General features: G+C 34.3%; 2 protein-coding genes across 2 annotated transcripts; both read left to right on the top strand.

Annotated features, from left to right (window-relative positions):
* Nucleotides 1–7,794: 7,794 nt before the first annotated feature.
* Nucleotides 7,795–17,186, top strand: LOC138334296 (centromere protein S-like). The gene is made up of 4 exons (XM_069282938.1): nucleotides 7,795–8,147; nucleotides 12,354–12,517; nucleotides 13,213–13,279; nucleotides 15,495–17,186. Exons 1-4 carry the CDS (start codon nucleotides 8,109–8,111, stop codon nucleotides 15,615–15,617), a joined length of 393 nt encoding a protein of 130 aa, XP_069139039.1. The 5' UTR covers nucleotides 7,795–8,108; the 3' UTR covers nucleotides 15,618–17,186.
* Nucleotides 17,187–19,859: 2,673 nt separating this feature from the next.
* Nucleotides 19,860–91,463, top strand: LOC138334297 (serine/threonine-protein kinase 10-like). The gene is given in 23 exon segments (XM_069282939.1): nucleotides 19,860–20,223; nucleotides 31,689–31,853; nucleotides 35,467–35,665; nucleotides 37,529–37,601; nucleotides 38,325–38,401; nucleotides 38,701–38,818; nucleotides 39,284–39,365; nucleotides 39,632–39,754; nucleotides 40,163–40,270; nucleotides 40,916–41,311; nucleotides 42,207–43,001; nucleotides 43,359–43,384; nucleotides 44,407–44,503; nucleotides 44,506–44,525; nucleotides 81,057–81,180; nucleotides 81,459–81,587; nucleotides 82,064–82,207; nucleotides 82,583–82,712; nucleotides 83,024–83,148; nucleotides 86,587–86,775; nucleotides 87,009–87,134; nucleotides 87,350–87,463; nucleotides 91,052–91,463. Coding segments are annotated over 23 exon segments (3,693 nt in total). The 5' UTR covers nucleotides 19,860–20,064; the 3' UTR covers nucleotides 91,226–91,463.
* Nucleotides 91,464–108,126: the final 16,663 nt, after the last annotated feature.

Raw genomic sequence — 108,126 nt, forward strand, 5'->3', positions numbered from 1 at the left:
GTGGAATAAATTCAATATTCAACAACCTCTCATTGTGTAACCTCTATATAACTAACACCATCCTCGATACTCCAGGGGTTCCGATCACTTACTATCTCTACACCCCTGGACTATCTCATAGTAAAATTGGAGTCAGTTCAGTGGAAAACATTTGACCAATCACATGCCAACAAGATTTCCTTTGAAGACTACAGAGAGAGCGACGCCTAACATCAAAGCTACACACAGTCAACCACAGTGTACCGTTATGCGGCTCATTAGATGAACATCAAAGGACTGAATTACCTGTTCTGTTGCCTCCAGTTTTACCATGAGATAGTCCAGGGGTGTAGAGATTGTAAGTGATCAGAACCCCTGGAATATCGAGGATGAACTAACATGGGCTTGGTTAACAGATATATGATTTATTGTACTTGTGTATGTATGTTAATGAAAGTTATTGTTGTGTATAAAACTATTTGCTCAATGAATTGTTTGTCGTGTCATAGATGTATTTTGGGGCCTTGGCAGCCAGGTAAATATCATTCCTATTCATATATAATTATGTTGCTTTGAATAAAAATGCTTCAAATTTGCTTTGTTAAGATAAATTTTCTTTATTTTTGATTTTCATCTTCAAATATGCTCAATTATTTTTTAGACTAAATGTTTAATCCACAAATTCAATTTGAAATTTTTGTTTTACTGTTTTCTCACTTTTGATATCAATTGTTTATGATTATATCAGTTGCTAAGTTTCTCTGTTTCTCAACTCTTTACCACCTGTTTAGTATATCACAGTTATTTGTTCTTGCTGGGAGGTATTGATTGTTACGTCATGTGTTTGTGAGAGCAATGCCATATTTTTAGCCCACCATCTTCCAGTGGTGGACTATTCAAATCGCTTTTCGTCCATGGTCCGTCCATTCGTCCTTCCGTCCATTAACATTTCTTGTTGCGCATATTGCATTTTGGGACCGAATGGGCAACAAGATGGCCGCCAGGCAGCCATCTTGGGTTTTGCAGCCATCTTGGATTTTGAAAGTTGTACGTTCACTTAGGGCCCTAGTTGTGCATATTTAATTTGGAACCGATCAGTCAACAAGATCGAAGTATATAGCTGCCAGGCAAACAATCTTGGATTTGGATAGTAAAAGTTTGTTACCGCTTTTTCTCAGAAAGTTCTAAGGATTGTTCTCAAATCATATGTATGTTCCCCTAGGACCCTAAATGCGCATATTGCATTTTAGGACTGATTGGCGGATAGGTCGCCATCTTGGATTTTGAAAAGCAGAGAAAATTTCCCTCTTTCAATTGTCAGACATAGATTAATCTTTAGTGGACCCTAAGATCCCTCTGGGATCTCTTGTTTCATATAAAATACACAATTTCATACCGTAACAATAGATACCAAAGATCAAGAGTACATAACTTTTTGATATACAAAAACGGAATAAATACCTTAGCGCGCACAATCCATCATGTTTAATTAAGACTTTAAAATTTGTCAATGGATAATGTTTCCCAACTGTGTTCAGTCGAGTGATATTATAGAGGATATGTCCTGTTCAACTATTTATGTGTATCGTACACAATGGAAATCAGATTTTCACCAGGAAAGATTAAAGAAAAAAAAGCGTAAATGTAAATGTAAACGTTGGTACTGGTGTTGGGCGAGGGGTGGTAAGGAGTCTAGCTTGGACAGGTAGTCTGATATTGACACTTTTGTTATAGGACTTGTGATAAAGTCGTTAAACAAAGGTAAAATTACCTTCATGTGTTGTTTGAAGCATCAGGTGATGATACTAGTGATACATTGTTAATTATTAAAGAATATATTGTTATAATATATTTTCATCTCTTGTTTTATATATATTTCAAAGAAGTATTATTATAAATATATATTATATTGTGTAAAATGTTAATTGATATTCATATTGTATCATATATATATAGCAGTTGTAATTGTTTAAATGGTTTTGCTCTTCTGTTTATTTTTTACCATTCTGTCCAACTTTTCTTTAGGGAGGTTTTCAATAGTTGCCTCCTTGTTCATATCACTTTCTTTATTGATTTAAAAGATTTATTTAAGCTGAAGTGCTATTGGATTGTTGTGTGTTTTTTATGTAGACCCGTGGTAGTCCGTGGCCAATATTTCTGAAACCTCACAATAAAGACGGATAGTTGTAACATTCGCATTGTGGCCAGTTAAGGTTCAGGACACAAGTGGTCAGATTATCATATTGGTACGCTATATATTATACCAGTATGTGTAGTTATTATATAAATTTACTGTTGTAATTTCTGTTTTTGAGATTTTCTCCTCATGCTCCAAACAAAATTTCAGTTCATTCTCCCACCATATAATTTTGGTGTTTAAGCCAATTCAAAAGATATAATTCTCATTGTCCATATAGGGTGGGATGATTATTATATATACATGTACTGTAATTACCTGCACATTGTATGACGGCCATACAACATTTTACATCAGAACATGCCTTAAAGTGTACACGGAACGGAAAATAATATTTAGATATGATATTCTGTTTGATCTCCTGACAAGAATGTTGAAAACCGCATCAAAATCGGCCCCTTCAGTACCGAGATACAGCCCTCTAAAGTGCTCAATTTTTACCTGTATATCGACTGCTAATCAGGAAATCGGTCGCTCACGCTGATTTGGGGAATAACCGGATGTAACGTCACGAGGACAACGGCAGTGAGGTGTTTGGTAGTTGGGTTATAGCACAAAGGGGAACATATATGTATTCCTGAAATGGGGTTAAGAGAATTTTACAAATATATATACAGTATACAGTTATGTTGACGATTTAATTATATATATAATAGGAAATATTACAACTGAAATTAGGCTAAATATATATGTAGATTAGCGGAAACATGTATATGTTATTTATGTTTCTGGTACATTTAACTAGAGATCTTATCTCTGTTTTAACAACTTTCTAAAAATATCAAACCTCGGGAATATTCCATTTTCATAATGTGATCTAAAAAGAGACGAATTAGAAAAATGATGGTTATATAATTATTCATTTGAATATGTTTCTGTATAAATAAAAATTCTCTCTAGGCCTAAACTCGTACTTTCTCCATTCTAAATTTTATCCAAAGACGCATTTATCAAGCGCGTTATATACCAAACCATTCCATGTACACTTTAAGCTATATAAATCCATGGAAAATACTGTCACATTCTAAAAATATCTAAATTCAACATGTAAAAACACAGTGTACAGTGAAATAAATTAAAGTTTGTAGTAAAAGATTAGAAAGACGGTACATCTTATAGATACAATGTATGAATTAAAGTTTGTAGTAAAAGATTAGAAAGACGGTACATCTTATAGATACAATGTATGAATGTTGATTTACATAACAGAGATATCGTTAAATCAGGAGTACTAGTAGAGATAACTCTGTTAGAAAGACGATACATCTTATAGATACAATGTATGAATATTGATTTACATAACAGAGATATCGTTAAATCAGAAGTACTAGTAGAGATAACTCTTTTTAATCTTTAAACTGTTTTATGATTGCATAATGTTACTATGGAAAGTTGTGAATTGTTTTATTGTGTGTACTGCCATTACAGTACATGAAATTAGGCCTATTTGATCAATCGCAATATTCCCCTGTGTTGTCCTTAGCTGAGGATTAAGTTTGGTGCCATCCTCAATATTCCTGTAGGGATTATCAGAGACCTCTAGATGTTGAGGATGGCTGCCATGTATAAGCTGCATCTTTGTGTGTGTGTGAGATCTGAATTAAATGATTGGTGTAAGTGTGTGAAAGGACTTCTTGGCATTATTTTAATTTATTATTTTCATTATCTTCTTTTATGATGTGGTTTTTTTTTACCGGTGTTACTCATTCTTTCTACACAAGTGTATATATCTATCTTGCAGTAAGTTATTTAATCAGTTTGATTTATGTTAAAATAAACGAAGCATGAGTGTATTACATGTAATAGAGAGAACCAAAATCTTTAAAAGCCTATATATATATCTGAATATTTTCATAGATGAGATTTAATGTATGTTCTTATAAGCTAATAGGAAGTGCATATAAATTATTTTACCGTTGTAACGAAACTACACCTCAGGGGAAGTAACTCTTAATTAACGATAAGAAGAATTAAACAGAACCATCACAATCATAGAATATGTCAGATTGTGTAATCGCTTTACACTTGTGTTAGAAATTATTGCTATATTTTTTCAAAATCGTATTCTTTATTTAGAATATCTTATCCATTATCATGTCCATGTGATCATGAATGTCAGTTGATTAAAGGTTGTAGTTGTGTCATCATAAATGTCCTTAATTAAAAATTATCAATACACTTTACTGATTGGTTTACTTTTGTTCATTTCTGAAAGATAACTTCTACAAAATTAATCTATTATTAGATAAAGTCTCACATGACCTACTCTAATTGCGTTTTGCCTGTTGCCGTTTGTCAGGTCCATAAAAAATGTGCGCAATCTTCATGCAAAATATTTTGCTTATCACTGAGTGGCTGTAAAACTGTCCAAAGTAATACCCCTCCTATTGCACAACAAATGTACTTGTTATGATCATTATGTATTGACAAATATAGTGAATCAGAAGAATATTAAAAATGTAACTGATCAAGTGTCTTGCCATTAAAAAAACTCACAACAGTAATAATTTTGTAGGGTAGTGTGAATTTATGTCAGCATTCTGATGATGGTCTATTTATTTAAACTAACAATGCAAGTTTAAAACTTCATTGTGGAGATTAAAAAACAACTTTTCTTGTGGGTCATTGTTTCCAAGAATTTGGATTCTTTATACTCTGCCAGAGTGTGGTATCCAGGCAGAGAGAGAAATAAATTGTCTGCCACTTCCTTGGACACATGTCATGACAATGAAATGTCAGAGAATCAGAGAAACAATTTTTGAAATCTAACACTTAATCGTTCTATTACATGTATTACTTTCAATCTCAGTTGTATGCCTTTTGACTTGCATTGTCAGCTTTAAGTTAACAATGGTACTAATAAGTATAAGATGGGGTTGCTTCTTCAATATCTGGATGTGTTCCTCTCTGAATGCTCATCTACTGTAAACATTTTACAAAAAAAAATCTAAAATTTGCATATGTATTTCTGGAATTTCGTTATTTTTAATTATTGTGTAACTTATAAACAAAGATCTTAAATTTCATGCTTTGATTCAAACACATGAGTTGAGGCAACAAATATAGTCCATGTGAAATACTTAGATAGATTTGATTTTACATTTTAAGTATAGATTATGATGTAGTGGGAAAAAAAACAACAAATAGTACATATGGTGGGAAGAGCCATTGTCGATTGGCTGGTAAACTGCATTCCGTTGATTTTGTTACCTCAGTAATTTGTAAATACTCCAGATATTGAGAGTTTTTGGTCTTTAAATAGCACTGTTATTTTCTTCATTGTCTGTTTATCACTGGCTGTCACACACGTTAAGTAAATATGTTAAGTATGACTGTATCATGATTAAATAATGTTTAACTAGATGCTTGTTTGAGTTTTAATTTTTAGGTAACCTGACCATAGGTCATGGTGACCTATTGGGATAGTCTTTTGTCCGTCGTCATGCATCATCCAAAAGTGCATTGTATGACTTAAATTTCCTTAACATTTCCTTTTGAAAACAATAACTTGAGTACATATTCATCGAGCTTAATGAAACATGTAGACTAACATTGTATAGATCTTGGACGAGTTCAAAAATCAACCTGATTCCATTGTAACTTATTGAGTTATTGCCCTTTTGCAATAATTATTATTGAACATTTTGAATATGATAACTTTAGTAAATATAATCCGAGCTTAATGAAATTTGTATGTAGACTAACATTAGAAATATCTCGGACGAGTTCGAAAATCTGCACAACTCACTGATAATTTTTAAGTTCTTGCCCTTTGCACTAATAATTACTATTGGACCTTGTGAACGCGATAATATTAGTAAATATGAACCAAGCTTAATGAAACTTTGTATTTAGACTAAAATTGGAAAGATCTTGGACGAGTTTGTAACTTGGTAGCCCTTCATCCCAGTATGCTACATGCTCAATATCAGTACCTTGGGCTTTCTGGGTCTTAAGATGAAGTCTTTTAAGGATTTTAGCCTATTTGACGCCTGTGACCTTGAGTGGAGATCAAGATCATTCATTTGAATAAACTTGATAGTCATTCTTCCAAGCATGCCACAGGCCCAATATCAGGTCTCAAGACCTCTTAGGTATTCATAAGAAGTTGTTTAAAGATTTTAGTCTTTTTGACCCCTGTGACCTTGAATGAAGGTCAATATAATTCATTTGAACAAACTTGGTAGCCCTTCATCTTAGCATGCTACAGGCCAAAATATCAGTACCCTGGGCCTTTCGGTTATTGAAAAGAAGTAGTTTGAATGAAAAGTTTATGCACGGCGGACGGTGCAGGGCGACGGACGATGTGGTGTCAGAATTTCAAGCATAATGGGATAAAAGGTTTGGTTGCATCCGCTGGATTTTTGCAGTACTCTTTTAGCGCTGAAGTTCTTTGAAATATAGAGTTGTTGTAGTTATGTGATAAAAAGCATCTTAAAGGTGCTCCACCACCGACAGAGCATAATTAAATGATATATATCATTTGAACAATAATTGGTGTTTAATCGTATATATATATGCCTAATTAACACAAAAAATAACATAAACTAATTAATACGCCTTAGGTGCATGCGCAAACATTACTTCATTCTATATAATATATAGTGCCACCAAACTTTTTCGGGATACAATTAATTTTTTTTTCATATTTTTAACTTGAAGTAAAATTAGAAGCTCAAACTTTTTAATGGTGGTAATGGTGTAAAGTAAGTAACTTTTGTAACTGAAGAAAAATACTAAATCGTCTGATCCTGTTTTTGATAGTGAAAAAATACTATTTGTCAGCGGTGAAGCATCTTTAAATTATATTCAGTTTATATTTGATTTTATATGATTAATTTTTGCACACAATAGCTCAATTTAAAAAAAAAAAATCCCATATTCATTTCATAAAAATCTTGTATGAACACTCGATCATTTCAGATCATATATATTTCATTGTGAAAAATGTATTAAGGACCTTTTTCATAGTATATAGGTCTTCATTGCCTAAATAAAACTTACATTTTTAAAAGAAGCGATTGGGCTGCACCTTGCTGCTTTGGAGAAGTAGTATATATATATATGTATATCCTGATTTCTTTAGAGGAGTGGTGTTCAGGTTATGCCTATTGGGTAGTTCCTTTGTAGGAATGGAACATGCACCCTCTGAGTGTACATACTTCCCTCAATGGTCAATATTAACAGCAATATATCATTCGGCTAGAGAGATCTTCTCTTTAGCTTGATCAGTTGAGAGTCAGACTAGTAATCCTGAGGTCCCGAGTTTGTCCCTGGCAGAGGCAGGTATGAAATTTATTGTAAATCTATCCTGTTACAGAAAATGATAATGAAAAAAACCCAAGAAAACAGAGTAACTCTGGACAGAAAATTTAGGTGGTTCAGACTTACTGGTTCATCAATTAAGACAAAGTTACCAACCGATATGTGCAGTGTACATTGTAGATCAAGTGATTTTCTTTTGAAATGATTTTTATTAGTAAGCTAAACCTGTCTATATTATTAGGCTTTTTCTTTCTTTTTTGTCAAATATATTTCATATATATTAGGCAAAAAAATAAAAAGCCTTATAATATTTTGCTTTATTTATATTAAATATATTAGGCTAAGATATTTAAAAGCCTAATAATACATGTGTATAGGCAGGTTTAGCAGACTACATACCAAAGTTCACTTAGAATAAATTGTCCCTTTAATCAAAGTAAAAGGAATTTTTACATTTAAGAAATGATTTGATTGCTTTGAGTTCAATAAAAAATAATAATAAATAAAAAAAAAAAATAATAAAAAAACGTTGTCATTTTGGGTACTCGAACCCCAAACCAGCCTTGGTGCTGTTTGTACCTCCTCACTTGAAGAGTTCCACAAAGAAAGCCGCGGAATCCGAATGTGGATCTTTTTTTGGACTTGCCTAAAAATCTAGACTTACGTAATGGCAACTGATGATTTCGAGGATCTACAATATAAGCAGGTAACTGAACGAAAGTCAAACGGTGATTGTTGCTGCATACTTATGTCTGAAGCGTACAGAGAATAAGAGATGACAGGTCTGTCAAGTTTTCAGGCTAGAAATTACCCCCCACTACGACTACAAGATAACAAGATACAAGAAACTTTATTTAGTGTCGAATATATAAAAACATGGTAACATAAGCTCGGTCGAGCTTGTATTTCGACAAAACAAAGTATATTGTATATAACAGAAAATTAAAACTAAAGCATCACAGTCGTCAGTAATTATAAGTTCAGGCACTATATAAGCTATCACAGAATTGTTCACAGATTTATATTAAAAGGGGGTGGCAACACAAGCAACAAAGCAAACCAAAATAAAAATAAAATAAAAACATAAAGACATGTGTTACACCACAGGATACAGGGAGACATTAAGAACAAAGTTTACATTAAGAACAAAGTTTACACTTACAGTCCGGTCCTTCCCACCTAAGGAGCAGCCTCCGAAACTCTGCATAGTTTTCAACCTTACGCAGGTCATTAGGGAGGCTGTTCCATATGCGGGAAGCCTCGTACCTGAAAGATTTCTTACCATACCTGGTGGTGTTAACTCTGGGTAGGTTTGCTTTGTTTTCAGATCTGAAATTATAAATGTTTTCTTGTTTTTTAATAAGGTTACATATGTAGTCAGGAGCAATATTGTTAAAAATTTTAAAAACCTCACAGGCCATCATTTTCATCCTGTGGACATGTAAAAAGGACAAATTTGATCCGGCTAGCAGTTCTTTAAGGTTAGAGGTGTAGTCATTATGAATGAAACGCAAGCCCCTCTCTTGCACTCGTTCGATTTTTCTAGTTGCAGAAATACTGCAGAAATGCCAAATAAGGGGACAATAGTCAAAGTTTGATAAAACAAAACATTTGTAAACTAAAATTTTGGTTGCTTTTGGTAAAAAATGTCCGATCCTTTTCAGAACTGCTAGCTGCTTATAGATGCTTTCCTGCATATATCTGAAACATGTTAATCAAATTTTAAAAGATGGTCGATTTCGATACCTAAAAGTTTAACACTATCTTCACAAACAATTTCAGTGTTAGAGATATTAAAATGTTTTACAATGTTCTTACCCAGAGAGATAGCCTGGAATTTCTCTGGATTTGCCTTCATTCCATTTATGTTAAACCACTTAATTAAAACACTGGCTTCATCTTCTAAAACTCTCTTAAAGATGCTCCACCGCTGACAAATGGTATTTTTTCACTATCAAAAACAGGAACAGTTGATTTAGTATTTTTCTTCAGTTACAAAAGTTACTTACTTTACACCATTACCACCATTGAAAAGTTTGAGCTTCTTATTTTACTTTAAGTTGAAAATATAAAAAATAATTAATTGCATCCCGAAAAAAATCCGTGCCACTTTATCCTATATCATATAAGTACCGATTGGCGCATGCGCCAAATGCAAAACAAATTATTTTATATTATTTTTTGTGTTAATTAGACATACATATACACGATTAAACACCAATTGTTGTTAAAATGACGAATATTATTTATGGTCTGTTGGCGGTGGAGCATCTTTAAGATTGCTTATATTTTGACTAAAATAACCTAGGGTATTGTCGTCAGCATAGTTATATAATGTAGCTTCTTTGATGAAATAAAATATATCATTGATAAAAATGTTAAAAATCAAAGGCCCCAGTATCGAGCCCTGGGGGACGCCTTTAATGAGGGACACCCACTCGCTGGTGATGCCCCCCAAACCAACCCTCTGCTCTGACTATCGTGTTCCACTTTCAGCCAGTTGTTCAGGATCGAACTCTTCAACAGATTGTCACAACATGTGTACAACCGCACACAGCTTCATAATATGTAATATACAGTTACTCAAATATGCGGGGTTGTACCCCATGGCCATTCTTAAAATTTAAGTCAAGGCCCAAATAGGTTTTGGGATAGCCCTGCATTTGACTCCGGAGTAAAACAATCCTGCAAATTGAGGGAGTATTTATTTAGTTACAGAAATGCAGGATTCTGTGAAATGGAAATGTTTAAAGTTGTTTTAAAGATTTTTATCAAAAAAGGGTATCATAACTTCCACATGACAACATCACTATTAGAATTATTCTTCAACTTTCCACATTATTACTCAAATGGAAACAAGTTTCATTATCTTGTAGCGGGATTGGACTGGGTCGTTCATCGGTGACCAGGTAGCTCAGCCGGTAGAGCACTCGGCTAGTGTTCTGAGGGTCCCGGGTTCGAATCCCGGTCTGGCCACTACATTTTCTCCTCTCCTGTTACAGAATTTGCGCCCAACTAAATAACCAACAGTTGTGGTGTTTGGAAGGGTCTTGTATGTCTTCGGGGGCAAAAACTTTGAGAAAGGAGGGAGGACTGTAGCGGGATTCGACTGCTCATTGAGAAAGGAGGGAGGACTGTAGCGGGATTCGACTGCAGCTGGGTTGATCATCGGTGACCTGCAGGTACATAGCTCAGTCGGTAGAGCACTCGGCTAGCTAGTGTTCTGAGGGTCCCGGGTTCGAATCCCGGTCTGGCCGCTACATTTTCTCCTCTCCTGTTGCAATCTAAATGTTTGAAAAAGTTACAAACAAAATCACCTCTATTGCTTACCATGGCGCTAAAAATAGAACACAGGTAAAACTCAATCAACCATGACATTTCCACGAAATTTCCCTGATAAGTATACACTGTAGTCTATATATGGAGAGCACCTAAATTGTCACTTTATGACAAAACGAGGTAATAGAATTCAATAATTCATACACAAAAACACAGAGTATTCAATCAGTTAAATGGCTATTTGAAAGTTATGACATACCTTTTCATGCAAATTAATTATTAAAACAACTTTATCCATTTTCACTTCACAGAATCCGGCCTGCATCTGCGTAACAAAATTATCCCTAAAATACAGGATTGTAACTCAAATGCAGGACTATCCTGCATTTACGGGAGTGTCGACCCCCAACCTGCTAAAGCCAGGCGTTTGCAATACTTGAATTATACTGAGTAATGCTGTCAATGTTACTATTTCTATATAATGTTTAAACTGTTACAATATGCTTTCATGTACCTAGCTAGCTGTTACATGCTGCTGTTTATCAATATTGACTAAATGTAATTGCACAGGACCTTGGCATGCATACATGTTTATCACAGATTCTGGTACTGGTTGGTGACCAATTATAATGATGAGGTTATACATAAATGCATGTAGTCAGGAGGGAACACTGACTGCTTAACAACAACAGCAACGTCAGTTAATGTGTGTGCTGATATATGTCGACTTTGAATTCTAGACGAAGCTAGATGGCAATAGGGGTTAGTGTGATGATTCATGTGATATAAGCATTTCAGCCGAAGACCGGTAGTCCAACAGCTAGATTTTGTGGCTGTGCGGATGTGTGTTGGTATCTTTCAACATCGAACGCGACCAGCTCTTGGATGGGTGACTGCATGCTCCGTTGGTTCCAACCCTTGTCTCGACAATTAATTTATAATGCATAACATTTACATATATCAACATAATCATATTGCATGTACATTAATAATGTTGTAGTATTCCCCATTTGAAGCCAAAAAATGATCGTTTTTGTAACACAATTTCCCCTGTGAATTATTTTTTATTATATTTTTTTTTTTACTTTTGTTTGCAAATTTCTTCATATTTATCATACAGCTACTGCATATTTTATGATAAACTCAAATTTTTCATTATTGAGCTTAAAATCTTGCTTTACTAAATCTTAATATAAAATAAGTTGTTTTACAGTACTTTTTCATCAAAATGAATATAATTTTGGACCAAAATAAGAAGATTGAAATTCCCCTATATTTCACCAAACTTTTCCCCTATTTTGAAAAAGGGTAATTTCCACCAAAACCTAGATTGATCCCTGGGCACTATTGCATCAAAGATAGATGCTACCTGGTAAAAGCTTTATCTAATTAAGTTAGGTTATCAATAATTGCTGATAATCAGAACATGCAGCTCTAGTTATATATAGTCAAGTCTCCATTTCGTGTTTTGAATTAATGATTGCAATTAAATCATAAACTATTATTGAACATTTACTTCTCGATTAAAATTCTTTATTTTGGTAGTAACGCTATTCTATTCCTGCAGCCAGGCACTAGACCATTAGGTTACTCACTAGATCTTTAACTTGAAATGTATGTTTTTATTTTCCAGCGTCTTAAGGCGTCAATCCACCACACTGTGGTAAGAATTTGCTCTGATCTGGAGGAGGATGAATATTCTGGCATCCCCATAAATAACGCGGTAAAGGCAGCCATTGCAGAAACGACATGGAAATATATCCAAGATGTATCTTCTGATTTAGAAATGTTTGCTAAGTACGTCTGAAATGCTTAAGATCAGCATGCAGTTACTTTGTTTTCAATTTTTTCTATATATCATATTAATTGACCTCAGCCAGCAGCCTAACTAAAATAATTCCTAATATGTATGAGGTAGTTGGTCATAATTTGGATCATTAGTGTTGTGTAAGAATATAGCTGCGTAATGGTAGTTTAAATGGAAGGAAAGAGAACTCAAGGCTTCATTGAAGATAGAACCTAGGTTGGTGTGTGTTTGGGGATAAATACTTTCGAAAGAGGGGAGTAGTATTGCAGGTGTAAATTCTACCCCAGGAAGCCTGGGGTCAAGGTCAATCTCAACTGACTATAAACACTTCCTTCTGTTATAATCATAACAGTGATTCTGTATATAATCATTTCAGGGGCCTGTGCCTTTTAATTTGGGAAAAAACATTTTTTCTTCCTTTAAATGCATATATTAGCAGAGGTTTTTCTTTATTTGGGAAAATATTTACATGAAATTGGGAAAATACAGCTCAGCTTCTGTAGGGAAAGGGGCCGAATTTCGGCCCCAAATGCACTGCATAATTTTATTAAATATTTGTAACCAGAAATAAAACTTTTTTCATTAGACTGATGTAATTTAAACTAGAACATGTAGTTTGATTAAAGTATGTTATAAATCATCTCACCCTGACATCTATTGATTATTGTGGTTATTAAAATTTCAGACATGCCAAAAGAAGCACAGTGAATGCAGATGATGTCAAACTGCTTTTAAGAAAGTGCCCAAAACTGGTTGGTCTTTAAATGTTGTTAATTTTGGATATGCCATATTTGTGTTTTCATTCAAATGACTTCTCCTCAATAACCAAAAGGCCCAGGGCACTGATATTTGACCTGTAGAATGCTGGAATGAAGGACTACCATGTTTGTTAATTGACCTTTACCTTCATTCAAGGTCACAGGGGTCAAATAGGTTAAAATCTTTAAACAACTTCTTGCAAATAACTAAGAGTCCTAGAGACCTGATATTGGGCCCATGGCATGCTGGTATGAAGGGCTACCAAATTTGTTCAAATGAATGACCTTGATCTTCATTCAAGGTCACAGGGGTCAATTAGGCTAAAATTCATTAAACAACTTCTTGTGAATAACTAACAGTCCTAGAGACCTGATATTGGGCCTTTGGCATGCTGGGATGAAGGACTATCAAGTTTGTTAAAATGAATGACTTTGAACTTCATTCAAGGTCACAAGGGTCAAACAGTTCAAAAACTTTAAACAACCATTTGAGAATAACTAGGAGGCTAGACCTGAAATTGGGCCTTTGACATGCTGGGATGAATGGCTACCAAGTTTGTCCAAATGAATAACCTTGACCTTCATTCAAGGTCACAGGGGTCAAAAAGGCTAACAAAATTTAAACAACTTCTTCTCAAGAACCAGAAGGCCAGGGTCACTGATATTTGGCCTGTAGTATGCTGGGATGAAGGGCTACCAAGTTTGTTCAAATGAATGACCTTGACCTTCATTCAAGGTCACAGAGGTCAAATAGGCTAAAATCCTTTGAACAACTTCTTGTGAATAACTAAGAGGCTTAGAGACCCGATATTGGGCCCATGGCATGCTGGGATGAAGGGCTATCAAGCTTGTTCAAATGAATGACCTTGACCTTCATTCAAGATCACAGGGGTCAAAACAGCTAAAAAAAATTTAATGACTTCTTCTCAAGAACCAGAAGGCCAAGGTTACTGATATTGGGCCTGTAGCATGCTGGGATAATCAAATGAATGACCTTGATCTTCATTCAAGGTCACAGGGGGTCAAATAGGCTAAAATCTTTAAACAACTTGAGAATAACCAAGAGTCCTAGAGACCTGATATTGGACCCATGGCATGCTGGTATGAAGGGCTACCAAATTTGTTCAAATAAACGACCTTGAACTTCATTAAAGGTCACAGGGGTCAATTAGGCTAAAATTCATTAAACAACTTCTTGTGAATAACTAACAGTCCTAGAGACCTGATATTGGGCCTTTGGCATGCTGGGATGAAGGACTATCAAGTTTGTTCAAATGAATGACTTTGAACTTCATTCAAGGTCACAAGGGTCAAATAGTTTAAAATCTTTAAACAACTACTTGAGAATAACTAGGAGTCTAGAGACCTGAAATTGGGCCTTTGACATGCTGGGATGAATGGCTACCAAGGTTGTTCAAATGAATGACCTTGAACTTCATTCAAGGTCACAAGGGTCAAATAGTTTAAAATCTTTTAACAACTTCTTGAGAATAACTAGGAGGTCTAGATACCTGATATTGGGCCTGTGGCATGCTGGGATGAAGGACTACCAAATTTGTCCAAATGAATGACCTTGACCTTTATTCAAGGTCACAGGGGTCAAATAGGCTTAAATCTTTAAACAACTTCTCAAGAACCGAAATGCCCAGGGCACTGATATAGGGCCTGTAGCATTCTTGGATGAGTGGCTACAAAGTTTGTTCAAGTGAATGACCTTGACTTTTATTCAAGGTTACAGGGGTCCAATAGGCTAAAATCTGTGAAAGACATCTTCTCAAGAACCAGAGGGCCCAGGATACTCATATTGGGCCTGTAGCATGCTGAGATGAAAGACTACCAAGTTTGTTCAAATGAATGACCTTGACCTTCATTCAAGGTCACAGGGGTAAAATAGGTTGAAATCTTAAAATGACTTCTTGAGAATAATAAGGAGGCCCTAGAGACCTCATTTGGGCCTGTTACATGCTGAGATGAAAAGCTACCAAGTTTGTTCAAATGAATGACCTTGACCTTTATTCAAGATCACAGGGTCAAAAAGGCTAAAATCTTTAAATGACTATGTCATATTATGCTAATAGTCAGATGACCGTTAAGGCCCATGGGCCTCTTGTGTTATTCCCAATTGAGTCATATTTCTGGGTTTTTGGAGAATAACTCAGCAATTTCCAAGCATTAACAATGACACTCGGATGTTTCTGTCCTGTTTCAGTTGGAGCATATTTCTGACATTCATCAGAACCTCTCCGGTAGTCGAGCGAAACAGAAGAAAAAGACAACAACCAAGAAGAAAAGTAGTGCTGCTCCAGCTGCTGATTCCGACGAAGAAAACTGAACCTTACTGTACTGGGGAACATTAAGACAATGATAACAGATCCTGAATCTTACTCTGTCCTCTGTGGAACATTTACACAATGATACAGATCCTGAATCTTACTCTGTCTTCTGTGGAACATTTACACAATGATAACAGATCCTGAATCTTACTCTGTCTTCTGTGGAACATTTACACAATGATAACAGATCCTGAACCTTACTGTGTCTTCTGTGGAACATTTACACAATGATAACAGATCCTGAACCTTACTGTGTCTTCTGTGGAACATTTACACAATGAGAATCATGAATCAGACTGAGACTTTATGGAAAATCCCACATTTACAAACATATGATGTCTAGCCACCAGCTGCTGTGAAAAAGAAAATCCAAATAAAGGGTGTTATATCTCCCTGGCAACAATCCCCAACATTATAAAGACTGATATTGAACATTGTTTCAAATACATCTTAATGTTTGTACATGTATTCATGACGCACTATCACATACAGTCAATTATGCAAAATGTTTATGTCACGTAGTATGATCATAAATGTATATGTATTGATATAAATGTATGTGATATGGGATCAGAATCTACTTTTGAGTCACCTTCAATAAGCAGGTGATACGGGTAGGATCACTATATTGGAGAAAGCATACTCAGCACTGAAGTTTTCTTGAGATAACTTCTCCCTTTAGCTAGTCAAACTCAAACCTCATGTAAAACATCCTTTGCTAAGGAAAGCTATCAGGTCTTAACATCCAATTAGTGAAAATCAAGGTTACTGTTTACAAACTAACAAAAAATAATTCTTTTTAATATTTCAAGTCTTCTTGGGCCAATAAAATTCAAGCTAAACTCACTGTCTCTCACCTAAAGTGTGATGTGGATTCTTTTCATGTAAAAGTGTGGCTTTAAGTCAGTTTTGGATGTTTCTTTTTGTCTATATAGATATTTATAGAGATTTTGTTCGATAGATTCAAGTAAAATGTATGTAAGATGTGTGTATTTGTATTCACGAGTTACTAACTTTAGAATGAACTGTAAATTAATGTGGTGCAATACATTCAACTTTTAACTTTTCACATAACTTAATTGATCTGAAGTTGATATTTGCTAATTAAGCAATGTACACTTTGAGTACTGAATCAGTGCCCAAATTACATGTAATACCAGTCAACAGGAGTATATGACTCTATGAGTCTCAGAGACCAACAGAACATAATAGATATACATGTATCATCACTGTATCTCGAAGAGATTTGACAACCTTTTAACTAAATTTTGACATGACCTCTATTGTTATACTGTACTATTTGTACACCATGTAAGCTGTGCCCTGATGATGGCCTGCCTTTAAGGCCGAAACATGTCGGCAACCAGCAGCACCAGATGAACCTAGAATATGCCATTTAGTACCTGGCTCAGGAGTTGCATCTCTTATTTTTTCGATAAATTTTATTAAGTTTGTTGAAATATCTGTTTTGTAGCTTATTTCACATTTTCTGTAATGTGTATGTAGCATAGTTGTAAAATATGAACTAATAGATAATATCAATGTAAATAAATACTTGTGATATACTTTCTACTAGTTATTTTGTCTATAAACTCATGTACGATGAAGTTCCTTCTTATAGTACTAACCACTCTATTGTGTTGCTATTCAGGTTTTGCATTTTACGACATTATTTACCCTTGCACAAAGTATGGATTTCTAGCTCACCTGGCCTGATGGGCCGGTGAGCTTGTGTCATGGCGCGGCGTCCGTCGACAGCCTTCCGTCGGTCCATTTGTTATAGTCATAGAGTTCTGCATGAAATTCTGCATGAAATGTAACCAAACTTGGCCAGAATCATCCTTGAGGGAAGGGAACAGAGTTTGTATGAATTTTGGCTCTGACTCCCTTTGGAGCAGGAGGGGCAGGGCCCAATAGGGGAAATAGAGGTAAAGCCTTTAAAGGAATACTAGTCATGGAGTTTTGCATGGAATGTAACCAAATTTGGTCAGACACATCCAGGGGGGAGGGGGAACAGAGTTTGTATAAATTTTGGCTCTGACTCCCTGTTGTTTATGAAACAACTCATAGAAGACGCCAAGTCTTTGAGGCCCCAGACATTTCACTTGTAATCCCCTGTCTTCGAAGCCCCAGACAATTTACTTGTAACCCGCTGTCCTTGAAATCCCAGACATTTTACTTGTAACCCTCTGTCCTTGAAGCCACAGACATTTTACTTGTAACCTTATATTTTTGAAGCCCGACAATTTACTTGTAACCTGCTGTCCTTGAAATCCCAGATAATTTACTTTAACCCTCTGTCCTTGAAATCCCAGATAATTTACTTGTAACCCTCTTTCCTTGAAGTCCCAGACATTTTACTTCATTTTCTAGGTTCCATTATGTTTGGGTACCATATCCATTATGGAGAAAGTTTGATTTTTTTTTATTTTTTTTACACAATTACCTTCTCTTCAACTCTGGAAAAAAGTGACTTCAAGACCATTCTTAACTTTTGCAATTCTAAACTTTTACTAATTGTTAAAATAGTTCTGGTTTGAAGTAAATACATGTACATGTACATTGTGTCTGACCCTTAGAGTCTAATAGTGATTTCCCTTCTTCCAGATATTCTTTTAGTGTAAAGAATGTTGGTTTTTCTTTTTTTTTTTTTTATTACATATGCAATTATAATGTATTTGATCCAATAAGAGGCCAGGGTGCTTGAAATATAAAACATAAGCTAGTTGGAACCAATTTGGACAAGCCTTCCATACAATTATATTGCACAAAGTAATTAAGTCAATTAGGATCAGATTGCCAAATAAATCAATAATGAAACCCACATATTCGTCATATTATTCAGTCTGCATTATATTCTCTAGGAATAAATGATGCTGAGACCTTACCATTACAAGCCTTCCATACAATTATATTGCACAAAGTAATTAAGTCAATTAGGATCAGATTGCCAAATAAATCAATAATGAAACCCACATATTCGTCATATTATTCAGTCTGCATTATATTCTCTAGGAATAAATGAAGCTGAGACCTCAAAAAAGGGAGGCAAGCTTAAAGGGATGTGTCACTTATTGGGTCACATACAATGTATGTCATTCTTATTTATCAGAGTTATAGCCCTTTGTTTCACTATGATGCTATATAAGCATGCCAAAACCAATCAAAAAGGACAATGAACAACTATAACAATTGTCATAACACCAAAAGTCTAGGTCAAGGTTAAGGCCAATATTTTGAAAAGTCAGGTTTTGTTTTTAAAACTCGGGTAAGTCCTCAAGTAAATGAATTAGCTGACATAGAAGGCTACTGAAGAACATCTGAAACTGTGAGTATAAATGTGCATGGTTTGAAAAAAAAATTATTTTCACATATATTTATAATGATTATGCCTTTTTAATTAGAAGATTTTCTATTACCATTTCAACCCTAAAAAGCGTCATTAATTAGTATACTGACTTAAAAGCTGAAAATAAGGGGGCAATTTGGACTATAATCATACATTATTACACATTAGGTAAGCCATGAAAAATTTGCAAAAGATGTAGGTTCTCTAAAAATGTCAGCCAAATTTTGTTATTCTATTTCTTTTGAGACAGATTGGGGAAGCACTAATTACGACGAATACATGGCGTAGGCCTAAGTGAACTTGAGGCCTCCAAAAAGGATGGCTCTTATAGGGATAAGCGATGCTTAGCGAGTGTCAACTTCTTAGTATAGGTCTTACAGAATTTTCTTTTATGTTTTCCTTTTATTTTGATAACCAACAAATAATACTTCTCTGATTACTGCTGTGTAGTTTATTCAGTAAAAACAAAAATCTTATGTCATGAAATAAACAGGTATATGTTGAAGTGAGCCTTTAAAATTGGCTTTGTCAGCCAAATATATTTTAAACATAATTGTGATTGCACTGTTTTATCATGGAAAGATTGTAACAGAACTTTTTGATTTTCCTGTTTCATATCCAATACATGTAGTGTAAAGATATATCTCTGCATGTATGGATCTAGCCTAGTCTAGGTCATGGAAATGTATTTTTATATAAATCATTTAGATTTAAAATGTTAGATCTATATATTTTATTTATTTTTGTATAATTAATTGAATTTCTACTTTTGGAAATATTGAGGTGTCCTTCTGGAACTTTTTTGCTTCCATCTGGGTGATAGAAGGGAGATAATCCCTGAAAAAATCTTATGCCGGAAGCTTATGATGTCATTTTCGCGCAATACGCATGCTCAAAGGGAGTAAATATGGCGACTTTCCGCTTTGAGGATTTGCAGTCTGTCACATCCGTATCGGAGTAAAACTGTTTTGTCGTAAACAATGCATTGGATTGACTAACCTTGCCGTCATATTCATATCCTTAACATAAACTTTAACTCAGAAGTAATCCAAATGTGAAGCTACTTGGGAAACTAGAAGCCACGTAGCCTGTTCGGGATGTCATTTCTTAGCAGTTTCCGTAAACTTTTTCGTTTAGGTGGAGAGGACACGAAGAAAAAAGAAGCCAACAAAAATATCAAACGTGATGTCGATCCGTCACAGTTTTGGGAAAAGATTGGAGAACTTGGAGATGGAGCCTTTGGGAAAGTTTACAAGGTATTTCCTTTCGTTTCAGCTTGACGCATGGCTGACTCTGGTACCGTAATGACCCATATTTACGTTGGCCGAGTTCACTTTCAAGTTGACAGCATGTTTAAGTTGTATTTTGCCTGAAGCAATGCATCCTTTAATACTACATCATGTTATCCATATCCACATAGTTGTTATTGCGTGGTTCTTAATGGATGTTTTTGGAAATAATGATCAGCTGACACCGCATTGTTATTGTTGAAATCCTTGACATTCACCGATATATGAATGGCAAAAACGAAGTATTTAAATCCTGGTTAACGCCCATAGTATAACGTAACTTGTCCAAATACACATGGGCGTTGTGGTGTTATTTTAATGTATGATTCATATGTATTACTGATGTGCGATTTTGTGTATTAATTATGTACTGATATCCTGTTATACACATATACCTGACACCAAGATCATTCACATTGTGATGTTTATTTACCTATACTGTGCCCTCATTCATAGCCAATTGCAACTAGGAAGTGTATTGATAGTATAATGTACTGTCTCTATAGTATAGTAAAATAATTGTGGTATTTGATAAATAAACTAATTATATAATATAGATCTCTAGTAATCACAATTTTTTTAAAAGTGAATTTAATTTTGGCAATTTTGCTATATATTTTATTTATTTAGGTATGATCAGTTTCATCAATGATGGGACTCTATGTTTAAATAGATGTCTATATGGGACAAAGAAGTAATTCCAACCGCGTGGACAGAAAAAAAAAAGTTGTCAAATTTTCGAAGCGATCTGCCCCTTTATCAAGACACACAAAACAAACATGATAACATAATAGGATACGAATAGTAATACAGGACAATGAAAGTAGACAAATATTTCAATAGATGTTTTGATATTAAAGTTTTAAAAGAAGAAAAAAGACAATACCTATCCTTCAAATATCAACTATAAATACAGATAAACCCCTGTCCTGTACATGGCCAGGACTGTATAATGTTGCAATAATTCAAAGTGTATAATGTAGATATTGGAAATATTTATGTACTTTTATAGTAAAAACACGTTGCCAGTGATATTTATTCAATGACTTTGTTATCAGCAGTATGATGAAGAGAAGCGTGTATCGCTGTGTGTAAATATTTACAAATGCTTGGTACGTTTTATAGGTATGTGTACTTACTACAGTATGGAATTTCACAAAGTATTAGTAGTATATTGTATCTATGTGTATGTATGCACATGGTTTTATATGCTGTTATATTTATTCACAAAAAAAGAAACAAGTGTTGATTTCAAACAATACCAAATCTTTGAACTTTACATATCCTAGGGGTTGCTGTGAGTTGCGCCTTGTATTTATTATTATCTATTATTATTATCCATGCATGTATCCCCTGGTACTGTATGTCCCCTGTACCATATAATTACCCCTTGTACCTGTAACTATGTATCCCCTGGTGCTGTGTATCCCCCTGTACCATACAATTCCCCCGGCCCTTGTACAGGGGTTTCAATATCAGGCGGTACCCGGTACTTTTTGCCGGTTGAACCTGGTTGCGGTACTGCCTGATTTGGGCTAAATTACATTAGATAGCATACAGATGGCATAGAAAAGTACCCCCTGAAATTGCAAATGTACCGCCTTTTCTGAAAGATAATGAAACCCCTGCCTTGTACCATGTATCTCCTGGTACTGTGTGTTATCCGGCCCTGAATCATGTATGTATCCCCTGGTACTGTGTATCCCCCTGTAGTGTATACCATATGATTACCCCTTGTACCATGTATCCCCTGGTACTGTGTGTCCGGCCCTGAATCTTGTGTATACCATATGATTACCCCTTGTACCATGTATCCCCTGGTACTGTGTGTTATCCGGCCCTGAATCATGTATGTATCCCCCGGTACTGTGTATCCCCCTGTGTATAACCATCTATCCCCTGGTACTGTGTATCCCCCTGTAGTGTATACCATATGATTACCCCTTGTACCATGTATCCCCTGGTACTGTGTGTCCCCCGGCCCTGAATCATGTATGTATCCCCTGGTACTGTGTATCCCCCTTGTATCATATAAGTCCCCTTGTACCATCTATCCCCTGGTACTGTGTATCCCCTGGTACTGTGTGTTATCCGGCCCTGAATCATGTATGTATCCCCTGGTACTGTGTATCCCCCTGTAGTGTATACCATATGATTACCCCTTGTACCATGTATCCCCTGGTACTGTGTGTTATCCGGCCCTGAATCATGTATGTATCCCCTGGTACTGTGTATCCCCCTGTAGTGTATACCATATGATTACCCCTTGTTACCATGTATCCCCTGGTACTGTGTGTACTGAATCATGTGTATCCCCCGGTACTGTGTATCCCCTGTAGTGTATACCACCCCTTGTACCATGTATCTCCTGGTATCCCCCGGCCCCTGAATCATGTATGTATCCCTGGTACTGTGTATCCCCTGTAGTGTATACCATATGATTACCCCCTTGTACCATGTATCCCCTGGTACTGTGTGTCCCCCGCCCTGAATCATGTATGTATCCCCCTGGTACTGTGTATCCCCTGTAGTGTATACCATATGATTACCCCTTGTACCATGTATCTCCTGGTACTGTGTGTGTCCCCCGGCCCTGAATCATGTATGTATCCCCGGTACTGTGTATCCCCCTGTAGTGTATACCATATGATTACCCCTTGTACCATGTATCTCCTGGTACTGTGTGTCCCCGGCCCTGAATCATGTATGTATCCCCCTGGTACTGTGTATCCCCCTGTAGTGTATACCATATGATTACCCCTTGTACCATGTATCCCTGGTACTGTGTGTATCCCCTGGTACTGTATGTATCCCCGGTACTGTGTATACCTAGTTGTGATACCATATGATTACCCCTTGTACCATGTATCCCTTGGTACTGTGTGTATCCCGGCCCTGAATCATGTATGTATCCCCTGGTACTGTGTATCCCCTGTAATGTATACCATATGTATACCCCTTGTACATGTATCTACCTGGTACTTGTTATCGGCCCTGAATCTGTATCCCCGGTACTGTGTTTCCCCCTGTATCATATAAGTCCCCTTGTACCATCTATCCCCTGGTACTGTGTATCCCCGGTAGTGTATACCATATAAGTCCCCTTGTACCATGTATCCCCTGGTACTGTGTATCCCCCTGTAGTGTATACCATATGATTACCCCTGTACATGTATCTCCTGGTACTGTGTGTCCGGCCCTGAATCATGTATGTATCCCCTGGTACTGTGTATCCCCTGTAGTGTATACCATATGATTACCCTTGTACCATGTATCCCGGTACTGTGTATCCCCCTGTATCATATAAGTCCCCTTGTACCATCTATCCCCTGGTACTGTGTGTATCCCCCGGTACTGTGTATCCCCCTGTAGTGTATAAGCCCCCCTTGTATGATGTACCCCTTGTACCATGTATCCCCTGGTACTGTGTGTTATCCGGCCCTGAATCATGTATGTATCCCCCGGTACTGTGTATCCCCCTGTATCATATAAGTCCCCTTGTACCATCTATCCCCTGGTACTGTGTATCCCCCGGTACTGTGTATCCCCCTGTATCATATAAGCCCCTCTTGTACCATGTATCCCCTGGTACTGTGTATCCCTCTGTAGTGTACCATATAAGTCCCCCTTGTACCATGTATACCCTGGTACTGTGTGTTCCCCTGTACCATATATATAATTCCCCCTTGTACCATGTATTCCCAGCTGTACGGTACAGTGTGTTCCCCTGACATGATGGATGCTGATGTCCTCACACATCCAGTTTAATCAGCAAAGGTTTGTTCTGTCATCAGTAGCGAGTGGAGTACAGCAGAACGACATCTTTGGTTATTGATGTTATTAACAATTTAAAATTTGTGACATGCCAATTTAATAGGGGAAAAAGTATTTCTGGTCAAAGTTTAAAATCTCGATCAATCAAAAAACGAAAGGTCAAATTCCACCATTAGAATATCAATATATTTATCCAACACCCAGCACATTTACACGTATACAAGAGCTGTGTGAGAGTGGAATATCACAAGGTAGTGTGGTAGAAAGCAGCACATACTTACCATTCATTTGTAGTATATTCACCCCAAAATTTGGCAAAAGGGAAATTAAGACAGAAAAAACCACACTTGTTTTACTCTACTTTCTTTTTCTCGAAATTCCGCATAACTATTTTTAGTTAGGTCAGGATGACCTATTGTCATCATGCACCGTACGCGTCCGTCTTCGTGTGCCGTGCGTAAACTTTTCATTCAAACAACTTCTTCTCAATAGCCGAAAGGTGATATTTGGCCTGTAGTATGCTGAGATGAAAGGCTACCAAGTTTGTTAAAATGAATGAACTTGACCTTCATTCAAGGTCACAGGGGTCAAAAAGGCTAAAATCTTTAAACGACTTCTTCTCAAGAACCAGAAGGCCCCGGGTACTGATATTGGGCCTGTAGCATGCTGGGATATGGGCTACCAAGTTTGTTCAAATGAATAACTCATATTGGTCATATTGGTTTTTCAAGGTCACAGGGGTCAAATAGGCTAAAATCTTTAAACGACTTCTCCTCAAGAATTGAAAGGCCCAGGATACTCGTATTGAGCCTGCATAATGCTGGGTTGAAGGGTTACCAAGTTTGTTCAAATGAATGACCTTGACTGTCATTCAAGGTCACAGGGGTCAAATAGGCTAAAATCTTTTTAAAACGACTTCTCAAGAACCAAAAGGCCCAGGATACTCATATTGGGCCTGCAGCATGCTGAGATGAAGGGCTACCAAGTTTGTTCAAATGAATGACCTTGACCTTCATTCAAGGTCACATGATCAAATAGTCTTAAATCTTTTAACGGCTTCTTTTCAAGAACTGAAAGGCCCATGATACTCATATTGGGCTGGACTACCAAGTTTGTTCAAATTTATGATCTTGACTGTCATTCAAGGGCTAAGGGGTCGAATAGGTTAAAAACTTTAAACAACTTCTTGAGAATAACTAGGAGGCCTAGAGACCTGATATTGGGTCTGTGACATGCTGGGATGAAGAACTACCAAGTTTGTTCAAGTGAATGACCTTGACCTTCATCCAAGGCCACAGGGGTCAAATAGGCTAAAATCTTGAAACAACTTTTTGTGAATAACTAAAACCCTAGAGACCTAATATTGGGCCTGTGATATGCTGGGATGAAGGGCTACCATATTTGTTTTAAAAAAGTGATCTTGATCTTCATTCAATATCACAGGGGTCAAAATGGCTAAAATCTTTAAATGACAATGTTGTATTGTGCCAATAGTCAGATGACCGTTAAGGCTCATGGGCCTCTTGTTTTAATTAGTGTTGCCTTATTATGGTTGTGTAATTTGTCAACCTCTTATGATATTCACTTCAGATCTTTTGTGTGTATTATATATCAGTATCTCTCTATCTTATCTGTAAATATGCAGGCATTTTGTATGTCAGATTCAAGCCTGGAGCTGCACAAATTATTAATTTCAAAGTCTTATGGGCGGAGGTCAAGTGCTAGATGTATCTAGATATCTGTACACAGCTGTACGTGTGTTCCTCTTTACTTTGCCTAAATTGTTTTATATATATTTACTATATATATATATGAGTATTTATTATATATTTATATATATATATGATTACATTGTATACAGATGCTTAACAAATTTTCATTTTACATCATCATATCTGCACATCTATTAAGTTTTAAAAGGGTTTAATTTCTGTCATCCTAATTGCTTGGCTTTTGCGCCATATTATGACCTGAAATGACAGGAAAAAGCTCATCCAATCTGTAGTTTATAACGAGGATGTGATTAATTACACTGGCTGTATAATGCCTGCAGCTGTTTATCAGCTCCATGTGTTTATGTTTTGTGTATGTACACATCAGTAGTGATAGGCTACCAGGTATCACTGAAGTTTAAGAATGTGTACATACTTATATAATTACTGGAAATTTTTAAAGACCATTACATATAATGTATCTGAATAGTAGAACATGAGACCCTCGGGTCAATGATCACAGCCCTGTACAGGGTTTTCGTTTATGCCATCCCCATATCATAAGCATAGAAAATTAAAAGGACCCAACTTTTTTTCTGAAACTCCATTATAATTACATTAGGGGCCCATTTTATCTGAGAAGGACCCCATTTGATTTATGGAACATCCTGCTATAGACCTAGATATTTTATTGGGGTTTATGGCAGATATATAGAAACCTGATTCTATAAAATCTACTGATTTTAGACAACTTAATATATGATTTAAAGCTTGTAATATTAATGTTGTACCACATTAAAACTAAAAAAAATAATCTAAAAAGCATCCATGATTGTATGTAGCTATAGCTGTGCACTTCTTTTCCGACAATATGGTCTAAAACATCTTTATAACGAATATGCTTACAATGAATCCAGGGTTATAACATAGGAATTTTCATTCCCCTTCAAAGGTTACTACGTGTACAACGAACTATGCTTATAACATATAGTGACTTCAATTGGTCCCTACCTAGAAGTTTGATATAATTGTATTTTACTGTACTGATACTTGGTGGTGTACCGGTCTGTTTCTGAAATCACTTCCAGCAGTAGTAAATGTTCAGGACTGACCATGTATATGGGACCGTATTGAGTCAAATACAGAACACAGTTTTTATAAAGATTACACTTGATTACGGGACACGCCTAGATGAGTCCTGGACTCATGATTTTTCTGTGGAACTCACCAAAATTTTGAGAATCCTTTTTATATTTCTTTGTGCTGGGACTCATCAAAATTTAAAAATGAGTCTTCTGGACTCACCTTAAAAAATCCTATAATTATAAATTGCTGACTTGAATAGACCTTTGACTCTAACTCTACATCATAATTGTATGTTTTAACTTTAGTAAGCATCCATTCAGTCCATTTAAATCATATAGATATTTTCAATTTAATGCATTTTAGGAACAAAGGTAACTTTTTCTTTCAATAAGTCATGATTCAAATGTGGATAATGTAAGAGACGTTGAAATGTGCCGTCTATCGAGAGTATGACACAGAGGTTTATGTACATCATGGGTATACCTTTATATATATTGGCTGGTTTATCTGGAGACTCAGATGATAGCATTGTACAGGGAGACTTTGTCGTATGATTAAATTATTGTCCAGAAAAGTATTGAGATATTTGTGTACACAGTATATACACACCATAGCTAGGATTTATGGTTCAGATCCAGGTTAAAATGGAAACGTTTCGATTAAAATGGAAAAGTTTTGCACATAGTTGTTTTACTTCTGAACAGTTGCGATCAGTACTTTTGTTGTTGTTATATATAAACTTAGAAAACTAAACTATATATAGGTATCAACAACATTGTGGCCAGGAATTTATGTTGTTGGAATTTATGGTATAATAATGATCATAATGATATGAGGCATTTGTAAAATGCTTAAGAGGAATATTTTGGATTTGGTTTTTTAGCTCACGTGGCCCGAAGGGCCGGTGAGCTTATGTCATGGCGCGGCGTCCGTCGTCCGTCCGTCCGTCCGTCCGTCCGTCCGTCCGTCGTCCGTCCGTCCGTCCGTCCGTCCGTCCGTCCGTCCGTCCGTCCGTCGTCCGTCCGTCAACATTTCCTTTAAATCGCTACTAGTCATAGAGTTCTGGATGGATTATAACCAAATTTGGCCAGAAACATCCTTGGGGGAAGGGGAACAGAACTTGTATAAATTTTGGCTCTGACCCCCAGGGGGCAGGAGGTGCGGGGCCCAATAGGGGTAATAGAGGTAAATCCTATAAATCGCTACTTGTCCTAGAGTTCTGCATGGATTGTAACCAAATTTGGCCAGAAACATCCTTGGGGGAAGGGGAACAGAACTTGTATAAATTTTGGCTCTGACCCCCTTGGGGCAGGAGGAGCGGGGCCCAATAGGGGTAATAGAGGTAAATCCTATAAATCGCTACTTGTCCTAGAGTTCTGCATGGATTGTAACCAAATTTGGCCAGAAACATCCTTGGGGGAAGGGGAACAGAACTTGTATAAATTTTGGCTCTGACCCCCTTGGGGCAGGAGGGGCGGGGCCCAATAGGGGTAATAGAGGTAAATCCTATAAATCGCTACTTGTCCTAGAGTTCTGCATGGATTGTTACCAAATTTGGCCAGAAACATCCTTGGGGGAAGGGGAACAGAACTTGTATAAATTTTGGCTCTGACCCACAGGGGGCAGGAGGGGCGGGGCCCAATAGGGGTAATAGAGGTAAATCCTATAAATCGTTACTTGTCCTAGAGTTCTGCATGGATTGTAACCAAATTTGGCCAGAAACATCCTTGGGGGAAGGGGAACAGAACTTGTATAAATTTTGGCTCTGACCCCTCGGGGGCAGGAGGGGCGGGGCCAATTAGGGGTAATAGAGGTAAATCCTATAAATCGCTACTTGTCCTAGAGTTCTGCAAGGATTGTAACCAAATTTGGCCAGAAACATCCTTGGGGGAAGAGGAACAGAACTTGTATAAATTTTGGCTCTGACCCCCTGGGGGCAGGAGGGGCGGGGCCCAATAGGGGTAATAGAGGTAAATCCTATAAATCGCTACTTGTCCTAGAGTTCTACAAGGATTGTAACCAAATTTGGCCAGAAACATCCTTGGGGGAAGAGGAACAGAACTTGTATAAATTTTGGCTCTGACCCTCAGGGGGCAGGAGGGGCGGGGCCCAATAGGGGAAATAGAGGTAAATTCTATCAATCGCTACTCGTCCTAGAGTTCTGCATGGATTGTAACCAAATTTGGCCACAAACATCCTTGGGGGAAGGGGAACAGAACTTGTATAAATTTTGGCTCTGATCCCCCGTGGGCAGGAGGGATGGGGCCCAATTGGGGAAATAGAGGTAAATCCTATAAATTCCTACTTGTCCTAGAGTTCTGCATGGATTGTAACCAAATTTGGCCACAAACATCCTTGGGGGAAGGGGAACAGAACTTGTATAAATTTTGGCTCTGATCCCCCGTGGGCAGGAGGGATGGGGCCCAATAGGGGTAATAGAGGTAAATCCTATAAATCGCTACTTGTCCTAGAGTTCTACAAGGATTGTAACCAAATTTGGCCAGAAACATCCTTGGGGGAAGAGGAACAGAACTTGTATAAATTTTGGCTCTGACCCTCAGAGGGCAGGAGGGGCGGGGCCCAATAGGGGAAATAGAGGTAAATTCTATCAATCGCTACTCGTCCTAGAGTTCTGCATGGATTGTAACCAAATTTGGCCAGAAACATCCTTGGGGGAAGGGGAACAGAACTTGTATAAATTTTGGCATTGAACCCAAAGTGGGCCTCTTGTTAATTCAGATATCAGCCCATGCCATGCATGCTATGTTACCTGATTTTGGCATAAAAGTTAGAAAAAAACTCAACGTCAATGGGTGTCACAAGAGAATCCTAATTTATAGATAACGGTAGATGTCGCCATGCCATATTTCATCACGTAGCTATAGCTGTCTTCACTGATTATAAAACCAATTGAAGTAGAGCTTACCAGAGGATGCAGGTGCCATCTACATGTGTACATGTATTAATATACGTTAAATATAGTATGAGTCTGTCTCACATTATTATGATGAAATATCTAGATCTATATTAGTCATGTTTTAAGTGCAGCATGCCTCACTTAAGATATACCACACGATTATAAATACTCTATATCCAGAATTAAAAATCTTATAAACTTCAAACTGTAACAAAGCTATCACTGATGATTTGGCTATATACTGTACACACTGGGATGTATTATACAGTAACTTGTTTCCTTATTTTTGGAATTTTGTTAAAAAAGAACAACTTAAATTGTTATGTATTCAACTGATTTCCTTGAATTTAGAAGGTTTTAAAGAAAAGTATAATCCAATAATACCATTTCCATGGTTCCATTATTGCATTAAAATAATTGAAAAATCTAAAAGAAGAATACAGAGATAGCCAATCAAACATGACTTTTAAATGCAGCAGCATTATAAATGATAACATTACAATTACTTATATTTCTCTACTCTGTATACACATTCCGAATTTGCATATTACAGAGTTTCTGCACTTGAGGTATTCATTGTTCCGTCATGTGTTTGCGAGCGTAACGTCGTACGTTTAGGAGAAAACGATGTGAATTGCGCTCACAAAATAATGACGTAACAATCGGTACCTACCCGCAAGGGAGCTAACTTTATAGTAGATGCAAAGACGGAATATGTGTGTGATATACACGTTGTGTAAAAGCTTAAAGCTTTCTATATATATATGATGTGTGCACCATCAACTGAAGTGCATCATTTCCGGACAGTCTAAGTGATCATAAACAAAGCTTGGAATCTTGAGAAATAATTATCAGTTAAAGATGTTAGAGGCTAACAGCACGCATATATTCAGCAACTTGTCAGGAACTTGGAATAGGAAGTTCACTTTATTTTTAAGGCTATGTACTTAAAAGTGAAGATGTTCATATGTTTTAAATACTCTGCCATTTGATTTACTGTCAGAAGTACTAGTTGTAAATTTGATATTTTCAGCACATAGAGATGATTCATTCCCACTAGGCTATTCATTAGATAGACCAGTATATAAATATGTCTATACATATATGTAGTACCGACTTGTATAATTGATTGATGACTATTTAACCAAACCTGATTTTAATGAGGAACTTGAAAGTTGTTCTGAAGATATAAAAACAAAAACAGCAGTGCATTAGAGCTTACATGGATGACATCTATATATGTGCTCCTCTAGATCTGTTGTTTTAAATATTTTGACATATCACTGCAAACGAAATACAAAATGAAATCAAAGCACTAGCTGAAAGGACAATTGTAACGTTAATTAACAGTGAAGCAGTTTCTATACATATGTATATCTGCAATAGATCACTAGTTAAAGATCCACTGCCTGTAAAATAGCATGATATGATTAGCTAAGTCAGTGTATGATATAATCCTTGTAAGTAACCTGTACACATGAGGATGAACCAGAATGAAGGAGATGAATATTATATTTTAACCCTTTAATATAGATATATGTAACAGATAATATGGTGAATATTTCTGTCTTATAGAGATAGATAAAGTACGTGGGGCTGCATTTGAATTACGTAACTATAGGTACAGAATATCTTATTTTAACGGAGGTCATAAAACAGGAGCAGCATATTTGGCTGGTATAGACAGGTTTCCTTAATTATAAAGGTTTTGATTAGTAGGGAAATATCATACACATATACTTTAATATTTAAAAAACAGGTCAATAGTAATAAATTTAAAGCTTATTGAATATTAAAAAGTGTGAGAGGTTTTCTATAGCTAGGTCCTATGATTGCATGATTTTCCCCACAAAATGTGAATGCAAATCTTGCCGTTTTTTCTTTTCAGATATACAATGCACTTTTAGTCTTTGATATATATACATGTAGTATATCTTACACAGGCTGTCAATAAAGAGACGGGACAGTACGCTGCACTGAAGCAGGTAGAAATCAAGAGTGAAGAGGACCTGGAAGACTTCACGGTCGAAATCGACATTCTGTCTGAATGCCGGCACAAAAATGTGGTGTCATTATACGAAGCCTTCTACTGGGACTCCACCTTATGGGTAAATATATTAATGTAAAAAATAGGATGCAATATGAATTTAACTTAATATTAAATCCCAATTTTCATATTAAACAGCGCTATTAAAAACTTTAAAGATACTGTCACAAATTTACCTTGATCATGAAAAGAGTAATTTACAGTAAAAAATACGAGAAAGAAGCTTGGTTTTCATTATATCAAATTACTGATAATTGTTAATTGTTGCTATTACAAAAACAAAACACTCCCCCCTACCTAACCCTGACCCCCCCCCCCCCCCCCCCCCCCAAAAAAAAAAAGAAAGAAAATCCTTATATAGATTACTGATTTCCACTGATAACAGCAGTTAATCATATGATATCTGATATAACTAACAAGATATACCTTACTTCATCACTTCCTTTTACTCCTAACAAACAGGTGATTTGTACAAATATTAATTTGGGCGGGTCACCTAGGTCTGTAAATAAGGAAGTGCGAATTTATTTGTTAGTGCTGCAATGGTAAACCGTGGGATGATATATCACGATATTAACTACACGGTTCAGTTCACAGTATTTTTTTCCTATATCACGGTAAACCCCACCAGTTTCCGGATCGGGCGAAATCAGGTTTTTTTGAGCGGTTATCAGTACTTCCTACCAAAGATATCGTCATTGATCCACATTGTTTCTGTAGTTGTAGATTCTTATTCAATACAATCACTAACTAAAGCATTTATGTAAGGCATTTTCAGTTTAAAATATGTTAATTTGTGAATGTGACATAAATGTACCTATTATACTTCACGATCAGTTGGAGAAACATTTCGGCTGCCATGATGCGATTTTTTTTACACAGTCAGTGTAGCCACAAGATTCGTATTTTACTGTGAATACAAAAAATACTTTCTACGGTATTTTAATGCAGTTAATACTTGCTTTAAACTTTGAAATACTATCAAACTTTCGTCATATCAATAACAATACGGATCAAATTCCCAAATATGACCCAATGTGCAAGCATTTCAACCCGACACATGTGTACGATGTTACAAGCAACTGTATGTCGGCACATTGAAGTTTAATCACAATCGTTTGCTCATTTGTATGAGACAAATGTACGAAACATTCTTCTGTTTATGATTGAAATTGATATAAAATTCACTGAAAATCCAATAAGGAGTCTGAACAGTAATCGTCTTTCTGATTCATGGCGACTGATTCACGTGTTTACTAAGACAGACAGTAACCAAATTTAATACTTTAAAATAACTGTACGTTTGTTAAAACTTCTGGATTAAGATTGAGACAGATTAATAAATTGTTAAGCTTGTACATTTCAATCTCTTCTTATTCTGTTGTCTCTACTTACTAATATTAAAGAATGATGTTTGGTAGCTTTCTATGGTTTTTCTTCTGAAAATCCATTCTTAAATCCTCTCTCTTTTACATAATAATTATTTTAATAAATACTGTTATACGTATCGTATATTGAGACAAGTATCGCAATGCGTATTGTATCGTGAGACAAGTATCACGATACATATCATATCATGGGGGAAGTGTACCGTTGCAGCACTAATATTTGTCTAATGATAGCAGAAGTAATTATCTCTGATAAGACAGCAGCCATTTTGTGACATTCGGTACAGCAGGAATCACCTAGGATTATCATTTAGTTTATTTCTTCGGTATAAATATATATTTTCCTCTGAGTATTGTACCGACAACAATATCAGAGTTATGGTCCTTCATATATTCATTAAAACCACTACATATAGCTCGAATTGTTAAAAAAAGCTGATATTCCACATACAGAGGTTAACTAGAATCTCTGATTGTATGATTTCCCTAACAAGAAAATTAAAGTTTTGTCGACTTTTAAATTTGTTCATATGACCAACCTTGACCTTTATCAAAGATTATAATGGGTAAATATCATGGAAAAACTTCCTATGAATAATTAAGAGACCTGTATATCATCTAAACGTTTCATTTCAATTTTTGTAAAATTGATAATGAAAATAAGGAAGAACTTTTCATATAACCAAGCACAAGCACCTGTTAATTGTTTATGGATATATGTTAGGAAGTTGTATGGAATTATGCAGAAGGAATTGTTGGTGTATTGGAGGACAATGCTTGGAAGTATTAGGTGGTGTTGTAGGAAGGAAATCTTTACATGTGTGTATATATGTAGCTATAACAAACAGACGTCCAGGTACACAAAAAAACATATGTTAATGGACTACAAACATCAGAAATGACAACCAGACTAACCCATATATATATAATTTGCTTGATATTGGGAGATAAATTTGATTTGATAAAATCCTTAAAGGCTCACTACCTTTCTGAAGCAAAAACATTAAAGTTTCTTTTAAGAATCAATGATATCATAAGAAAATTGAAATCAAGGGCCTAAGATAATTATAAAGTTACAACACCCAAAACAAACGTACGATTCCCTGTGTAATCTATGTTAATATAGTGAAGATTCTTTTCGCTGTTTTGCTGTCTGGCTCATGGTCAACTAACATGCGGTAATAAAATATTTAATTTATATTCATTTAATCATTCAGAAGGGGATGATGAATGTAGTATTAACGGTAATCTTATAACTGGGCTACTCTACAAAATTATCAATCTCCTTTTACATTTCCATTTAAAGAAACGAAGCCGTTTCAGAAAGGTAGTGGGCCTTAAAGTTCTTTATGAAGCATATAAAAAAGACCTTTCAAATATACAATTTGTACCAAAATTAGTTTCTATTAGTGATTTAAGGAATCCTGTATGATATTTTATGCCACATATATAGGTATAGATACATTCAGAGTCTTAAAGAAATATTGATTTCTGTACGTATCTAGCTACCAAAAGAACAATAGGTTTAATTTGGAAGGAGGTATTGTCTAATCAATACAGAGACCTACAGCAGCCAATCAATGTTTTATAGAGCTTAAGGTACTGATTAAACTCAGTATCAAAAATACTGTGTAGGTTTCAAATAGAGCTTCAGTTTGTACATAGATTAAACTCTGAAATTTAGTACCAAAAATACTGTGTAGGTTTCAAATAGAGCTTCAGTTTGTACATAGATTAAACTCTGAAATTTAGTACCAAAAATACTGTGTAGGTTTCAAATAGAGCTTCAGTTTGTACATAGATTAAACTCTGAAATTTAGTACCAAAAATACGTGTAGGTGTCATTAGGTTCGTTGTACATGATTAAACTCTGAAATTTAGTATACAGTGTAGGGTCAAAATCATTATCTTGATTTTATTAGAATGATCCGATAGTTTAAAAAGTAATACCAAACATTTTATTCAAGACCCAAATAAATGTTGTTTATACCCAAATAAAAATAATTTAAAGATTCAATTATAGACTGTTAGGAATAAAAACAAAACTGTAACATTTCGTAATGTTAGTAAACACCTAATATTGAATGTCAATTTTTGTGGAGTAAATGTTTAATATGTTCATAATTCCCAACAATGATTTTCAGCTTATATATATGTAATTAATGATGTAGATATTTCAGTAGATATGACCAGTTTACTATGATATAATTCCAGATGTACATAGAGTTCTGTGGTGTTACATGTATAGATATGTTAAATGACCAGTTTATTATGGTATAATTCCAGATGTACATTGAGTTCTGTGGAGGAGGTGCCTTGGATAGCATCATGGTGGACCTAGAGAAAGCCCTGACAGAGAAAATGATCCGCTATGTCTGTCACGAAATATGTGTGGCCCTACAGTTCCTTCATAAAAACCATGTGATTCACCGAGACATCAAGGCGGGAAACGTCCTCCTCACAATGGACGGGGAAGTCAAACTGGGTAGGATGGATTGTAGAGATCTGTATGGCTATATATCATCTTCCTAGAGGAAGAGTTAGTTTGGTTAGGGTAGATTCTGTTGCTGGAGGGGTAGGAATGACTGTAGCGATCGGTATAAAAGCATGATCAAGGTCTTCCTTACATGATAAGAAAGAGTCAACTCTACATAGGAAGGAAGAGTTAATTTGGTTAGGGTAGATTCTCTTGCTGGAGGGGTAGGGTGGACTATAGTGATCTGTATAAAAGTATGATCAACGTCCTCCTTCCATGATAAGTAAGAGTCAGCACTATACCCCTCTAGTGTGAGAATCTACTAGAAAGTATTATCAACATTACATCTTCCTGACATTGGAAGGAAGATTCAACCCTACCCCTCTAGTGTGAGAATCTACTAGAAAGTATTATCAACATTACATCTTCCTGACATTGGAAGGAAGATTCAACCCTACCCCTCTAGTGTGAGATATACCTGATAGTAGTATCAACATTACATCTTCCTGACATTGGAAGGAAGATTCAACCCTACCCCTCTAGTGTGAGAATCTACTAGAAAGTATTATCAACATTACATCTTCCTGACATTGGAAGGAAGATTCAACCCTACCCCTCTAGTGTGAGATATACCTGATAGTAGTATTAACATTACATCTTCCTGACATTGGAAGGAAGATTCAACCCTACCCCTCTAGTGTGAGAATCTACTAGAAAGTATTATCAACATTACATCTTCCTGACATTGGAAGGAAGATTCAAGCCTACCCTTCTAGTTTGAGATATACCTGATAGTAGTATCAACATTACATCTTCCTGACATTGGAAGGAAGATTCAACCCTACCCCTCTAGTGTGAGAATCTACTAGAAAGTATTATCAACATTACATCTTCCTGACATTGGAAGGAAGATTCAACCCTACCCCTCTAGTGTGAGAATCTACTAGAAAGTATTATCAACATTACATCTTCCTGACATTGGAAGGAAGATTCAACCCTACCCCTCTAGTGTGAGATATACCTGATAGTAGTATCAACATTACATCTTCCTGACATTGGAAGGAAGATTCAACCCTACCCCTCTAGTGTGAGAATCTACTAGAAAGTATTATCAACATTACATCTTCCTGACATTGGAAGGAAGATTCAACCCTACCCCTCTAGTGTGAGATATACCTGATAGTAGTATCAACATTACATCTTCCTGACATTGGAAGGAAGATTCAACCCTACCCCTCTAGTGAGAGATATACCTGATAGTAGTATCAACATTACATCTTCCTGACATTGGAAGGAAGATTCAACCCTACCCCTCTAGTGTGAGATATACCTAATAGTAGTATCAACATTACATCTTCCTGACATTGGTAGGAAGAGTCACTTTGACAACAGTAGATTCTCCCATTAGAGGGGTAGTGATATATATCGATGATGATGTAGGTTTTGCGTGAAAGTATATGATCAACATACTTTTCCCCTTCACACTAGATGAGAAAGTCAAACTGGGCAAGTAGGGTTGATTAATCAGTTTTGTATAAACGTAGCTTTTATCATTTCATAAAATTATTGCAGCCAATACATTTTCTCTTAATTTTAGCCCAGAATAAATTAAGATATACTGCTAAACTGTTGATTATTGAATGTTTGAAAAAAGATTATCGTGATAGTTATAGGGACAAAGGATTGTAGAGGTCAATAGATTTTCTTATTTGTCAAACATCATGAAGAATTTAAACCTCATTGAAACTGTATACTGGCATCATGTTCTTACTGTTTCCTGTCTAATTTCAGATTTATAACCCAATTTCAAAAGTCCAATTGTCAATTGAATATATTGTTTGAAATGAGTAACTTTTGTGTGTATTTATCCAGCTGATTTTGGTGTGTCGGCTAAGAACACGAGGACTGCCCAGCGGAGAGACTCATTTATTGGGACACCTTACTGGTAAGTTTAAGATCTACGATCAGCAAGCAGCTACTGTTGTAATATCCTCCAGGAGTTATGAAATGATTCTATATTTAAATCTTAATTGTCAAACTTTTCTGTCTACCACAACAAGGAATTTTAATCTACAGTATAACTTATTAAAACTGTCCATTGTGTAAATCAGATCCTGTGTATTCTAGCATAAATTGTACAACATGTTCTTTGTTTATTGGTTGTAATTATGTAATCTGTATTATCTGGAGACATGGTACACATGACAGTACCTAGTTGTTATCAGATTTAGACAGATTACACTGTACATCTATTATGTACATGAATAATGGTTTATAACCATCACTTATGTGTCAAGGAGGTCAATACAAGCTTTAATGGAAATCAAAAGATGAATTTGGCCTCTGAGTTTGTCGTTTGAATCATAGTTTTAACTTTTTCACTCTCTTTTGAGTCGAAGTTTAATTCATGTATTTTGCACCTTTGAGTCATAATTTGCTATCGTCCCCCTTGAAATGGTCCCATAAACTTCCTATGTGTTTGACTGCTAGAGTCATGGTTTTATGCATTTGCACATTTGTCTATCCATTGACCTCCAGAATAAAGATTATTGGCATCTTTTAAACTTTGACACACAACAGTATAATGTTATTTTGTGAAGTACAATGAATATGGATGGGATTCTGGTAAATTATTTTAATGATTTTACGATAATGTTTGTATTATCAGGATGGCCCCGGAGGTGATTATGTGTGAGACCCTGAAGGACAGCCCCTACAACACCAAGGCAGACATATGGTCTCTAGGTAGGCTGTTACCGCCACTCACGACATATAGCCACATTGGTTAACAGGGAGGACATTTTCATGATTGCATGGGATATTGTAGTAGTGGCAAAAATTTCATACAGATAAAAATAAGCGATAGATAATGGATAGTTTAATTGAGTTTGCCTAGATAATTCTGAACCATGTTTTGTCTTGTATACAGTTATTGTATTATACTGGTTTTGTCTTGTATACAGTTATTGTATTATACTGGTCTTAGAATCAAATTCTGTAACAGTATTTCTCTTCAGTTTGAACTCCTTTGTCTATATTTACAGGTGTTACTCTAATTGAGTTCGCTGAGATGGAGCCGCCCAATCATGATATGCATCCAATGAGAGTTCTCATCAAAATACAGAAGGCGGAACCTCCTTCACTTGCCAAACCCTCTAGATGGTAAATATCCGGGATTTATAGATCATCTGGTTGGAAGGGATGTTGCCCAGCTTCCACCTTAGTAAATCTTAGTCATCAGTACACTTAAAACTTCAATTAGAGTTCCACTAGTAGTATTGAGTTGAAACTGGCTTGAAATGATACTGAAATAGTTCTAACCAAATGTAATCTTTCAGATTAATTCAAAACCAAAAAAAAAAAAACCAAAAAAACCCACACATCTCAACTTCTACAGTTCAACTCATAGGCATGTCAAATGCCTTTACTCTTGAAACTCTCTCTCTCCTCAACAGGGAATTATCTCATTCTTAAATAACTGTAGCTGTGAACAGTGTTTAAACAAAAAAAATCCCTGATCTAGAAGTATTGTAGAGATTTACGTTACCAAGGTACATTCTCTCCATGAACTGTACGTTTGTTATGTGGTACATAATGTATTTTGATTCAAAATAAATTGCATTGCAGGTCTAAAAATTTCAAGGATTTTGTAAACATGTGTTTGATCAAGAACCCTGATTTGAGACCGACAGCAGAGGAATTACTGATGGTATAGTTAATAATCTGTGGAGGCATACTTTATTTCAACTTATATAAAATCAATAAACAGATTTAAATGAGCTTACTTCAATATTTTCTTCATTTATACAAGCTACATGATACAATGTTCTACAAATTATGTATACTGTTGATACCAAAACTAGTAAAATATTTATAAATAATCAACATATGATGTTTTCATTTTGGAAATGTTTATACCGACTGCTTCCTTCACATACTGACACCTTTGTATAAGGATTTCCTTTATGATTCCAGCACCCATTTATCCGAGACTACACAGATAAATCTGAACTTGTTGACCTAATCCTGGAGGCCAAGGCAGAGGTCGTAGAGGTCATCGAGGATCTGGGAGAGGACGAGGACATCATACAGATGAAGGTAAGAACAAGGTCCTAGGATTGATTATAAAGGTCAAGGTCATAGGATTGATTATAAAAACAGGTGACGTATGGATGTGTTTTGCTGTAATATATACTTAGTATGTCAAGATGTGTAAGTGACTGTTAATTATAATATATCCGCTAAGGTTGGTTGCTGTAACAGGAAGTTGATTTAGATATAAAGATATGATATTAGTTTATACTTTATCAAGCATCATTGTAAACACAGAGAACAACCACCATTTGATTGTCGAGAATCGTGATTTCCAACATTACAGTTATGATGTCATAAATACACTGATGACACAAACCGCCCAATGTTGTTACACAGAAATAACAGATATTATCAAGTGAGTAAATATCAAATATTATAACTAATATGGAACTTTTGATCTTCATTACCCAGAAACACATGAGCGACGCCTCCTCCATATCAGACTTAGATAATGTGTCTGTGAGCGGTGATAGTGACAAGAAATCGCCGACTCCAGAGCGTGTGGTGGTTCCAGAGAAGGTATCTACTAACATCATGACTCTATACACACTGATATATATCACAACCAGACCAAATAATTTAACTTATACTCCACAAACATGTATCAAATCACCAACCCAAATATTGTAACATTCAGTTATAGTAAATTATAACAAATAATTCAAGTTAAAAGGGTAATGTTAGTAAACAAAGAAAATATTCCAATAACCTACTTCTATATAGTAATATCCTCCTGTTCTTATAAAAATCATTTACACACTATTAGTCGTGTTATCCTGTTAAACCAAATGCGTAAAGCGATCTCCATAACCTATGCAATGAAAAGGTACAATAATGGTAAGAAAAAATACAAACAAGAGGACACAACTCTATGTCTAAATATTTCATACAAATCACTGCTTGTTGCTGAATGATAAGGGGCAACACAACTCAACGATTGGCTTCCTTGCACTGAATATCCATGCCAGCTAATCATGAATACCATACACTGTCTGGTTTATATATATATCAGTGCTACTGTATACATGCTAGTATCACAATCTATACTATTGTAAGCTTGATACTTTACTACATTTATGAAAATTCATGCAAAAAAGCTAGAAAAAGTACTCTGCAAGTTAGCGTTTTAAATCATTGTTGACCTCATGTTGTTCGCATGTAAAGGAAAAACCAAAGCCAGTCGAAACAAAACCAGAGGAACCAAAACTGGAACCGGTAGAAACAAAACTGGAACCCATAGAAACAAAACCGGAACCTATAGAACCAGAGCCAGAGAAAACAGAGGAACAAGTACCAGTTCCCGAACCAACAACTCAGATTCCAGAAAGCAAAGAGGAAGAACGTCCGAAAACGCCATCACCGGAAAGTTCTCGGAAATCTCCTGCCCCATCTCCGCCAAAATCTCCTCCAAAGTCTCCGCCCAAATCTCCTCCACTCACGTCTCCAAAACCGTCAGTGGCAGAAATTGTCAAGGCGAAGGAAGAGGCAGCACGTTTAAGTCAGGATTTGGATACTCGGACATCACCTGGTGATGTTCCTAGCAGTCGTGAAACAGCCGAGGTAACACGTCTGTCCTTTAGTATTGTGTAACATACTGTCCAGATAGGCAGTGTTTTACATGTAGTTTTCTGTGGAACATTCACAAAACATTGTATGGATAACCCAGAGATTTATGTTTGAAATCATTTCATTCAAGCTCCATAATAAATCACTGAACATATTAGATATACAATTATGCTACAATACACTTGCTCAGTGTTTATTGTATATATATATATATGCTTCAGCTACAACACTAAACACTCTAAATCTTCTATGTATTATAATACAGGGGTGGGAAGTCAGTATGATCTACATGTCTGTGACAAAAAGTCATGTCTTTACTGGTGTTAAGGGATAACAATGTACTAACAACAAATATAAACATGCACACTCTCTTTCTCTGTATCCAGTATATTACTGCAATAACTATTATAGCTCTATTGTCCCACAGATATATAGTATATATCTTCATCTTTCCAGACATTCCATTTCTTAAAAGCTTAACATATTTAAAATTTAAAATAAATCAAATAAATATTGCTTAAACAAGTTTATATTTAGAAAGTAGACTACATACAGTAGAATACATTTTCTGTCTATTTATTTTTGGCTAAATTGGTTTGAAGATTTCCTAACTACTCTGAATTGGTAAGGTCCGAAGAATATAGAATAATAATGCTAATAAAAAAGAACTTGTATCTGTGAATTAGAATCTATGTGTGTAATGTTAAGGTTTGCCTTTGTAGACATGACCAATATATTCTAGTCAAATGAATGTCTTCTTAAAAAGATATCAGATTTAAGGAACTTTATGGTAAATAATCTCTTCGTAAGATGTTTTACTGTAAGTTTCCTGAATGGAAAATTTCACAATATTATTATCAAAGTTAAAATTTCCTCTTTATTTTTGTAGACTGTTAGTCCTGCTAATGACCAAGTCAAGGCTGACATTACCCCGACTGTTAATGACATACTGGAGGGTCTCATTAACGAAGTCATCAAGTCCGTCAACACTCAACCGTCAGTGCCTAGTGTTGTGTTAGATACCTTCAAAGACGTTATTGAAGAAGCACATCAGGAAAAACAAGAAGAGGAAGAGAAGAGAGACGAGGAATCTCAGCCCGAGGAAGGAGAAACAAGTTACGAAATAACCGATATAGATGATGCTTTAGAAGAGGAGAAAGAGAAACAACCAGAAAGGAAAATATCACCTGGGCACAAAATGATTATAGACATTTCTACTGGTAAAGCGAACAATGTTGAAATAAGAAAAGTTGGAGAAAATGCCTCTTCAACAACACAAAATTCTAGTAAAGAGAAAGTAGAAATAGAAATTCAAGAGGTCAAAGTTACCCTTACTGACGATGACCATGGACCTCAAACAAAGTTAGATAGTAATAAAGACGATGCCTCAATCACCATAAATGGCCAGCCAGTTCCATCGTCAGGAGTGGTGGTAGGCAATGGTTATGCTCTACCTGTAGGGCAAAGTGCAAATAAAGAAATGGAGAAAAGTATAGTGATACCACAAACTGATCTAGATACATTTGAAACCAAAAATGTCAAAGATTCCAAGAACCGAACAATAGCAGATGTGGACGACGATACACGGTCCGACACAGGTAGCGTGACCACAGTGGATAGTAACGAGGATGTACATAGAACCACAACAAACAGACCCGCTAAATCACATATACGATCAAGAGGGGTAAGTCAGAACTATTTTATGTTGTTCCCCAAACCTATAAATCTTCGATGGGAGAGAAAATTCTGTATTTGCATATTACAGAGTTATCTGTCCTTGCGTGTAGGTTTTGGTTGTGACGTCATGTGTTAGCGAGCGTAATGTCATATTTTTCAGAGGAAAAAGACATGAATTGCACCCACAAAATAATGATGCCACAATGGACAACTACACGCAAGGGAGTTATCTCTGTAATTTGTAAGGACTGAAAAGATTAATAAAACCAAATGTGTACACAAAATGTCAATATTTAATCTTGATGTTTTATTATGTGACTTTCACAGTTGTTGAGAATTAACAACAGATGTTTTTGTTTTACAGGAAACCAAGAGTCACTATAGGATGGTATTGTTAGTTTACACACTGTATAATGATATTTTGTTTTTCAGGAAACCAAGAGTCACTATAGGATGGTATTGTTAGTTTACACACTGTATAATGATATTTTGTTTTACAGGAAACCAAGAGTCACTATAGGATGGTATTGTTAGTTTACACACTGTATAATGATATTTTGTTTTACAGGAAACCAAGAGTCACTATAGGATGGTATTGTTAGTTTACACACTGTATAATGATATTTTGTTTTACAGGAAACCAAGAGTCACTATAGGATGGTATTGTTAGTTTACACACTGTATAATGATATTTTGTTTTACAGGAAACCAAGAGTCACTATAGGATGGTATTGTTAATTTACACACTGTATAATGATATTTTGTTTTACAGGAAACCAAGAGTCACTATAGGATGGTATTGTTAGTTTACACACTGTATAATGATATTTTGTTTTACAGGAAACCAAGAGTCACTATAGGATGGTATTGTTAGTTTACACACTGTATAATGATATTTTGTTTTACAGGAAACCAAGAGTCACTATAGGATGGTATTGTTAGTTTACACACTGTATAATGATATTTTGTTTTACAGGAAACTAAGAGTCACTATAGGATGGTATTGTTAGTTTACACACTGTATAATGATATTTTGTTTTACAGGAAACCAAGAGTCACTATAGGATGGTATTGTTAGTTTACACACTGTATAATGATATTTTGTTTTACAGGAAACTAAGAGTCACTATAGGATGGTATTGTTAATTTACACACTGTATAATGATATTTTGTTTTACAGGAAACTAAGAGTCACTATAGGATGGTATTGTTAGTTTACACACTGTATATTGATATTTTGTTTTACAGGAAACTAAGAGTCACTATAGGATGGTATTGTTAGTTTACACACTGTATAATGATATTTTGTTTTACAGGAAACCAAGAGAGTCACTATAGGATGGTATTGTTAGTTTACACACTGTATATTGATATTTTGTTTTACAGGAAACTAAAGAGTCACTATAGGACACTAACAAAGACCAGAATTACATGAGGGACAGGGGTTGAGGTGGTCAGTATATGATTTTGTTTCAGAAGGTTATAGATACTGGCGAGGAAAACAAGAGACGAGAGAGGAGTTCTACTGCAGGTAGAGTCACTAGGAAACTTACAAAGGACCCAAGAAGTTACATGAGGGACGGGGTTGAGGTGGTCAGTACGAACCCAGAAGGTTATATGATACTGAGCAGAGGAAAACAAGAGACGAGAGGAGTTTTACTGGCAGGTAAGCTCAGCTTTCTCTCTGTTTCAGGATGGAAATGGGTAACTGACATAAAATTAATGTAGACCAACTTTCGTTTGCTTGCAAATTACTTTTGCAAATTTCATGATTCAAGTAAATTCGCAAAAGTTCATCTCTGTGAATTAAAATTTACATCATTGATTCTGAATTTCTGTACATTTTTGACTCCCCAAATGTTAATCTTCATAGAATTGTTTTGAAATGGAGATCGGGATTTCAGTATCCACTAAAGAGAGTTGGTACACAGTATTTATCATTCCCTCACTGAAGCTTGAATACTCATCTCAATGAGAGAATTTAATTGACTGAACCAGGGATGTTCATCCATATGGAAAGAATGCTTATCGTGATCCCACGTTATTTTCAGATGATCGTTGATCATTTACATGAAAGGATTCCAAGTTGAACTGAAATGCTAAGAATTTGATTACATCTTTGTGTGTATATACGTAAGAGTTATCTTCCTTGGTCTTACTTAGGTATTAGCAGCTGATTTGGTTTTGCAAAAATACTTCATTTGTATTTAATCTAGGTCATGATGATTCAGATGTGAAAATCTTTCCAATTTCATGTTATATAATAAATTAATTATTGCATTTAGTCGAAGAAAAACTGCCAAATTGGCAGTTAGTTACATGTACTTTGGAGCATCAGCTAAAAACCACCATAAAAATTGACAAAAAAAGACCCAATGAAATATTTGAGTTACTTCCCTTTAAACTGGAGACTGGTCGGACTAGGATGATAATAAAACAAACACTTACAGACTATTCCTTAATTATTCTAAAGTCTTCGTTCCATGAAAATACAAATACTGAATACTAAATAGGTTATTGTGTTGTGTTGGTATACAGATATGTCTGCAAATTGGTGTAGGTTTAGATTGGTCATTTTACTCCTGTATTACTTTGATATTGTAGTAATTATTATAATAGACATCGTTGTTAAATCAAGTTTCAAAACAGTCACCAATGCTATGAAACATTTACAACCAGTTTTAAAATTGTCGTCAGTTGTGTTGAACATGTATATTAATTACAGAAAGGTAATTCTGTTTAAAAAAGCTCAGTTTTAGGACAAAGTCGTTTTAATTGTGCTTTAATATTGTCAGTCTCTTCAATGTATTAATATCCTTGTAAAAGTGAAAATAAATGCTATATTGTCTTCATTAAAGGCTGAATATATGTATTGTGAGAATGTTCTGTGAAGCTGCATTAAAAACAACTCCCAGACATCATGAAAGAATGCATGTGCTACAGAAATAATGTGTACAGAGCCTAAAGGTAACGCTCTGAAATCGCACAATTTGTACTTAGCTTTACCATAAAGCTTGTCCAGACAACTGCCATTGTTACTTAGAACAGCCCGTGGGAGTAGACTCCCAGACACGCAGAAAACTTAATACAGGATTCCAAGTGTCTTCAGACAAAGTCAATACGACATGTGCTGACTCTACTGAAAGTCTACAATATCTGTTATAACGTCTAAAGAGCTGGCTGTCATGTCTGGTGGATTGTGTTGTAGTAGCTTGATACATGTTACAAGTAAACAGAGTAACAAAATGAATATTGACATTACAACAATTGCCTGCATTATATGACAATCTGTCATGTAACACTGTCCCAAGTAATGTTATGCTTGCTGATATCAAACCCTAGGATGGAGATCATCAGCTAAATGGCTAATTTGTTATATGATTTAATCAATTTGTGTAGATTTCAGTATTTGTCCAGGCTCTCATCTTCCTTGATGACCTAGGTATTTTACCTGGAAAAAAGTAATAAAAATCTCACGTATGTATGTTACTCAGATCTGCAGTTTTATAATAATAGCAGTAATTATAGGTTGTGCTATTAAAACACATTTGTCTGTCATTGGATAATCCTCAATCAATTTACTTTTAATTATGATAATCAACACGTTTTATTATCAATATACGTTTCAAATGTTAAGGCCGAGTTTCAGTTTGATTAGTGTAAAAATTATTGAACGTTTTGTCTGCAAATTAAATTGTGATAGGTGAAAGTTTCCATGGATACTGATGTTTGCATTAGACTTCAAATCGGCACTTATTCATTGTATCAGCCCTTCGGAGACGCATACTGAAGCCTCCAGTGCGAGAGTCTGGAGACATGATAATAATATAGCAGCCGTTTTATTGGAGAAATTGTATATGTGTTGTTAGTGGCTAATTTAGTTCGGAGACGTTTCCCCATCAGATACAGTACTTCCTGTGTAAATAGGCGCGGAGGATGGGCCATGTACAGACAATGCGACGGGGGATGTATTAGTGTTAGCATGCAACCTTCTTTATATTACTGAATATTCTAGAAAAAAAAATGTTTTTGGTGTGTTGCCATATCTTGACAATGATTAGTTTGCACATTTGAAAAATTATAAAGTAAAACACAAACATTAAGTATTAAAAAGCTGATGCCAGGATATTTCTATGAAATTAATTGATAAAAAAAAAAAAAAAATAACCTAATTACAAAAATATGCCCCTACCATGAAATGGGTATGTGGTATGTAGTATTATACATGTTTGTGACTTATCATTTATTATCATTTATATCTTATAGACATATCGAGGTTTTCATGAAATATTGACCTCTTAATTCAGTAGGCTGGCTCAGTGTTTAAATGATTACCATGATTAGTAATTGTCACACGAAGGTTTGAGCTGATAATCAAATCACATGTGATTGTTATACCGTTCAGTCTTTTACTCTCTATGTCACAAGGAAGCACTGTTAAGATAAATTATGTGGAATTATTGTGGGGTAATACAGATGTTTTTAGACTTTCTTTATTAATAATTTTGTTGTCTTATGTAGAAAACACAGCAGGATTGCCTGCTGTGCAGTTTGGACGAAACACTTCAATTATTGATTTTGTGAGATTATAATTATTTTGTTGCTCAAAATAGATGAAGAAAGTATGTGACGACTGGTTTAGTGCAGATTTAGGTCAAAGGTCATGTAACCTCTTAGAGAGCAGTGCATGAATGTTAGACTGATCATTTATAAAAGACGATTATAAACATGTAAATATTAATTCATAATTATACGGAAGAGTAATGAAGTCAGCTCATTTTGCTTGTACCCCAGCAGAGACACCTTAGAGAATTACAATCAGACATGGATATAATATTATCTGATGCATTCAGAGAGAGAGATTATGGAGGAAAAGCTCTATAGATTTATATCGAATGAGACAAAAACATTAGGAAGTCACTCCAAGTCCTTTTTCTTGCTGACTGTGCACTCTTGTGCAGAAATAATAAACCACTCCTTGTAATATGTTTTTGGACAGCTTCCCAGATGCGGAGACAAACTTGGACGCGTGTGGGGCATATATTTTGAAATGCTATGTGATTTATTGACGGCTGGTAGGTGACCTTCGCCGACGATGGTAAAACGGCCGATATTGATGAACCAAACAGATGACTCATCCCTACTCGGCACCGCTACGTCAGCCTCGGTTCCGCCATCGAACTCTCATGGGTTTGCTTCAACACCTTTCTGCTGACAACCGCCAGAACGTCAATACCTCCCCAATATACTCTCTCTCATCGTTCTGTTGCCACGGTAATGGTAGTGTCCCAGATTTCCAAATATCAAAACAGTTTCATCTTTTAGGATTTTACATATAGAAAATAGAGAACAGAAAACATGTTTACATATAGAAAATAGAGAACAGAAAACATGACTGGTTATAGTACTTTTCTTTTTATTGAAAGTCTAAATTTGTTTTGAAAACATCTCCAAGTCTGTCATTAAGGAATCATTATTTCACAGGAGGTGATTTAGTAAAAGTTTTCCAGAAATGAAAATGCCATTTTTGAAATCACAAATGTCAAGATGATTGGTGTTTGCTGTTGAACTATCAATGTTTTTTATTCCATTTCCATGGAAACGTTGCGCTTCCTGATGTCACAATTATGGAGATATCGTCTGCTCTGATTTTGGAAACCACACAATCCTAACAGACTAAATGCCATCACCCTTTTGTTCTAGTCTTTATGTGTAGCTGGTATTATCAATTTATTAGGTATTGGTATTAGGAAGCCATATACATAACCAAATGTCCCTTAAATCATATACATTACATTAGCCTGCGATCAATGTGACCATTTTTTAACATTTCTTAATGTATTTTAACTGTGTCCATTATTTTAGCATTTCTTAATGAAATGTCTGCAACTTATTTGGGAACCAACAAATTTAAACTTTACACAATTATATCCCATTCCATGCATCCTGTTTGTGATTGCAGTTAAACACATTATTGGATATGATTGTAATAAAAAAATTGTAAAAGATTTGATTGTTACAGGTCAAAGTAGCTGATGTATTGTCAGTGCTAAAATTGTTCTGATGTAAATCAACAAAGGAAATGAGAGGGAGGAATATGAAAACTGGGAGTAGAGATTGACTGAAATGGGGATGAGTTTTGGAGAGGGCTAGCAGTCGAAGGGAACTGAAAGGGGAGCTGCAGCTCTATGTGAGAATAAAAACGCTGTTACTCATCATAATGATTTATTCCCCACCAACAGAATGACATCATTTGGGGACAGACTCCAATTACACTGTAAAAGATTGAAGTGTTTATTTCTTGGATTCCTTGCGTCTGTGGGTCTGCCGTCGTCGGTACAGATATTGATTTTTTCATACCCTTATCTAACATGATTAAACCACATGCCGACACATCCAAGCTCAAGTTTACAAAAGACACTTCTTGCACATTTAACGACAGTGTGGAACACTGCTTTTCTTTTGACCCTTGACCTCGGCGCTGAGAAAGAGCACCCAAGTCACAAGAATGGTGCCCTTTCGCGAGTCTCATCTAATGATTCACGCTGGCTGCAATGAATCAAGATTTCTTTAGATGGCTTTGTCTGCTTAGAGATTGATTTTGTGGTGAAATGGCTATAATCTTTGAAATTCAAATGCTAGTGAAAAATCCATTGCAGTTGTGAGATTGGAGAACATCTATCTTTAGACTGCATTAGTAAGGGCATTGGAAAGATGATAATGCACCAATGAGCAGCCATACACAACACTTTATCTATTAATGCTATAGAGGATTTTCTTGTGTTACTTTTAACAAACAAAAAGTCCAAGTTTTCTAGATAATGTGTTTGTTCACTTTTGATCTGTCTTTTCTTTACTTCAAACTAGCTTAAAACCTTGCAATATATCTATCAAGATATTTTAAGATATAAAGCTTCTAATTATATAAGCACAAACTGGTTTTTACTAATTCTTAGATATTAAACTATAAAAAAACTTTTTTTCATCCGAGTTTCAAAATGTTGAAATAAACCCCATTTTGATTGACATCTAAATTCAACAAAAAAAGGTGAGGAGTTTAACAATCCTATTCAAAGTATTAAATATTATACAAAAAATTTTGTTTTAAATTTATCTTTCCCACTTTGCTGAACAAAGAATATGATTTAACATTGAGATATATAACCAAAAAATTGTCATGAAGCTGTAGATATATATATATAGACGCCCCCAAATCTTGGTATCTATACAGGTCTGTGACTGCATGGTTTTTACGAGAACCTTGTAGGACAAAACATGAGCATGGAAGGCCAGTAAAATTACCCTATATGGTAATGAGGATAGTTAAATGTATGACAATACAGCATGTTTTCTGTAATCACTCCAGGGGAAGTATGAATGGGTTTGGGGTCCCGCTCCCCAGCTGTATATATACGACCCCGTGACTAATGGCTGAGGGGCCATGGTGGGGTTAGCAGGCCGTGCAATGGAATCACAGAACATTGCCGAGGTAATCACCATTCTAAAATGGCTTCTTCATTGCTGCTCAGTGTATCATCACAATCAAGCAAAATTAGATTAATTTGTCGGTGCTGGTGAGAGAGTGCGGGCGAGTGGAGGGGTTCAGTCGTGTGCACATTTTTAAAGTATATCTAATTAAGACAGATTTTCATTAGTAATTAGTTTTATTTGCCGGTAACAGATTCTTGTCATTGTCCCCTTCTGATTTTTGTGGTAATTAAATTTTTATGTTACTTGACTGTTTCACAAATTTCAGAAAATAACACAATTTGTTTGCGTTTGTATTGATTAATTTATTTTGCTCAGTAATTCTAGAACCAACATCAATTTTGTGTAAGCTTGACATCAATGTTCCACATATTTGCGTGATGTCAAAAGGTAGGCAGGACAACAAAAATAAAATATCAGAATTAGGCAGGTAATAAATGACCCACTTACTAGCGATACTTTCAGGGTATATTGTGATTGAAACCATTTGCTTTATGAATATATGTTATGGAAAGGTTTTTTTGGTGATAAAGTTTTCTGCTAGCAGTTGTCGACAGAACTTAATGTTAATTACTGGTAGATAGAGAATGTCATCTCCTTGATTAATGTTTGTTGCCGGCGTTTTGGACCAATATCTGAATGGAGCACCATCAGATCAGGTTTGGTAGTCCAGTATTGATGCCAGTATTGGACAATGTAATCAATTCCATCAGGCTTCTCTTTACAAATGAATGTTGGTGTCTTCTCGTTTCACATTGTTTGTGTCAGTATCATGCCTATGATTTCCTCGTCATTGTGAGAGGCCCGCGGTACACATCTATATCAAATGATTTCCCCCTCCATCCTCAGAGGGCAGTGTCGTGAGAGACCAGCGGAAACTATCGGTCAGTGATCCCTATAACTGTATGCATTAAGACGATGGTCAATCTATTTACTGATAGCCAACAGTACGGCCATAGCTGGCTAGTAATGGTCAGTAGAGAATTCAATTTTCGGTCAAGGCATCGCGCGTGTTCGTGATAGTGGCTGTTATAAAAGGGAATATGATAACATTTCCTGGTCATGAGTTTCATTATAGGTAATACAGTCCATTGATAGAGCCTAATTAACAGGCTAGATAACCAGAACAACTGCATTTGGACCAGAAAATATCCTTTAGAGTTTCTCAAGCAAAAGTATTCATTTACATTAGTATCTTGTATAATGAGATCGTGAGGACAGTCAACTTCTTCTGACTGATTCTTCTTCAAAGATGATTGACCTTATAAAATATCAAACTGATAAAGTCAGAGATAGAATTTTCTATCTAGGAATCATTGAATAAAATGAATTTTGTTTTCCTCTGCAGTTTATAAATGTCTCTAAAACATCTATAAATGAGAATACATCAGTTTCGACGGAAGAAAGTTGTATTTCTGAAATACAGCTTTGTTTACAAGTAATATAACAGACCCTAGTCTCGGCAGTGTAAGACTGTTAGAACCATAATGGAATATGTCGCAGTCAGACATCAAATGTTGTACCAATCCTATTTGTTTGTTGTTTTGCTCTCAGAATATTTCCTACTAAAAACCCTACTCAGACACCATATATCCCACTGTATCAACATCAGTTAGGGTATATATATCCTGCTGATCTTCAATTCCGACAATTTCCTTTTAAAGACGCTCGTTTAGGAATGACAGTTATATATATACTGCGGTTTCTTAGAATGTTCAGGTTGGATTGCAGATTGGAGGCTTGATTACAAAGTTCTAATTCAATAGAAGCCGCAGCAGCTGTATAAGTATCAGTAAATTAATTCTGCTTGCTTATCAGATTCTCATTTCTTTCGTACTTTTGTATATGTATCTGTTGATAAGATAAAATCTTTCCATTGAATGAATAATGTTCATTTTCAAATTACTGTTGTTGAGGATTCGTCGTTCTTTTTCAAAAAGAAATTAAATGTGGTATTAGTTGTTTTAGCAGCTGGAGATAGACGTTGGCACTAGATTGCTGTTTTGGTACCCTGTGTACTTTTAGTCCATATAAAGATGCCAAGTTTAGATGTGTAAGCAGAAAAGCAGACAATTTGTTTTTGGAAGCCGTACAGATCTATTACAGCAGTGGAACATTAAACATCACCAACCCATTGAAAACTGACTTAGAACACCATGAATGTTCATACCTATAAACAAGGAGCATCTCTGGAGAGTCACAATTGGCCAATCTTATTTTTGTCTTTCTGTATGACAAATATAAAACTCAAACCCACCTGATGTCATATAGCTACACAACCTACAACAGAGACGGTTGGGCACTGTATCAGAAAGCTTCTATACACCCTAAACTTATAGTAGCTAAAATTGATGATGATTGCCAAAAGACATCTGCTCAACTACATGTTTCTGTCTTTGGCAAAACAGATCAGTTTGTTCTAAGTCAATAAGTCAAACTAAGTGTTTTTCAAATCCATAATGTTAAATGTCTTTGACTTCACCTCCAGTTGAGTAGTGTTTACTTTGTTGTAAGTGGCTTGGATGTTTGTAGTTAATAAGAGTTCTGACCATATTTGTACTGATCTGTCCTTTACTATCATATGGTTCTGTCCTTGCTGTTATATGGCTTTGTCCTTGCTGTTACTGATTGTTAAGGTAAACATTCCTTATCTCTGCTGTCTTCTGGAGGAGGAAGGTCCATCTGTCTCCCTTCTGGCTGTATAATTACCTTATACATACCATAACTATTGTCAACAGAAACATTGGTCAGTCGTGTTACATACATCAACTATTGTCAACAGAAACATTGGTCAGTCGTGTTACATACATCAACTATTGTCAGCAGAAACATTGGTCAGTTGCGTGGAAGCTCCAAAATTTGTAGCTACCATGCATTCTGTCATTAAAGGATTTATCTCTTTAATACCTGAGGCGTAAACAAAAAAAAGATTGTGATCTCTTGGTCTCTTGGAACTCGGACCCAATAAGCGCCGAGGGCAATTAAAAAATTTGAAAAGCCAATTGAAATTTATCAAATAGTTACAAATAATCACACATTGTCTTTGTATCAAAATTAATACTCAATATCAGGGAGTCAAACACATAATTGTCTTGGTATACGAAGCAATTACTGCTTTGAAAGCTCCACTTCTAGAAACCATTGCGGGATGTATGACACTTATCATTTGGTCCTCTATGAATTATGAAAATGAGAAGATGTCGAAGTGTGTCCAATTCTATCTTAAGGCCACACTATATAATGCAATGTTTGATCAAATTTTATAGCCAGTTTCAAAAATATTTCACCAGAACAGAATTTCGTTGTAAGAGGAGTATTGTTTTAAAGTAATTTAAGAGCCAGAGTAAGTTTTTGGCAGTGAAATCAAACCTTATTGATTTCTGTGTTGTGAACATTTAGCATCATTAGCTTTAGAAGTTCCATACATTTCTATTATCCTTAATCTATATCCAAATTAGAGTTATCACCATAACAGATGAGGAAAATCAATCGTCTAAATCAGGACAGGTAACAGTCACTCAACAATTAGGCATCTCATTTTATGTGACGGAATCTGACTTTTAATACGTAGGTCAAGGTGGCCTGGAGATGTGCACTGAGTGATGTGTGGTACTCGGGTGACTGTAGAATGTTGTATTGACTCCCTAATTGGTCTTTATTGTAATTGATGTCTGTAAGCTGGAGTTCGTGGTTTGATATTTATAGTTGGTCCTGGCAGTGTTGTGATACTTCATCAAAAAAATCTGAGATGCATTTGCTATTTTGTATGGATAATTTGACCCACTTTTGATAATAATTGATCGATAAAGCAACAACTAGCGGAGTCGACACTGTCGATAACTTGGCTATGAACGTACAAATTAGACACGTATGGGTAGCTGTAAATGTTACTCTCATATTACATAAGGCACAACTCGTGTTCCGTCAGAAGTAATCTAGGCTGAATCAAACAAAGGCAAGGCTGTAATGTCCATGTAAAAGTCAACACAACAGGAATTGTAGTCTATTCTGAATCGATGTTCAAATGATGATATAATTTCTGCCATCATATTGATGTACATTTATATTTATGAGTGAGTCTTACTTAATTATTTTACTGTTTTTCAATTAGCTCACTAAAAAGGAACACTTCAAAATTACTACCACGAGTACTAGTTTGGTGTGACCCAAAAAAATGTATTTTATAAACTGTATGTCAGCACCTTGATTTTATGAAATTATAATAATAGAGTTATTGCCCTTTCTATTGAGAGAATGATAAAATTTCAGTAACTGATAGAGTTATGCCCCTTTATCTTTAATAAGAGGTGTTTAACTTATTGCTTGCTGTTGATATTTAGTTAATTTATCTGTAAATCTTATCTCAGACTGGAAAAAATTCATTGCATAAAAATAAACATTGCCCTATTATGATGTATATACTATTGTTGTGGCCTTTACTGTAACTGTGTGTTTCTATAAGATCAATAAAAGATAAGGAATAGTTAGTATAAAACATGCCTGACACTACAACTTAGGTCATCTCAAGGAAAAACAAAATTCTAGAATTACAAATCGATTCGTTGTGTAAGGTCTGGGTATGGTAATGTATGTATCTGGCTACTTCTGTCTCGGACAGATCCGTCTGCTCAGTGAAATTATGTAATTCTGAACTCACCATCTAGTCATCCAAGATTCCAGTTACTAAGAGACAGAGAGACGTAATTGGGGATGTTATTCCTGTTTATCATAAAAACTGTCTATGATAAAAAATATCTGGTATAAGTGTGAGTGTTAAAAATATTGTCTACAATTCTGAATATTCCATTGATAAATACATTTCATATAACCTGTTTTGTAAATTAGAAATGGTGTCTGCGATGTCACTCATATACCATAGAGTTGTATTGTATAAGACATCCTGGACAAATGACATTTCATACAAAAGTATTCTAAATCTATATAACAATAGCATGTACTGCTTGGATTATCTCCCCTCGTCACAATGCTGACATTTCTGTAGATGATATGGTACACACACGGCCTTGACCTTGATGCTAACACAGATAATCTTGGCATGTGTCTGACCTTTTGACCTTTATCTGTCTTCTTGCGTTACTATGCCAAGAACCACTGGGGAAGGAGTGAATATTTTCACCTTGGAATGATAATGAACTTGGAATCATGAATATTTAGATTTTCTATTCCTATGTAAAATGTCAGAGGTCACCCTGCTCCCACTATGTGTCTATCACTAGTTAACGTTTGTTGTGAAATTCCTAGAATAACATTTCACTCAGCTGAAGACTTTAAATTTGCAATAAAATTCTTTACTGAGAAGGACTTATTTAAAAAAATGTTTGAAATGCTGTGTTACACTTAGTTATATTTATTGATCTACAGATTTTATAGTGAGATTGAGTATGAAGATCATATTGTTTAAATTACTCGACCTGTATCTTAACCAATTTTTATTGGAATCTTTCACACAAAACTTAAGGTAAAAGGCATCATTTTATATTCAGCATTGTTAAAAGCTAGGAACGTATATATATGGAACATTTTGTAATTATACTGATTATGACTCTCAATATGAATACTGCATCTCCGTGTCTGGGATGCATACGTTGGAATGTGCATGTACATAACATGTGCGAGGATTTCTGTACATGACAGGTGGTCATTGGAGATATGATCTGTGATAATTAGAGAGGCCAATTATCTGGTTAGTCCCCGAGGAATTTCCAGGCAGACAGCATAGTAAACAGGCAGCTCAATGGAGAATATACAACAAATGTACAATAAACTGAACTAAAATGTTTTGTGTAAAAGCAATGGCTGCTTTTGTTGTTGGAAGGAACCCCCTGTACCAATTTACAGTATTTTGAAGACTAAACATCTGAACTGAAAACTCTGCTGCTCAAAATAGATAGAAGTATTGCATTATATCAGAACGTTTCGCTTGTAGTAGACTTGACTGACTTTAGGCCATTGGCACTGGCTGCAGTTTATTAGATTATTTTTGACTAAAATGTGGTTCTTTGTGTATGCTATGTGTTGGAATTCAGATGAAAGGTATCCACTTGTTTCTGTGGAGCTTGATACTGCCTGTTTATATACCAGACAGTACTGTCAAGTTTGGTCTGCTCAGACGTAAGGTGTTGGTCCAGGGAGAGAAACTTTCAGACTAATAGTCTCGTACAGGATGAAACTTTAAGGTAGTTTATAATGATATAAGAATCGTCTATAGGACTACTAGAATAACCCCATAGAACTACAAGAATCGTCTATAGGACTACTAGAATAACCCCATAGAACTACAAGAATCGTCTATAGGACTACTAGAATAACCCATAGAACTACAAGAATCGTCTATAGGACTACTAGAATAACCCCATAGAACTACAAGAATCGTCTATAGGACTACTAGAATAACCCCATAGAACTACAAGAATCATCTATAGGACTACAAGAATAACCCATAGAACTACAAGAATCGTCTATAGGACTACTAGAATAACCCCATAGAACTACAAGAATCATCTATAGGACTACTAGAATAACCCATAAAACTACAAGAATCGTCTATAGGACTAGAAGAATAACCCATAGAACTACAAGAATCATCTATAGGACTACTAGAATAACCCCATAGAACTACAAGAATCGTCTATAGGACTAGAAGAATAACCCATAGAACTACAAGAATCATCTATAGGACTACTAGAATAACCCCATAGAACTACAAGAATCGTCTATAGGACTACAAGAATAACCCATAGAACTACAAGAATCATCTATAGGACTAGAAGAATAACCCATAGAACTACAAGAATCATCTATAGGACTACTAGAATAACCCCATAGAACTACTAGAATCATCTATAGGACTACAAGAATACTACCATAGAACTACTAGAATCATCTATAGGACTGCTAGAATAACCCATAGAACTACTAGAATCATCTATAGGACTACAAGAATAACCCATAGAACTACTAGAATCATCTATAGGACTACAAGAATAACCCATAGAACTACAAGAATTGTCTATAGGACTACAAGAATAACCCATAGAACTACAAGTATCGTCTATAGGACTACAAGAATAACCCATAGAACTACAAGAATCATCTATAGGACTACAAGAATAACCCATAGAACTACAAGAATCATCTATAGGACAACTAGAATAACCCCATAGAACTACAAGAATCATCTATAGGACTACAAGAATAATCTAAAGAGCTACAAGAACAGTTTAAAGAACTACAAGAATATAATCCATAGAGCTACAACAATTGTCAAAAGAGCTACAAGAATCATCTAAAGAGCTTCAAGATTATAATTCCATAGAGCTACAAGAATAGTCTAAAGAGCTACAAGAATAGTCTAGAGAGCTACAACAATAGTCTAAAAGCTTCAAGTATATAATTCCTAGAGCTACAAGAACAGTCTAAAGAGCTATAAGAATATAATTCCTAGAGCTACAAGAAATAGTCTAAAAAGCTACAACAATAGTCTTAAGAGCTTCAAGAATATAATTCCTAGAGCTACAAGAATAGTCTAAAGAGCTACAAGAATAGTCTAAAGAGCTACAAGAATAGTCTAAAGAGCTTCAAGAACAGTCTAAAGAGCTATAAGAATATAATTCCTAGAGCTACAAGAATAGTCTAAAATAGCTACAAGAGTAATCCATAGAGCCACAAGAGTGTGCACACTGTTCCAAATCTATGATGGTGTGTCAATTTTATGTTACCATTTTAAAACATTGTATGATTATTTTCAGTCGGCATATAGCCCACACAAAATGCAAAATGGATTTTATTGGAGATTGATTTGATTATGTTCTCAAACAGCATCCGGGTCTGATCAAAGTTTAATGTCTATTGTCCAGGGATCTGAGTTATTTCTTTGTTACATACAACATGTTACTCCACTGTCGAGCTCCAGGGTTTTATCCGGAAACATCCAGTACATCAAACAGGGAAACTTAATTCTGATTTATGAACAATGCTATTTTCATTGTACTGGTAAACATGAGTTGGTAAGACTAGGTGCTTTCTATTGTGTTTATAGATTTTATTGCAACCATTTTGTCCCTCTATAAAATAGTCATGATTTCAGAATGCTACCTAGAATGTTGGTTATGACCCAAAGAATTTAATAATGATAGGCAATCTTTTAGGACTTAATTAACTGAATGCCATATAAAACTGAAATGAAAGCATGGCTTGGTAAAGATTTAAAGTGACAAGTGTATTATTTGAGACTACGTAGGCCAGAATGTAGATGTACAGCCTCTTATTTTTGTGGCCTATTTTTGTTAACCATGGCTACCCTGTGGAAATTTAATTGTTGTGTCCACTCTAATGTAGTCTGTTATCATATAGAATACTAGAATCATCTATAGGACTACAAGAATAACCCCATAGAACTACAAGAATCATCTATAGGACTACAAGAATAACCCATAGAACTACTAGAATCATCTATAGGACTACAAGAATAACCCATAGAACTACAAGAATCATCTATAGGACTACAAGAATAACCCATAGAACTACTAGAATCATCTATAGGACTACAAGAATACTACCATAGAACTACTAGAATCATCTATAGGACTACTAGAATAACCCATAGAACTACAAGAATCATCTATAGGACTACAAGAATAACCCATAGAACTACAAGAATCATCTATAGGACTACAAGAATAACCCATAGAACTACAAGAATCGTCTATAGGACTACAAGAATAACCCATAGAACTACAAGAATCATCTATAGGACTACAAGAATAACCCATAGAACTACAAGAATCGTCTATAGGACTACAAGAATAACCCATAGAACTACAAGAATCATCTATAGGACAACTAGAATAACCCCATAGAACTACAAGAATCATCTATAGGACTACAAGAATAATCTAAAGAGCTACAAGAACAGTTTAAAGAACTACAAGAATATAATCCATAGAGCTACAACAATTGTCAAAAGAGCTACAAGAATCATCTAAAGAGCTTCAAGATTATAATTCCTAGAGCTACAAGAATAGTCTAAAGAGCTACAAGAATAGTCTAGAGAGCTACAACAATAGTCTAAAAAGCTTCAAGTATATAATTCCTAGAGCTACAAGAACAGTCTAAAGAGCTATAAGAATATAATTCCTAGAGCTACAAGAATAGTCTAAAAAGCTACAACAATAGTCTTAAGAGCTTCAAGAATATAATTCCTAGAGCTACAAGAATAGTCTAAAGAGCTACAAGAATAGTCTAAAGAGCTACAAGAATAGTCTAAAGAGCTTCAAGAACAGTCTAAAGAGCTATAAGAATATAATTCCTAGAGCTACAAGAATAGTCTAAATAGCTACAAGAGTAATCCATAGAGCCACAAGAGTGTGCACACTGTTCCAAATCTATGATGTGTGTCAATTTATGTAATTTTAAAACATTGTGATATTTTCAGTAGCATATACCACACAAAATGCAAAATGGATTTTATTGGAGATTGATTTGATTATGTTCTCAACAGATCCGGGTCTGATCAAAGTTTAATGTCTTGGTCCAGGGACTGAGTAATTCTGTTACTACAACATGTTACTCACTGTCAGCTCCAGGTTTTATCTCGGACATCCCAGTACATCAACCAGGAAACTTAATTCTGATTTATGACAATGCTATTTCATTGTACTGGTAAACATGAGTGGTAGAGAGGTGCTTTCATTGTTTTTATAGATTTTATTGCACCCATTTTGTCCTCTATAAAACATTCATGATTCAGAATGCTACTAAATGTTGGTTATGAAAAAGAATTAAAATGATAGACAATCTTTATATTAACTGAATGTCATATAAAACTGAAATTAAAGCATGGCTTGGTAAAGATTTAAAGTGACAAGTGTATTATTTGAGACTACGTAGGCCAGAATGTAGATGTACAGCCTCTTATTTTTGTGGCCTATTTTTGTTAACCATGGCTACCCTGTGGAAATTTAATTGTTGTGTCCACTCTAATGTAGTCTGTTATCATATTGTACAAAGTTAGAATTGTCACCAAAGGTTACTTCACTAATAAAACTCTCTTTTTACAAAAGGGAAATAAATGAAGATAGCTTGGTTGTTGAATGGTCGTTAACTCAAACAAACAAACAAACAAATATAAATAAAGGTTATGAAATACAGTCCTGCTGCCTGTAAACTTCCTATAGGTTCTTGTAAAGATGAGATTGTCCTGTGGAAATTACTATTGTTTTCAAGGACTCCTTGACCTTGATAAAGATCACTTTATGTCACAGAGGTGGAGCTTTAATGTTTTAACTCCGTGAACTTTTAAATCCAGAAATATGGAGTTCAAAGTAGTAGTGAAGCTTAAACAAGGTAGGACATATTTTGAGGAAAACAAAAAAACAAAACTTCTGAGAAATATGGAGTTCAAAGTAGTAAAGCTTAAAAAAGGTGGGACATATTTTGATAGGAGAAAAAAAGAAGAAAAAAAACCTTCTGGGCATGGCAGTGTAATTATGGTCTGTTGGAGACTGATAACTTGTTTGTTTCCTTATGCGATTTGGTGATGTCTCTGAGCACAACTATAACAGCTAAATCCATGTTATTATGATATATACCCAGACCCCAGGGCGATAGTTAGGCAGACAGGAGGTTATGTAAATGGATAACTTACTAAGTGCTAAGTCCTTGTGTGTAAGTGTGTATTTGTGTGATCATTAGGAAATCCCTGGGGTTTCTCCACCACTAATTGGTTTACTATGGTGGTCAGTGTGTGTGCTATTACAGCAGGAGTAGTCACACCACACTGACCAATCACTTGACCACCAGCGAAAAGTTTCTAATTCTAGATTATCTCCCCCTAGTTTGATATGTTTTTCTATGCATTCTGTGGTTTGAAGGAGCAGTTGTAATGTTGATACATAGACAAATTTATATTTATAAATTACAAATAAGCATTTTTGGTGATTTATAATCACTACAAAAAGTTGGCACTGAAAAATCATTCACACCAATATTTCACTTTGTATTTTCCAGGTTTTTCTGATGTTCTACTTTACATTGAAATTTCCTGATTACTTTTCATACATTCAACATGAATATAAGGCATCTGAAATTTACTTCTGATTATATTTCAAATATTCAATGTTCAACAATAATATATGGTACCTTATCTTGTGTCTTGGTTGCAATAACAGCACATTTGACCTACTCAGAACCTAATTGGCATGAGGCTACAAGTAATTCTATGTGATGTTATGAACATCTACCAAGTTGTGAGGTGTAATTTACTGTAGTCTCAGTCTAGATTGTTATACAACTATATAGTTACAGTATTCTAATATATAAACCAACCCATCAAGTTATACCATAATGGTACAGCTATACATTTGACAGAAACATTCTCACTTGTTAAAAGCCATAAGAATATATGATAAGCACCAATAAATTTGTGGTCATAAGGTGTGGTCAGTGATCATCTTGTGGCTTAGATGAAAATTTGTTATTGCAAAGTTCTATGTTTACATGTTTTTTAAGTTATAAATAGTGAAGGTTACTTAAATGATTACTAAGTTTTATTTATACTCGTACATAAATCTGTGAGTAAATAAAGAATAATGACTAAATTTTTCTATATTTATAAAATCTGCGTGCTATATTACGATGTTTCACATGTTTGTGAGTCATTATTGTAATGGACCTAAGGATGAAAAGTTTCTATGTACCATGTGATCCTTTCACATCAAGCTAATGAGCTATTTATATAAATGGTCATTAATGAAGTGCTTATTATGGACCATCACAGTCATTTATAGTGTTTTTTATGGAGTCTTGATCCTGACTAACACACACCACAGTCTATAGAAATGGTGATCATCATCACTTTTTACTCCTATACTGGGTGCTCAGTTCTCAGTTGACTGGTTTATTATCATTGTCTCTAATGTGACCAGGTTGGGTTTTCTGTTCGTTGTCTTGGCTGTATATTTCAAAGAAATTGCACGTTAATATGGGAAAGAGTTCTTCTATCACAAGGAGACCACAGGAACATACCACAGCCTCCCAAAATACACTATCACAAGAAGACATAACACTAACATACCACAGCCTCCCAAAACACACTATATCAAGGAGACACAACACTAACATACCACAGCCTCCCAAAACACACTATCACAAGGAGACAACAGGAACATACCACAACCTCCCAAAACACTATCACAAGGAGACAAAATAATAACATATCTCAGCCTCCCAAAACACACTATCACAAGGAGACAACAGGAACATACCACAGCCTCCGAAAACACACTATCACAAGGAGACAACAGGAACATACTACAGCCTTCCAAAACAAACGCACAACACACCACATCATGGCAGGCTGTTAACAAGATGTTATAAATAAAGCAAAATCAACAAACCATTTTGATTTCAGAAAGGCTATAATCACAACATACTTGATATTGTAAGGCTAATGGAGTTGTAAATCTGTCCCATGTCTCCTGTCTCTATGGTAAATGGCTGAAGACTGTTCCTATTGTCTGTTTATTTATTACTATACCTTATTGCCCATTGTTGATAGGTGTAAAGAGGTACATCAGTAGCTATAAATTAACAGGTGTGTGTTCCTGATTAGTGAGGTATATAATAGTATCCTGTCCCTCAGGTATTAGTCCATGTCAGAGTCAGCTGGCATGTATATATAAAGATTATACATGTAAATATTGATACATTCAGCTATAGTCTACCTGCTTGCACTGTAATGTTATTCATAATTACTGAATCACAGGAAGCCTTGTTATCTTCACATCCACAAAGAATATAAAAAGAACATTGGGACAGAACATCAAAATTAAGATTTAGATGCTGTTATCTGGCTTGAACTAAGTTGTTGAAAAAGCATTTCACATTTTAAGCATCCTAGAAATTCATGGGTGCCCTGTATTTGATAGCCCTTAGGCTGGTATGGTTGTGATGATATGGACCTGCAAGCTGACATAATCTTCTTTACACCAGTAGCTATTCTGTCTGCTTCAGATGCTGACTGGCAAGACTTGAGCATATATTAGTCCCTCCACTCACCTAAGCATCCTTCCAATGGGGAGTGTGTTAGTTTGGTGCTATGTTTGGAATGTTATTGAGTAACACTTTGTGTGTAGAATCCTGCCTGGAATATACAATCAATGAGCTTTTCATCAAAACTTGTGGAGCTGGTTGGCATCAGAAAATTTCTTGTAGTTATAAATAATATGTGTTTTAAAATATTTCTTAATACAGAGACATAAGAGGAAAATTCATTGTTTTTCTGAAAAGATAAAATAATTTTGTTTATCATGAAAGCTAATTATTGCCCCCCATATTATACTGAACTTAAACCTTTTATAGGTTTGTAAAAATTCAAAGCTATATATATATATTCATTATAGGAAAGAAATAGAAATCTAATTATGTTGATGATGAAACACAAGATGGTTGACCTTTCAGTGTCGTACTTCATTTGGATCAATAGAGACCATATGACCTTCAGATCAGGTATTTGACCTTCAGTTCTGGGTATAAAAGACTATTTTTGAACCTAATCAACATGACAACATCTATTTTTTCTGCAATTAATGAATGAATTTATTCATAGATTGCGGAACAGACATGTACAATATTGTTTATTTGAGTTACAGTTATGATGATGAATACCTCGTGATATAGATGGCATTGGTTATAGAGCTCAATTAGTCAATAGCAGAAAGTTAGGGGCGCTAATTAGGGACTTGTAAGATCTATATACAGGATCGTATGATTTAGCTTCCTGACCAAGTCTTAAATATGGCATCAGCTCATGGATAGTTTTAACTCTCTGATTCTTTGTAAACTTGTTTAGAAATACAGATCAGATTTTTCTTGATGTCTTTGTTGGTTTGTTATTGTACACCTTTTATCGTTGGAAACATATTATTTTTTGAGATCACATCATTTGCTTGAGTTTGTAAAAATATTTGGTTTGAACCCTAAATTTTACTCCCTTTATCTTTGGAGACATTGCTATCGAGATAACATCATTTGCTTTTAGATTGAATTTGCAATTAATATTTGATGCATCTTGGAGTTAAATGTCTCATATCTAAAACTTTCCAGCACTCAGTGTATTATTGAAGGCTTTGATATGGAATAATGGTCGTTATTTTCTCTTCTTCTATATAATATGTGTTATGAGTTGTATGAGTTAAAGTGGAAATTATATATCAATGTAAAATACTTGCTAGAAATAATTAATTGTAATTATAGAACTAATTGGATGTAATTATATAATGTACATTATATATTTATTAGTAGCTGTTTTATGTGGCATATAGAAATAAATAATAGTAATGACATTATTAAGATTGATTACACCAATTGTACACAGACTAAATATAAATACTACAGACAAAAAAAGATGGATGCTGCAAAATCTTTCAGTGTATGTTCCTATAGTTTATATGTATCAAAAGACCTTTAATTGATTAAAATATCAATCGAAGAAGGAGGAAACACAAACGAAAGGAAATAACTGAATGTCTCGATGTTTCTGTGAAATATTGGGGACATGTATCGGTTTAAATGGAGAGACGTAAGATTTAACCATTACTTTATCTTGTTACCGTGACATTCTGGCTAAATGCCGCGGCAGCCTCCACCATTACGGTAAAGAGACCTCAATTTCTATAGATTTTTCCTACAAATTTGAAACACCGAAGGCATTTGGTACACCATGTTGAGATGTAACGATGACATTTTTACCACATTACAAGTTTGTGTGAGGGCGAATTCTCGTACACACCATGTTCCTGTACAACTAATGGCCTGGCTTTCATACCAGTAATGCAGCATGATTGCATCAACTTATCTAATTTGTTGGCCTTTTCTTGAGGAAATGGATTTCTCTTGATTTGTCGCCGCCTGATGCAGTGAAAACCACCATTGAAACGCATTGGTGCTGAAGCGATGCATTGCCTTGGTGCATAAAGATGGAGGGCTTCAACCTGTGGATGGGAACGCCCCAGTACAGGGGCCAGGATCTCATCACTCAATGTGTGGCTAGAGGATATTGGCAACAATGACAATACTAATTCCCTTTTCTGCCTCTCTCTTTTATCACCAATACTTATGTCACCTCACCCTTTCCATCTTTTTTCTTTAACATTAAACAATAATAGTTTTTCATATTCTGCCTTTGTCTTCATCTTGATAAGCTCATTTAGGTGTATGTCTAATATCTATAACATTATACATTCCCCTTGGTCTCTATAATTGTGTCTATTACATTTTTGATCTGATATATGCATAGTAGCCGACAGGCAGCCATCTTTGTTTTCGACAATCAGATAATTTTTCAGAAAGTTCCAAAGGGATCGTCACCAAATTTGAAGTCTATATTCCTCCTAGTTCCTTCTTGTACCTATTGCAAATTAGGGGAAAATATGATCCCCTGACAGACATATGATTTTGAAAAAGTTTGCTTTTATGATTTCACAGAAAGTCCCTAGGAGATCTCATATTTATGTATTGTAAGGTCTACTCGGTCCATATCTTACAGCATATCCATTTTTGAACATGATTATGACGACATTGAATTTTGGTAAATAAAATGTAAACCTTTTGTCCTAGGCTAAATGTATTGAACATTCAAAAGGAAGAGGGGAAAATTAAAAAGAGGAAAAGGAAAATGATCCCTCTTACCATTGACTGACAGATCATTCTTTGGTAATTAAAAGAGGGTGCCAAAATCCCTTGGGGATCTGTTGAGGCCCAACAAGTTCAGGTTTTGATGAATTTCAGTACTATTTTAGAGATAGATATCAAATCAGTCCCTGTAACCTGTTCCTTACATTCAACTCATTGTATACAACTCATTGCTACTTGATGATGATAATAGAAGAGAATTGACTCGTTAATTATCTCCATAAATCCATTGGCATATAATTATTTATCATGATATTAAACAAATTATGATTGATTTATTGTTGGTCAAGAAAGATAGATTAAAATAACAATCTGGCTAGAAATATTTCTATTTCCAGTCTGAGACGAAGACTTGCCCTTATATAACCAACTATTCAATCTGATAAACTATGAAAGATGAGTTCTAAGCTGTCCTGACGCTTCATATTGATATTTCTCTATCAGTGAAGAAAAATTGAAACACAATTTCCCATTTGAAAAGAGCTTGTCTCATCTATCAGTCTAAAAGGAACAGTCTAATAATGAATTGAAATCATTCTCTTTTCTTTACTCTTATCAACTGCAGGAAAAGAAAGTTTCGATTTTCTAGAAATTGATATATATTTAGACTATGATAAAAATTAAAGAGGTTTTTTTCCTCTATAATTGACTCTTTAGATAAAGACATGATATTCTGATACTTTCACCATAAACTGCTGTCTTGGTGTTAGCTTACAGTCAACTGTTCTGTCCGTGATATGAGAACATAATTGTTGATGTTTCTGGAACTGTCTGCTGTAGAGGACCATGAACGACAAACTAATTACAATTGATCATCCTTTCGTTGACATTTTATCCTATCAAGTGTGGTTAGTGTGTAATGTCTAAACCAGGAAAATGATAACTAAAGCTTCTCCTACTGTGGTTAATATTACATCTGGAACAAAAGAGGAATGATCACCAGTTCCATCAATTAGTCAAAGTCGTCAGACAAAATATAGGACAGAATGACAATCAGTTACATCAATAAGTCATCAGGCAAAATGTAGGACTGAAATTTTAAACTTCCCTGAATGAAATCACACATAAGGAGTTTGATTTAGAAATTTGTGTTACTAACTTACCAAGTAATTCAAATGATGAGTAAAATTATATATATTCATAATGGGATAGGAGTGCTACCTAAAATATTTCTTCTGGATATCAACATTTAACAAATATTTTTGAAACCACAGATTGAATTGAATTTTAACTTTTTTTAAATCTAAAATGTGATGATTTTTTTTTTCTTATCAAATTAAATTTTAACTTTTTCCTTAAAATTACAAGATAACTGATCACTGAAATATTGTATTCATTGCCAATAAGGATTACATTATATTTTGAAATCCTTTTCTATATTGTTCGATTATTAAAAAAATACCCTAAATCTGTTCCTTGCTTTTATGTCATTGTATAAATATTGTGATGATATTTTTCATTATAAGTCTTCATATTTCATTCATAAAATAAATCATTGTAAAATTTCCTGAAAACCGGTAATAACTTGTATGACCTGATGTTTCTTTTGACCAATGAAAATATTTTGTGTGTTGATGTGAATAGCTGTGAGTATCACATACAGGAAAATCCCTCTTAACACTAGCATCACTGGAGCTAGCATCACCATCACGGAAAGGAAAACCCCTTCTGTAGCGCTGGGTCCACTACTACACAACACTGACTGGTGCTACAGCATAACTGTTAGTGTGGGAGGCACACACTGGCTGGCAGCCACGCTCTAATCCTACCTACCACCAAACAAATCTATACCAAATTCTAGTGGAACAGCATTGTTTTATTCTAAAAGGAAGGATCAGGATGTGAAATTACGACGATTCCTACAGTAATACTCGGATGATGAATGAACAGACGACACAACTGTAAGAGCAGACGACACTTTTGTGGGATGTTGAACGAGCAGACGACATATTTTTAGTTTACTCTGATACTTAAAGCTAGTGACTTAAGCTGTATTTTTGTTATAAATTTCTTCCGGGTTGGAATCGTTGGAACATATCCAGAAGAAATATTTGTTGAAAAAGGATAAAAAAGTATAAAGCTAGTGTTTCACTAGAAACATGGAGATCAAATAATGATTGGATATTTCTTTTTTTGAAGAAAATTTCTTTTTTGAAGAAAAAATTATGTGATCTACGCTGAAGATAATCTTCACCCATGGAGAAAATTTTAACAATTTCTTTGTAACAATTGGATTAGAAATAGAAGAAATGTTTATATAGTGTTTTAATTTCTAACTAGATTTGAAAAGTCTGTGATATTGAACACTTGGGAAATCATCAAACTGCTGATTGTCGCATAACTTATGGAGAAAATGTTTCGTCGAAGTGTATGTAATTCTTCGCTCTCCTTAATGGAGTTAAATAACCACAACTATCACCATGGAAACCAGTTACAATTGTACGGAACCTGTTTCAGTAGGAATAGACAGCCTCACTGGGCAGGATTTCCAGAAACATTTTATAAAGGATCTGATATTTGTTTGTCAGGACCTAACTACAATCCTCCTTTCACTCCTTCAAGTCTTTCAGCGTCAACATCAGTTGACAGTTTGAACAGTGCAAGTCAGATCTACCTGACACCAGATCTGAGTTCTTGTAGACAATGTTCACTTTCGCTTTCCTCAGAATCTGGATTCAGTAGTAACGGGTCTGGCTCAGGGACGAATACGAACCCGAAGTCAAAGTTGGATAAAAAGGTGTACACACAGCCTCCTTTCCATCAAAACCTTGGACTAGATCTATGGAAAGATAACCCAGACCATGACAAATATAACACGTTTTCTGTGTCGGAAACGGAAGTTACACAAGTGATAGAATACCTAGAAAATCGTCTTTCAATACAAGGGGAGGGAACTCAGAGTAGTCCCGAGATTACAGACAATGTGCGGAACTCTGAACAGGAATTGGGGCCTGTTTCTCCTAAAGTTACATTTGTCCTGGATACATACTGCAACATCTATATGTTTGGGTGAGCATGAAAAATTAAAGATTTTATTTAGTTATCTCCCCTTGTTTATCAAATAATCTGTTATGGTATTCACTCTGCTATGATGTCAATTATACAAAGTTGTATTCCGTGAAAATTAAGCATTGATGCTGTTTACAATAGTTCCCTATGTTAAAATTTGAAAAGTCATTTTGGAAAGACGGAAAACCAAACAAACAAACAACAAAAAACATAATTATGAAGAATATAAAGAATACTAGAATTGAATACTGAAATCCATAAAGTAATAAAAAGGGCGTACTGTTACCTTATACAACACTGTATAAGTATCAAAACTCTGAGACAATGATATGATTAATGTTCTTCATCAAAATGTTTGAATTTGCTCGGGTTTATAATGTTCTTACAAATTAAACAAGATGTTGTCTTTAAACTAGCAGTCATAGTAGAGAAATGTGATGCTTTTTGGTAAAATCTTGTGAAATCCGTAATATTGAAGGAGGCATGAATAGAAACCGATATTGACGTCATTATGTTAAGTTTGTGGTTATAGTCATCCACAACCACAGAAGCAGCACATAAAAGATGATAGCAATAAAGATATATATGGCTCTGTAGAAAAATCCTTGTTTGTACGATGTACAGCTGCTGGGCTTTGTTGTGATTGTGAAGTCATAAGTATATAGACCATGTTTTACTAATCCTATTAATGTATGTAAAGAGATCTGCTCGAGGTCACATTTGTCACATCAGCATATTTCAGTGGAATTTTGTCTGTATTCCTGTTTATTATCATATTGATTGTGTTGTGGGAAAATAAAATGCCCAGTTAATGTGATCTGATCATAGATTTTGCTATTCAGATTTGTCTATAATTGTTCTATCATCTGTCAATTTGATTGTCTGTCTAATTCTTCCATCATCTGTTTGATTGTCTGTTATTGCATCTTCCATTATACTTCCATTTATGATGGTGACTTCATTGTGGTCTGTACCAACCGTATTGTCATTAATCATGTCAAATTGAAGATATAATTCCATTTTTCTGTAGACCTCATTGTGGGTGTTCACAATAAATATTGAAATACTGAAAATATACAAACGATGGGTTTCTTCTCATTCCTAAGTTTAATACTGTACTGTCGCAAGTTTAATTCTGTTTATACCTGCTGTGTAGTTTAATTGGTTTACATTTGTTTTCCTTGTGTATATATAAGATGATTTTTTTTTTAAAAGATGCTCCACCACCGACAGAGCATAAATGATATTAATCATTTGAACAATAATTGGTGTTTAATCGTGTATATATTTGCCTAATTAACACAAAAAATAATATGAAATAATTTATTTCGCATTTGATGCATGCACAATCAGTACTTTATTCCATAAAGGATATAGTGTCACAGATTTTTTTCGGGATGCAATTTATTATTTTTCATATTTTAAACTTGAAGTAAAATAAGAAGCTCAAACTTTTGTAACTGAAGAAAAAACCAAATCCCCCAAAGGTTTGTCTGAATCACACACCATAGTCATAAACTAGAAAATGGTACGTCACTCGAAACTACAAAGCTCCGAAAATCAATATATCTACCTTATAACATTTGACAGCCACATCATACATGATCGAGTGGAAAGTTTGATTCCACAGACTGTTCCCCACAAATCTGCTGTGGTCATCACGATTTGTTTCCATTTCTCTGTCTGACACCAGATAGAGGGTGATGATATTGTGTAGAAAATTGCGGTTAAATTGTTAATGAGGAGGATATGGTAAGGGAAATGAGGGAGGGATAAAGTGATGTAATCAGATTGGCTGTTATACTCTCTAAAAATAAATCAAATGGTGTACTCAAGCCATTGTTGATTGTTTGCAGCGTAAAAATGTTTGCAGCTTAAAAAAGTGTTGAATCAAATCAAATCAGAAATGAGATTACCTCTTCAAATCAATTAACCAATATAAACAGTTACTTCTAGGAGATGGTAACTTTCACAATAAAGATTTAATATTGCTCAAACGTGTACATTTACATTTTTTTTCTGTGTCTGATTTCAGACCTAGCTTAATAATTAAGGTACAGGTGTAAATACTTGTAGCTGTTTTATTATCTCATCGTTATAACAATGTACTGACAACAATAGCTTTAGCACCTGAGAGCATTATTAATGATATACAGTTCTAACAGTTATGTGGTAGCAAGTTCAGGAAAGCAGAAAAATGTCTTTGATTCAACTATTTTATGTGAACTAGAAATACATTTGTGGCAGTATATATATGCATTAAAGCTTTGTAGCCGAGGATGTTTGCTCAGTAGGAATCAATTTGTTCCAATTACACTTCCTGTAGGAAATCTTCCACAGATTTGATTGGCTTCCAAGTAGGCTAATAAGATCCTGATGATTTACATAAGTCTTCAATGGATACAGATGGCTTCAGAATTGTCTTCTTTAGAATGATTTAGAAGATGGATGCAGTGATGTACAGTAAACAGACTTATTTTGGAGCATTAACAGTTTTAACACAAAAGTGATCTTGAACAGGTTAACGTAATGATAAATTCGCATTATAACCATAATGGCTATGCATACATACAGAAACAATAATACTGTAAATATTGATATTTTTGCGAGCGCATGATTTCGCGATTTGCAAGAGTGAATTCCATGATAGATATACAACTTTGGTTATATAATTTATATACAATGTATTCACAAATTTTACACGTAGTGGAAATTTTTCGCCGTTAAAGGCTTTGCATAATAGGCAAAAGTTTCCCACTCTGGTACATTTCTACCTTTACAGTAAGGGCTGTACTGTTTTAGTATCTCTAGCTCTAAAGACACTAAAATAGGACAACCACTAAAATATATACATTCACAGTAAGGGCAGTACTGTTTTAGTATTTCTAGCTTTTAAGACTTTAAATTAAGACAACCACTAAAATATTAATGATTCTGTAAATTTGCTGTGAGAATTAATTTCCATTTCATTTAGGAAATATATCGCTTTATAAGGGAAATAAGAGTTTGATGGTACCATGAGGTAAAATTAGATAAAATGATTTGTTTCATAGCTCTTGAAATCTAATTATACTTAAACATTATCAGACGTACCATTTGAATTGGTAGATTTATCCTAGTTATAGAGAAATGTACCCTTGACGTGTCTATGTAATTGATGTATTAATTAAGAGAATATGCAGGCTTATACACCAAGATTGTTACTGAACAACTTTTAATATATCATTATTTTCATCTCAAGGATAAATAGATTTTAAAGCTTTAAGGAATTTCAGAAAAGCTTGTAAATTGTGCAGCTTAATTAATGTCAATAACAGATAGAAACAGTTAATGTTACTAGGGTGTAATTTGAACATCACTTTTATAGTTTCCAAAACTCACACTCATCACACACAAAAAAAAAAAACAAAAAAAAAAAAAAACAACGTTGGTCTTTGAAAAGTCAATATGATAGTAAAATGGTGAACCTTTTGTGTCTGAGTATCTAATAAAAACCAAAACAAATACATGTAATTTATGGATAATTAGACTACAAATAGTTTTTGAAAGCTCTTATCAAAATGGTGTGGGTTTTCCTGATAGTCGTTGCTATTGAGTACATTTTGTTGACTAATTGGTCTATAACAGAGCTTACAAACAGTTAAGAAACAAAGGTGGGTAGTACATCAGCCGTCCTCACCCAGACAAATGTCTTCAAACACTCGGAAGTCAGGTTACCAACTGTTGGAATCGTGCTAGGAGAAATCGTATATGTTGGTTAAAGAAATTGTACACCAACTACTTCAAGTAGCGTGTGCAAGGGAAAATACACACACTTTGCATGAGAAATTGTTCACTTAAACAAATGATAATTATAGTGAAATAAACATAGAAGGAAGTAGATTGGGTGTATTGTGGAGGTTAGCTAAGTGATGGCTGTCGCCTGTCTAGAATTTGGTTGTGACCACAAATCCTTGTGTAGACGGTGAGGTTAGTACATTTACACTCAGCACCCCAACACTTGTTTTCTCCTGCTCAGGATTTGTTAAAATGTTTTATTCTGGTCTATCAGCGTTTTATCAGGATGCTTCAGTTGAAGGGTCCACAGTCTACTTCTATAGTCCACACCTTCCTGACCATTGTGGCAGTGGTGACAGAAATTGCCAAGTTGTGTGACAATTGACTACTAGTCCTATCCTGATAGGTCACGGTTGGATCCTCTAGTCCTAACCTGATAGGTCACGGTTGGATCCTCTAGTCCTAACCTGATAGGTCACGGTTGGATCCTCTAGTCCTAACCTGATAGGTCACGGTTGGATCCTCTAGTCCTAACCTGATAGGTCACGGTTGGATCCTCTGGCAATATTTATCAGCAATATTTCATGAATATCTTAAATAAAATAAAATAATCATTTGAACTGAAAACTTTTTAGAATTAAAAACAAGGATATAAATATTACTGATTACTTTGATGAAAGTATGACCAGAGTTATAATATTTGCCAACAGTACTGATGTTTTTGTAGACTTTGTTTGCTGTTTACAACATAAAAAGTTTACAATAATGGATCTGTAAAGTGTTGTTCATATCATAGGCTGGAGACAACAATCTTCTAAACAGTAGTTTAAGAATGGCTGAGTCAGAGGTCAGGGTTTGGGTTTGGGTCAGGGTCAGAGGTCAGTATGGATTAGAGGTCAGTATCTGTGATAATGGCTTATGGAAACACATATTTTCCTTACATTAGTCAAGGAATGGCTGGGTCATAGTTTGGAGTCAGAGGTCATGTAGAATCATGTATAAAGGGTTATTGAAGATACCAATCTTCTTCACTGTAGCTAGGGAGTAGAAGAGTCAGAGGTCGGGGTCAGAGGCTGGGGTCAGAGGTGAAGTGAAAGATACATATATTATTATTTATTTGTGTTTACCTAGCTCCAACAAGTCTGTATATATTTATAAACATTGAGAGTTGTTTACATTCTGGTAATGTACTGGAGAGTGCCATTTTATCATAATGCAAGTCTGACCAGTAAGAGTGTTCAGTGGTCTGATCAGGTCCAGACACTGACCATTAGACTAGCCACTCACCATTTATATGTTGTAGTAACTTTAGGAGGCTGGAAGTGACCCTTACATAATATATCAGTGCTTCAGCATGTTGTAGGGATCTGGAGGGTGTAGTATTATTATAGGGGAGTTCCTTAGGATCAATGGTTAATGGAGGGATCTGGAGGGTGTAGTATTATTATAGGACATGGGGAGTTCCTTAGGATCAATGGTTAATGGAGGGATCTGGAGGGTGTAGTATTATTATAGGACATGGGGAGTTCCTTAGGATCAATGGTTAATGGAGGGATCTGGAGGGTGTAGTATTATTATAGGACATGGGGAGTTCCTTAGGATCAATGGTTAATGGAGGGATCTGGAGGGTGTAGTATTATTATAGGACATGGGGAGTTCCTTAGGATCAATGGTTAATGGAGGGATCTGGAGGGTGTAGTATTATTATAGGACATGGGGAGTTCCTTAGGATCAATGGTTAATGGAGGGATCTGGAGGTGGTAGTATTATTATAGGACATGGGAGTTCCTTAGGATCAATGGTTAATGGAGGATCTGAGGTGTAGTATTATTATAGGACATGGGGAGTTCCTTAGGATCAATGGTTAATGGAGGGATCTTGAGGGTGTAGTATTATTATAGGACATGGGGAGTTCCTTAGGATCAATGGTTAATGGAGGGATCTGGAGGTGTAGTATTATTAAGGACATGGGGAGTTCCTTAGGATCATGGTTAATGGAGGATCTGGAGGTGTAGTATTATTATAGGACATGGGGAGTTCCTTAGGATCAATGGTTAATGGAGGGATCTGGAGGGTGTAGTATTATTATAGGACATGGGGAGTTCCTTAGGATCAATGGTTAATGGAGGGATCTGGAGGGTGTAGTATTAATATAGGACATGGGGAGTTCCTTAGGATCAATGGTTAATGGAGGGATCTTGAGGGTGTAGTATTATTACAGGACATGGGGAGTTCCTTAGGATCATTGGTTAATGGAGGGATCTGGAGGGTGTAGTATTATTATAGGACATGGGGAGTTCCTTAGGATCATTGGTTAATGGAGGGATCTTGAGGGTGTAGTATTATTATAGGACATGGGGAGTTCCTTAGGATCAATGGTTAATGGAGGGATCTTGAGGGTGTAGTATTATTATAGGACATGGGGAGTTCCTTAGGATCAATGGTTAATGGAGGGATCTGGAGGTGAGTATGGATGGTGTAGTATTATTATAGGACATGGGGAGTTCCTTAGGATCAATGGTTAATGGAGGGATCTGGAGGGTGTAGTATTATTATAGGACATGGGGAGTTCCTTAGGATCAATGGTTAATGGAGGGATCTGGAGGGTGTAGTATTATTATAGGACATGGGGAGTTCCTTAGGATCAATGGTTAATGGAGGGATCTGGAGGGTGTAGTATTAATATAGGACATGGGGAGTTCCTTAGGATCAATGGTTAATGGAGGGATCTTGAGGGTGTAGTATTATTATAGGACATGGGGAGTTCCTTAGGATCAATTGTTAATCAGGTACATACTCAGGCATTGGTCTTACACTTAGTAAAAGTCAAAGATTACTTAGTGTTCTTCAATTTATGGTCAAATTATGTTAAAATGTCTATTTGGAACCCCTACTTTGTGGTCTGTTTTAGAAATTCTTTATACAGAGGTGGTTTTTAAGTACAGATTTTTATCTTCAAATTCTGATAGAAATGTTTTCAGTTGTGTTAACTGGCAGAATTGTTTTTAAAAAAATATAAAAAAAATAAATATAAAAAAAAATAAAAATTGTTAATAATTATTTACAGAGTATGCAACGTTAAATCAATATTCTTGTATTTTGTCCGAGATCTAGTAAAGCTTTGAATACTGTCTCTACATCTGTATAGACTTAATTAGCTGTAACATACACCAACACCAGGGAGGCTGGTCAGGAGTTAGAGGTCAGGTCAGGACAAGTTCTGACCAGATGTGTTTCACCAGCTTGTATCAGATAACACTGTACCACATGAATGATGTTTGACAGTGGTCAGTGATTAACTAATTAATGGAGGTTATACCAGGTCAGATCCCATCATATAGGACTTATCATTTACTGGTATAGAGTTACAATCAGGATTATGTAAGTCGAAATAGGTTCTGAAATGGGACAAAAGTCTTCTAACAAGTATAAAATTTCACTTAATGAACCTGATAAAAGGAATAGGAAACTCTATAGGAATGTGTTGATGGCTTTGAAACAAAACTTAAAATTGACTCAGTTTGGAGCCTTATTAAGACTCTTGTGTATTATCTGATTAGAAGTAAACACAGATGTATGTGACCACAAGAACACGCCCTTTTGGATTAGAATCAGTATAATGTTGACAATGTGTATACTAGATCTCGTTACACGGTGTTGGTGCCTAGTTATGTAACACACCCAGTATTAATTCAATGTGAAATGAGATAAGTGCCTTATATATCAGTTTAAAATACATATAAAGTGGTGTAAGAAAGCTTACAAATCTCAGTTAACGGCAGGAGCTTTGATTTGTTTGGTTTTAATTTGAAAATCCTACAAAATTATCTGCTATACCTATCCAGGGAATATAAATCCTGCAATTATAAATTAGATGGTAATTTGTCCAAAATGCCAAGTAAAATTTGAATATCTGCAACTTGTTTTATTATACATGTATCTAAAAAAGATTAAATCAATGAAATAAAAAAGAGATTCATATTACCATAGTTACCATAATCACCCTAGACAACCCATTATGTAACCATAGCATCATAGGTATACCAATAATGACAACATATGATGTCAGTGTCACCTCACACAGTTATTAATTAAGTTTTATTACAATTAAACCATATGATGTTGTCATGGTTATCATATGTCTACTCAAACCAATTGTTCTATGGTTACTACATTTGGATTCAGAAAAAATGTTACGTCTCCATAGAAACTACATACCAATAAAGACAAATCCTGACAAAAGGTTACCACCCCACACATATAAACAGAGGTTTTTACTCCCACGTTAAGTTCAGACAAACCATTACATAACCTACGCCCCTATATATTTGGTTTTGCGACTATTTGTCATATCGATCCTACTTGTAATTCTCTCTGGACCTTTTAGATGTAGTTTGTCTGAGTTTGGAGCCATTTTATGACATTTTGCGTGTGAGACTTGGTGTAGATTGGAGTTGTTTGGTATGTAAATATTGGCCTTATATGGTGCCCATCATACGACATGGCTTTTAGGCCTGATTTGCCTGTTAATTCTGTATATCAGATATAGGCTATACCAACCAAGCACATGCATAAAGGTTTCATATTTTTATGAAGCTAATACAATTTATGTCATGTATTGTGCTTTACTATAATCATAAATATTGATGTAATACTGTATGATAACCTAGTAGAAGGCTGCCTGCTCAGTTTCCATAACACCACTAGTCTTTAGACATTCCTTCTAACATTTACCCAATGACCAGATGTTGCTTTATTTCAAATTCTAAACAAAAGGTCCATACTTAAATACTTCAATTCACTAGCATCTTTTATTTAACTTAGATTGGCAACATTACAAGAAACAAAACATTACAAGAAAAAAAAAACATTACAAGAAAAACAACATTACAAGAAACTGGTATTTGATGCTGGAATCAGTCAGTAAGGTGACAAATCATTTTGTGATTAGCTGTTCATATTATTTTGATCACAAGAAAGTTTTCTCCAAATACTTTAGATCTTAAATTTCTCCCGTTGAGTTCTTTGGTATTTGTACCGGATTCCTACATCAAGACAAATCTTTGTAAGTCTGTGTTGAATGTGATGTACTAGGTGTAAGATGGAGAATGAAGTTCAAAGCCACGCATTGTACCCTCAAATCATGTCTCCTGTTGGCCACAGCCACGCATTGTACCCTCAAATCATGTCTTCTGTTGGCCACAGTCATGCATTTTACCCTCAAATCATGTCTTCTGTTGGCCACAGTCACGCATTGTACCCTCAAATCATGTCTTCTGTTGGCCACAGCCATGCATTGTACCCTCAAATCATGTCTTCTCTCGGCCACAGCCACACATTGTACCCTCAAATCATGTCTTCTGTTGGCCACAGCCACGCGTTGTACCCTCAAATCATGTCTTCTGTCGGCCACAGCCACGCATTGTACTCTCAAATCATGTCTTCTCTTGGCCACAGCCACGCGTTGTACCCTCAAATCATGTCTTCTGTTGGCCACAGCCACGCATTGTACCCACAAATCATGTCTTCTGTTGGCCACAGCCACGCATTGTACCCTCAAATCATGTCTTCTGTTGGCCACAGCCACGCATTGTACCCTCAAATCATGTCTTCTGTTGGCCACAGCCACGCATTGTACCCTCAAATCATGTCTTCTCTCGGCCACAGCCACGCATTGTTCCCTCAAATCATGTCTTCTGTCGGCCACAATAAGTCAGACAAAAAGCCTGAGGTTGTGGGTCTTATTTACTTCTATGGAGTTTTCACTTGTTTTTATTGCTATATCTTCTTTGGCTGTATACTGTAAAATCAATACTTTGCAAGATTCTTAGAGACAAAGAAATTAAATCAGAATCAGGATATTGTTTTAGGAGATGTATATAGGATATTGATTCTGTATTTTATTTTGCCTCTGTGAATTGTTCTAGATCTGGTTTATAAAAAGATAGTATATATGTGTGGCTCTGATTAAATCTGAGTGTTTCTTTGATAATTTGTGAGAAAATGTATGAATCAAAAACACCATACAAAAGATGTGTGAATACAATGATAATGTACAGAGATGCATTTAATGTCCTTGTCCAGAAATAACTTTACAGATGCGATTAGAAGTGGTTCACATCAAACAGGACTTCCAGCGGTTTTCATAAATTTTCATTTTAATAAATCTTTGAAAACAAAGATTCATTGAAATTGAAAAGAAAGATTCTAGTTATCAGTTGAAATAATTATGAAGTTCTGTGTTATGTTGAACATCTAGCACAAATGTTAATTAGTTATGGAAACATGAGTCAAATTATTGATTTTCAAAGATGTATTAATGCCTGGAAGTTACAAATCCAGGCTTCAGAAATATTAGATCACACGATCCTTAGTGGGAATGTCACACGTAATGACATGTGAATACGTATTTAAAACGCTGAATCAGGCATCAACATGTATATCACGCCAGGCAAAACGACAAGGGAGATTATCCTGGATTAGTTATATAATATCTGTCAGTATCGTACATTAATATAAAACTTGGTTTATGTATAAGTATCTAGAGGATGTAGGAAAGGATGAACTACTGGTCTTCTACAGCAGTGAAATTAGGTTCTAGTCCTAGGTTATTATCATATACAAATTATACCATACGATAATCTTAAGTCACATATTAAAACTGCAATAGCATAGATTTGATACATAATCACAATTCTTACCAATCACAAGAAACAATGACAATGTAGTTCTTCTAAGGATTTCCTCCTCTGATTGAACAATATGTATGGAAAACAGAACAAGTCAAACATGATCTAAAATTACATTATAAAATGACCTTGTAAAACACTAGGCGAAGGAGTTCCTCTCAATAGTCGAGAGATTGTCTCCCTTTGCTGAGAGCATCAATCACATCCCTGTAACTTGTAGGAATTCTCAGAAGACTAAAATAGCTTGAAACTTAATAATGTTTTACAGCAAGTCAAATGAAGGTCAACATTTCACCTGTAAATCTATAATGGTTCTGTCACTCTTCTCTGTAACAACATCCTAAAGATGGTGAGACGTAATTTGTGTGACTATCATATTACATAACGCTATCTAGTTGATCAGGTAATTGTAGTAATGGTGTCACCTTTACATTGTGTAATATGGCTGAATATTGAACCATTCGTTAGGAACACTGCATATGTCTGTATTGAACCTTTGTTAGGGACACTGCTATGTCTGTGTATTGAATCATTTGTTAGAAAAAATTCCTTATTCAACAATGAGTTATTGTGCTAGCTAATCACCACTTTTCCCATCTGCTTTGTTTTATATCTTATCAGTTCCTATTATTGACTTCTGTACCAAATTCTTGTAAAATTCATTTTCATGATAAGGCAAACACTATAGTTTAACTTTGCTATTCTGTAATAAATAAGATACCTGCAGGTTGTATGGCTGTTATGTCCATACTTAATTCCTGTCCTTCAATGGCCGAGTGGTTAAATGTCCCGACGTATCACCACAAGCTCTCCTCCTCTGAGTCTCAAGTTTGTATCCCATGCGGAGCTGTTGATGACCACTGGTCGGCAGTTTTTCTGTGGGTACTCCGATTTTCTTCCAACATCTTACCCAGTGTGTCCTTAAAAGCCCCTAGCTGTTAATAAGACATAAAACCAAACCTATTTCTTTCATTCTGAATCATCATGATTACACTTCCAAGGGAATACCTTTGGTTTCCTGTTCAAACATTAAAGCTATAATATGGTGAAGCTTTAGAGCTTTCATGTGGTCATCAGCCCTTTAAACAAAGTGTTGTGTATTAAACTTGAAAAAAACTGGGAAGGGTTAAAAGAAAGAACTCATTGAAATGTCCCGTTTAGACCCCAGTCAATGAACCCAAAAATTGTATTAGGACTAGAATGTTTCAAGTGGTGTTCATATTTAGCCAAGTTATTGGCCTCAAGTGAATGGGAAGGATTTGGGTTGACAATAATACTTAATTATAAAAACACTTGTTACTTTATGAGATTCAGGCACTAAATTGTTTTAGTTTAGCAACATATGTAAGTGATATTGCTGATGGAGTTATCTCCCTTGTGTGTTACAGGAAGCAGGACCTGCGGGAGCTGAAGATGCTCCAGAAGCAGGAGAACAAACAGTACCAGGATCTGTTATACAAGGCACAATGTGCTCGCGAGGGCCAGGAACGACGCTTCGACATAGATATGCAGGTACTAAATCAATCAAAGTATTCAGAAACCAACTTAGCCATTGGGAATGTCTTTAGTTGATGGGAATTATTGTAAATAATGTTAATTGGCTATTATGCTCTGAATATTTCATTCAATCTCAAATATTTACCTAAAAATCAGTAAAGAAATATGATCAAGTTTTTATGAGTAATTAAAATTTGTTTAACCACTAAGTTAACATTTAGCTAGAAATCTGAAGATGTTCAGATAATTATCTCCCCTGTTCAGATAATTGAATGATCTCCCTTTTTTGACAGAAATTGGTCCAGAATTACGACCAGGATATGGAGACATTGACAAAACAACAGAAACAACAGGTAGAGAGGGCTGAAACTACACAACAGCTGGATATGAAGTCGGCCGGCAAACGCATCAAAATTGAACAGGTGATTTTTTATTCATCTGCCCTCTATATATCCTGTCCTTGAGTTAATTTTAAGGAATCTATGTCTTTTCTGTTGGAAGCAGATTTAAAGCAGGATGTGATTTTATAATGACATTTTAAGGTTGTATGATAAGATACAGATTAAGATTAATGGACAATACTTATTGCATAATTATGAATGAGGCACCAGATGAAAAACAAAACAAATTTGTATGAAATTAGGTAAAATGAAAGTATCTGATTTTATGATAAGTAATGATGTTGCATAAGGTCATAGGTAAGTTACTGAATTATATCTTGGTACCAGTCTATCGTTGACCTAGATAAGACTGAGACGACTCACCTGTAATTTGTCATACCATTGTTTGACTTGGTGATTAGGATCTTGTGTCTTTGTATCATCTTTTTTGGTAGAGAGGGTTTCATTTTGATGTCATGGTGCATTATAATATATTTCATTTGTTTCTTCTTAACCAGGAAAAAGAATACAAGACATTTAAGGAACAACAGAGACAGGAGATGAAGTTGTTGAAGCAGGAACTAGACCTGATGCCAAAAGACAATAAAAAGGAAAGTGTCAGGAAGAGGAAGGATCAAAAGGAGATTGAACTGGCTGAAAAGGTAAGTCAATTTGAAATAGAATGGAGGTCAATGTCACATTTAATTAGATGGTAAGGATGCTTTACAGCAGAAAAATCACACAAGTAGAGGGTTCAGAGATATCACAGATTTTGAAGTTTGAAAAGAATTTCATGAAGTTAAGTTGAAAATAAGGTATGAATCCAATAGTATTCATCAACATTTTGAGGTTTCCTGAATGTTTAGAAATGTCAGTAGATGGAAATACTATATTTAAAATAGCAAATATTGAAGACTTCAAATTTAAAAAAAAAAAAAAGATCTGAAGTAGTATTGCTCTTACAAGTGATTGTTAATGTGCGCGAAATCTGCAAATGTTTTTAAACCTGATCTGATACTGGTAAAATTTTATTTCAGGAGAGACAATTTTTTGAAAATCAACAAGAAAGAATGGAGAAGCACATGAAACAGTTGTCAGATACTCATCGCCAAAAGGTGGCACTTCTGGAGAGTCAGTTCCTCCAACAGAAACAACAGCTCCTACGATGTGAGTCAGATTTATCTCCCCTGAAAATCATTTTTATCTCCCCTGACATTCTATTCAACTTTGTATAATAGATGTATAAGTATTATGTTGAAATGATCTGAAAATTCTCATAAAAGTCTTTACAGTATTACACTTGGTGTTTCTGGGTAACAGGATATCTATTTGAGAATTTGTATTTGATAAAATCTAGAAGTACTGAACATATTACATGAAAGATTGGTAGCAGTCTTTAGTATATTGACGCTATTTTGTCCTCATCAATACATGATAATTTTCCGTTTTATAGTATACATTCTAACATTTCCTTACAGCACGAGAGTCTGTGATCTGGGAGACAGAAAAACAACAGCTCCACGAGAAACACCAGCTGGCTAAGAGTCAGCTGAAGGATATGTTCTTCCTGAAGAGACACCAGATGCTCACCCGACATCAGAAGGTAGACATCTCATTAGATACCTTCTACAAATTATCTTTAATACATTCAGGCCTTAACAACTCAAAAAGAAGAATACAGCAAATAGATATTCTTCTTTGAATTATAGTACGAGTTGGCTTGATAAAATAACTAACCAGTTAAAAAGATCAAACTTAAACAAAGTCTCTCAACATAGCATTCAGCAACCACATAGTTACATTGTACAACTTATTGTGGTAGATTACATTGCTGTTCTATCTAAATGATCCCCTCCCTGTTAGCTTATTGTGGTAGATTACATTGCTGTTCTATCTAAATGATCCCCTCCCTGATACTTACTAGATCACATTGCTGTTCTATCTAAATGATCCCCTCCCTGTTACTTGATAGATTACATTGCTGTTCTATCTAAATGAATCCCTCCCTGTTAACTGATTGTGGTCATAATAAGACATAAAATTACATTTCTTTCATTCTGAATCATCATGATTACACTTCCAAGGGAATACCTTTGGTTTCCTGTTCAAACATTAAAGCTATAATATGGTGAAGCTTTGCTTTCATGTGGTCATCAGCCCTTTAAACAAAGTGTTGTGTATTAAACTTGAAAAAAACTGGGAAGGGTTAAAAGAAAGAACTCATTGAAATGTCCCGTTTCTCAATGAACCCAAAAATTGTATTAGGATGAATGTTTTCAAGTGGTGTTCCCAAGTTATTGGCCTCAAGTGAATGGGAAGGATTTGGGTTGACAATAATACTTAATTATAAAAACACCTTGTTACTTTATGGAGATTCAGGCACTAAATTGTTTTAGTTTAGCAACATATGTAAGTGATATTGCTGATGGAGTTATCTCCCTTGTGTGTTACAGGAAGCAGGACCTGCGGGAGCTGAAGATGCTCCAGAAGCAGGAGAACAAACAGTACCAGGATCTGTTATACAAGGCACAATGTGCTCGCGAGGGCCAGGAACGACGCTTCGACATAGATATGCAGGTACTAAATCAATCAAAGTATTCAGAAACCAACTTAGCCATTGGGAATGTCTTTAGTTGATGGGAATTATTGTAAATAATGTTAATTGGCTATTATGCTCTGAATATTTCATTCAATCTCAAATATTTACCTAAAAATCAGTAAAGAAATATGATCAAGTTTTTATGAGTAATTAAAATTTGTTTAACCACTAAGTTAACATTTAGCTAGAAATCTGAAGATGTTCAGATAATTATCTCCCCTGTTCAGATAATTGAATGATCTCCCTTTTTTGACAGAAATTGGTCCAGAATTACGACCAGGATATGGAGACATTGACAAAACAACAGAAACAACAGGTAGAGAGGGCTGAAACTACACAACAGCTGGATATGAAGTCGGCCGGCAAACGCATCAAAATTGAACAGGTGATTTTTTATTCATCTGCCCTCTATATATCCTGTCCTTGAGTTAATTTTAAGGAATCTATGTCTTTTCTGTTGGAAGCAGATTTAAAGCAGGATGTGATTTTATAATGACATTTTAAGGTTGTATGATAAGATACAGATTAAGATTAATGGACAATACTTATTGCATAATTATGAATGAGGCACCAGATGAAAAACAAAACAAATTTGTATGAAATTAGGTAAAATGAAAGTATCTGATTTTATGATAAGTAATGATGTTGCATAAGGTCATAGGTAAGTTACTGAATTATATCTTGGTACCAGTCTATCGTTGACCTAGATAAGACTGAGACGACTCACCTGTAATTTGTCATACCATTGTTTGACTTGGTGATTAGGATCTTGTGTCTTTGTATCATCTTTTTTGGTAGAGAGGGTTTCATTTTGATGTCATGGTGCATTATAATATATTTCATTTGTTTCTTCTTAACCAGGAAAAAGAATACAAGACATTTAAGGAACAACAGAGACAGGAGATGAAGTTGTTGAAGCAGGAACTAGACCTGATGCCAAAAGACAATAAAAAGGAAAGTGTCAGAAAGAGGAAGGATCAAAAGGAGATTGAACTGGCTGAAAAGGTAAGTCAATTTGAAATAGAATGGAGGTCAATGTCACATTTAATTAGATGGTAAGGATGCTTTACAGCAGAAAAATCACACAAGTAGAGGGTTCAGAGATATCACAGATTTTGAAGTTTGAAAAGAATTTCATGAAGTTAAGTTGAAAATAAGGTATGAATCCAATAGTATTCATCAACATTTTGAGGTTTCCTGAATGTTTAGAAATGTCAGTAGATGGAAATACTATATTTAAAATAGCAAATATTGAAGACTTCAAATTTAAAAAAAAAAAAAAGATCTGAAGTAGTATTGCTCTTACAAGTGATTGTTAATGTGCGCGAAATCTGCAAATGTTTTTAAACCTGATCTGATACTGGTAAAATTTTATTTCAGGAGAGACAATTTTTTGAAAATCAACAAGAAAGAATGGAGAAGCACATGAAACAGTTGTCAGATACTCATCGCCAAAAGGTGGCACTTCTGGAGAGTCAGTTCCTCCAACAGAAACAACAGCTCCTACGATGTGAGTCAGATTTATCTCCCCTGAAAATCATTTTTATCTCCCCTGACATTCTATTCAACTTTGTATAATAGATGTATAAGTATTATGTTGAAATGATCTGACAATTCTCATAAAAGTCTTTACAGTATTACACTTGGTGTTTCTGGGTAACAGGATATCTATTTGAGAATTTGTATTTGATAAAATCTAGAAGTACTGAACATATTACATGAAAGATTGGTAGCAGTCTTTAGTATATTGACGCTATTTTGTCCTCATCAATACATGATAATTTTCCGTTTTATAGTATACATTCTAACATTTCCTTACAGCACGAGAGTCTGTGATCTGGGAGACAGAAAAACAACAGCTCCACGAGAAACACCAGCTGGCTAAGAGTCAGCTGAAGGATATGTTCTTCCTGAAGAGACACCAGATGCTCACCCGACATCAGAAGGTAGACATCTCATTAGATACCTTCTACAAATTATCTTTAATACATTCAGGCCTTCACAACTCAAAAAGAAGAATACAGCAAATAGATATTCTTCTTTGAATTATAGTACGAGTTGGCTTGATAAAATAACTAACCAGTTAAAAAGATCAAACTTAAACAAAGTCTCTCAACATAGCATTCAGCAACCACATAGTTACATTGTACAACTTATTGTGGTAGATTACATTGCTGTTCTATCTAAATGATCCCCTCCCTGATACTTATTGTGGTAGATTACATTGCTGTTCTATCTAAATGATCCCCTCCCTGATACTTACTAGATCACATTGCTGTTCTATCTAAATGATCCCCTCCCTGTTACTTGATAGATTACATTGCTGTTCTATCTAAATGAATCCCTCCCTGTTAACTGATTGTGGTAGATTACATGACTGTTCTATCTAAATGAACCCCTCCCTGTTACTTGGTAGATAATATCTCCATTTTACCATTACAGGAAGTGGAGCAGATGAAGCGCAGTAACACGACCAAGGAAGAAGAGATGCAAAGCCGTCACACGCTTGAGAAGAAACGACTCCCGAAAATCTTAAAGAGTGAGGCCAAAACACGTGCCAACATGTTCAAACAAAGTTTACGCCTTAGTACTATCGGCTCGCCGGAAGATGATCGGGCAAAGATGAAACAGGTAAGTCATAAATAGTCTTCCAGGTTACTGTCACCAACTCATACACCACAATCATTGATGGAAGCTCATAGTTGTTGTAAGGTAATATATCAGGTTGTAACCAAAGCAAGGGAGCTTAAGTTACCACGAATATATATTTCAGTTCATGATCAGTTCAGGATCATTGCCATTTGAGGATCATTTAGTGCTTAAATCACTTTCTGAAATTGATATGTTTATTTTTAACTTTTCAGTTTGAGGAAAATGAGAAGAAGAGGATGAAAGCAGAACAACAGCGACAAGAACAGAAACACAAACGCCAGTGGGAGGAGTTAGTGTTCCGTAACGACACCAGTCTACGGGAGCTCGAGGCTCTACAGGTACCACAACAGTTTCACTCTGGGAAAGATGAAATGAAAGTGAGATGAAATCAAATCAGGATATAATGTCTCTTTAAAAAAAAAACTAGAGAGTTTAGAAAGTTTGAAGTGAAAAAATAATTTGTAAGTTATATATTGGAAAATGTTTTTCTGAGTTAGGGGAGGTAATCCTAGCTTTATTTGATAGAATTGCCTGACTCTGGTTTCCTATACAGGCTGAGAAACGAAAGATGCTGATGGAGCACGAGACACAGAAGATTAAGGAACTCGACGACCAATACGCTAATGAGCTGCGGGAATGGAAGAACCAGCTCACCCCCAGGAAACAGGTACATAAACCTCCTATTACTGATGATTTATAATCAAAAACAGTAACAATTTAACATTTATATTTTAAGTCGGAAAAGCTTGTATATTTCTCGGGTCTGAGAAGAGGGCTATCATGATCTTATACCCTGTGGCTGGAAGGCAGAGTTGTAAAAAAGTTTGTGTATGGGATATCTGCATGACAAAAGTAATTTCAAACTCCATTATAATATAAAAACTTGATCTTCTTAGACAGTTATTTATCATTAAATATGTTTATAAGATGCAAAAGTATAATTTTTAAGTCTTCACACGCCAAAAGTCGTATCAAAGTGTATGAATGTACTTTGAAATTTCTGATTTAGTCCTCGTATGGAGAGCGTTCTGGAGGAAAGCTTATAACGGGAAAGTGAAGCAAATAATTGTAACTCCATATAGAAAAGTAACATAATTTTTAACTCTGAAATTCTCAGTTTTATATTCTTTCATTTTTATAATCAATGTACTTTTTCAACCTTGATACTGTAAAGATGATTGTATCATTGTAAACACTCCATTGGGCCTGTGTTCTATTGAACTGTAGAATGATATCGATATGGCATGGCCTGCGTATATTATCTGTGAAATATTCATGTATAAAGTGATCTAATCTATTCTAAACCAAACAAAATCCATCAAAAAGGACATCCTTTCATGCGTGTATCAAATGATGTGATGGTGTTAATTAACTAGTTACAAGTATCATTATAAGAACTGGAGCAACAGGGTACATAGACTGTGCAGTATAAATCATTGGATGTTAGAGTTGTCTCCCTGGACAATTTTACTTAAATGATGTGCGAGTCTAATAGACATAAGAAACATAAGGTCGTTAAAATTACTTTGATATTTTTATGGAATTGTTTTACGTAGTAAGGAGAATTTATAATACAAAAATAAGAATAAGGGCAATGAGGGTCATTAAGATTGAGTTTGACAATTTTCAGTGGAGACTTTTGAACAGGAAATGGAGAAGCGGTTACCTCTGTAAATTGAGCACTAACCACAAAACAAATTATTTCCCATATATAACAATAATAGCTGACACAAAGCTTTGATATCGCTGCTTTTCTATCTAATTTTAACTGTAAGTAATTGAAGTTTTCTGGAATTTTGAATTTATTTTTTTTTCTTCAAAATTTATAACTTCATAAAATAACAAAGGTGATTTTGTTAGCTTTGTGTTTTTTGTACTTTTTTTTTGTGAATTCTGCACAGGGTTAAGGACATTTTGTTAAAGTTGTTAAAATTCTTCACCATGTTTGGTACATTGAATTAATGTAATTTGGCAAATGAATTGAAATGCTTTAAACTTGTACCCAATGCACTGGTGCCTAACATCCAATATATTGTTACGAGAGCACCAAACACCAGCTGATTTGTTCATTATTGACTTGATATGAGGTTAATATGCAATTTTATTTGAAATTGGCTGTAATGTGAGTAATTGTTCAAAAGCATCATAGCCCACATAGCATATATCTTATATATTTAAATATGAAAAAAGTTAATATATTTGTGAATTTCTCAAATCCCAAAACTAAAAATTTTATTGTGTTGCCTGCGATGCAAGGGCGACACTTAGGTATCACTATGTTGGTGGTTTCGGTGTCCGGGAAACGGTTTCCCTGCGATAACTTAAGTATTTATTGTTTTATTTCAACTAAATTTTGTATATTGCTTTAATTTCTATCAATGAGATATCAGATGAGTTTGATAATGGTCAAAATCGGTCAATATTTGCAAGAGTTATGGAACCTTAAAGTCGTCAAAACAGATAAATACATGGTTTCCGCTCGATAACTGAAGTATTTATAGTCCAATTTCAACCAAATTTAGTAAATTGTTTTATATCAATCAGATCTTAAATGAGTTCAATAATGGTCAAAATCCATCAATATTTGTAAGAGTTACGGGACTTTAAAATTGTCAAAACATGGTTTCCGCTCGATAACTTAGTGTTTTTGTCCGATTTCAATTAAATTTGGTATATTGCTTTATATCAATGAGATCTTAAATGGGTTTGATACTGGTCAAAATCCATCAATATTTGCAAGAGTTACGGGACTTGATAACTTAACCTAATTATTAACAATATTTTCAACTGTAAATAACTATTTTTTGTGATGCTGTGCAGGCGACACATCCACTTCTGTTGAATTCTTGTTTCAAAGTTTTTCAATACTATGAAGTAAATAATCTTGAAAAGATAGTTTTGGTCAATTGTTAAGTTTTATAACCTGCACCTTTATAAACTATGTATCGGTGTGGCTGAATTTCAGCTAGCACAAGTGATTGTACAAAGTCGTAAGTAACTTGTCATGGTTCTGGTAAAACAACTTCATCTTGCATGCCATTGGTTACATGTTCAGCAATTATACTCCATTATATGACTTTGTCCACACACGTCATTTGAGATTTGTCAGATAATAACATCTGATACAAAGTTAAAGACATTTTGGAATCCTTTATTAATGTTTCAGATTTGTATATTAAAATCTTGACTTTGTTTATAAATACAAATTTATTTGATTCTGTGACAAAAGTCAAAGTCATATGATGTTATTTGTGTATATCTGAGATGAAATCCTTGAATACCAGGGTTCTTGTTGTTAAGGTTTTTGATGGATTTCATCATTAGATTGACACTCGATTGAGATTCTCTTATATCTACAATTAACATGTCTGTAAGCTAACACTTTACAGTTTGTATTGCAGGGATTCAGTCTGAAAATTACTGATGAGTTCATTAGGAAAAGAAAATTTGGATTAACATCTGAATATTATTCTAGTGTTCAAATATTGAAAAGAAACTTGCAAAAATGTTATTAATTATAGAGAAATGTTTTAATTGTACTTCTGTGAACTCATCATTTAAATTTGAGATGAATCTGTTTGATAATTCATACATGTTACTGAAGATTTATGTGAACTTGTGAATAAATATGTCTGTAGTTCAAAAAAAAAATACAAAAAATTACAAAGGTGATTTTGCAAAAACTACAGTTTATAGACTACAAGGTTGTGCATGTTTAAATGAAAAATAAATATAAAAAGGTACTGGTTAATTCTGATCCTCTTGGTGATAGAAAATAAAACTTGGAATGAAACAAACAAATTGAAATTCCTTTCCCAATCAATGGAATCTGTTGTAATCATTATTTCTAGATATAGCAGGGAAGGTACTAACATGTTGTCGGTCAAAGTTGTTCAAATTATTGTGAGCAGGATATGATTAAAGTTGAAAGCAGAAAATTAGTACACCAAACTCCACAATAATAATTGTCAGATGCTACATGAAATGTAGATAATAAATCAATATATATATTATGAAAGTGTGAGATTCTGGGAATAATATGTCATGGTATTCTACTAAATGAGGATTACGTATAATAATCATAATCATCATGTTATGGAAAGAAAAGTACATGTATACATACATATGATATAGATGTACATATGTATGTTGAATTAGTAGATACTGGTGAACATAAATGTTCAAATTTTAAAAGATTAGATGCTAAAAACCTTTAAAAAGCTGTGTCCTACATGTTTACCTTTATTTTATTCAGAGATTAGAAGAAGAGTTCCAGAGACAGAGGGAGGAACAGGAGAAATTCTATGGTACAGTTCTGTTAACGGGGAATGATGGTGCGGCCCAGTCGGCTCCTCGCTCCCAGCCAAACAGTCTCCGTGGCAACAGAGAGGACAGCACAAAGTCCTCAAGACATTCGACTGTGATATAATGTGTTATAACTCCAAGCTGTGGTTTGGATGTAAAGGACAAATGCATGGTTTACTAGGCGGCAACGCGAACCACAGATTATTGTGTTCTTATCATAACTCCTGTTAAAGGGCGTACAGAATCTGTTGACTGTAGGTGGTGATATAGGAACTGATTATTTAGCTCACCTGGCCCGAAGGGCCGGTGAGCTTATGTCATGGCGCGGCGTCCGTCGTCCGTCGTCCGTCCGTCCGTCGTCCGTCCGTCCGTCCGTCCGTCCGTCCGTCCGTCCGTCCTGTCCGTCAACATTTCCTTTAAATCGCTACTAGTCATAGAGTTCTGCATGGATTGTAACCAAATTTGGCCACAAACATCCTTGGGGGAGGGGGAACAGAACTTGTATAAATTTTGGCTCTGACACCCCGGGGGCAGGAGGGGCAGGGCCCAATAGGGGAAATATAGGTAAATCCTTTAAATCGCTACTAGTCATAGAGTTCTACATGGATTGTAACTAAATTTTGCCACAAACATCCTTGGGGGAAGGGGAACAGAACTTGTATAAATTTTGGCTCTGACACCCCGGGGGCAGGAGGGGCGGGGCCCAATAGGGGAAATATAGGTAAATCCTTTAAATCGCTACTTGTCATAGAGTTCTGAATGGAATGTAACAAAATTTGGCCACAAACATCCTTGGGGGAAGGGGAACAGAACTTGTATAAATTTTGGCTCTGACCCCCCGGGGGCAGGAGGGGCGGGGCCCAATAGGGGAAATAGAGGTAAATCCTTTAAATCGCTACTAGTCATAGAGTTCTACATGGATTGTAACTAACTTTTGCCACAAACATCCTTGGGGGAAGGGGAACAGAACTTGTATAAATTTTGGCTCTGACCCCCCCGGGGGCAGGAGGGGCGGGGCCCAATAGGGGAAATAGAGGTAAATCCTTTAAATCGTTACTTGTCATAGAGTTCTACATGGATTGTAACCAAATTTGGCCACAAACATACTTGGGGGAAGGGGAACAGAACTTGTATAAATTTTGGCTCTGGCCCCCCGGGGGCTGGAGGGGTGGGGCCCAATAGGGGAAATAGAGGTAAATCCTTTAATTCGCTACTAGTCATAGAGTTCTGCATGGAATGTAACCAAATTTGGCCAGAAATATCCTTGGGAGAATAAGAACTGAGTTTGTATAAATTTTGGCTCTGGTCCCCGGGGCAGGAGGGGCGGGGCCCAATAGGGGAATTATAGGTAAATTCTATAAATTGCTACTTAATTGTCTTAGAGTTTTGTATGGATTGTAACTAAATTTGGCCACAAACATCCTTGGGGGTTGGAGAACAGAACTTGTATAAATTTTGGCTCTGACCCTCAGGGGGCAGGAGGGGCAGGGCCCAATAGGGGAAATAGAGGTAAATTCTATCAATCGCTACTTGTCCTAGAGTTCTGCATGGATTGTAACCAAATTTGGCCACAAACATCCTTGGGGGAAGAGGAACAGAACTTGTATAAATTTTGGCTCTGATCCCCTGGGGGTAGGAGAGGTGGGGCCCAATAGGGGAAATAGAGGTAAATCCTTTAAATCGCTACTTCTCATAGAGTTCTGCATGGATTGTAACCAAATTTGGCCAGAAACATCCTTTGTGGAAGGGGAACAGAACTTGTATATAAATTTTGGCTCTGACCCCCAGGGGGCAGGAGGGGTGGGGCCCAATAGTGGATTTAGAGGTTAATATTAAAATTCCTTCAGAAAAGAAACAATGAACCTGTATTCAGAAAATCATTTGGCATTACAAACCAGGTGAGCGATACAGGCCCTCTGGGCCTATAGGAACTGATTATTTATGTAAAAGAAAGAATTTTAAGTGAATGCCATTGTTTAATTTGAAGGAATTTCAAATGGATCCTTTGACTGTGCTTAAATGGAAATATTTGGTTTCTGCATGTTACTACTGTGTCTACTAAGTGAAAATAGAATGACTTATATGCATCAAGCTTTTTACCTGAAAATATTGGCAAAACTACAAAATGTATGTAAATCTCTTGGACAGCTGTTGTTGTAAGTGCTGGGAATTTAAAACAGTTAGTGTTGTCTCCCTTAGTTACTGCGATTGTCTCCCCTTGGTTATTATTGTGTACTGTTTATGTTTGTACTATATCCTTGATATATGTATAAAAGTGTTATTTGTTGGGTTACAAAAATCTCCTGTCATCTTTTCCCAACACATTCTGTTACTGTTACGCTTTGGTTATGAGGGCACCTTTGATATGGTATGCATTTACGGAGTAATACATTTTCATGAGTTCAGATGAAATATCAATTCTTATATTGACATTAATACATTATATATTAACAGTACTCTGTTTTTGATACAAGTTTCATCAAACAATCACTCCTGTTTTGTCTTCTACAAAATAATCTCGTGTAAAACAGCTGGTTTCTATGTTAATGGGAAACTTCTGAGCTTTTTAGAGTTGCATAATCGTATTCTGAAATTTTGATAATTATTAGATATTTTCAAAGACTCTCAAACTTAATTGGTTTACTTGAAACTCTGCAGCAAATGACATTCGTTTGAAGAAATTGATCGTAATATTAATTTGTTAATCACAATTTATTGTTGGTTCTACAAGACACCACAATTTTACCTGAGATAATTAAGTAAAAAACAGTCTTTGTTTTGTTATATTCATGTGTTTCTGAGCCCATATTTACACCTTTTTTTCTCATCAAAACAGTATACTCCTGCATTTGTGAAGAAGGTCTTGCATGACTATTTATAGATTGATATAATATATTTCATTTGTGAAAACCATTTGTCTTTATCCATCCTTGTAAGCAGACACACTTTGATAGTCATCTGTACAGGATCATAAATTAGAGACTTTTTGGTGAATAATTTCATGGTGGTATCTTGTAAAATGTCACCTTCAGTAGCACATCAAAGGGCCCAGGGGACATAACTCATCAAAATGATAAATCAAAGGGGAACAACTCATTCAAAATAAAATAAGATGAGGTATGTAAGCAGTGATATGTTTAAGAGCTGTGATAACATTACTTGTACTAGGTAGCTCTTGATTGCGATATTTCGTAGATGTATGCAATCTGATCTGAATTAAAATTTCATTTATTGAAAGAAATACTCGCCCGGAAAATAAGTAGATTTTATGACGAAAGAACAAGATAATTGTGAGTTTTTGTATATTTTGATATATTTGTTATTTGTAGATTTTCACAAAAGGTAATCAAGGTGTAAGAACTTATAGTTAAGTAATTTTAGATTTGGTCACTAAGATATAACAGAAGCCCCTCCTCAGAATTAGGATAATTTCAGCTGCTATTGTAAATGTCATCTGTAATGGAGAACATTTGAATATTATAGAAATGTGACGGTATTTGAAGCTGAACTTGCTTACTCTGGTTTTTAATGCTTGGTGATATAATATTAATGGAATATTCCACATTAATGATGATTTAATAATGATGAACAACATTAGATACAAATGTACTTATAGATAACACTAAATATTTTGTACTTATTTAATACATAAATTTGAATTTTAGTGGTCCATGATCATAGCCAGAGTATAAAGGTAGTTGTGTAAGTAGATAATTGATGGTTAGATAGTAATTGAATAGAAAGCACAGAAAGTCTGAGAAACATTCCAAAATATTGAGATATTTATTTTACTAACCCGCCTTCCCACCTTTAGTTTAGGCCTGAAGTATTGTTAGTACAAGGATTTATATAAACTTATACAGAAGCAGCTCATAAAACTGGCTTTCATACAAAATCACTACATACATATATATAGTACTGTTTTTTCTTTAAAGATGCTCCACCGCCGACAGAGCATAATAATATTCATTATTTGAACAATAATTTGTGTTTAATGGTGTAAATATATGTCTAATTAACACAAAAAAATAAATTAAAATGATTTACCGGTATTTCGCCTATGATGCATGCGCAATCAGTACTTCATTCCATATAGGATATAGTGCCATGGAATTTTTTTGGGATGCAATTAATTATTTTTCATATTTTTAAACTTGAAGTCAAATTAAAAGCTCAAACTTTTCAGTGGTGGTAACGGTGTAAAGTAAGTAACTTTTGTAACTTAAGAAAAATACTTAATAGTCTGCTTCTGTTTATTGATAGTGAAAAAATACCATTTGTCAGCGGTGGAACATCTGTAATTTTTGTGAAAATTTGTGAATTTTTCTTTCATTTTTTAAAACAATATTGTACACAATCATGCCTGGAATTAGGTTTATATTGTCAGAATGAACCATCTGATCGTGAAACATTGGGGACAGAATTCATTAATAGAACATGACAATGATGTGCCATATGTACCATAAGTTATAATGTTACTCATTTTATTATAGATAGCTTGACAGTGGCGGAGAATGAGTTGATCCAACATTTTAGTAGTCGCCTGTCAATAGTTTTAAACATTATTGAAACATTTTTACTTTAGAGTTTAAAAATTTACATTTCAAAATAGTATATTTACTTATAGTATTACTATGTTTGCAAATTCCGAAATTTGTGAAATTCAATACCTCGCCAATTTTTTGGTTTTAACTATATATCACACCCTGTCATGTGAATAATACTTCAAAGGCTACAAAGGCGATTTGAGAAAATAATCTCTGGAAATAAATTCTAAACAGTATATCTTTAAATTTTATATCCGTAAAATTTCACAATTATACAGTACACTGTTACATCCTCCTCGGTTAAATGTAGTCGGCCCTAAACCAAGCTTCTGCTAAATTCAGTTAAACGAGTTGTGGTTCAGAATAGAGAATAATACTAGTAAACCTATCCATTCCAGGACATGTACATCCAAGAGAAATCAGTTTACTTCTTTAAGCTGTCAGATGTTCTTTTCAATGTATCAAACCTTTTTTTTTCGAAATAGTAGCAATCATTATCAGGATAATTGAAGGTCATTTGTTACAAAGATCAATGGTATGAAAGCTGAAGGCCCCAAAGGTCAAGGTACGTAAGGTCAAGGTACCAAAGGTCAATGAGGTAAATGTGGCCAGATAATTGATTATAATGCAATAATGTTTGCTGTGTTTATCACCTGCTGTGGATGGTTGTCCTAATCGTTATGGTAACATATCAACAAGTAGAGTTAGTATGATTATTGCACAATGAGATTTAATTTCTTAGAATGTAATATAACCTTCCATCTACCCTAGCCCCCTTCCATTTTATCTACACTTGGATTACAAAAAAACTGTTATAAATCTTGTCTCCTTTACACACAGATGTCTATGACGGACACATGAAATACTACTTTATGTTGAAGGTACATATCTAAGCTATTTGTTGTATATATATTTATATCACCTTGTGGAAATCTTAGCAAAATGTACTGCCTATAAAGTGACAAGGAATCCTGCGCACCATATACACATGTATTAATGCTATCATTATTACCGCATATGATTGCTATCACAAATTATTGTGATGATTATTAATTTGTATCAGTCTGATAAAATAAATTTTATTTCAATGTCAAGTACTTATTGTCTTTTTTTATGCTGGATGAAGCACTCAAACCAAACCATTCCAATGAGAAGGCCAGTGAATAACTATTAGTGATCTATTTCGTCTTTGCGTATTACAGAGTTAGCTCCCTTAGGTATGTATCCATTGTGATGTCATTATTTTGTGAGGGAATTCACATTGTTTTCTCCAGATATTATGACCTACGCTCGTAAACACAGGATGTCACAATCAAGGGCAGATAACTCTGTAATATGCAAATGCAGAATACTGCCAAATATAACATTTTCTTCCAAAACTAGGAGGAATTTCACAACTGGAGCTTTTTAGCCCATCATCAGATGGTGGGCTATTCAAATCGCCTTTCATCGGTGGTCCGTCTTCCATCCATTAACAATTCTTGTTACCGCTATTTCTTAGAAAGTACTGAAGGGATCTTTTTCAAATTTCATATGTAGGAACCCCTAGAGTCTTAGTTGTGCATAATTCATTTTGGGATTGATCGGTCAACAATATGGCTGCCAAAAAACAGAACTAGCCTATCAGAAACCCATGTTTATTCTGAAAACAAAGAAAAATAATCATTATAATGATATAGACGCTATCTATAATGAATTTTATCCAAAATCAGCATTGAAAATATTTTCTATTGATAAACACTGTACAACCCTTATATCCTAAGGCCTAATTATCCAAAAGCCCGTTAGTCTGGAGATGATTAAATATTGCGAGTTATAAAGTTGTTATAATTTACATAATTCTGATAGATTGGAATGTTTTAGGTGTGTTTTGATGTAAACATATTTCCATCCTCGATACTCCAGGGGTTACTAGTACTGACGTTATATCCACCTTTGGACCATCCTCGATACTCCAGGGGTTACTATTACTGACGTTATATCCACCTTTGGACCATCCTCGATACTCCAGGGGTTACTATTACTGATATCATATCCACCTTTGGAACATCCTCGATACTCCAGGGGTTACTAGTACTGACGTTATATCCACCTTTGGAACATCCTCGATACTCCAGGGGTTACTGTTACTGACGTTATTCCACCTTTGGCATCCGATACTCCAGGGTTACTATACTGATTATACACATCCTCGATACTCCAGGGGTTACTGTTACTGACGTTATATCCACCTTTGGACCATCCTCGATACTCCAGGGGTTACTATTACTGATATCATATCCACCTTTGGAACATCCTCGATACTCCAGGGGTTACTAGTACTGACGTTATATCCACCCCTGGAACATCCTCGATACTCCAGGGGTTACTATTACTGATATTATATCCACCTTTGGAACATCCTCGATACTCCAGGGGTTACTAGTACTGACGTTATATCCACCCCTGGACCATCCTCAATACTCCCGGGGTTACTAGTACTGACGTTATATCCACCTTTGGAACATCCTCACTTTGGAACATCCTCGATACTCCAGGGGTTACTAGTACTGACGTTATATCCACCCCTGGACCATCCTCAATACTCCAGGGGTTACAAGTACTGATATTATATCCACCCCTGGACCATCCTCAATACTCCCGGGGTTACTAGTACTGACGTTATATCCACCTTTGGAACATCCTCGATACTCCAGGGGTTACTAGTACTGAACTGACGTAATATCCACCCCTGGACCATCCTCAATACTCCAGGGGTTACTAGTACTGATATTATATCCACCCCTGGACCATCCTCAATACTCCCGGGGTTACTAGTACTGACGTTATATCCACCTTTGGAACATCCTCGATACTCCAGGGGTTACTAGTACTGATGTTATATCCACCTTTGGAACATCCTCGATACTCCAGGGGTTACTATTACTGACATTATATCCACCTTTGGAACATCCTCGATACTCCAGGGGTTACTATTACTGACGTTATATCCACCCCTGGACCATCCTCAATACTCCAGGGGTTACTATTACTGATGTTATATCCACCCCTGGACCATCCTCAATACTCCAGGGGTTACTATTACTGATGTTATATCCACCCCTGGACCATCCTCAATACTCCAGGGGTTACTATTACTGATGTTATATCCACCCCTGGACCATCCTCAATACTCCAGGGGTTACTATTACTGATGTTATATCCACCCCTGGACCATCCTCAATACTCCAGGGGGGTTACTTAGTACTGATATTATATCCACCCCTGGACCATCCTCAATACTCCCGGGGTTACTATTACTGATGTTATATCCACCTTTGGAACATCCTCGATACTCCAGGGGTTACTATTACTGATATCATATCCACCTTTGGAACATCCTCAATACTCCAGGGGTTACTAGTACTGATGTTATATCCACCTTTGGACCATCCTCGATACTCCAGGGGTTACTATTACTGACGTTATATCCACCTTTGGAACATCCTCGATACTCCAGGGGTTACTATTACTGACGTTATATCCACCTTTGGAACATCCTCGATACTCCAGGGGTTACTATTACCAGTTATCAGTCTCTCTGAAAACTGCAGGCCTTATGATTGGTCGATTTTTTCCCCTGAACTGTTTCTGTTTAACTATGAGATAGTCCAGGGGTGGATATAAAAACACTCATAGTAACCCCTGGAGTATCGAAGATGACATATTTTGGCACTGCTTTAAAGTTGTCATTTCTTCAGAGATTTTAAAATCAGTGAAGTTACAAAATGTGCCACCATGGATTTTCCAAAATCCAATTGTTGACATTTTAATAAAATATTTGTTGAAACGTGACTGCTGTAGCCTTAGTGACGGTACTTTGTATATGAACTTGTGTGATGACTAAACTAGTTGGGGTAGATTTTTCCTCTAAATGTACGAACTGAAACAAGAACGGTTACTTCCATTAAAATATTGGAACCACAATTAAGTACAGTATAGTTAATGTGGTTTCAGCTGCCGTTAGATCTATATTTGATAAACGTTCATTGATGTCGAGACAAGGATCATGTCCAGTGTACAAAATTACGACAGGGTATATTTTGCTTTGCTAAATCTTTTTTTTTCGAAAATAAATTATAATTTATGATACGAGGGTAAATCATAGATGTTAGTAGATAAATTGTAGCCTACTCTTTTCTACATGCTATATGGTCAAGCATATATATTTTTTTTTCTTTCTGGGATGTACATACAAATTTATTTTGTGTATTTTTATTAGTAAGCGTGCATATATTCTTACAGCTTCCCAGATATGCAAAGTTTTAAACTTAAGTTTATATACTGCGTCAGACAGCCAAACATGGTCACGAATCTTCATTGTTTAAATGAATTACACAGTACATTCATTTTGTAAGGTTCCAGATTACACTGAATTCCAACAATGTAGTTAAAGTATTGACTGCAGATTTAGAACTAGTTATAGCTATTGCTAAACTTGTAATAATAGATACATTTTTTAAAAAGATAATGTCTAAAAGAAGTTTTTATTTTCTCATAACGTTAGGCGGATTGCAAACATAAATCATTTATACTACTTCATCTCCATGTAACTATTAAAGCATATCCTTGCATTTTAACTTTATTTCATATTACAACAACCCGACAATTTGTACTTAAAAACAAAGTTTTATTAATGTTTGTTTAGCACTCAGAATAGAACATAAACATGTCATTAAAATTCATTCATTCAATTTTTTAGCATTCATGCATTGATTTTTTTTACATTCATTTTTTTTCCATTCTTTGTTTTTTTACAATGTTTTTGACATTCATTCATTTTTTGACAATTTTTTTGGCATTCATTCATTTGCTCTGTTGACAAATTCTTTGATGTTCATTTATTCATTGATAATTTTGTTGACATTCATTCATTTATTTTTTTTGACAATGATACATACATTCATGTTAATTTTTGACATTCATAACAAACATTCATTCTTTTTTTTGACAATTTCTTGAATTCATTCATTTATTCACTTTTTTGACATTAATCAATATTTTTGATAGTTTTTTAACATTCATTCATTCATATTTTCGACAAATTTTTTTACATTAAATAATTCATATACAGTAAAACCCCGAACAGCAGGGGAACAGATCAACATTTCGAGGAATACAGTGTTCGATCGATCATATAACATGTCAGTGACATTTAAATTACCACGATTTTCAACATTTTAAATTCTTATGAATGTGGTTTTTGATAGCAAGATGTATAACATAAATATGAGCATTTGAAAATTTCTGAAGGGCCAAAAAACATTTGTTAGACGAGTACATGGTTTAATACTATGTATTTGATGAAACAGGGATACATTTCTGTTCGAGGAATAAGGGTATTTGACAAATGGCTGTTCGAGCTATCCTGGGTTTTGTCACACCAAATATATAGGGACATGCTCTGGACCATGCGAGTAGTTCGATGATTTTTTTTTTTTCTCGAGGGATGCGGGTTCCAGTTAGAGGGGTTATACTGTATTCATTCATTTTTTGACAATTTTTTTTGGCATTCAATCATTTTTTTGACAATAATATATTCTTTTTTTGGACAATTTTTTGACATTCATAACAAATATTCATTTTTTTGGACAATTTCTGAACATTCATTCATTCATTCATATTTTGACAATATTTTGGACAATCATTCATTCATTATTTTGACAATTTCTTTAACATCAATTGATTTGGGTTTTTGTGTCATTTGTTTTGACATTCATTCTTTCAAATTTATTCATTCATTTATTTTTTTTTTGACAATTTTTGTAACATTCATTCATTTGTGTTTTGACATTTTTTGGTCATTCATTCAATCATTTTTTGTGGCATTAATCAATTCATTCATTTTTAGTCAATTTCTTTGGCATTCATTCATTCATTTTATGACAATGTTTTTGGCATTCATTCATTCGCCTTTTTGACAATTTTTTGAACATTCTTTTTATGTCAATAACATTTTGTCGACCTTCATTTATACATTGACAATTTGTTTGACATTCATTCATCCACTTACATGTATTTTACTTTTTTTTGACATTCATTGATTCAGGTTTTTGACAATTTTTTGCATTTATTCATTCATTTTTGATGATTTCTTTGACATTCATTCATTCAATTTTTGACAATATGTTTGATATTCATTCATTCATTCATTTTTTGGACAATTTTTTGGCATTCATTGAGTCAGTTTTCGACAATTTCTTTGACATTCATTCATTCCTTTTTTGGACAAATTTACATTCATTCACTTTCTCGAACATTGTTGAAATTAATTCATTTATTTTTTGATAATATTTTGGCATTCATTCATTCCCCTTTTTTAACAATATCTTTAATATTCATTTTTTTGACAATTTTTTTGACAATGTTTTTGACAATCATTCATTCATTCATTCATTCATTTTTTGACAATTTGTTTTGACAATGATACATTTCTTTTTTTGACAATTTCTTTGACATTCATACATTCAATATTTTTTTCACATTTTTTTTACATTCATACACTTATTTCTTTTTGACAAATCACTTACATTAATTTTTTGACATAGATTCATTAATTTTTTGACATTGATTCATTTAAATTTTTGACAATTTTTCTTTGCCAATTTCTATGACAATCTTTTCTTTGACAATTTCTTTGACTTTCATACATTTATTTTTTTGACAATTGTTTGTAACATTTTTTTTTTACATAGATTCATTCATTTTATGATGATTTTTTGTATTCATTCATTCCCCTTTTTTAACAATTTCTTTAACAATTTTTTTTGACAATATCTTTGACATTCATACTTTAATTTTTGACAATTTGTTTTGACAATGATACATTCCTTTTTTGACAATTTCTTTGACATTCATTTTTTATTCATTTTTTTACATTCATACACGCATTTTTTAAAAAATGTTTTGACATTGATTAATTTACTTTTTTAACATACTTCTTTGACATTCATACAGTCATTTATTTTCATTTTTTTTTACATTCATTTTTTTTGACATTGATTGATGCATTTTTTTGACATTTTGTTTGGCATTCATTCATTAGTGTTTGGGTTTGTTTTTTTAAATTTCTTTGACATTCAATCATTTTTTGACATGCATTCATTAATTCATTTTGAAAATTAGTTTTGACATTGATACATTTTTTTTGACAATTCCTTTGTCATTTATACATTCATTTTTTTTTACATTCATACATACATTTTTTGACATTTTTTGACAAATCATTTACATAAATTTTTTGACATTGATTCATTAAAATTTTTGCCAATTTCTATGACATTCTTTTCTTTGACAATTTCTTTGACTTTCATACATTTATTTTTTTTAATAATTGTTTTTTACATTTGTTTTTTTTGACATAAAAATTCATTCATTTTATGATTATTTTTGGTATTCATTCATTCACCTTTTTGAGAAATTCTTTGACTTTCTTTCATTTTTTGTCATTCATTTGGTTTGACATTTTTTTAATATTCATGCATTCATTTTTTGACAATTTAATAAAAAAAATTTGACATTGATACATTCATTTTTTGGACATTCTTTTGGCATTCATTTATTCATTTTATGATTATTTTTTATACTGATTCATTAAATTTTTTTAATTGATTCATTTAACTTTTTGACAATTTCTTCGACATTCTTTTTTTGTTGACAATTTCTTTGACATTCATACATTCATTTTTTGACAATTTGTTTTGACAATGATACATTCCTTTTTTGACAATTTCTTTGACATTTCTACATTCATTTTATATTCATTATTTTACCCTCATACATGCATTCTTTGACGTTGAATTAATAAATGTTTTGACATTGATTAATTTACTTTTTTGACATATTTCTTTGACATTCATACATTCATTTAAAAAAAATACATTAATTTTTTTTTACTTTGATTCATTTAAATTTTTGCCAATTTCTATGACATTCTTTTCTTTGACAATTTCTTTGACTTTCATATATTTATTTTTTGGACAATTGTTTGTTACATTTATTTTTTTTGACATAAAGATTCATTCATTTTATAATTATTTTTTGGTATTCATTCATTCCCTTTTTTCTTTAACATTAATTTGTTGACAATTTCATTGACATTCATTCTTTCATTTTTTGACAATGTGTTTTGACAATGATACATTCCTTTTTTGACAATTTCTTTGACATTCATTTTTTATTCATTTTATAGCATTCATACACACGTTTTTTTTAATGTTTTGAAATTGATTAATTTACTTTTTTGACATATTTCTTTGACATTCATACATTCATTTTTAATTGTTTTTTTACATTCATTTTTTCACATTGATTGATGCATTTTTTTTGACATTTTGTTTGGCATTCATTCATTCCGTTTTTTGACAATTTGTTTGACATTCAATCATTTTTTTGATATGCATTCATACATTCATTTTGAAAATAAGTTTTGACATTGATACATTTTTTTGACAATTTCTTTGACATTCATACATTCATTTTTTGAGAATTCATTTACATACATTTTTTGACATTGTGATTCATTTAAATTTTTGCTTATTTCTATGGCATTCTTTTCTTTAAAAATTTCTTTGATTTTCATAAATTTATTTATTTGACAATTGTTTGTCACATTTATTTTTTGTTTTTTTTTTTACAAAGATTCATTCATTTTATGATTTGTTTTTGGTATTCATTCATTCACTTTTTTGAGAATTTCTATGACCTTCTTTCATTTTTTGACATTCATTTGGTTTCACAATTTTTTTAACATTCATACATTCATTTTTTGATAATTTTTTTAAATTCATATTTTTTTTTGACATTGATTCATTCATTTTTGGGACATTCTTTTGGCATTCATTTATTCATTCTATTTTTCATACTGATTCATTCACTTTTTAAAATTGATTCATTTAACTTTTTGACAATTTCTTTGACATTCTTTTTTTGACAATTTCTTGACATTCATACATTCATTTTTTGACAATTTGTTTTGACAATGATACATTCCATTTTTTGACAATTTCTTTGACATTCATACATTCATTTTTTATTTATTATTTTACATTCATACATGCATTTTTGACATTGTTTTAATAAATGTTTTGACATTGATTAATTTACTTTTTTGACATATTTCTTTGACATTCATACATTCATTTTTAATTGTTTTTTTACATTCATTTTTTCACATTGATTGATGCATTTTTTTTGACATTTTGTTTGGCATTCATTCATTCCGTTTTTTGACAATTTGTTTGACATTCAATCATTTTTTTGATATGCATTCATACATTCATTTTGAAAATAAGTTTTGACATTGATACATTTTTTTGACAATTTCTTTGACATTCATACATTCATTTTTTGAGAATTCATTTACATACATTTTTTGAGAATTCATTTACATACATTTTTTGACATTGTGATTCATTTAAATAAATTTTTTGCTTATTTCTATGGCATTCTTTTCTTTAAAAATTTCTTTGATTTTCATAAATTTATTTTTTTTGACAACTGCTTGTTACATTTGTTTTTTGTTTTTTTGACAAAGATTCATTCATTTTATGATTTGTTTTTTGTATTCATCCATTCACGTTTTTTAGAATTTCTATGACCTTCTTTCATTTTTTGACATTCATTTGGTTTCACAATTTTTTTAACATTCATACATTCATTTTTTGACAATTTTTTAAAAATTCATATTTTTTTTTACATTGATTCATTCATTTTTGGGACATTCTTTTGGCATTCATTTATTTCATTTTATGATTATTTTTCATACTGATTCATTCACTTTTTAAAATTGATTCATTTAACTTTTTGACAATTTCTTTGACATTCTTATTTTTGACAATTTCTTGACATTCATACATTCATTTTTTGACAATTTGTTTTGACAATCATACATTCATTTTTTATTCATTATTTTACATTCATACATGCATTTTTGACATTGTTTTAATAAATGTTTTGATATTGATTAATTTACTTTTTTGACATTGATTGATGCTTTTTTTGACATTCATACATTCATTTTTTTTTATTTTTGCATTCATTTTTTTGACATTGATTGATGCTTTTTTTGACATTTGTATGGCATTCATTCGTTTTTTTGACAATTTCTTTGATATTCAATCATTTTTTTACATACATTCAATAATTTTTGACATTCATTTTTTTGACAATTTTTTTTGACATTCATACATTCATTTTTGACTTTTTTTTACATTCATTTTTTATCATTCATTTTTGGGACATTCTTTTGACATTCACTTATTCATTTTATGATAATTTTTTACACTGATTCATTCATTTTTTTAAAATTTATTCATTTAACTATTTGACAATTTCTTCAACATTTTTTTGACAATATTTTGGTATTCATTGATCCATTTTTTTGGCAATTTCTTTGACATTCAATCATTTTTTTGATATGCATTCATACATTCATTTTGAAAATAAGTTTTGACATTAATACATTTTTTCGACAATTTCTTTGACATTCATACATTCATTTTTTTTTACAATTTCTTTGACATTCATACATTCATTTTTTGAGAATTCATTTACATACATTTTTTGACATTGTGATTCATTTAAATTTTTGCTTATTTCTATGGCATTCTTTTCTTTAAAAATTTCTTTGATTTTCATAAATTTATTTTTTTTGACAACTGCTTGTTACATTTGTTTTTTGTTTTTTTGACAAAGATTCATTCATTTTATGATTTGTTTTTTGTATTCATCCATTCACGTTTTTTAGAATTTCTATGACCTTCTTTCATTTTTTGACATTCATTTGGTTTCACAATTTTTTTAACATTCATACATTCATTTTTTGACAATTTTTTAAAAATTCATATTTTTTTTTTACATTGATTCATTCATTTTTGGGACATTCTTTTGGCATTCATTTATTCATTTTATGATTATTTTTCATACTGATTCATTCACTTTTTAAAATTGATTCATTTAACTTTTTGACAATTTCTTTGACATTCTTATTTTTGACAATTTCTTGACATTCATACATTCATTTTTTGACAATTTGTTTTGACAATCATACATTCATTTTTTATTCATTATTTTACATTCATACATGCATTTTTGACATTGTTTTAATAAATGTTTTGATATTGATTAATTTACTTTTTTGACATTGATTGATGCTTTTTTTGACATATTGTTTTAATAAATGTTTTGATATTGATTAATTTACTTTTTTGACATTGATTGATGCTTTTTTTGACATTTGTATGGCATTCATTCGTTTTTTTGACAATTTCTTTGATATTCAATCATTTTTTTACATACATTCAATAATTTTTGACATTCATTTTTTTGACAATTTTTTTTGACATTCATACATTCATTTTTGACTTTTTTTTACATTCATTTTTTATCATTCATTTTTGGGACATTCTTTTGACATTCACTTATTCATTTTATGATAATTTTTTTTTCATTCATTTTTTTTAAATTGATTCATTTAACTATTTGACAATTTCTTCAACATTTTTTTGACAATATTTTGGTATTCATTGATTCATTTTTTGGCAATTTCTTTGACATTCATTCAAATGTTTTGACATTGATTAATTTACTTTTTTGACATATTTCTTTGATTTTTTTTACATTAATTTTTTTACATTGATTGGTGCATTTTTTTGACATTGATTCATTCATTTTTGGGACATTCTTTTGGCATTCATTTATTCATTTTATGATTATTTTTCATACTGATTCATTCACTTTTTAAAATTGATTCATTTAACTTTTTGACAATTTCTTTGACATTCTTTTTTTGACAATTTCTTGACATTCATACATTCATTTTTTGACAATTTGTTTTGACAATGATACATTCCATTTTTTGACAATTTCTTTGACATTCATACATTCATTTTTTATTTATTATTTTACATTCATACATGCATTTTTGACATTGTTTTAATAAATGTTTTGACATTGATTAATTTACTTTTTTGACATATTTCTTTGACATTCATACATTCATTTTTTTTCATTTTTACATTCATTTTTTTTGACATTGATTGATGCTTTTTTTGACATTTGTTTGGCATTCATTCGTTTTTTTGACAATTTCTTTGATATTCAATCATTTTTTTACATACATTCATTAATTTTTGACATTCATTTTTTTGACAATTTTTTTTGACATTCATACATTCATTTTTGACTTTTTTTTTACATTCATTTTTTATCATTCATTTTTGGGACATTCTTTTGACATTCACTTATTCATTTTATGATAATTTTTTACACTGATACATTCATTTTTTTAAATTGATTCATTTAACTATTTGACAATTTCTTCAACATTTTTTTGACAATATTTTGGTATTCATTGATTCATTTTTTGACAACTTCTTTGACATTCATTCATTCATTTTTTTGTACAATTTTTCGCATTTGTTCATTATTTTTTTCATAA

The sequence above is a fragment of the Argopecten irradians genome, chromosome 11 (genome assembly GCF_041381155.1).
Source record: "Argopecten irradians isolate NY chromosome 11, Ai_NY, whole genome shotgun sequence".
Classification (NCBI taxonomy): Eukaryota; Metazoa; Mollusca; class Bivalvia; order Pectinida; family Pectinidae; genus Argopecten; species Argopecten irradians.

Coding starts and splice junctions, on each gene's coding strand:
- LOC138334296 (XM_069282938.1), top strand. CDS start 8,109: ATGGCAACTGATGATTTCGAGGATCTACAATATAAGCAG. Junction 12,518..13,212: donor GATTTAGAAATGTTTGCTAA/GTACGTCTGAAA, acceptor TTAAAATTTCAG/ACATGCCAAAAGAAGCACAG. Junction 13,280..15,494: donor TAAGAAAGTGCCCAAAACTG/GTTGGTCTTTAA, acceptor GTCCTGTTTCAG/TTGGAGCATATTTCTGACAT.